The sequence below is a fragment of the Pinus tabuliformis genome, chromosome 2_2 (assembly GCF_031772625.1).
Source record: "Pinus tabuliformis cultivar Carrire ecotype Pingquan chromosome 2_2, CPIR1, whole genome shotgun sequence".
Taxonomy (NCBI): Eukaryota; Viridiplantae; Streptophyta; class Pinopsida; order Pinales; family Pinaceae; genus Pinus; species Pinus tabuliformis.
Genome location: NC_142300.1, coordinates 316,786,518 through 316,930,696, shown reverse-complemented (window position 1 = coordinate 316,930,696; position 144,179 = coordinate 316,786,518).

The window sequence follows — 144,179 nt, the reverse complement described above, 5'->3', positions numbered from 1 at the left end:
TCCTTCATCAAGAAAGTTTTGTGATTCCATTTTTCAAATCTCGTTCATGTCCTATTGCTTTTGAGTATCTTGAAGATCTAGAGTTTGACGAATAGTTTGATATGTCATTGTTTGAGACCAAATATGAAAGTGTTGTTGGTTCTACTACCCTAAATCCAGAGTCTATCAAAGATCTTGAAACTGAAAAGGCCAATAAATCAATTGATGATTATATTTTGAAACTTAAAAATTCCATTGTGGCTACAAACATTCCTGAATTCTTAGAGTCTGCATTTGCAACTCTTGGGTCATCTGCTATCACGTCTAGCTCAAAAATTCCTACCGAACCTCCTTTCATTCCCACCATTCCCGTGCAGCCTTCCATCTCTGATCAGAAATCTGCAGTTTTGTCACCTCCATCCACTCCTTCTACCCCTCAAAAATAAAAAATTTCTTCACCTCCATCCACACCTCATACACCTCATACATCAGCTGCTCCAACCCCTCCTACATCCTCAAGACCAGTTGTAAATACACCTAGGGAAATGGCTGCCCGATATGCACCCCTTGTGTTGCCACAAAACATGGATGACATGCCCACTGATTATCAAAGCAAAATTCCATTGTTTGACGGGACCCCTCAAGGTATCATAGCTCAGCAACATGTGGATAGGATGGCAGATTTCTTTGATCTCCACGAGATCGATGCAGAAAATGTAACAATGAGATTGTTTGTGCAAACTTTTGGAGGTGAGGTCAGAAAGTGGTTTAGAGCATTGCCAGCTAGAACAATCAATTCATTGGAGTCACTTCAAAGACACTTTTTGGATTGCTGGGAGGTAAAGAAGAACCCTCTTCAAATTCTTTCCGAATATGAAAACATCAAGAGGAATGTTGGTGAGAGTGTCCAAGATTATTGTATTAGGTTCAATACTGTTTACAATGAAATTCCTACTGATATAAAGCCACCTATGGGGTTGGCTTTGATTAAGTTTCTTGATGGTTTCAATCCTGATATGGCCTATCAATTAAAAGAAAGAGATCAGGCCACTTTAGAAGACATGCAGAAAATTGCAGTCAGCGTTGAAGCAAATCTTCTTGCCAAGAGAGCTAGAACAAAGGCTAAAAAGAAGGTAACGATAAAAGAAGAGGCTTCCACTTCAGATCAAGTGCTCCATAAGCTTGAGAAGAGGTTTGATAGGCTCACAATTACTGATAAGCCCGAAGCACAAGTCAGAAATCCCAATTTCCATGGTCAGCAGCAACCACAATTCAGAATCAAGCAACAAGAGCAACAAGCACAAGACCAAGCAGCACAGCAGCAGGTGAAGACACCCTTACAGCAGAATTTTGTACATGGTCCAGAATTAGATGATGAGGAGAACGTAATTGGAGAGGAGAATCATTTCTTTACACCTGATGATATGCCAATTTTTATCACTGAATATGAGGAGTATCCAGAGAGCCCAACTGTACAAAGGGATGAAAATTTCATCTTGGTAGATGAAATAGTTCTTGAAGAAGAGTTTGATGAATATCAGAGGGGTTACATAAATTCTTTGATAGCCCAGCAGCGACAATATTCACTCAGGAGTAGAGATGTACCCATAAATCCAATTCAGAAAAGGAAGGAGGTGACACCGCCAAAGAATGATCCTCCCATTGTGCAGAAAAAGGGAAAAGAGATAGCTGATCCTACCACCAACAAAACACCATCAGCAAATGAAAGATCAAATCAGCAAAGTATATCAAAGGAGAAAACTGAAAAGAAGGATGTTTTAGCTAAAGCAGTAGAGAAAACGCCAATTTTTAACTTAGAAAATGAAATTGCTAAGTTAAAAGTATCTATTCCTTTGACTGAGTTGATGAGGAATAACAGCTATAAAGGTCAGGGGTCTAAGATTTTGAATTTAGATCCATTATCTGATATGGTAAATGTAGAGGATGATCAACCTGAGTTGATATTTGGTCTAGCATTGAAAGGTCAGTCTCAAGATAGTGATGTAGCTCATTTTTACATCAGCCTTAGGGTGCATTACTATGTGTTACAGAACGCTATGTTTGATTCCGGAGCCTCTCATAATCTCATGCCTAAGGAAATCATGGAGAAATTGGGTTTGGATATCACCAGAAAGTATCATGACCTTTACTCTTTTGATTTTGGTAGAGTAAGATGCATTGGTCTTATTAAAGATTTGGTGGTCAGTTTGGATCAGATTCCAGCGAAAAATGTTTTGATGGATGTGGTTGTGGTGAATATTCCTCCTAGAATTGTCATGCTTCTTTCCAGATCTTTGGGAGCAAAACTTAAATGGACATTGCAGCTTGATTTCTCCTATGCTACTATTCCCATGTTTGGTCAGATGAGGAAATTATAATGGGAGAAAAAGATGAAGTACATGATCACTAGCAAGGAGAAACTGGTAAATCATCTGATCAACTATATACATACTGATTTAGAATCATTTGTTTTATATTCTGATAGTTCTAATGATGTAAATAGCCAAGTAGTTGAAGTAGAAGACATTCCAGAGATCACTGAAAATTTTAGAGAGGTCTTAAAGCAAGAAAGACAAAGACTTGATAGTACCGCTGAGAAATCAGCCTTCCGAAAGCAGCAAAATAATGAGGGACAATAGGGAAAAGTAAAAGAGCAAACATAATTTCAACATTTGGAAGAGGACAAAACCGGCTTGTGGAGCATGGATTTTGATGGTGCAATAGGAAGGGAAGGTGTTGGAATTGGCATTTGGATACGCAGCCCTATTTTCTTCCCAAACAAAGTGCCAAGTAATGTAAGGGTCTGTTCATATAAATTGGCTTTTGACTATTCAAATAATGAGGATGAATATGAGGCTCTAATTGTTGGTTTGAAAACCGTTAGAAAGTTAAATGCTAAAAGAATTTCAGTCTATGGCGACTCCGAGTTAGTTATCAAGCAAGTGAAAGGAGAATACCAAGCTAAGCATCCTCGAATGCAGGTCTACCACAATGCGGTATTAGATATCTTGAGATTGTTTCCAGATTACACTTTGACAGGTGTCCCTCGTGTTCAGAATGTTATTGCAGATTCACTTGCAACATCAGCAAGTAATTTGAAAATTCTGATGTATTCAAACAGTAAGTTTGAGATTCATGTGAAACATTGCCCGGCTATCCCTGATAATCAAAGGTATTGGCAGGTGTTTCAAAATGATAAAGAAATTGAATAATTTCTGCAAAATGAAGGTAAATTCAAAGACACGTCTATCGATGGGAAGCATGATGATGGTGAAGCAGATATAGAAGTCAACCAGATGTAAGTTTTGTAGCTCAAAGACAATGTCATTCCTAAAGGTCTAATACCTTTAGAGGAGTTGCTCAATCAAGATGATGTAGCCCGAAAACTGAGCTTGTTGCCAACCAAGAAAGGAGTTAAGGATGTGAACATTGGATCAACAGAAAATCCTAGAATGGTCAAGTTATTAAAGGCGTTGTCTCCACAGGTAAAAGCAAATTATATTAGTTTATTATCTTCATTTACTGATGTATTTGCATGGGACTATTTGGATTTGAAGGCATATGATAGGAGCATAATTCAACATATAATTCCGATCAAGCCAAATCAAAAGCCATTTCGAAAGAAGTTAAGAAGAATAAATCCAAAGCTGCTGCGCTCGATAGAGAAGGAAGTGAATCGATTGTACAAAGCTAGTATAATCGTCCCCATAATATTTTCAAATTGGATTTCAAATTTGGTGCCCATGCGCAAGAAAACAGGTGAGATTTGATTATGTATTGACTTCAGAAATCTGAATAAAGCATATTTGAAAGATAACTATCCATTGCCCAAGATGGATCACATACTTCAACGAGTAGTTGGAGTATTCCACATATCGCTAGTCGATGGTTATTAAGGTTATAACCAAATTCTGGTCCATGAGGATGACAGAGATAAAACATCATTCACTACTCCGTGGGGAACTTTCCACTATGCCAAGATGCCTTTCGGATTGAAGAATGCTGGTGCGACCTTTCAGTGGGCCATGGATATTGCATTTGCTAATGAAAAAGATGTCTTTTTAGTTGTTTATCTTGATGATTTGACAATTTTTTCTAATTTAGATGAAGAGCACCTTTATCATTTGAAAATTGTATTTCAGCGGTGTAGAAAGTACGGTATATCTCTCAATCCAAAGAAGAGTCTGTTTTCCATGGATGAAGGCAAGCTTCTCGGTCATATTTGTTGGCATTATGATTCAAGTGTTGTCCTTGATGGCAACTCACTCAGAGGTTGGTACAGGTGCTTAGAGGTTGGTACAGGTGATGGCAACTTAATCAGAGGACAGATCTTAGTACAACATGCCAAGAAAGTTCATACACGCAGGTTCGTTAAGCCCAAGTCGCGTATACGTAGGTTCTCTATATATCAAGTCGCATGTACACGCAGGTTGGCTTCAGTAAAAGAGCGTGTATGTGGAAAAGTACCTTTGGTCCGTGGCGGTTAGTCCTTGGAAGTTGTGCCTATGGTTTCGGACCATGGTGTCTCGACGGGCGTGTCGATCCCTCGTTTTGAGGTTGATGGTATTGTGTTACTATGGTTTTGGACCGTGGTATTGTGAAGTACCTAAGGCTATATAAGGAGAAGATCATTAGGCAAAGGAGCAAGCATTGGGTGTCTGACGAAGTGAGAAGATCTGGTATTGCTGGTTATCTGTTCGGGACGCTTGGCAAGCGTCGGATCTGACAGCGAAGGTATAAGTAATTATTTCTAGATCTGCACGCGGGTTGCCTTTGGTGAAAGCGCGTATACACGTGGTTTTGGTACAGTGAAGTAGCGTATGCATAATAAGATTTGATATTTCAGGTTGCTGCTGATTCTGGTGGTTGTTGCAGAGTTCTGGGCTCTGGTTTGGGTTCTGTGATCTTGATGACAGAGTTTTAGTGATTCAGTATTGGGTTGTTTAATGAATTATGATGCAAGTATAAGTTGATGATTGTATTGCAGTAATGTTTGTTGTGTACTCTTGGATCCAGTCTGAAAATTGATGAAACGTGGTCCCTGAAGGAAAGAAGGTTGTAGGGTCAGCACCTACGTACCAGTAAATGGATCGGCTAGTACAAGAGCTGAGGGGGTTGTAGCTCCCTTCCAGAAGTAGTTGGAAAACGAGAGAGGGTTGTAGCCCTCTGCAGGTTGTAGCCTGCGTACTGGTAAAGGACTGCACCAGTACATTGTAAAAGAAGTTTCTTATTAAAGAAGAAAGAGACGAATTGCAGTAGGTGGTTTTTACCCACATTGGGTTTCCACCTTATATCATGGTGTTCATGTGTGTGGCTCTTGTGTGATGTTCTGTTTTGTTATTCTGCACCTGTTTACTGTTAATATGCTTAATAATGCTCTGATGCATTTACTGAAGATTAAGCTAACTGAATTATAAGATCTCTGGATATACGCGAGTTTCATTAGACACAGTAGCGTGTACACGCGGGTTCACTTAATTGAAGTAGCGTATATGTTTCTGAGTATGAATTGGAAATTTTTTACTGATCTGATAATACTGATTCACCCCCCCCCCCCCCTCTCAGTATTATTTCCAACAATTGCTATCAGAGCAGTTCCTTCAGAGGAAGCTTGATCGCTTGAAGGAAAAGATCCATTAGAATGGCTAATCCAGAAAGAGAGGCACACATCAGGCCACCAGTCTTTGACGGGAACAATTTTACTCACTGGAAGATAAGAACCACTACATATCTACAATCACTTGGAGCAGAAGTTTGGGGAATCGTGGAAGGAGGATACAAATTCCCATCAGCAACTCCTACAGATCCAGCAGAGAAAAAGCAATATGAGCTCAATGCCAAAGTTGTTACTGTCCTATTGAGTAGTTTGACTCAATCAGAATTTATGAAGATCATGCATTTCAAATCAGCTAAGGAAATATGGGACAAAATCGTTACAAGCTATGAAGGAGATGATCAGGTAAAAAGAGCAAAGCTTCAAACTCTCAGAATCTGGTATGAAACTCTTAAGATGCGTAGTAATGAAAGCATAGCTAATTATTTCCTGCGTATGGATGAGATTGTGAATTGTATGAGGGATCTGGGTGAAGAATTTGAGGAAGTTGTCTTAGTTGAAAAGGTTTTGAGATCTCTGTCTACTAAATTTGATTCTAAAGTATCTGCCATAGAAGAAAAGGAGAATGTGCAAAAAATCACCATGTCACAGCTTCACGGGATCTTAACTGCTTTTGAAATGCGACAAGAGGTACCACTAGAGGCCGCATTCGAAGTGTCAGAGGAAGAAGATGAGGTAAATTTTGTCAAGAATCTTGAACGGGGAACTGGACGGTTCAATGGTAAGCTACCTTTCAAATGTTTTCTATGTGGTAGAGTTGGTCACTATGCTGCTAGATGTCCTCATAACAAAGGAAAGATATCTGAAGAAGATGGTAGAAGCTATTATACCCATATTAAAAGTTCATTCAATGATAGTGAGGATATTAGAAGTCTCATGGCACATAAGAAGAAGAATGCTTCATCCAATAATAGCGAAGATATTAAAAGTCTCATGGCACATGAAGAGAAGAATGCAGAAACTGAAGAAGTTTCCAAATTAAAAGAACAATTGGAAACAGAAATCAGGGTAAGGGAGCAATTGCAGGATATAGTAAAGGATTAGAGTACAACTATTCAGAGACTTGAATCAAAGATCCTCTCTCTAAAAGAAGATCTTAAAAAATCAAGAGAACAGAACAGAGAAGATCTTGAAGATCAAGAACATGAAGTGACCAAACTAAAGCGACAAGTGGAAGAAGGAAGAAAAGCTGAAGAAGACCTAAGGAATCAATATCTGAAAAAGGAAGAACAACATCAAGTTGAGGTAAATATCTTGAAAGGTAAAATAGAAGAAAAGGATAAGCTTTTACGATTTCAAGATAGTACTAAAGTCTTGGATGATATTCTTAATAGTCAAAGGTCTCCTGCTATCAAGACTGGTCTTGGTTTTCATGAATATGTTGAAGGTGAATCTAGTTCACAAGGCGAGGCAAGAAACTCTAATGAGAAATCTGAAATGCTCAACAAGGAACAACCAAGGAAAGAAATTCCTCAAGGAAGATCCTTTACTCCTAACTATGGACGTGATAGACGATTATTTCCTCCACTGAATAATGTTGAATGTTATGTATGTCATAATCTTGGACATGTTGCAGCCAGATGTAGAAGTAGAATGGTTCAAGAAAGATCATCGCATCCCAGGTATTTCAGAGGATATTGCTTTACCTGCAATGCATATGGACACAAAGCAATTGATTGTGATAGAAGGAACATGAAAAATGTAAGGTGTTATACATGCAACAACTATGGGCATAAAGCAAGGGAATGCAGGAGCAGATTTCAAAATTCAAAACAAGAGGACCATACATCATCACAGTTCCAGGAACTGAAGAAGACAGAGACAGAAAGGTGTGGCATAATTCAGACAGCTGACATAACAGACACAAGGGAATCTGAAAGTGATGAAATTCAGTATTCCATCTTGCATACGCTGATATAATGAAGATAAGTCACGTATATACGTGAGTTACAGGCTGCAAAGTCGTGTATATGAAGAAAGGGCAGCAGAACAGACCCAGGTTCAGTCATGGTTGGCTCAGGCTCAGGGGGAGCAAAACAGACTCAGGAAATGGTTCAGTCATGGTTGGCTCACACTCAGGGGGAGCATATACTTCAAATAATTCATTGTTGGCATTATGGTTAGAAGTGGCTGATGAAACTAAATGATATATCTTGTTGTTTGATCAAAGGAATAGTATTGCAGGCTGATGCTTATGGTACAAATCTGAATGGCTGGTCTTAGAACCTGCATCTGCTCAGGGGGAGCGTGGATAGATTGGTACACTTTGGCATAAACAAATGGGGAGCCAAATCAGAAACTTCAGCATGTACTCAGGGAGAGTATGGACAACAGTATGGACAGCAGAAGGTATACCAAAGAAGAAAATATCTTGGTCCGCCCTTTGCCCTCGATGTCAAAGGGGGAGAGTGACTTGGTGTGGTGGTTGCCATCAAGTCCAAAGGGGGAGATTGTTGGCATTATGATTCAAGTGTTGTCCTTGATGGCAACTCACTCAGAGGTTGGTACAGGTGCTCAGAGGTTGGTACAGGTGATGGCAACTTAATCAGAGGACAGATCTTAGTACAGCATGCCAAGAAAGTTCATACACGCAGTTTCGTTAAGCCCAAGTCGCGTATACAAGCAGGTTCACTATATACCAAGTCGCGTATACGCAGGTTCTCTATATATCAAGTCGCGTGTACACGCAGGTTGGCTTCAGTAAAAGAGCGTGTATGTGGAAAAGTACCTTTGGTCCGTGGCGGTTAGTCCTTGGAAGTTGTGCCTATGGTTTCGGACCATGGTGTCTCGACGGGCGTGTCGATCCCTCATTTTGAGGTTGATGGTATTGTGTTACTATGGTTTTGGACCGTGGTATTGTGAAGTACCTAAGGCTATATAAGGAGAAGATCATTAGGCAAAGGAGCAAGCATTGGGTGTCTGATGAAGTGAGAAGATCTGGTATTGCTGGTTATCTATTCGGGACGCTTGGCAAGGGTCGGATCTGACAGCGAAGGTATAAGTAATTATTTCTAGATCTGCACGCGGGTTGCCTTTGGTGAAAGCGCGTATACACGCGGTTTTGGTACAGTGAAGTAGCGTATGCATAATAAGATTTGATATTTCAGGTTGCTGCTGATTCTAGTGGTTGTTGCAGAGTTCTGGGCTCTGGTTTGGGTTCTGTGATCTTGATGACAGGGTTTCAGTGATTCAGTATTGGGTTGTTTAATGAAATATGATGCAAGTATAAGTTGATGATTGTATTGCAGTAATGTTTGTTGTGTACTCTTGGATCCAGTCTGAAAATTGATGAAACGTGGTCCCTGAAGGAAAGAAGGTTGTAGGGTCAGCACCTACGTACTAGTAAATGGATCGGCTAGTACAAGAGCTGAGGGGGTTGTAGCTCCCTTCCAGAAGTAGTTGGAAAACGAGAGAGGGTTGTAGCCCTCTGCAGGTTGTAGCCTGCGTACTGGTAAAGGACTGCACCAGTACATTGTAAAAGAAGTTTCTTATTAAAGAAGAAAGAGACGAATTGCAGCAGGTGGTTTTCACCCACATTGGGTTTCCACCTTATATCATGGTGTTCATGTGTGTGGCTCTTGTGTGATGTTCTGTTCTGTTATTCTGCACCTGTTTACTGTTAATATGCTTAATAATGTTCTGATGCATTTACTGAAGATTAAGCTAACTGAATTATAAGATCTCTGGATATACGCGAGTTTCATTAGACACAGTAGCGTGTACACGCGGGTTCACTTAATTGAAGTAGCGTATATGTTTCTGAGTATGAAATTGGAAAGTTTTTACTGATCTGATAATACTGATTCACCCCCCCCCCCCCCCCCTCTCAGTATTATTTCCAACAATTGGTATCGGAGCAGGTCCTTCAGAGGAAGCTTGATCGCTTGAAGGAAAAGATCCATCAGAATGGCTAATCCAGAAAGAGAGGCACACATCAGGCCACCAGTCTTTGACGGGAACAATTTTACTCACATGAAGATAAGAACCACTGCATATCTACAATCACTTGGAGCAGAAGTTTGGGGAATCGTAGAAGGAGGATACAAATTCCCATCAGCAACTCCTACAGATCCAGCAGAGAAAAAGCAATATGAGCTCAATGCCAAAGCTGTTACTGTCCTATTGAGTAGTTTGACTCAATCATAATTTATGAAGATCATGCATTTCAAATCAGCTAAGGAAATATGGGACAAAATCGTTACAAGCTACGAAGGAGATGATCAGGTAAAAAGAGCAAAGATTCAAACTCTCAGAATCCGGTATGAAACTCTTAAGATGCATAGTAATGAAAGCATAGCTAATTATTTCCTACGTATGGATGAGATTGTCAATTGTATGAGGGATCTGGGTGAAGAATTTGAGGAAGTTGTCTTAGTTGAAAAGGTTTTGAGATCTCTGTCTACTAAATTTGATTCTAAAGTATCTGCCATAGAAGAAAAGGAGAATGTGCAGAAAATCACCATGTCACAGCTTCACGGGATCTTAACTGCTTTTGAAATGCGACAAGAGGTACCACCAGAGGCCGCATTCGAAGTGTCAGAGGAAGAAGATGAGGTAAATTTTGTCAAGAATCTTGAACGGGGAACTGGACGGTTCAATGGTAAGCTACCTTTCAAATGTTTTCTATGTGGTAGAGTTGGTCACTATGCTGCTAGATGTCCTCATAACAAAGGAAAGATATCTGAAGAAGATGGTAGAAGCATTATACCCATATTAAAAGTTCATTCAATGATAGTGAGGATATTAGAAGTCTCATGGCACATAAGAAGAAGAATGCTTCATCCAATAATAGCGAAGATATTAAAAGTCTCATGGCACATGAAGAGAAGAATGCAGAAACTGAAGAAGTTTCCAAATTAAAAGAACAATTGGAAACAGAAATCAGGATAAGGGAGCAATTGCAGGATATAGTAAAGGATCAGAGTACAACTATTCAGAGACTTGAATCAAAGATCCTCTCTCTAAAAGAAGATCTTAAAAAATCAAGAGAACAGAACAGAGAAGATCTTGAAGATCAAGAACATGAAGTGACCAAACTAAAGCGACAAGTGGAAGAAGGAAGAAAAGCTGAAGAAGACCTAAGGAATCAATATCTGAAAAAGGAAGAACAACATCAAGTTGAGGTAAATATCTTGAAAGGTAAAATAGAAGAAAAGGATAAGCTTTTACGATTTCAAGATAGTACTAAAGTCTTGGATGATATTCTTAATAGTCAAAGGTCTCCTGCTATCAAGACTGGTCTTGGTTTTCATGAATATGTTGAAGGTGAATCTAGTTCACAAGGTGAGGCAAGAAACTCTAATGAGAAATCTGAAATGCTCAACAAGGAACAACCAAGGAAGGGAATTCCTCAAGGAAGATCCTTTACTCCTAACTATGGACGTGATAGACGATTATTTCCTCCACTGAATAATGTTGAATGTTATGTATGTCATAATCTTGGACATGTTGCAGCCAGATGTAGAAGTAGAATGGTTCAAGAAAGATCATCGCATCCCAGGTATTTCAGAGGATATTGCTTTACCTGCAATGCATATGGACACAAAGCAATTGATTGTGATAGAAGGAACATGAAAAATGTAAGGTGTTATACATGCAACAACTATGGGCATAAAGCAAGGGAATGCAGGAGCAGATTTCAAAATTCAAAACAAGAGGACCATACATCATCACAGTTCCAGGAACTGAAGAAGACAGAGACAGAAAGGTGTGGCATAATTCAGACAACTGACATAACAGACTCAAGGGAATCTGAAAGTGATGAAATTCAGTATTCCATCTTGCATACGCTGATATAATGAAGACAAGTCACGTATATACACGAGTTACAGGCTGCAAAGTCGCGTATATGAAGAAAGGGCAGCAGAACAACCCCAGGTTCAGTCATGGTTGGCTCAGGCTCAGGGGGAGCAGAACAGACTCAGGAAATGGTTCAGTCATGGTTGGCTCACACTCAGGGGGAGCATATAATTCAAATAATTCATTGTTGTCATTATGGTTAGAAGTGGCTGATGAAACTAAATGACATATCTTGTTGTTTGATCAAAGGAATAGTATTGCAGGCTGATGCTTATGGTACAGATCTGAATGGCTGGTCTTAGAACCTGCATCTGCTCAGGGGGAGCGTGGAGAGATTGGTACACTTTGGCATAAACAAATGGGGAGCCAAATCAGAAACTTTAGCATGTACTCAGGGAGAGTATGGACAGCAGTATGGACAGCAGAAGGTATACCAAAGAAGAAAATATCTTGGTCCGCCCTTTGCCCTTGATGTCAAAGGGGGAGAGTGACTTGGTGTGGTGGTTGCCATCAAGTCCAAAGGGGGAGATTGTTGGCATTATGATTCAAGTGTTGTCCTTGATGGCAACTCACTCAGAGGTTGGTACAGGTGCTCAGAGGTTGGTACAGGTGATGGCAACTTAATCAGAGGACAGATCTTAGTACAGCATGCCAAGAAAGTTCATACATGCAGGTTCGTTAAGCCCAAGTCGCGTATACAAGTAGGTTCACTATATACCAAGTCGCGTATACGTAGGTTCTCTATATATCAAGTCGCGTGTACACGTAGGTTGGCTTCAGTAAAAGAGCGTGTATGTGGAAAAGTACCTTTGGTCTGTGGCGATTAGTCCTTGGAAGTTGTGCCTATGGTTTTGGACCATGGTGTCTCGATGGGCGTGTCGATCCCTCGTTTTGAGGTTGATGGTATTGTGTTACTATGGTTTTGGACCGTGGTATTGTGAAGTACCTAAGGCTATATAAGGAGAAGATCATTAGGCAAAGGAGCAAGCATTGGGTGTCTGACGAAGTGAGAAGATCTGGTATTGCTGGTTATCTGTTCGGGACGCTTGGCAAGGGTCGGATCTGACAGCGAAGGTATAAGTAATTATTTCTAGATCTGCACGCGGGTTGCCTTTGGTGAAAGCACGTATACACGCGGTTTTGGTACAATGAAGTAGCGTATGCATAATAAGATTTGATATTTCAGGTTGCTGCTGATTTTGGTGGTTGTTGCAGAGTTCTGGGCTCTGGTTTGGGTTCTGTGATCTTGATGACAGGGTTTTAGTGATTCAGTATTGGGTTGTTTAATGAATTATGATGCAAGTATAAGTTGATGATTGTATTGCAGTAATGTTTGTTGTGTACTCTTGGATCCAGTCTGAAAATTGATGAAACGTGGTCCCTGAAGGAAAGAAGGTTGTAGGGTCAGCACCTACGTACTAGTAAATGGATCGGCTAGTACAAGAGCTGAGGGGGTTGTAGCTCCCTTCCAGAAGTAGTTGGAAAACGAGAGAGGGTTGTAGCCCTCTGTAGGTTGTAGCTTGTGTACTGGTAAAGGACTGCACCAGTACATTGTAAAAGAAGTTTCTTATTAAAGAAGAAAGAGACGAATTGCAGCAGGTGGTTTTCACCCACATTGGGTTTCCACCTTATATCATGGTGTTCATGTGTGTGGCTCTTGTGTGATGTTCTGTTCTGTTATTCTGCACCTGTTTACTGTTAATATGCTTAATAATGTTCTAATGCATTTACTGAAGATTAAGCTAACTGAATTATAAGATCTCTGGATATACGCGAGTTTCATTAGACACAGTAGCGTGTACATGCGGGTTCACTTAATTGAAGTAGCGTATATGTTTCTGAGTATGAAATTGGAAAGTTTTTACTGATCTGATAATACTGATTCACCCCCCTCCCCTCTCAGTATTATTTCCAACAATATTATATTGAAGGAGGGCATCCACATTGATCCAACTTGAGTGGAAGCCATTCAGAAGATTGATTTTCCACAAAGTAAAAAAGAGATCCAATCATTCAATGGTAAGATGAATTTCTTACATCGCTTTGTGCCCAATCTTGCAAATTATTTAAGGGAAATCACAAACATGTTAAAGAAAGATAGTGTAGTGAAGTGGATCGAGGAAGCAATTAAGTCTTTCAATTTGGTGAAATTGGCCCTTTCTTCAGCTCCCATTTTGATCAGCCCAGATTATACTCAAGATTTCATTTTGTTTTCATTTGCCTCGGATCATACAATGGCAACGATCTTAATGCAAGAAAGAGACCTCCTCGAGAAACCAATTGCATTTTTCAGCAGAACGATAAGAGATGTAACTTTAAAGTATAATATTATTGAAAAGCAATCTCTTGCTTTGGTAAAGGTATCAAAATATTGTTGAGTCTATATTCTGCATTCTCACATCCTTGCTTATGTCCCTAATGCTGCTGTTAAAGATGTCTTAGTGAAAACAGATCCAGAAGGGAGACGAGGCAAATGTATCACTACTTTGTTGGAATATGACGTGGAAATCAAACCAACAAAGCTCATCAAAGGACAGGGGTTGGCCAAACTAATGGCTGAGTCAAATTTGCATGCCTTGGACATTAATCTCATTGTTGCTATGTTTGAGGAAGATGAAGAAAGTTCGCCCGCTCAGGTATCAAAAATTTTCTTCTTTCTCCTTGGTATATGGACATTGTTTATGTGCTCCAAAATCTGTCACCACCACCTGGAATGGCTAAGAACAAAAGTAGGACCCTCAAATTAAAGGCTGCCAAGTTTTGTATCATGAATAATGCACTCTATTGGAAAGATGCTGGTGGTGTCTTACTCAATTGTTTAGTTGAAGAAGAGGAAAAACAGGTTATGGAAGACTTTCACAAGGGAGAATGTGGATGTCATCTTTTCTGGAAGACAACAACCAACAAAATTTTGAGAGTGGCATATTATTGTACAACTCTCTTTGTTGATGTGTACAAAACTGTTACAAGCTGCCACAAATGTCAGAGTTTTCAAGGTAGGAGAAAATTGTAGCCTTTACCGCTCAAGATGATTGAAGTAAATGCTCCATTTCAATAGTGGGGTTTGGATTTCAATGGCAAGATTCATCCTACTTCTTCAGCACAGCACAAGTGGATCCTCACAACAACAGACTATTTTACCAAATGGATTGAGGCGATTCCCACTAGGCAAGCCATTGATTCGGTAATCATTTCATTTCTTGAAAACAATATTTTGTCTCGTTTTGGCTATCCAAACAAGCTGATCACTAATAATGCAGTAGCTTTTAAATCTAAAAGAATGACTAACTTTTGTAATAAGTATAAAATTACCTTGGGGCACTCAACTGCATATTATCCATAAGGTAATGGATTGGCAGAATCCTCAAATAAATCCTTGGTCAATATTATCAAAAAGCTGTTGGAAAAGAACAAGAAGAGTTGGCACAAAAAGCTGGTTAATGCACTTTGGGTAGACAGAGTAAGTCAAAAGAAATCTATAGGCATGTCCACATTCGAGCTCATGCATGGTGTTGACACAGTATTCCCGACCTCTCTCACAGTCTCGATGGTTAAACTTCTGCAGGAAGCTGGCAGCGAGGATGATCATTTGCAGCAAAGAATCAATCAAATGATCTATTTATAGTAGACTAGAGAGGAGGTTTTTCATAACACTTTCAGGCTGCAAGAGAGAATCAAGAAAATATATGATCGAAAGGCAAAGGCGGACAAGTTTCAAATAGAAGACATAGTGCTGAAATGGGATGCAAGAAACAAAGATAAAGGTAAGCATGGCAACTTTGAGAATCTTTGGAAAGGACCTTTCATAATTGCTGCATATCGGGGCCAAAATGCTTTCCTTCTGAAAGAAATGAATGGAGAAGATTGTTCAGGTGGGTCGGTCAATGGTCGGCTGCTCAAACGATACTATTTCTGAAATGTTTTCTGCTGTCATATATATCATTGTACATACCGGTTTATTTTATTTCATTGCAAGTGTGTACTATCATCATTCATTCAGTTTGGGGCCCGAGGTGAAGGCTATAAACCTGAAGTTTAATTTTAGTTTTGGTTTGGATTGTTTTTAGTCAAGTCTTTCAGTCGATTTTAGTCTTGAAATTGAGTCAGTTTTGAGTAAGATTTTAGTCCTGAAATTGAGTAAAGAGTTTGGTTTGGTTTGTCAAAGTTATTGATTCTATAGCCCAATGGACGAAGGCACTGCCTACTTTCCCAGAGATCTGTTGTTCTTGGCACCTCCAAGGAGCTACCATCCCCATTGGAGCCAATGTTAGTGTCGGTATCTTCATCCCTTCGTCACTGATCATATTCTCTTGTTGCATTGCATGTTAGGTGTCTCACCTGATCAGCTACATTCCATTAGGGTCAAGGATTATCTTATGGTAGTGGCTTATTATACATTTTCCTCATGTGATGGCCCATTTTCATTCATCTAGATCATCTGCAGTTAATTTTTGTCTTTAAATCTGCAAAAGCCATTTTTAGGGTTTTAGGTCTCATTAGGTCTAGGGTTTCGTCAATAAGGTCTTCAAAATTCTCAATAATGGTCAGCAGGTGCATGAGGAAGACAAATAAAATTTCAACAACAATAATTTCCATAATCACATGCTCAGTGCTTGATTTTTCCTCAAAACCCTATTTTGAGGAAAAACAGAGTTTTTTATGTTTTTATGTACAAAACTGATGTAATTTCATATTTTCCATATGTAATAACTTCAGTAGCAACCCTGGTCACCTTGCCAAGCTTCAGAAACTCCATCCCTTGCAAGGCAAACAAAAAGTCAAAGCATTAGGTTCATTAAAGGCAAAAATAAAGCAAACTTCCCAAAAACAGAGTTTTAAAAGCAAGTCAAAGGAAAACATTACAAAGTGGGTTTTTGATAAGTGAAAAATTAAAATCCTTTGTATATAAACCATTTTTCATGTTTATAAAACTTCATTTCCATCCGAAGGAGAAGGAGTGAACAAGAGAAAGGTCAAAAATCGCAAAGGAGGCAAAACTGCAACAATTTGGGCATATTTCAGAGGCGCAGCGCATTGGGTCATGGACGCGGCACATCCATCTGGCGCGGCGCATTGGGCCGCCCTCTACATTGTAAAAATTACACAGGCGCGACGCATTAAAGTGGCACGGCGCACTGGGTTTGTGGTGCGACGCACAGGGTTTGGAAGCTAATTTCACCCACAAACTCTCCCAAATTGCAAAAATTTGTTCAATCCTTAGGTGTTCAAGTAAGTCGAACATTCCTCCATGATCAGTGAATGAGTTTCTCTTGATGTTTATGGTGATTTAATGAGAAAAACTTGAAACCCTACCTCCTTGTAATTTTGGTCAAAAACAATTCCTTAGGGTTTACAAATTGTGTTTTTTGCTGCTAATTCCACTCCTAGCTATCCCTCACTCCTTCATTCCTTCATTCATTTTATCCTTCCCATTACATTTTCATCAACCCATTCCCAAAACCCCATATCCCTAAAATCACTAATCCGAAATCCCTAGTCCTACTATCCCAAACCCTAGTTAAAGATTCCCAAACCCTAACTGCTACCCCAAAGCCTAATTACTGTCCCTAAACCCTTCTATTCCCAAAATATTGTCAGCAATATTCCGAAAACCCCTCATACACATTCTCTCCACAGTCCCTCATACATTTGGCAGCAAAAATCTAAAGACACCATAAATCTCCTCATACTCATCTAAGAAAACTTAAACATTGGCAAACATGGAGTCTAATCCTTCCTATGAACGAGATGAGGAGACACTCAGTGATTCTTCTAGAGAAATGCATGCATCAAGGAGACCTCACAAGGGTGGTAAACATGTACGAGAAGAGCCTACTTCACTTGCCAAGCTACTGGCCTGTCCTCTTGCTGTCACATGCTTTCAACACCAATGTTGTTATCAGTTCTGTGAGATCGCAGAGAGAGTACAGTACCATCATGAGTTGGCCAGATTGTTTGTGCTCCATATTCATAATGGTCAAGTCGCTTTGGCAGGTGTGACATTCACCTTGACACCCAAGACTATTTCTTAAGCAACTGGCATTCCAAATGTTGGTGAGCAGTGGAATAAAAGGCATCAAATTGATAGAGAACATTATGAGCCTTACATCAAGGCTGGTTATTAGAGGCATCTCAGTAGAGTTTTTCCCTTCAGATATCTGAAGGACACATATGCTCCCTTGATGAAACTCATAATTAAATATTTCAGCTGTGAGGGCCGGTTTTCTCGCCTATATGCCTATCACATTAGATTGTTGATGCACTTCACTAGGGTGAGAATGATGAATCTCCCCTATTTTATTTGCCGAAACATTGAGAAGATGACCACCTTAGTGCATAGGAAGCCTCCTCAGTAGCAGTATAATAGTATATATCATTTTGTACTAATCAAAATTGTGGTCTTGCATCAGCCTGGTTTATAGAACATCTCATGGGGGGATTTCATTTCACATGAGGTCTTCACAGGTCCTCAAGTACCCTCAGCAGTTTTTCATGAGACAGGAGGACCTTCACATCGGTAGGAGATGCATGACACACAAACCACTAGTGTGCCAATGTTTGTCACCTATCAAAAGGGAACTAGAAAGTTGTTTGCAGCGGCAAAACGAGTATTATCTCCACCTGGGGTGGAAGGGGTCTCGTTTCCTCCATTAGCAGAGTAGGCACAAGATAAGGGAAAGCGGCCATTACATGATGAGTGTTATAGACATTTTTGGCACTGCAACCCCAATCATATGTGTCCATAAACCAAGGGATTCTGAGTCCCTAAAAGTGTTGTTTCATTCCCTTAAGGAACAAGGTTAGCTGATTACATCATCTCCCAGAAGTTCCCCACAGAAAACTGCTCAGAACTAGTCAAAACTGGACAATACAGGTTGCTTAGTGCTGAGGGTGAGATGCATCTCACCTACCCAGTGTAAAAGCTGCGATGCATACTGGAAAGCCCTTCTATAGGGTGTGATGGGCGAGAATGGACAAATGGCAGAGACAGTTTGCAAGGTGGATGATCATGGAATCTTCGAGAAACTTCTCCTGTGACACTTGCCTCTCTGAATTCACCCAGGGATGAGTAAGAGAACATCAATCTCCAAGTGGAATCAAGAACTATCAGAGAGAAGACACTAATCAAAATCCTAGAAGCTGACTCACCTCCCTGCAATCATCTATATATGGATCCCTCATCCCATAGATCCAGAGGTTGGAATTTTGTATCTTGTAAGGAAGTGCTATTGGTTTCCTGGTGGAATATCATAGTATTGGGTGATCTAAGCTTTTCATGAGGTGAAGAAGGGCTTTCATGCTGGGAGGATGATGCTGGGTCAGATCAATGGGTTGTAATCCTCTCTTCTAATCTTTACATCAATAAAGTTATTCAAGTTTTCCTCCACATTCTTATATGTCTGATAGTATATGCATTTGTGTGGTCAATATATATTTGGTCCTATATTGTTTATGATTGTAGATCTCTGCACTTTGAAGGTATTATGCTGCTTTGACTTTATAGGTACTCTTTGAAGCAAAGTGGTCAAGGGAGAAGCGGCAAAGACCTGTCAGTGAGGAGAAGGAAAAAGCAAAGAACTGAGCGAAAGATCGAGGTTGGTATTCTTTGATACTCTCCTATCTACTTCTCATAAAGGAAAACGAAAGTAACTTTAATCTGTTTGTTTCTAAGATAACTACCTGTCTTAGAGGGACTAGCAGCTCTACATAGACACTAGATTTCCCGATAACAAAACGGCGACTTCGCTGGGGAGCGAATAGCTTGTTTGCTTGTTTATACTTGTTTGCTTTATAAACTTACAGACGGAGCCTGAAGTTAAGCCAACTAGCCTTCGAACTGCATTTGCTATGCAAGTTCAAAGTAGATCAATGCTGCTTCAGTCTATCTCCGGGTTTTGTTTATAAACTGAACAATCAAGTTGCAAAGATCCTAATTTCCCTAGTGGTGGCTCTAGTAACCTCATTAGATCAGCCCCTGTGGTTTCTATTTACTGAATATCATTAGCTTGGCCTAAATCCCTTAACTAAGTTGCAAACTGTGACCAAGAACCAAGTTGAAGTCTCGTCCCTGGACCATCGCACTTTCTCCTCTTGGGAATCTGGATGAATCACACCTCCCGTATACAGTAGGTGCGCTGCATCACACTTTCCCTGTGTTGCAGGTGCACTGATCAGATAAGACCTCTTTTGCTTCCAGTTTTTGGTTTCTTTGTTCACTCTCTTCAGCTTTATTCATGAGTTTTGCTGTCTGTGATCAGTATACCACTGTGGAAACTCCTTTCCTCTGCATGATTCCACCTCCATAGTACAAAGAATTGTGAATGTTTTTATGTATTGTGCGCCATTTACAGTTCTCTTTTACAAAAAGTAGCATAATCAAACTGTTGTCTTTTGATTTGGAAGTGTCGCAAGTGTCGTTTGTTGTCAAAGAAAAGAATCCTATCATTCTTGATGGTCGATTATACAATTACTCTTGTATTTGATTTGAATTAGTAGTTTTTCAAGTGTCAAAAGCAGTTTTCAATTCAAAGTAACAAAGTGTCGTCATTATCTTCCTTTCATTTTTGAAGAGAAATTTGTTAGTACTTTCGCTTTGAAAAGATAATTCAGATTTGTACTCAGCATTCTTTATGTCATTCACACATTAAGAAAGCGGAAAACAAATACATGCATGTGCCTTTGCATTTAGACTTCTTTTTGGTTTGATTTAGGATAGTGCATCTAGTGTGTGCTCTCTACTCTATGTTGAAAGAATATCATCTCTCTTTCTTTAGTAGCTAGGATTTTCATTGCAAAAAGAAGATTAAACGATTGTTTATCATCTTATATTGCATTTTAGGAATTCTATATATCTACATCACGTGGTGAACCTGAAAGGAAAATTTCTTAAGAAAGATCAACTGTAAAATAAATTCAATGAACATAAAAACGCTTTGGAACCTAACGCACAACATCTAGAAGTCTAGGCTAGAGACGTATTCTGGCATCGTAAAGCCTGGTAACTATCGCTTTCATTGTTGGTTGGGTGATTCCTCCTCTTTGAGATGACAAGTGCTAGTACGGACTTGTGTTCCCACATACTGTTGAGCATATATTGGGAGACCACAATAGGCTATATCCTTTATCCATAGGAAGTCATGTCTGCCGCCCTATCAATCGCAATGCACTGAACACAACATTCGGGAAGATTGACTGCCGTACTATAAAAAGTATTCTGTAGTTTTTCGATTGGTTTGGTAATCCCTCTGTCTAGATTTCTAGAGTAGTCTCTTTTGTTCCTTTTTAGACTCCTTAAAGGAAAAGGTCCATCTGAGCACTTGTCACTTCAGGCTCATTAAAAATCGAAGGCGACTAGAGTCATCTTTTATTTTTTCTCGACTATTAAACATTGAAAAAGTAGGTTGTGTCAAAGCGTCTAAAATTTATTTTAGTCGGAATAGCGTCACTGTTCCCTCATTGGTCTTAGGTTGAGAAAATGGAGTACACCAACCAAGGATTTCCCCTTGGAGGAAATCGTGGTCCTTTCTACTCTTGGGGAGATGTTGGTGCACCTCATATGGCCACATTGTCACTTCCAGGATTGACGATTGGCTTGACAATATGGCTCTTCTCGACCTCCGTCGTTCAGAATACCATGATTCTTGAACAATCAAGTCAGCAACTAGATGATACTAGAGTTACCCCCCAACCTTCTACTTCGTCTATTTCTCCCTCTCCTCCTTCCTCTTCACTTGATGAAGCTAGTAAAGAAAAAAATCAAGTAACCAAGAAGGAGAAGAAGGGGAAGGAGAAGAAGGAAAAGAAGAAGAAGGAGCCAAAGGCAAAAAGGGGTAATCATGCATCATCTAGAAAAAATCCACATACGAAACCATCCAGACCGAAATCTCCATGTGTCATTTGCAAAGGGGACCACTATCATCGAGATTTTCCTTGTATCCCCCAGATCTTAAGGGACTGGTCTCCTCATTTCCACAATCCGGTGTCTTCAACCTTTGATGATCATGTTGAAAGCACACCAGCAACTAGTGAAAATGAAGTCTCTGGATAGAAAGGAAGATGTAAATTTCCTTGCAAACTATGCGAAGGCAATCATGTCGTCCACCGTTGTCCCTTCCTAGACGAAGCTAAAAGAGTCTTGGATAATCGTCCCGCTTCACCGCTGTGACTTCCTCCCAGTTACAAGAAACTCTTGCCGAGTCCATCGCTAGTTGAAAATCCGACCGACACAAATTTGTGGTCGATTGAAGCATCTATCATTGAAGATAAACCCAATGAATGCATACTAGATGAAAGTCAAAAGGTTGAGGCGGCAGTCGACCCGGTCTTGTCTTCGGAAGGTCCATCTTCGGATGATACAATCATTAAAGAGAATGAGAACGACATTGTTCAAATTCTTTTCGTAAATACAGACTCCGATGAACATGGGGGGAATCTACCCGTTCCTTTACTGCAGGAAGGAAGTTTTTCAAAGTCATACCCGACCGTTTATTCGGTCCCACCTCCGAGCAACCTAGTCATTCCCTTCGATTCGAATCTACTAGGTAGACCCCATTTACCGGCTAGTGTACCATTCTGAATTATTGTTCAAACCTGCAGAATGGTCATGGTCAGTACCATCATAGATGAGGGGGCTTCTGTGAGTATCATTTCCTCACTGCTTGGAAAGTTCTTGGTTCTCAATCACTTCTACCTGAGATGTGGAATCTAACAGGCTTTGATAAAGGAACCAATCAACCATTAGGAATCCTTCCAAGTTTTCCTATAACCTTGAGAAAGAAAACCGTGCATATGAACGTAATGGTAGTCCAAAGACCTTTAGATTATAATCTTCTCCTTGGGCGCGACTATATTTATAGCATGGGAGCCATTGTCTCCTCACTCCTTCAAGTAATGTGTTTTTCGCATGAAGGCTGAGTGGTCCAGCTCATAGACCAGCTTTCGTTCCCCAGCTCACAGACCAGCTTTCGTTCCCCAGCTCACACATAGCTAATAGTCAAATTCCATCCCTAAATGGTCTTTTTACGTAAGGAATGTCTCATCAATCTCCAGTCTGTCCACTTGAAGAATGCGAGTAATTCGAGGGTCAAGACTGAAACCCAGGGGGCATGCACCCTGATCTGCTTCGGCAAGAAAACTCTGGGTATAGAGTAGGTTTCGGCGGAGAATATGTGACTGGTCTGACACCCATCCATATAGGAAGAGGGTATTAGATTGGAAGAAGATACCTCCATCAAAAGGTAGCCCTTTCCTAATATAACAAATGTTTTGTCTACAAATTGAAGGGTAACCTGGAAACTCTACTTCACTATACCTGGGGGCATGCAAACCTTTTGCGTGCAAGTGAAGAAAGACCATTTATTTTCTTTTTTTGTAGATTCTCAAACCCTTTAAACTAGTAGGATTGGTCGTTCCTAACTTGCATAATGAAAGGATACAAAGCAAAGCTTCGAAAGGTGCAAGCTCCATAAAAATGGAATCTACCGATGAGATGTCCTTATCATCCGATTGGCACGAGAAGTTTTTATGTGAAGTTCAAGCTCGTTAAAAATTAAGCCTAAGAAATGAGCCAATGTTCGGCCCAAAGTTTAAGCTCATTAAAAAATGAACCCATCTCCAGTAAATAACCATTGTGAACGCATTATCATCAGTTTTTGAGCCTTGGTCATGTTCTCATCATCACCTCCACTCTGTTTTAGCCGATCATACACCTCCATTTGATTGTTTACCCTTTTTAGGAACAGCTGCAATGAGTGATTCTGTTAGCCATCCTTGTGACACTATCGTGATTGAAAATTCCAAACCTTACCTGGAATTAGCTGCTACCCGAAATTATCACTCGTTCCTCAAAAAATGAGTCTCCTTTAAGCTCTTTTCGTCTGACTCGTAAAATATGAAAAGATTGCTGAGCAGTTGGCCTCTCCAGCTCGTTAAAGCTATCGGGAATGCTATCCCTCCTCTAAATTTTAATCTTTTTGGACCTGAGGGATTATTACACAAAAATATCGAGCGCTTGTCTTGTTCGGCTCGTTAAAACTATTGAAAATTCATCCCTTTCGTATTATTTTATACTTTTTCGGACTTAAGGGATTACATGACGAAAAAGGATCACTGGAGTTTCCTTTCCATCCCTTTTCAGACTCTCTAAAATTGAAAAAGGACCGAGTTGTCTTTGTCGTTAAACTCGTTAAAACCAATAGGGACAAACTTGTCCATGCAGACAAGAACGAGTTTCACTATCGCTAGGCTTGTTAAAACATAGCGACGGGTTTGCCCGAAGTGAAAATTATAGAACAAGCATATGTTATCCTCCTCAAGCTTGATAAAAATAAAGAGGTACTAGTCAGCAATGAATGGGGAAAAATTGGGAAGAAAACTTGAAGAAACTTTATTGGTAGCGAGTCGCTCTTAAACATGACACTTTCACTCTGTCACCGTGATTTAGTAGGGTTGGGTTATTCCGTTCACCGGTCATATTACCATTGGTCCACCGTACCATCCATCTTTGGGGTTAACACTACCAATCCATTTTAGTGTCACTGGTATGTTCAAGAGAAGTCGATTAGAGAATTCACCAACCCATCTTGTGTCTCATCTGCTACAATAACTTTACGCTTCATTCTTTCATGACCGCCACCCGAAACCCTGTATCATCAGATCGTTTTCACCTCCAAAAGTCATTTGCTCCACTCCATGTCATAGATGTGGGATTCATTAAGGCCCTCCTACGACGGGTCACTTCTTGTCGACATCAGCTCATTATCCAAGAAGTCGGCCTAGGAACAACCCTTTCAGTACTTCGAAGCTTGCATGCCTCAATGGAAAGTTTCTCACTTTCAGCGACAGGTTTACATCAATGGCCTTCGACCAAGAGATTTTGCGTGGTGTTCGATGCCAAGTACCATTTTCACACCACGCGAATTGTACTGTCGTACCTTGAGGGTCATCATCATTATCGGTGATTCCTCTTGTGCATGTTAACATCTTACATCATTGGCTGGTAATCAGGCGATGTCTTTCCATGTTCGACTCGAGAACATTTTTTCACGTGGATCGACTTGTACTTTGGGTGAAGATTGGATGAGTTTGAAGACCCTGGATCTAGTTTCATCCATCCGGGATGCGATATATTTAGGAAAATAAGGACATCAAATGTACATCATTGTTGCACAAATGATCATCCAAATCAAAGGATGATGGCTCTATCAGAATCATCAGTCTGCCACATAGACGGTTGTTTGTCCTATGTACATGAAAATGAATTTATAAAGCTGAGCATGGGAATTCCCGCCTCAGCTAGATCATGGAAATTTTATGAAGATAATGCATCATATTGTATATTATTACAGGTCACCTTTGAGTTTTAAAAACCTCGGATCCTCATGATAAAGCATTTCACCCGACATCAAAAGATTAATGACCTCATGCTTTTGGGGGCAACTGTTATAGACATTTTTGGGCACTGCAACACCAATCATATATGTCCATAAACCAAGGGATTCTGAGTCCCTAAAAGTGTTGTCTCATGCCCTAAAGGAACAAGGTCAGCTGATTACATCATCTCCCAGAAGTTCCCCACAGAAAACTGCTCAGAACTGGTCAAAACTGGACCATACAGGTTGCTCAGTGCTAAAGGTGCAATGCATCTCACCTACCCAGTGTAAAAGGTGTGATGCATACTAGAAAGCCCTTCTATAGGGTGCGATGGGTGAGAATGGACAAATGGCAGAGACAGTTTGCAAGGTGGATGATCATGGAATCTTCCAGAAACTTCTCCTGTGACACTTGCCTCTCTGAAATCGCTTAGGGATGAGTAAGAGATCACCAATCTCCAAGTGGAATCAAGAACTATTAGAGAAAAGACATTAATCAAAATACCAGAAGCTGACTCACCTCCCTGCAATCATCTATATATGGATCCTTCATCCCAGAGATCCAGAGGCTGGAATTTTGTATCTTGTAGGGAAGTGTTGTTGGTTTCCTGGTGGAATATCATAGTGTTGGGTGATCTAAGCTTTTAATGAGGTGAAGAAGGGATTTCATGCTGGGAGGATGATGCTGGGTCAGATCAATGGGTTGTAATTCTCTCTTCCAATCTTTACATCAGTATATGCATTTGTGTGGTCAATATATATCTGGTCCTATATTGTTTATGATTGTAGATATTTGCACTTTGAAGGTATTATGCTGCTTTGAATTTACAGGTACTCTTTGAAGCGGAGTGGTCAAGGGAGAAGTGGCAAAGACCTATCGGTGAGGAGAAGGAACAAGCAAAGAACCGAGTGAAAGATCGAGGTCGGTATTATTTGATCCTCTCCTATCTACTTCTCATAAAGGAAAATGAAAGTAACTTTAATCTGTTTGTTTCTAAGATAGCTACCCATCTTAGTGGGACTAGCAGCTCTGCATAGACACTAGATTTCCTGATAACAATGAGGGGCCTTCAGGAGGGAAGGAGACAGATTTCATTCTTATTCAGGATGATGACACCGATTTGGGCTCACAAAGCTCAAAGCTTAGAGAGATCATTCAGGAGCAACAAGATGACATTCAACATTTATCTCTCAACCTAGAAAGAGCCAAGTGGATAATTAAATATCTAGAGCAAAGAAACAAATAGCTAGAGGATTAACAAACCATTATGGAGCTACAAAACATATGAGAAAACCGGCAAGTTGCTGCAAGGAGGAAAGTCAAGCTCACATCACTTCAACAAGAAATCAATGGTGATCATGAATTTTGGCTTGAGAGGGTAAATATCCACTTGGAAAAGATGCTAGAGAAGGCCAACAGAGAGAAAACTATGTTGAGGCACATGGCCTACCACTACTTGGTGAGAAACAAAGTGTGCAAGGCAAGAATTAGGAACTTGAAGGCCAAGTTGAAGAAAGTATCAAGGAAGCGAAAAGAGAAATATAGACTTCAGATATTAGTTGAGGCTTCCTTGGACCAACACATCTCTTAATGAAGGACACTCAGCCCAAATTTCAAGAAATTTGGGACACTTTTTGCACTTTTGAAATTTTTGGCTTAAAAAATAGGTTTCTCTGCCTGATGCGCCGCGCCACCTGGCGTGCGCTTTTGATGGGGACCTTCTTTTGAGGAAAACTCAGCATTTTTGGATTTTTCATGGAAAAATATGCATGCCCACAAATTTCCAAGAAATTTTGACAGGTTTTGAGCTTCCAAAACGGTCAAAAACACCTCAAAAATTTCCTTTCTGCCCCTTTTTGGACACACAGGAAGCAGTGTTGGGAGAACTCAGTTTTGGAGGGACAAATGGAGGCCAAATTCAAAAATTCCACTTTTTCTAGAAGGTAGACAGGTATACCTTTCCAACAAGCCCACTTGGAGAAAATTTGGACACCGAGAAGGCCTCCAAACTCAGCTGCAAAAAGGCGCTATGCATAGGGAAATCAGTGCGACGCATTGGAGGAATTTTGCTCATTTTGGCCCAAAAAAACTTTGTTTTTCGCCTAGTTTCTTCACAGTTTGACTTTTCTCCTTCTAATTGTCAAACTCATGATGTAATTTAATGTGACATGATGGATTTTGATGTAATTATGCTAAATTTTCACTCATAGAGGTAGATTCATCCATGAAAAGGTAGTTTGCAACTAAATGAATCAGTGCCCTAGTTTTTAGAGGCAAGCTGTTCCATTGCCTACTTTTTAGTTCTCAGTTTAGACTTTGTTGGAACAGCTCCTAAAATTATGATCTCGACCCCTAGAGGCTAGGATTAGTTGTTGGTTTCCTATATCTTGTAATTTTTTAGTCATTAGCATGGTTGGACTCTTGTGAATGCTTTTAGCATTGTTGTACACTCTTTTCAGCAGTTTGGCTAAGGAATTGACCAGGTTTGCAGAACTTTATGGGATTCTTGTGGCATCTTGATTTGGTATTGTGTTTCCTTCTATAATTGAAAGTTTTACATGTTTTTTATGTATGCCATCATCTCCATTTGCTTCATCTTAACTAAATTAAACAAGGATAAATGTAGAATCCATTGAAATTGTAGTGCTCTACCTAGGTTTATTTAGTTATTTATGTTTTCAGCTATTTGAAGAGGATCCTGTTGTGGTCACCAACAACCCCCCTCTTCATTTGATATTAGTAATAACATCAAACAAAGGGGGACCCTTAGCCAAAAATCCAAAAAATATTTTTTGTTTAAAAAATTCTTTTGTATCAGCTCCCTAAAAGCTATATCGCGTCGCAACGGAAAAAGGAGCGCTTGCCCAAAGCGCATAAATACACTAAAAAGGAGCGATGCGAGAACCCATCGCATCGCACGCATTAAGAGCGTTTGAAAAAGGAGAACCTAAAGAAACGTTGACGGCCGATATGCGACGTCGCACGTCGCAATGCCACACGAGCAGCACAAAATGACAAAGTGAAAACCTTGCGATGTTGCGATCTACGATCTGCGACCATGCAAAGCTGCGATCTACGATATTAGCGATCTGCGACCATGCAAAGCTGCGATCTGCGATATTAGCGATCTGTGATATCTGCGATCTACGATAACACTTAATAACGTCGCAGCCATCGATACTGTGATACCAATCGCAGAAAAAAAAAAAAACTCATCGCAAGAATTCTCCGACATACACGGTAGATCCAAATTTGAAAGCGCGCCTTAAGGGAAATTAATGACCACATGCTCGAATATCCAGAAATGATTGCATTGCATTTATTGAAGAGTCAAGTTGTGATGAATGTCATTAATTTCGCATTCATTAGAATTTAATGCTTTCATGTCAATCTTTTCGTCATTTCCCTTCTTCTTTCTGTAAACTGCAAGACATGCAACTGATATAAATCTATATGCAGGAAACATCTAAGGAGAAGGGAAGAGCGCCAATAATACAACAGAGAGAAGATGCCTCCGCAATTGGATGCCGCATGCAGCAGAACCGCGGATTCCAGAGTATCGCCCAATAGGCACTGATGAAAATAGACTGTCCAAGACTCAGAGTCAAAGGCGCACAAAAGCAGCGCGTTTACAAAAGATCCTGAAGCTCAGACTTGGTAAAGCAGAGAAAGAAGCGCAAGAGAAGAAAGACGCTCCAGAAAAGCCTAGAACAAAGAACGGAAACAGTTCTCGAAACAGGGGATTGTCCATACAGCGCGACTTCTAACTCATTGAGTCATTCGCACGACTGGAAACCGAAATAGCAACAGCAAAATCAGTTCGAAAAGAAACTGGGTTGTACTAAGTGTGCGCACAACGAATACACCTAGCTAGAGAAAGGTTTTCGAAAATATCTTCTAATCTAACAGAAAGAGGTGCTAGCGCTTGTTGTTTCTAATTTTCAAGCTCGAACAATAGGAAAGGACAACCAGCCGACTCTTTCAGGGCGAACAGCGCATTGCTTACAGCACTAAGGAACAGATACAGAAACGGTTAGAAATTAGATTCAGTTTTTAGAAATAAATTTGTTTTTAGTAAAAGGGCGGTCATTTGAAGTCGTTCCCTGAATTTGTGTAAAGTAAAATTAGTTGGTTACTAGTATTTAACCCTTCTCGTTGCATTGGAGAAGGGTCCGAAATTTTGTCAAAAAACTTGTCCTCAGAACATGCACTTTTGCACCCTCAGAGGGGGTTTTTGATGAATGGACGGATCAAGATTTATTTATGTTTGCATTTTAATACCTGCTATTGATGTTGCACTTCTGTACTCTTAGTAGGCATTAGAAGCAAGTAGAAATAGATCATTATTGCTTAAGGTCTGTAAGTTTAAAATCAGTCATAAATGGTACTTTTATCTCTTGACTAGTTTCTGCTTGCATTCTTAGAGTAATATACAGCTGATGTTATTTATATGTTAACGTATGAATGAGTGGACTACCATTTGGCACTTTTGTACGGTGGAGTCATTGATTTGTGCTTAATACATGAATAGCTGATTATGCAATATGCTGTTCACAACCATTTTACTTAACTTCTTACGCAAGATGGTTCATCTTAATTGATTTATATTCTCATGATAGCTGAATAATCTTCACTACCAGTTATTCTGTGAAATATTTCTAGATTGCATAATGGAAAAATTCTGTCCCGGGTTAGTGTAGATTAGATGTATTGTTTTTTGTTAGATTAAAGTAGTATAAAGTCATTTCAGAATTTAGAATTAGATTAGTTCAGGAATAATTACAGATTTTCTACTATCATTTTCTACACACACACATCACCATTTTCTACACACACACACACCCCTTAGAACGGGAAGCTGGTCCCGTCATCCCCAGTCGGACCCGCTACACCAAACGGGCACGGAGCCGCCAACCAGGTTCCCGACCGGGTGGGTATCCCCCTTGTTGTTGACCCGATTTCGGGGCCCTCAACATATTTGGCGCTAGAAGGAGGGCACGAACTATGAATGGCACCTAAAGCAATATCCAAATACCATTCTGAGAGTAATACACCCTCATCAACTCCCTCGACTTCTCCAACACGGTTAAACCCGGAATTTGAAGTCGCTCGAGTATCCACCACTGCTACATATTTGAATATATCAGACCAATCTATTATTGAACCCCCTGAAATTCAAACTTTGATCCGTAAACTCCAGGGATTCTCCATTTTTAACCAGAAGTCCGATAAATCTAAAAGCAGCGTGACTTCGCAGTACAACCCTGCTCATCCCCTTACCAGATTAAAGAGTGAAAAATTTCGCATACAACCAAGTGAACTCCCTCTTCCTACCAGAAAAAGAGCAAGGAAAACACCTCAAGAGTCTGACGGAGAGACTCTCTCATCCACTTCATCCATATCAACTCCCTCACCGCGAAGTCAACCACCCACTTTTCCATTCCAACTCACTCACCCATCTTCCACAAACCTTCCTCTTCGAAAATCAAAGATCCTGATTTCTTCACCTTCTCAGCATCAGGGGTCAGTTTCTGCACTTCCATTAGCTAGCAGCTCCATGATGGTCCAGTCTCCATGGAACAATCATGGGGCGGTTTTAATGCCTCCACCCCTGAGCCCTATACCGGCCCATCCAGAGAAGTGGCTACCTAAATTCAACCCAGAAGCAGGTATGCTAGCCGAAGAACATATCAATAATTTCATGCTTTCTGTTAATCTCAACGGAGTTACTAATGAAGACGCTGTTGTCCGGCTCTTCCCTTATACAATGCAAGGAACGACCGGGTCATGGTACTTTTCGTTACCTTCCGGATCCATCACAAGCTGGGACATTTTTCAAAGTCAGTTCCTCACTAAGTTTGGTGATGACCGATCTACGGCGACATTGATTAATGACCTATCTAATCTTAAGGCTGAGGCTAGAGAACCCATTAAACACTTTAACTTACGGTTCAATAAGATCCTCAACAAAATCCCCGCTGCTTCACAACCCAGCGAGGAAGTAAGATGTGAATGGTACATCACGGCTTTACCTCCAAACTTGGCTATCTTCGTAGATAGGGCAAACAAGACCACATTAGTTGACAACTTGACAGAAGCGTTAGCAGTGGAAAGACGCGTGGTAGCCCTAGAAAAGAGATCTGCTATAGAAGAACACAAATCAAAGAAGATCTCTTTCAAAGAAGACACCAAGAAGAAGCAAACGAAAGATCCTTTCGATTTGGAAGGGTTACAAAAAGTGTTGAAAGCCATGTCCAATGAGATGGTCGATATCAAGAAACAAGTAGCAGAAACTTCTTCGAAAAAGCCCTTTAGGACTTTTAAAAGAAATCCTCCCATGGAGGTAAAACCACCCAGTGTTGTCTCAAACGTTGAGTCTGAAGAAGACGAAGAAGAAGAGAATACCACTGAAGGGCAGACCGACGAGGAAGAAGTTGTAGAACTTCAAGGAATGTGGGATTTCATCCTCCCACAGGAAGAGGATCATGAAGCATTTCCTGTTAGCACGAGAAGCAAAAATCAGCTTGATCCTCCCCAAACTACCCCAAAACAAAAGGGCGCAAGCCCTGCAACAAAAGAAAGGGTCGTAACCAAAAAGACAACTGCTAAAGTGACTCAGTTTAGCCCAGTCCAATCTGAACAAGCACCTCCATCAAGAACACTAATAGTGTCGGATGAAATGGATTATAACATCATTGACAACGTGAAGAAGACTAGGGCTAATATCACTCTGTATGAATTGAGTAAACTGAAACACCAGCAGAAAATCATGATGAAAGAATTACATGCTGTGCCTACTACATCTTTACCTACAGCTGTGGCTTCCCACAATCTGGGAAGACCTCCAACCAATACGATAAATAAAATTGATCCAAATGACATTGCCTTGATTGGAGGAAGATCAAGGTCTCATACTCCTCCTTTTCTTCTCACATATGAAATCTTCAACAAAAAACGTGCACAATTGCTTGGTCGATTCTGGTGCTTCAACGAATATTTTACCCAGGTCAATATGTGCCAAATTGAATGTGCAACCTCAAAAATCTGCAGTACGTATAGTTCAACTTGATCGATCCCAGGTCGAAGTGATTGGTGAACTTAATCAGGTGACCATAAGATTGTCGTCTAACCCAAAAGTGTGTCAGGTTATCGACATTCTGGTAGCCGATATCCCTGAGTTCTATGGCTTGATTCTTAGCAGGGATTGGTTGGAGAAACTCCACGGATATTTCTCAACCGACTGGTCGCACATGTGGTTACCATCCAATGGTAAACCAAATCAGATAAAGGTTGAACGAGAGTTGCACCAAAAATACATAGTGACAGAACTAGAAGGAGAAAATGAAGCCATCACATACAATAGCAGCATTGTAGGCAATTACGCAATAGATTCTTTCCTAGGCAATTTCAGTGCTCATATTTCGCCATACTTAGAGAATTCAGTTTTATCCCAAGTTGAAAATTTCTCCCAAACTGATGACTCAAAATGTTTTAGTTTTTTAGATAATTCTGTAAATACGTCTTTATTTTGGAAATTATATTTTGATGGATCTAAATTATATTTCGGGCCCTCAACAGATCCCTGAGACTTTCATGCCCTCTCCAGCTCCTCACCAGTCTAAAGGCTCTCCATCTCACTCAATTTAAAGAGCTAAACCATTTGCCTACCTCGCCCCATAGAGATCTCTACAAAACTGAGCCTCATTCCCCGGACCCAAATCTGCCTTTCAAATTTGAGCCAACAAAAAATCATCAAATTCAATCAAACACCTTTGTACACATACCTAGCCTAAAATCAGTCATTACATCAGTCATCTCAAGCTTCATTGGCCATGTTTTCCGAGATTGACAAGGAGAGAGCCCTCTCCCGACCTAGTAGGGTTAGCTACCAAGTTAAGCATGGTTTGATGTTACCCTAGATCCTACCTTTCTTAGCTTGAGGTAGATTTAGGCACTAACATATAACATCCACTCAAATCTATCACAACATTCCTTAACCATCCTTCTGCAAGGTCTCCATTCAAGGAAAATATCCCAATCTTCTTATCACCATATTGGAGTACAACATAGTTACTCCATTCCATACATGACATAGTCATAATAAGACCCTAGACGTTCTTGAATCCAAAATTAACTTCTAAATTCTACTTTATAACATTTATTATTTATAATAGTAAACATATTTCAAGGAAACGTATCCAAATTTCCTACATAAATACAATAAAAATTAGTAAACATGCACAATCATACATTGATTTGTCTCAACAATACAACATACCCAACAAGCAACATACAAATAGTTATAAAATATTGAACAAAATTTCTCATTTTAGTAATAGAGAAGATGACTACATGTATCTCTTTACCTAAGTTTGCTAAAAATTGAACAAGGGAGAGCCACTCTCCACCCAACGATAAGCTCATTTATACTGCAATTTTTCTTGCAGCTATCTACCCCCAAACCATATATAATGTCTTAAGAGGAATGTTAATTTAGGTAATAGTAGGGATTCAACAAGGTATAGAACATGAAGGATACTCTCTTTCACACATATAAATTCAACATGATGTCCTCTAGCATATGAACCGGGGCTTGTAATCTTTGACAATGTTGCCATGTTGGCCCACACAATAGGAAGAGAGTCATTCTCTAATCCAAAAGTCCCTCAATACTTCCCCTTTCTAAAAAAAATTCATGCATAAATCCAACAAATTTTTCTTAGCAATTTCCTCCAAACCCTTTATATATGAATGAAAGCCACAACATTGACTACCCAAACAAATCAGGAAATGTAAAACTCCACATGGGCTATTGCATCTCCAAAGGATTTTCTCTCACACTCTAGAGAGACACTATCATGGAATCCTCATGTGGTTTTCTTGTTCATTTCAAGGATCATTCAAGCTACACATAAACCTATCTACAATTCCTTCTACTCATTTCGTACCTATGACTTCTCTCTTGGCTCTACTACTATCTATAGGAACAACACCGAACCTAAGAACTCGATGTCCTTTTAGGATTCCATGGTTAATTCAAAAATATCTAGATGGTATATTTCCCATAATTCCAAGAAGTATTGAACCACTCCCCATTCATTTCTTATGATTTTTTGCAATTGGTGGTTCAACTACCAAATCTATAATTCTAGGAAAAGATAAAATTAGGACTTTAAATTCATGTTAACAAAAGTTTCATCATATCCTCCGCATAGCTTCTCTTAGGAATAAAGATCCATGTTTTCTTCTTGATTCTCCATTTTTGGTAATACATTAAACAAAATGTCTATTATAGTAATTGAAGTTTGTAAAGATGTTCATGTTACCCATTCTAACATTATGATGCTTAATTACAATTACAAAACTTAGTGGTTTAAAGTGGTGTGTTACAATTTTAGATCACTAAATTTGTTTTATAGAGAGAGAGAGAAAGAGATTTATATGACGATTTTTTTTCGATATAGATGGAAATGCATTATGGAGGAGAGACAGGGGGGTGAGGTGTGAATTGGAGAGAATATCTTACTTAACTATTATGGACTTTTATTATGTTTAAATTCTTCTTTATAAGATTGAGTTTCCCTTAAATATGTTTTGTATCTCAGTTATAGGAGCTTGTCCAACTACTCTTATTACTGTTGGAAAATCAAAGATATTATTAGGGTTGTATTCTCCTTTCTTGATAATTACTTGTGAGTGTGTTGGCTGTTGGGTGATTTAATTGTCTATTAAATCTCTATTATTTAATTGTCAACCTGGGGGTTTCGTAAAACTTAGAAACAAACAAAAATATATGGGACCTCAGATGCAACTATAATAAGCTTTAGAAGATAAGTTATAGAAACTGAACGGAATGCAATTATAAACTAATTGGAAGTGCATGTTACAAATATAAAATTTAATTAAGTAATTTCTAATTTATTATGTAATAAGTAGGAGAAGTGGCTCCTAACTTAGGAGAACCAGATTTTTCCTTCTTCTAGAATACTACTTCATGAACAGAAATCAAAAACCACTAATGGACAATAGCTTAAGATGCATAAACAAATACTAGAATGACATGTGTATAAAGGACATATATGGCATATGAAAGGTGATAATGGAATATGAATGTGATATATATCGCAAAATGTGAATATGAGGTATGAACATGAATTCCCCTTCAACTAGAGATATGACAATGTGAAAAAGGAAGTGAGGAACTTTCCAAAGTTGTAATTTTTAGCATTTTAAGGAATTGCATGACTAAAAATTAGAAAACCACATACCTTCACTTACCCTAAATGTGCATGTGTTTTCTATACTGAAGAGTGTGGCTCCTGATGTTGTTAGATCATGGTTGTTTATACTGAAAAGTATAGCTCCTGATGTTGTTGGATCATGGAGTATGTAAACAAATGAATTTGGATATTCTTCTATGTTCTCTTTGTTGATGACAAGGTTTGAATCTTTATTTCTGTTATGACAAATTGATCTACTACAAACTTTTGAAATGATGTAGTCTTCAATTGTTACAAAACCAATAGTACAATTCTAGTCATGTGAATAAATGTGTCGATGTCGAGCATGAACAGAAGTCATTGGATTACCAACCTAAGTATATCTTGTGATGGGAGAATAGATGAGTTGATGTTGAGCCACTTGCAAGATCCAACGATCAAGGGACATTGCTATATTCCAATGATTTCTAGCGAGAGAGTCTGTCATTAGGGCATGCAAGGCTCAAGGTACTACTAAGGACTCTAGCCTTGAACCTAGATAATGTGCTAATGTCGATAGGACAAGACTTGTTAGAAGGGGGGCCTTAAGGAATCCTCCATCATCTAACTCGAGCATGAAACAATAATTTTGAAGGATTATGGACGAGAAATTTTGCAGTGGATCAAGGGTTTTTTGGAAAAATGAAAAGAAAATGGAATGAATCAACTTTGTAGAGGAGCCGAATGTTTTATTGATGGGTTACAAGTTAGTGAAAGTGAGGCAGGAAAATGACTGTGAATGAAAATGAACAATTGATCAAGGTTTTATTTGAAAACATGAAAAGAAAAATGGAATGAAATATTTATTGACTAAAAAGGTGGGAATGCAATGAAGGTTTTATTTACTGAAAAAAGGAGGAATACAATGATGAATGTAAAGGGAAATGAGGAAAATGTTTTATTGACTGAAGAAGCATGGATGCAATGGAGACACTAGCATCTGAAAGGCTTGCACGTGATGGATCTGATATGACATCATGTGCTCATGCTTTGATGTTTCATCTTTGTTGTTGCTTTGATCATTTTCTTGTGAAAGAAATGTGGTCTTTCAGAGGCTTTTCAATGATTTGATAGATATGATGACATTCTCCCCCTTGTCTTACCCAAAAGCATGTCCTCATGCTTCAAATGGGGTCTTTAAAAGACAATGTTTGCTTGTGGTCATTTGTTTATCTTCCTAGAACCTTCAAAAACTTAGTAATTTTTCTGCAATGAAATGCAAGTTTTCCATAAGAGAGAGGTGATCAATCTCTCTATTTATGACATTTGCAAAAAAACTGAGAATTGGTACTAATAAAACAAATTCATGAAAGAAAAACATAAATAATTTATACATGTGTCTAAACTACTACCTCATTTTACCTGTTATATCTTGTCAATAATTTCTTCATTCTTTAAATATTTCAAATTATAATGATATCTTTCTCATTATTTAGATCTCATCGAGTTCTTTCCAGTTATGCTTAAATCGTAGAAATCCGATGTCATATGAGAAAGTTGTGCTTATTTGAAATTTGGGTGAAACAGTGAAGATTGTCATAAGGTTTCTCAGTTGCAAGATTGTGCCCTTCTTGCATTTAAAAATATTGTCTATCTTCTTTGGCTAAGCCATGACATAAAATTTTCCAGTTTGTGATGTCATTAGCTTCTGTACCTGCAAGACTCAAAGAAACATATCATATAAAAATACTTTATGAAATGAAAACGCATGTCTACAAGATTTAATCTTCCATCTACGGGATTCTCTGCAAGGCGTTTTGGAAAACAATAATCCTATAGATGAAGCACCCTTATCGTTCTTCTTCTTGATCCATTTTCAGTGTTGAAAAATCACCTGGCAGATGGAGGGTGACTGTGTAATAGTGATGTGGCAATGGGTGACATGGCAAATCAATGATGTGACATGTTGAATGTTTGACTGATGATGTGGCAATGAATGTGCAATATTGGCCAATGTTGTGCTGCTATGTGGTGGAAAAATTGTTGTTCAATTAATGTTGTTTCAAAATTGTAGAATAATTAACAAATTCCAATCCCCACAAAATTTAAACTCATGACCTCCATTATGCAAGTTGAATGACTTACCAATAAATCACAAATCCCATTTATGAATTTAATGGAATTTTGGAAATATTAATTATTCTAAAATGAAAATTGAAACAACAACTTGACAAGCGGCTAATTTAAATCGAAGATTTTTAGGAAAATATGATTCCAAAATATTTGCCAAATCATTTTTCATATATTTTGAATTCATCGTTTCCAAGATTTTTAGGAAAATGGAATTCCAAAATATTTGCCAAATCATTTTTCATATTTTTTGAACTTATCCTTTTTGCCCAAAAAGTGGATTTTTTTAACCAATTTTTATTCTATAAAATCTTGGGAAATGTTTATGATATATATATATATATATATATATAGATATATATATATATATTTTGCAGGTTGTAAGCATGGAGAAAATATCTCTTCTAGAAAATTTTGGAGTAAGGTTTTTTTTGTTTTTTTTGTTTTTTTTTTTTTTTTTAATTAAATTTTTTTTGTTATTTAATTATTAAAATTTTTATTTTTATCATTTTTTTTTAAATTATTGATTGATTTTTTTTAATCTCTACAACTTGCAAACACTGTTGGGTGGTTGGCCATGGCTCTGTGGCTAGGCCGTTGGATGGCTGTGGCCTTGGATGTTGGCTACATTTCATTGAAAACCATTTTTTTCACACAACCTCGCAAATAAGGCTCTAGAGAACCCTGAAAATCTCTTAAATGGTTACAAATTTTGAGGAAATATGTAGCTCTAAACATAGTTCACCCTGTTCTGAGAAAAACCCATGTTTTATATTTTTTATATTCATTTTCATTTGGTCACAAAATGCATTTTAAAGATGACGTTTTTAACCTCTGTGAATTGCCGGGTGAAATTCGTTTTTCTTTTTAAATCAGGAGAATGCACAACTATCTTTCATTTTTTCAAAATAACACATAACATTTTCAACAATTCATTTCCTTGGCTTCCATGAATTTTTTATTTGTTTAATTTATTCTCATTTTCGTTTCTATGTTTTTTATTTTTTTAAAGAAACAAATAATGAAAGAGATTTTTTTTTTAACAAAAGATATACTAACATGAAAATTCTTTTTCTGATCCTCCAGGTCACACAAAGCATAGGAGGAGAGCATACTCAAGTTTTTATTAGTTGATTCCTCTCTTAAAAAATTGGATGCCAAAAAAAATGAAAAGAATCAATCTCTTAGCTGAAACTATCATTCTTCCACCTTCGCTTGTGTTCTTTGTTCACAATTGTTTGTTTTATTGCAAATTTTTCCTACCAAGGGTTGGTAGATCAGTGGTTCTTACTGCACCACAAAATTTCAAATTTATCCTAAAAATCACAAAAACTTGTTTTTTATTTGTTAGTCCTATTTTATTGAAAAGGAAATCAAACATTCTCTTAAGTATAAGAGAATTTCCAATGCATCCATTTGCGCAACAAGATCATGAGTAAACTCATATCCAAGTTTGAAAAGTAAACCCTATTGAGTTCTTGGACATGATCATGAAGACTGACTAGTTGAAACCAAATTTGAATGTGATATTTAGTTTTTTTATTTTCTTCAACTGTCATAGCACAAAGCTCTTCAGATCTTGTTTTTGAAATTGTCTTTTTTTTTTTTAATGAAAGGGGGTTCTTGATTTTAATGTTCTATTTTTCTATATGAAAATGCAAATAAACTTAAATGAAAAATTCCTAAATTCATCTAACCCCAAATGAAAATTACCTTAAAATAAAATGTTTCCTAAACAATCCTCCTAAATTAGTTACATCCAATTTTTCTTCCTTGGCAATGACGTCAAAATGTTGAGTGATTTAATTGTTTGCTAAATCACTATTATTTAATTGTCAACCCAGGGGTTTCATAAAACTTAGAAGCAAACCAAAATATATGGGACCTCAGATGCAACTATAATCAGCTTTAGAAGATTAGTTATGGAAAATAAAGGGAATGCAATTATAAACTAATTAGAAGTGCATATTACAAATACAAAATTTAACTAAGTAATTTCTAATTCATTATGTAATAAGCAAGAGAAGTGGCTCCTAATTTAGGAGAACCAGGATTGTCCTTCTTCTAGAATACTACTTCATGAACAGAAATCAAAAACCACTAATGGACAATAGCTTAAGATGCATAAAAAAATAATAGAAGAGGCTCCTAACTAAGAAAGTCCTTTTTGTTCTTCATTACAAATTCATTCTTCATTAATGCCATTGTTGGAAAACTAGAAATTCAAAAAATCACGTGAAACTAGAAAAAGAGAATGAATTTCAATTATTACTCATATCAAATGGAAGAGAGCCTAACTTAGACCCTTGCTTGTCTTTCATATGCTGATAAGATTTAAAATAAAAATCATTTGTTAATAATGAAAATCTTCAAACATCTAAGTAATTAAATGAAAATAAAATCTATAATGAAATAAATCTATAATGAAATAAAAATTTTCTTTGATCCTTTTAGAGTGAGCTCAATTATCTTAAAAACAAAGTGACAAACTATTCCATAAATTCATAAACTACATTAAGATAATTTGTATCTAAAATTGTAGAAAGAAAACTTTATTCTATTCCATCATAAGTTAGGATACATGCTCCAAGAGTTCTCCTCTTGAATGGAGGAGGTACTCTTTATAAAAAAAACATAAGCAACTAACTCATTAATGGAGATCCACTAATCCCTCCTAGATCAAACAATACTTTATATGGTTGCAACCAATATGAGACACATATTCCTTTGTCCATGATTTTTCTCCATGAGATATGCTTGACCCCTATCCCAAACCTCCTTCAAATATTCAAGAGAATTCGAATTTGAGTCTTGAAGGCCACATAAGAGTGTCTTGGAACCTTCCAAATCACCTACACATGTCACCAAACTCAAGCCACTTTTAGGTATAAGCAAATACATGTTATTCTCCTAACTTTTAATCGTAATTTCACTTTAAATACATAAAATAAATAACTTTGGAAAATGAAAATATGAACCCATATGGTAATGGAAATATAGGGTTATGTAATGATAATGTGATGAAATGAGGTGACAAAATGAGGATAAAGTTGAAAATGGAGTGAAAGTGTATGTTAATTTGGCGGCCCAGCATTGGCTTCTTTTACTTCATTATTATCATATCTCTCATCAAGCAATGATATACATATGAAGATAAATAAACAAGAGACACAAGATATAGGCACATGCGAGGGAAAAACCCCCCGCAAGAAGAAAACCAAGTTAAGATAATTCTTTCTTTCAATAGTATTCTTTGAGATTCTTTACCCTTGACCAGGACCAGGCTTTCCCTCCACACCATGTTAGCCTCCAAGATCTTCGAGCCCTTCCAACAACTTCGACTAGGTAGAACCTTCCGACAAGAGGCAACTTTTGGACACGGTGAAATATTAGGAGACTTCGATCTCCCAGCCCAGACCATGAAACAGAGAGAGAGACACACCAAAAGCTCAATTTTCTTGTTCCCTAGAACTCCCCCAAACTCGCACTTATTTTCCCCTCCCAACAACAGACTTCGCACTTCTCCAGCTCTTATTGAGATATTGAACTTCCTTGAGAGTGAGATTCTCCAAATGACTTCGACCTCCTTCAATATATAGGCTTCTTGTTGGTCGAAGGGAGGTCCTTAGGCCGACTTGATCTTCCTTAGGCCAACATGATGTGGAGGGTACATAATTCATATTTGACTTGATACAAAACCTTTTTACATGATTCGAAAGCCCAAGAAGGGTCTCTTCGAATTTACAATGACTCTATAAACTCAATATTAATCCTAGGAGTCCACAATGGGGATTTTGACTAATATAATGATGACCCAAGCATTAAATCCATGCTTTAATAAGCCATTGTTACAATAATAAAAAGTATTTTCTTTATTCTTTTGACAAGTACATTACATAATGACTCAAGTACATTATTGAACACTGAACATAGTTACATTTTCTAACACTCCCTCTTAACTAGGGAGGTATTCATAAGATACATATACAATGGAAGATATCGAACTATATGAAAACATAAATAAATTTTAGGAACCATAATTCCATGCACTAGATTCCTTACCAGTGAAATATATCCAAGTGGGACTAAGGTGTAATGAATATTTTAGCCCCTCTAGGTACCATCAAGCTTACTTTCTAACCACCAACCCAAACATACAGGTGTGTATCCAAAACAAATCTCAATAAATAACACAATATTTTCAATTCCGGGATTCTAGACATCAATACAGAGTGTTAGGCTGATGTCTCCCCAATAAATTCTTCACTCGCAAAGCCTCAACAAATCTCTTCCATTTCTTGGTCATCAATACAATCACCAATATCCATAAAACCCAACAAGTTCCTTAGATATTCGATTTTCTTATTCGGAAGAGCCTTTGTCAGTATGTCTGCTACGATCCCATCCTTCACCAAGTTCCTAATAAAGTGGAACTTATTATTGATATGTTTGTCTTGAACGAAACATGGGATGCATAGACAACTTGATACAACTTTGATTTTCACAATTAATCATAGTAGGACCCAGAGACTTCTTGAACAAATCTATTAGAAGCTTCCTTAACCAAACAACCTCTTTTCCTACTTCACATGTAGCCACATTTTCTGCATTGACACTACTCAATTCAATGGGATCTTTCTTCCTACTCATCCATGAGATCATAGCAGCTCCCAAACTAAAGCATCCTCTAGTAGTGCGCTTTCCATCGGTCTCACTTCCACCCCAATCATATTTTTTGAAGCCAATTAGCTTCCTTACTATCATACTTTAGGTAGTGATGTATAGTGCCATGAAGATACCTCAATATATTTTTGGAAGCTATCCACTCATCATGATGAGGCTCCAACTGAAACTGACTAAGAATGTTTATTGAGAAACATATATCTGGCCTACTATTTACCAAATACATCAAGGAACCCACCAACTTCCAATATGAGGTAGGATCCATGAGACTAGAGTTGGATATCCTAAAATTCTTAAGGTTGGTGCACATATAAGTAATCATCAGCTTGGAGTCCATCATCCCAAATTTTTGCAATAAATTGATAATGCACTTTATTTTCCCCAAATATATCTCCCAGTGTTTCTGCCACCCTTCTAGACCTAAGTAGTAATGCAATAGTCCTAGATCCGTCATCTCAAATTCAACTGCCAACATCTTCTTACATTATTGAGTTATTCATTCTACATCAATGATAAATATATCATCCACATATAGTAGAATAATGATGGGCTCATTATTCACAACCTTGATATATATTCAGATCAGCAGTACTCTTCACGACCCTAATTTTGATAAGATATGCATCCATTTTTTCATACCATGCCCTCGATGCTTGCTTCAATCCATATGGGGCCTTCTTGAGTATGCAAACATGAGTGTCCCTGGTATTTACTTCAAATCCTTCAAGTTGTTTGATGTACACTTCCTCATTAATGGTCCCATTTAAGAAATGTTGTCTTAACATACATTTGATGGATATTGGACCCCAATGTAGCAGCTAATGAAACCAACAACCTAATGGTAGTGTACTTTATTGTAGGTGCAAAGGTTTCTTCACAGTCAATGTCTTCCTTTTGAGAGAAACCCCTTGCGATGAATCGTGCTTTTTACTTGTCCACACTTCCATCAACAACATGTTTGATCTTAATGATCCACTTCGATGTGACAATTGATTTGTCATTATGTCTAGGAATCATCTCCCAAACCCCATTTTTCATGATGAATTGATATTTTTCCTGCGTAGCCTCTTCCAGACCTATTCATCCTCAGCTTTTTGGAACGTAGATGGTTTGGCTTCAGTCAAATTTGTCATATATGCAACATAACTAGCATACCTTTTCGATTTCTTACTTTCTCTACAAGACCCTTTCACAAATTCATGTCCTTTAGCATCATCTAATGTAGCCTTCAACCAATTTTGCCTCTTCCTTGTGGTTGGGATAACCACCAGTTGAATAGGCTCACTTGGCCCTTCTTCTTCATCATTTATAGTAGAATTCTCATGATGAACTTCATCTTCTTCAAATATAGGAACTTATTTGTCATCAGAATCAATAGGAATATCCTTTGATTTATTGTAAGCTTGGTTCTCATCAAATATGACATCGTTGCTTACTTCAATGTGTATTCCTTTGTTTATGTAAATTTTACATGCTTTTGAGAAAATACTATAACCAACCAATATTTCCTTGATGCCTATTGAGTCCAACTTCTTTCGCTTGTCCTTTAGAACATAGATATATGTTGGACTTCCAAATATGCAGAGATGATCCACACTCAGCTTCTTTCCTGTGAATACTTCTTCAGGAGTAGTATTATCAAGACTCTTATGGGGACTTCTATTTTTAACGTACATGGTTTTCATCACTGCTTCACCCCATAATAACTTTGGTAGATTCTGATCAAGGAGAATAGTTCGAATTCCTTCTTTAATTGACCTATTCTTCCTTTCAGCCATTCCATTTTTTTCAGGATAGTATGGAACAATGAGCTCTCCCTCTCAATACCTAAATCCCTACAATATGCAATCAACCCTTTATAGGTGTATTCCCCACTATTGTCAGACCTTAGAGTCTTTATCTTCTTTTCAGTTAGGGTTTCCACTTCAGCCCTAAACTCCTTGAATTTTTCAAATACTTCATCTTTAGTTTTGAGTAGGTAGAGCCATGTCTTTCTTGAATGGTCATCAATGAATGTTACATAATACAAATGTCCTCCAATTGTTTTGTCAAACATGGGCCCACATGTATCAGAATGGATGAGATCTAATATTTCTTTAGATATAGATTCACTATGATGAAATGGCTTTCTAGTATGCTTCCCCAAAGAGCATCCCTTGCCCACATCTTCATGATATAGCTTCATACCAGGAATACCATGAACCAATTGACTAAGATTAGGAATGACCCTATAATGAAGATGACCATACTTTTGATGCCATAGATTAATGGGACTTATTTCCATATGAATGAAAGCTTTAGGAGATGGAGTGATAACCTGGTAAAGACTTCCTTTCCAAATTCCAATAACCCTAGATTTGTTAATACTATAATTCTTTCCCCAAACCAATACGTTTCCATAGAAAAAAGAAACCCTTTCCCCTTTATCTTCTAAACAAGAAATAGAAAGTAAATTCTTTTTCAAACCTAGAACATAGAGAATTTTGCTGAGTTGTGACTTCGATCCATTATCCAACTTTCATGATGTAGAACACAGGCCTCTAACAACATAGATTTTTTTGTCACCCAATTTCACTACATCAGAGGATGACTCCTTTGATAGTGTGTGAAGTTTCTTTATTTCACCTGTCATGTGTCTCGATGCGCCACTGTCAATGATCCATGCATTGTCATCAATAAGAGAACCTGCAAGGGAAACCAAGAATCCTTGAGTCTTAACGTTGTTGAATAAGTAGTAGATGATCTTCTTGATCCATATTCCAACAGAGTTGAAACCCAATCTTTTGTAGTTCACCATAGAGGGAGAATCCATGCCAACAAAGTGCTCTTTGACTTCTCTTGACCTTAGCTCTAATACCATGTTAAAAATTCAAAGATATTATTAGGGTTTGGTTCCCCTTTCTTAATAATTACTTGTGAGTGTGTTGGCTTCTTTACTTCTTTATTATCTTATCTTTCATCAAGCAATTATACATATCTGAAGATCACAAAAAAAGAGACACAAGATATAGGTACATGCCAGGGAAAAAACCCCCTCTAGGGGAAAACCCAGTCAAGATAATTCTTCCTTTCAATAGTATTCTTTGAGACCCTTTACCCTAGACCAAGACTAGACTTCCATCCACACCTTGTTAGCCTCCAAGATCTTCGACCCTGTCCAACAACTTTTACTACGAAGAAACTTCAAAACCATGTAGCTTCTAGAAACAACAAAATCTTAAGAGACTTCAATCTCCCAACCAACCATGAAACAAAGAAAGATAGACAATAAAAGCTTTATTTTCTTCTTCTCTAGAGACTCCCCCAAGCTTGCCCTTCTTTCATCCTCCCAACAATACACTTCACACTTCTCCATCTCTTCTTGAGATATCAAACTTTCTTGAGAGTGAGATGCTCTAAATAACTTCAACCTCCTTCAATACATAGGCTTCTTGTGGGTTGAATGCGGCTCCTTAGGCTAGCAGGATGTAGAGGGTACATAATTCATATTTTACTTCAGGCAAAACCCTTTTACATGATTCGAAAGCCCAAGAAGGGTCTCTTTGAAGATACAATGACTCTATAAACTTAATATAAATCCTAGGAGCCCACAATGGGGACTTTGACTAATATAATGATGACCCAAGCATGAAACCCATGCTTTAATAAGTCACTGTTACAATAGTAAAAATTATTTTCTTTATTGTTTTCAAAATTACATTACATAATGACTCAAGTATATTATGGAAGACCGAACATAGTTTCATTTTATAAAATTACAACTAACCTACATCTCGTCACTTAATGCTTACCATAACTTCACTTTAAACTATATTCTATCAAATGCAAATAGTTCATACTCAATTAATCTCAGTCAATAGTGGGCACACATCTAACCATAGCCTTCAAAACACCCCAACAATACTTTAACACTTGGCCAATATATCAACACAATCAAAGAAAATAAGAGCATCCAATAATTATAAATAATCCACAACACAAATGTATAAGGAACAACCAAGGTGGGTGACTTAGCTTCATTATATGAAGAATGTCATGGATATACAGCAAGGGAATTAAAACCTCCTCTTTGAAACTCTATTAGATATTTATAATGAATCTAAGGTATATATTATTCTACCTACTACCCACATAATTGTGCATTCCAACCCTTGAAACAACTATAATCCTACCTCTTAAAAGTCATATCCTCATCTTCTTCTCACAATTAATTACTGAAATTCATCCTACTATGCTCAACCCTAAACATAACACAATCATAGAGTCCCTTTACATTCCTTGTGAATAATGAATAACTTCTTCTTGTGTTATAACTTTTGGGGCATCCTCCCTTTATATGATATCTCCCTTGAACTTAGAATCCCTTCATTCTAAGGTGGACCCAAGTGTTTTCCATCAACTCTCTTCCTCTAGTGAATTTTCTATCAACTATCCATGTCTAATAAGTGAACTTGGCAGTGCAACCATGTATTCCAAACTCCACCAAAGTCATCCCAAGTCTACTTAATTTTCCCATAGAAGTCCACCCAACTCAACCTAATTCCCTCATAGCCCACCCAACTATGCCCAAGCCCATCTAATCTTTCCTAGCTATACCCAAGCCTCATCAAAGTATTCTCAATGGCACTCAATTGTCCCTAAAAATGTGCCTTAGTACATCGAATGGATGTGCTCCTAAGGGACATTATGTGCCAAATGGAGGTTTTCCTAACAAATGCATGCCCAACCAATGCATCCCATGATTACACTTTGTGTATACTTGCATGGAAGGAACTTCTATCATATATTAAAACCCCCAATTTTTAGCCACCCAACATTTTTCCTTTTCATGTAATCTAAGCACATAAGCCAATAAATATCTCTATGTCAATCTTGTCCATCATGTGTAGTGCATATCACTTTTGAGGCATTCTCCCTTTATATGATATTTTCCTTGAACTTAGAACCCCTTTCATTCTAAGGTGGACCCAAGGGTTGCCCATCAACTCTCTTCCTTTGTTGAATTTTCTATCAACTATCCATGTCCAACAGGTTCACTTGGTAGTGCAACCAATTTTTCTTAACTCCACCAAAGTCATCCCGAGTCCGCTTTATTTTCCCATACAAGTCCACCCAAATCAGCCCAAGTCCCTCATAATCCACCCAAAGTGTCCCTAAAAATGCACCTAAGCACATCTAATGGATGTGATCCTAAGGGACATTATTTGCCAAATGGAGGTTTTCCTAACAAATGTATTCCCAACCAATGCATCCCATGATTACGCTTTGTGTATACTTGCATGGAAGGAACTTCTATAATATATTACAACCCCCAAGTTTCAGCCACCCAACTCTTTTCCTTTTCATGTAGTCTAAGCACCTAATCTAATGAATATATCCATGTCAATATTGTCCATCATGTGTAGTGCATGAGTGCATATGATGTTTCCCATGACAACCACCTTTTTATTTATTTTCCAATCACCAGTCCAAGTTTCTCCCAATGCATCCAACCAATTTTAGATACCAAGGCCCATGGTGTACCTAATCTGAGCAAGGGAACCCAACATGTCGATGGTCCACCTTAGCAGCATGCAAGAGTTCCCAAAATTGACTCGTATATACATCCACCTTCCATCATGTCCACCCATTCTAGTCAATTATCTCTTAGGTGATCATGTATCAAACACATCCAATTCACTCAAGGGTAGGCATTACATGCCCCCCTCCATAAATTGAAACTCATTACCATTCCTAGAATCATCCTCAAGGACATTTTTTCCTTTAAGTTTGCTACCCCAACCCATGTATCAATCCAGAATTAATCTCTTCAACTATTTTTCACTACATACTATAATTTGTATCTAAATACCCACAATCCCATTCTTCATTTAAACAAGTCCCTTATCCAATGTTCCAATAACAATTACTCTTATATGTATTTGTTGCTACTATTATCTCCTACTATGGCTTCCTACTAGAACTGTAATCTAACCTTCATCAAGAATATAATTAAAATTTCCAAGTGTTGCACCATCTAAATATACCAATTTGTTAGTACTCTTTATCCATTATATCATGCCTCTTTTCATTAAACTCCTCTATGACTATTGCAACCAAAGCATTCCCATGTTAGTTCCATAAGATTGCATTTCTTCATGCCTAAATCAATAAATTCGTTATGCACTTGAACTTTCTTATACACCTCTATTATACCAAGGAAAGGTCACCACCTTCGCCTCTAATTGTCACGTCACCTCCTATAGATAAACACTCTAACTCATTCAATGAAGTTGATGTTGGAAATTTGTTGTCATTAATGGAAAAGGAAAAGCATGGCAACTGGAATGCATTGATGATGGTGTTGTCATTGTTGGCAAAGGAAAAGGATGATACTAGTGTTCAAGATTAGTTACAATAAAGATGAACATCAACATGGATGAAGAAGGTGCAAAGAATTTGGAGCTATTTCTTATGCAACAAATCATCTCAGATGTAGATGGAACACACCCAGATGCGAAACACTTTGAAAGAGCTTCCCAACAGTATGTAGAAGTTTGAAAATGGCCTCTTAGATCAAAATATAGAGCCAACCAAACTTATGGACCCCAAAAGTCAACATTTATAGACCTAAGTTGGTTGGAGGAGCTTTTGTTGCATTGCCAATCTGTAGTGGAATGGATATTGGTGCTGCCATCAATAAGACTAGGTATAACTGGCATTAATAGGAAAATAGGGGGAAGAAGTATCATAGCCACAGGTAGAGCCCTCATTCCATGCCTTCGCAACTCAGGTAGCCTAGAGGTAACACCACAGAGAAAGAAAAGGGTGCACAAAGTTAAAGTGTTGAGATGCAACATGTGGGAATATGTGGGAGCAACAACATAGCAGAGAGGATTTCAATTGGTGCAAGTAGAGCCCACATGATAGGTAAGCTTGTAGTATTTATTCTGGCGGGTGAATCCCAGAAATTATAAAAGAGCACATTAAGAAGTTGAGAAGGATGACTTAGAAATGCACATGTCGCCTGACATAGTACAACAGAAAGTAGTTATTAGCTTAGACTTAAGTGGGAGACCCCCATAATGACAACGAAGCCTACAATAACCTAAACCAACACAAAGGCTTGCCTGGAAGGATATCAAAGCAATCTTGTAGGAGAGAATCGGCCTGAAGAAGAATTTGAAGTTTTGTAAAAACAAAAAATCAATAACATTAAAAATTTTATGAATTAAATATGAAGAAAAATTAGCCTCAGGACCCTTCTCTCTCTTCTCTGACAAAACGACAGGTTTCATAGTTTTGTTAGCTTTCAATAGATGATGGTGGCTGATGACGTTAGCATGACATGGTCCAATTGGAGGTGGACATGTAGCAGGCATATTTCGTGTTTTTGGGCACCCAAATGACCCATTTTTTATTTACATGTGGTCCAATCAGAGGTTGACACATGGCACAAGTGATGTGAATGTGATGCCAACCCACTGGTCAGTGCTTGGTAGGATAAACCAGAGCACTACAGGAGGTTTACATGTTGACTAAGCACAGGCTAATGAAGGTGGTTTCAGAGATGACTCGTCCCAAAAGGATTTCCATTGGCTCTTGGTTGCAATGGGAGACACCACAGGAAAACTTAACACATAAAGAGAAGGCTGGAAGTTTTTGATGGTGCACAAATAATAAGGGTCAGAAAATAGGCATCAGGGTCACGTGGTATTGTGGAAAAGTGGCAACCAATCAGAAAGGTTCTAGGAGGACCCCACAAGACAACTAAGACTGCGAGGCCTAGCCCAGAAGATATACATGGAGGCAAGTTTAAAATTCTCGGCCCAATGAAAAATTTATTTGAAAGAGGTCATTAATTAAAGGATTTGGGCCATAACGAATGGCCTTTGGCAGTTGAGTCGACAACTTAATGTTTTGCATGATCCAAACGCGTCGACAGCTTCGATAAGTGACAGTTTAGTGGTGGCGTTTTCTAGTTAAGACACACATAATAACATAGTAGAAAATGCATCAAAAGAGTTGGTAGTAGTTAAGAGGCAGATTTGGCAGTTTTGACAAATCTGGAGGTTTGCCAAAATAGAAAGTCCCAGCGAAATTCTTTAGAATGCCAGAATGGGTAAAATTAGTAGAAAAACTCACAAAATGAGCCCATAACTACACATAAGAGATTGTGAAGTTAAGAGAGAATACAAAAGACTCGAATACACATGACAAAGGAAAAAAAAAAGGATTCATGCAAGTATAAAAGAAAAGCATTGAAGCCAAACATATAAGTCCAAGAATCTTTATAATAATAATTCTAGCAATAAAGTTTGTGTGGATGAGATGTTTGTTGGTGCAACAAGATGCATTGTGCATAAAGGGTGAGTCCAAGATCATATTTGATATCTGATAGGTGAATGATGAATTGGTGATTAGTGCTTTGATGTGATCATCAAAGGTGACTTTTGGTGTTGATGTCGTTGGTGGATATAGTTTGGTCATTTTGCGAGATTGCTGAAGATTTTTGTAAGGTGGTTTTGGTGAGTAATTGCAGTGAAAAATTATGTTTTTTTATGAGGTAAGTGGTATATTCATTCTAGTTTGAAAATTGATGAAAGATGAATCAAGAGGCCCAACAAGTGGTAGCTTGCAAATCAGGGGTAGCATCTCCTTATAGTGGGTTTTGGTAAATTCTTAGGGGAAAGAGTCCTATCACAGAAGACTAATAAACAACCAGGAGAAGCACTCCATTTCAGCAGAGTTTGATAAATCAACATGGGAAGCAATCTCTTTCAGTGAATACTAGTAAATGAGTAGGGATAGAAATTCCTTTCAGTAGCAGCTGATAAACCTACAAGTTATATCTTGTGGGGCATTGATGTAATCAAGTTGAAGCTTGTAATAAAAATAGGATTGATGTATTGTGCATATATTTCTCATGTGCTTGGTGATTTTGTTATATTTTACATGATCAAGTTTTGTTTTTGATCCATGAATTATTAATAAAGTGATTGAAAAGTATAATTTGCACAAACTACTGATTCACCCCGCCTCTTAGTAGTGTCCTGGTTTCCATCATTTCGAGCAATTGGTATCATATCCAATGTCATTCAGAATCAGTTTAACAGTTGGAAGGAAGATCAAGGATCATGGAAAACAAGGACTCGATTACCTCTAATGGAGTTCCATCATTGAATGGCTCAAACTATACAACTTGGAAGGTAAGGATGAGAATCTACTTCCACGCTTCTAATCTGGATGTATGGTTATCTGTGGAATAAATATTAATAAATGATAAGTTTGATAAACAAGATAATAAGGAAATCATGAGACGGTTATCAAAGTCATATTTTGAAAATGTAATTTGTTTTAAGGTTGTCAAGTTGTTCTAGCTGTTATAGTACCTTCCAAAATTTCATGCTTTAATTTTGGAGCCTCACTTCTGTACACAGTAGCTTATCATTTACTATCATCAAGTATTAATGCTATGATCAAGACTTCTCTTTTCAAGTTTTTCTTTTGATGTTCTGTTTTGATCCTGGTTTGATACCTTTCAGACACAAGCTTTCTCTTGACTTGACTTTACAACATTTTTGAGTCTTCCCTCTAGAAACTCCACAATCTTGGAAGGTAAGCCAACCTTCAGGATCTGAATTGTACAATATGTATAGGAAAGCCAACATTAATATTATAAATTGCACAATTCTAGGATACTTCCTTGCCTTGAGCTCAAAAATTGTGCAAAGCTTCCCTTAAGCTCAGAAACTGTGCAATTCACACAGTCAAGGAGTTGCCCAGTTCCTTGTGGTTGGGAATTTCACAATCCTTCTCGGAAATATGAATGGTTGGTTTCCTAAAAAACACAAATTAAGAAATGAAAAAGGAAATCCCTAGAAAATAGTGATTGTCACTTTTTGGACTTTCAACGAAGTCTCACTTTTTCCTTGATTTTAGTCATGGACATCATAAACCATGACCATCCTAGATCTATATAATAGATGCCCCTAGAGCTCATTTACACATTTGATCTTGGAGCTCTAGCCTTCCCAAGGAGATCAAGGAGCCTGTGGTGGAGTTTGTGGTGCCTTTCCAAGTGAGTTTTGTTTTTGTCATCTTTTGTCACCTTTTTATGGATTTTTGTCGTTTTGCTTCTATGAATGTTGTTTTTCTTATTTCCTTTCATGGTTTATGGTGTTTTAACTTATATTAGCTTGTAAAATTTTTGGTTCATTCTATCATTTGCATTTTACAAATGTCACATCAATTTTATTCTTTTTACTCATTAGTGGCCATCATTTCGGTGACTCCATATGCATCTTTGTTTTCCCTTTCGCATGTTGATATTCTGCACTTGATCTTCACTGATCTATCTGTTGTTCCGGTTTAATCACTACTTAATTTGACTGAACCACATGCATTTAATTGTCAACCACGGTAGTTGTGTTTATTTCAAAGGTGTTTGCACTATCTGTGCCGATACATAACAACCAGGGAAATAAATGAAAGAAAATGTCGTTAAACACAATTTCAGAATGTAAAGAACTGATGCAGAAATTAATAAGACATTCTACAGGAATGCAATTCACTCATCACAATTTTTTTTTTTTCAAAGAACAAGTGCACCACACATCATTACTAAAAATGTACCAGTTGATTAAATATTAGTGTTCTAACCAATCCTGTGTAATAGCGTATAATGAATCTAAAAAATAGAAGTGAATTAGTACTACAATTCATAAAACAACATTAATGAATCACACTCAAGAGAAAGATAAAACAAACAACTAATTTACTACTATTGTAATACCCGATAAAGAAGAGGGACCTTCCTCCCCATCAGGGCATAGGGATGAAATGGAAACTAGGTAAAAACTCAACACGAAATCTGTATGAACATCACCAGAAGTGTTCTATATTAAAAATGGTTGGAAATTACAAGATCAAAATGTTGATGTTGTTCCTGTGTTTTCATTCCCTTTTCATGGAACTAAACCTTATTATAAAGTTTACAAGCCTCGAAAATTAGGGAACAGATTAGTCATGAGAATCTCATTATTCTCATGCTAATCTATATTAAGAGAAAAATAGAAAGCGTTATGTTGTAATGGCTAGAACCATCCCCTAAAAATTTACCTTAGCTTTGTTTTGGAGCCTTTCTACCAACCATTCTTAGCATCATGTCTTACACTACCTAGGTACTTATGATTTAAGTTGAGTTTCTTTGGCTTATCATATTTTGTTCGCTAACTTGTTTTTCTTTCACCTGCAAGTTGACCTCCCATGTTTTGGTCTCAAACCGGCTCTCGTGCTAGCTTGGAAAACTACGCAACACTGGAGGGAAACTAACCTTGCTCTCTATAATTGCACAGTGCATCTTGGCATGTAACATTGCTCTCTAGAATTACGCAGAGCAGGCAGGTTTCCTTCCCCAAGAAAATTGCACACAGGATCCCATTACTGGATTGCTCTGAGAATTTTTGCAGTTCTAACTGGAAGCCATGGCTTCAGTCTAGAAAGTGCATAGAGCTTGAGGGGCAGCCAGAGCCACTCAGCCCAGAAATTGTGTAGAAGTCAACCCAAGGGTTGCTGACCATTGCATGTGCTCACAGGCTGACCGGTTCCCTCCATGACTATGTAATCTTGCGTTGCATGCATGGGCAATTTTTCTGAAAAAAGACAAAAAAGAAAAAAATCATCCCTAGATTTTAGGGATCTATTTTTAGCAACTAGGGGTTACATGCAAAAGTTCTTTTAGAACCTCTTTCTAAGTGTTGTTTTTTCCTAGAATTGTGGCATGCACGTCATAAGCCTCGATATTGTCAAAAATATTTATTTGACGCCTCATAGCTCAACCTTCACTTCAATATTGAAGCTTTTGGATTCCCAACGAATCTAGGAACCTTCAGCACACTCATCACAACTTTTTTGGGTAGGTCCATTTTTCATGTCTTTTGCTACTTTTATGTCACTTTTTCAAATTTTGGTTTGTGTGAATGTTGTTTGCTTGGTTTTTTTGAATTCTTTCTTGTTTTCCAATACATGTTAGGTTGTAGAAGCGTTGTTTTGAGTTCTACATTGCATTTCCTTCATTGTCTTCCCATCTTACTTTATCATGCACTTACTAATTTCATGTATGTTAAGTCACTCCTGTATGCACCATATTTGCACATAATTTCAGTCCTTACTGTTTCCAGTCATGCGTAAGTAAGTCAGAGTTGTCTTACCCCTGACCTCGCCTCACCTGACTTGCACTGGGAATTTCTAGAATGGAATGCCTTTTCTTGCTGCCAGGAATTGTGTGGATATTTCCTCACACTGGCCTCCGAGGTTTTTCTTTGTGCAATTTTTAGAGGTAGTGGCTCATCTGGCCCCTGGGATTGTGTAGTGAAATTTCCTGAGTAGCAGTCATGCTGACTGAAATTGTGCATTGTGTAGTTCCAGTCCTCAGTAGGCAAAGATGAACTATGATCTATGCTACTTCAATAGTAATTCAACTCACTAGAATCCTGGACTATGCTTTGCACAGTTCTAGAAGTTAGTCTCCCAACCTGTCCTAGAGAAAATTGTTAAATTTTCCCAGGAAATAAATCAGGTGTGTTGCATGTCAATTCTCAAGTTTCTTTTCTTTTTCAGCTGACATTTTTCATGCCATGAGTGTTTCTTTGTCTCTAGGTATCACAGGTGTTCATCATTCTCTCAGAAGTATAGGTGCAATGGCTTCCAAGAGAGAAGGGTCAAAGGACACCATTGAGAGCACAACTGGAGATGTTGTTGAGCAAGTGTCTATGAGCTTGCCTATCTATGAATACACTAAGTTGTTCATAGACAAGGAGATAAAGATTACATCGAAGGACATCGATGACATATTTTCAGGCACCTTTGAGGAGAAGCTGGAGGACCACAGAGTCTATGTTAACATACACAAGTCTGACTTCTACCGGGTTGCATGCAGGTATCCCACATTTCCATGTGTAAATATGATCCACTGGATTATCTCGCATACTGATCCAGAGACAATGGTACTGAGCACTGTTAGTGGAACATAACTTGCTACCTTTGGGGCAGAGAACTTTTAGGAGATGTACCACTTACCACAATCGATGAACAAAATCGATGCACTCCTCACCTATCCTAGGAGCAGTGCAAACTCAAGAGTCATATTGAAGAGTTAGGTGAGAGAGTCATCTAAGTTCAAGACACCCAACCACATATACAAGACAAAGACAATGCGGAAGTCATATGAGCTCTTGGTCATCTTTGCATGTTGCTTGTATGGCCAAGAGAGTACATAAGCCTTCCCACGGAGTTAGGTGATTGTGCTAGATCAACTGAAAAATGAAGGAAGACCTTTCAATTGATCTGACATGTTGGCTCTATAGATGAAGGGGAAAGTAACAAATGTCTGGCATCCACACTAGGGTTAGCAGACAATGCTATTCATGTCCACCTAGATGCTTGATGCAAATTGTGCCCGTCAATAGTTCCCTGGCTTGGGTTTGACATGGACACCTTCAGAAACCTCTATGCACATCTAATGCAGGTTCTCTGAGTGTAGTTTCCATGGATTTATACTATAACTATCAAACCACTTTGTCACCCTAGTGTACAGGATGATCTTTGAGCAAGATCTACCTTTCATGTCACAGGCAGCGATAGAGGAATTTGTTAACATAGTAGATTGGTATACCTCACCCCTTGTCACCTTCATCCGGATGTACAACACAGAGAAGGCCCCACATGTGTTACCGAAGTTTTCCATGGATAAGTTGGTCATGTAAGAGGTTGCATACCACATCATGACAGGGTTGTCAGCGAGACTGCACAAGAAGAAGAAGGCACCTTAGCACACTCTTCCTTTGTGGATCAGATTGTATGAGATCTAGAGTCTCAAGCATTTTGAGGCCAAGACGAAGGAATTTAAGAGATTCACCTTTAGCACTAGCAGTTTCAATCCATATGATCCACATTGCTTGGTGAAGGACCACTTAGTGAGAGCGTATCATTCTTGGATACACGGGACATGGCATTGACCTGAGAAAGACCCATGGAGATACTAGTACAACTCCTCAAGGCTCAATGAACCAGTCAAAGTGGTTGTAGAGTGGTTAGTGGCACACTATGCAACAGTACTTGACAGAGAAGCAACATCAGTGACAACCTAGGACAACATACCTGTGGATGATAAAGGCAAGAGAAATGTTTTCAAAAGTGTAGAAGCAGAGCAAAGTTGTAAGTTCAAGGAAAATCCACTTGGAATGAGAGAAGCTTTGGAGATTGAGGCAAAGAAGTGATAATGCAACAGAAGGATTGTGAAAAGATAGAGGGAGAAGCAAAAGCTAAAGGAGGTAGAGAAGAAGTTGCAAGAAGTGAAGCAACAATGAAGGGAAGAATAAGAGCTGAGTAGAAGGGATAAGGAAGTGCAATAGGAACAGAAACAACAGGAAGCGCAATGTGCACATATTGATTAAACAACACAAATACATGTTATTGACACATCACAGTTGGAGGAAAGTAAATAGGGAGAGTATTCATAGGAGTAGGACTTTGCTCGAGAGATTGAACAGATGTTGGAATAGATGGACACATGTGTGGCTTAGTTGGACCAGGATCGTGATAGAAACCTCTTGCCCAAAGACCTAGAGGTCACTCCACCAGATTCACCAGATCATGGAGCAGAGCAAGTCCCAAGTGATCAAGGAGACACTGAAATCCTTGAGGACAATTCGGAAATACATGTGCACAACATATCCTTTGACAAGTCACAACACAAAGGTGTGCATTCACACAGAGTTTCCACTCTGGATGTCCATGCATCTCCTGTGCATTTTCAAGAATGAGTGGTCATGTCTGATGTTGACGCACATCTAGTTGCATTAGATGATGCTACAAAGGCATATGCTGAAGCCACCAACTCCAGTGTGAGATTATTGATAGATGAGAATGAGCACATGTCCAAGGAGTTGCAAGGGACCAAGTAGAGAGAAGAGTAAGATACAACATCCGCGAGACCAGATTTTAAGAAAGAAATACTTGATGAAGTATCGTCTCTCGAGACACTCATGTGGAAGCTCTACTTGAGGTTCATCACTATGCATAAGTTAGTTTTCCATCTTCGTGGTTGACAGTAGCACTGTGCTAGGAGAGCATGCATCTTGATAGACATACGCACTATTGTTGATCACATGCAAATATGGACAATGAGGTACAAGGGAGTCCCATTGTACTTTCCATAGATGATGAAGCCAAAGGCAGTGGAGTTTAAGGCACGCATCCAGAGTCAGATCTGGAACTATGAGGAACTCCCACATCTCATCATCAGCTTACAATATTCACATGCACAAGTGTTCAAGAGCATGGATGTCATTGTACACACACATGCAGTCCCATCCATTTGGCACACTTGTTGAGGCTAAATAAAAGAACCAAATTCGACTGGAGCTAGACATGTACTTTGAGCAGTTGATGCATATAGACACCAGTGTAGATTTGCAGATGAGCACAGATGCTATGCACTAGTTTGTAGCTAGTCTGGCTGCACTCAAGACAATGATGCACATGCTATATGATGAGTTGGACACAAGTGCCAAATTAGTGTACTTGGATGCAACAGATGCAAGAGTTCACTTTTAGAAGAATGTCACCACGAAGTACGCAAACACCATAGAAAACTACCAAACTTGGCATCAGTTCGCCACCAATGATCACCAAGAGGATGTGGATGAATTAGTCTTCCCATAGTTTTCTGAGTCTCAGTGATGTCTTGTATGGCTTTCTCAAGCCCATTTTTGTCTCACATGGGTACATGTGCAGATTGTATGGTAAACGTTTTCTAAAGTGAAAGATCAAGTGTCAATAGTAGAATGTAAATAGTCATATGTATGTTGAAGAGCCATAAGGGTAGATTAAGAGTCACAAAGGGTAATGTCGAGGGTCACCCCTCCCTTTGTTATATAGAGAAAATCATAACTCATTGTTCGGGTTTTTGGGAGCCAAGCTTCTGATATGTAAAACTTAGAGAAAGCTTAGAGTATATTGTAACGAGCCTTGGCTTCTCCACAGTGCAGAGTGAGTACATCTCTTTGGAGGAGCAAGTGTTAGTGACTATAGCATTCCACTATTGGGGCTAGTGGTTGTCATAGTTGTATGTATGACTAGATCTTTCACTCTTTTAATATATTAGAGCCAACACGTTACATGCATTAATTGTTATTATACTTCGACTATTCTAGTTACATTAATGATGTATGTAGTTGTAACTTATGCATGTATGTATGGACTATTCCATATATGTTTGTATGAATCTTATCGAAGCGTGTTGTTTGTTTAACTCATCACTTTGGATTGTCGACTATTCTGCTCTCCATCTTGTGATGTCTTTGAGCTCGTCTGTTCCCATTCAAGTTTTGTACTATTACAGGCTTCTAAGGGGCGCACTCTTCTCCCCTTTTGTGTGTTAGACCCTCTCCATGAATCTCCTTTGACTTGCTACATGGTCACACCCTTCCTTCCAACAAGGACATCTTACTTACCTCTATGCACAATCGCATTTAAGGTGATAACATATTACCCACTGTTGGGAATCCTACTCCAAATAGTCTGAGGTTTAGTTGGGACTTATTACTGGGGAGATCCCCTAACATGTTGGCAGGTCCAGTACTGTCAACATTTCTGGTGCTAGAAGTAGGTCCAAATGACAAGTTGAGCCCTCAAAATCTGTTTTGAATGTTTGCACATCTATCATGGATTTTGTTATAGCTTACCCTCTGAAATGTTTGTCCAACAGATGTATCTTTGAAGTCGAGAGGGAGTTCGGGGATAACTTGTTAGAAATCACATATGCTGGTGAAGGTGAAGTAGCTTGGCCAAAACAGTTAGATGACTTCCATGAACTCATGGAGAGCTTGGAAGGTCTCACTGAAACAGAGGCATGTATATTGCTCGCACACACACTTCGTGACTAACCGTTTCTATGGTGTGCCATGCTACCTCATAACCTTGTGCACTCGTTCAAATAGTTCAATGATCAAGCAGAATCTGTTTTTCACCATTTTGATGTTGAAGCACATGATAAGAAAATTTTACAACAGCAGAAGGCCCCACATGAATCTCTACCAAAATTTTGGGAGTGCTTCTGTCTTCTCTCTTTTGAAGCCCTGAAAAATAAGATGAAGTTCCAATATCTTTTTGAATGATATGAGTATGTCTGTATCAAATCGATCTTTCCAAAAGGGAAAAAAAATCTCAAACCCCGCTTTGCATACTTTAGTGATGGAGCTACGCAATATCAAGTGGACATAGTTGATGTCACATGTGATTGTCTGCCTTCCTCTCATCAAACATCTCCACCCCCACAGAATGAAGTGGGAGAGTGTGAACACAAGTCTATTCAACTGTGACATCCCCTCACCCTCACTACTCTTAATTTCTGCGCAGATTTGGTTGGGAGGCTCATGGGTCGTCATATGCACTTGTTATCTCAACCTCCTTCCCTGCATTCTGCTAATCCTTTGGATTGCATTGTCTCGTGTTCTTCCATTTTGGACTCTACACTTGTTGTGAATGAGGATCAAGCTACCAACAGAGTCGATGTTGCACACCAACCTACTTTGTAATTTACGATGAGTATGACTGGGAATCTGAACATGAAGTTGCAGTGAAGGATGACCTCCTTATATTTGTGCCTCCTTCACTTTTTCTTGACACCTTTGGTGATTCTGCTATCTCTTATTATCTTCGTGAAAATTCATCCCCGAGTGCATCTACTTTCGATAATTCGTAGAACACACCTGATGTGAGTCCATCATTTGATAGCACAGAGGATAAATCTTTCATTGAGAATCCACTCAATTTTTCATCTACTATTTTCAGAAACATAGAGGGTGAACATTCTTGCTTCTCATATACCCCTTTGTATGATTCATCATATCATGAGGATGTTGATGAACTCATTGATTTTTCTGATCATAGCTTTCGTGAACTCTTTACTCCTATATTTGATCATGATGTTGATTCAATCATTGTTTATCTTTCAAAGCCACCCATTTATGATGATCTATCTCTCGATGAAGTTGAAACCCAGCAGGTTTTCGAGGCACTTCAACCCGAGTTGGTGGTTATGTTAGGCCCTCTCTCTCCTAAGATTAGTTTCACTTCTGATCACAAAATTATTGAGACACCCAAGGCTCCTCATCAATCATATGTATGCATTGAAGATCAATCCAATACACAAATTTCTCTTCCTCCACCTAAATCACATGATCCTATCACTCATGCATTGGAGGAATCATATACAATAAGCACAGTTGAAAGGCGTAATTTGTCTCTCCTTCTCATGATTTCTTGTCTGTCACAGTTAAGAGAGTGGGGATGCTTATCATCTGCACACAGTGTGTCACAGCACCATGTTAAGTCAGAAAAATGCTTGTCTTATGCTTTCACTCTTTTCTTTTCTATGGACACAATTAAAATCAGAGTGTGCTGGTGTTCATTATTATATCTTTCATGTGTGTTGGTTCACTTGACTATTCCTTTCGCAAACCATTACTTCACTAACATGGGTTAACCAATGCACTGGTGGCTAGATTGGAAATATCACTTCACGTGATCAGACCCATGCATCGTTAGCTTAAGAGTAGGATTAGTGTTTTCTTTGTGGCTTGTTTGCTTGCATGCATGTTTCCCTTCTTACTTTGTTTGTTTTTTTTCTTGCTTGATTTCTTTTCTTACTTTATTTTCTTTTGTATTTTCTTCTGCTCTTTTCTTTGTTATTTTGTTTGCTTGTTTAATTTTGTAGGTTAGTTTCGCATGAAACCATGTGCGACTCTTAAGACAAGCAGGGTAAAGTACAAGAGGACTTGTACAACTATAAACACTTGGTTATATATCTCCTCTCTCTTTATGCATAACTTGTTTTCTTCATTCAATGATACACCAATGCAAATTACATTCTGTTCGAAGAGAATCTTGATGAAAACAAAACACATGCACTCTAACTAATACCACCTACTCTAGTTGGTTGTTTTTGGGTTAATGCTTGTCAGCTTAGTCAAGTAGAGTAAGGTGAGGGGAAAACCTTAACAAGTATGTCAGAGGTATATATAACATACTTATCTAAAGGAAAACCATCTTTTTTTCTCAATAAGTCGGGACCCCTTTTCTGCCTCTAAAATAAAGAAGTTCCTATGCATGATTCTTTCAAAAATAAAAAATAAAAATGAAAAATGAAAAAATGAATAAGGCGAAAGAAAAGAAAGGCTTCCTATGGAAAGAGGTGATGCAAGTACCTCCGTCGAGGTACTAAACAGTCTCACTGGAAGTGGAGCGATGCTCATGTTCCCGCGTGACTCCACAGGTGTACTGTTCAGGCCTCCTGGCAGTGAAGCAACACCAAAGATGAAGCTTAAACTCTGACAGTCATAGTACTTATGCACCAATATACCCCTCATCCCCAATCAAAACAACTAAGTTTACTTGGCTTGGAATGTCTATCGACCAATCAAGAGCATGGAAGGTGCTACATATTTCACTCAAGATAGTGTGGAAACCACAATGATCGAAGAATCAAACAATACTTCCGAACGAGTTAGACTTGATTGTCACAAAACAAGGTTCATTTAGAGAGATGGAGTTCTACCAGTGTGTTGCCATTGTTGTAGCAGCTACAACCATCCTCCAAAATTTTTACTTAGCTTCATTTTGTAGCCTCCCTACAAATCATCCTTAGCAGCATGTCTTGCAGTACCTAGGTACTTATGCTTTCATTATGTTTCTTTGGCTTATCAGCTTTTGTTCGCTAACATGTTTGTCCTTCACACAAAAAGCTGACCTCCCGTGACTTGGTCTCGAACTGGCTCTTGTGCTGACTTGGAAAACTGGACAGCACTGGAGATAAACCAACCTTGCTCTCCAGAATTGTGCAGTGCATCATAGGAGCTAGCACTGCTCTATAGAATTGCATAGAGAAGGTAGGCTTCCTTCCCCAAGAAAATTGCATAGAGCAACCCATCGCTAGGCTTGCTCTCAGAATTTATGCAGTTCTAACTAGTATTCTTGGCTTTAGTCCAAAAATTGTGTAGAGCTTAAGGGGTATCCAAAGCCACTAAGCTCAAAAACTGCGCAGAAGTCATCCCAGGGCTTGCTAACCATTGCATGTGCTCACAAGTTGACCAGTTCCCTCTAGGACTGTGCAATATTCCCTTGCATGCATGGGAATTTTTTCCCAAAAGTCAAAAAGGAAAAAAGTAAAAAGAATCCCTATATTTTAGGGATCTATTTTTAGAATCTTGGTGTTACATGCAAAAGTCGTTTTAGAAACTTCCCGCAAAGTGTTGCTTTTTCCTAGATTTGTGGCATGCACATCATAAGCCTTGATCCTCTCAACACTATTTATTTGAAACCTCAAAGCTCATCCTTCACTTTTATCTTGGAGCTCTAGCATTCCCAATGCATCTAGGAACCTTCAACACACTCATCAGAAACTTTTCCAAGTAAGTCCACTTTTCATATCTTTTGTTGCTTTTCTATTGCTTTTTTACATTTTGGTTTGTGTGGATGTCGTTTTCTTGGTTTTTTTGAACGCTTGTTTTCATTTTAATACATGTTATCTTGTAGAAGCGTTGTTTCAAGTTCTTCATTGCATTTCCTTATTTTCACATGCATGACATTGTTTCTGCACTAATGGTCGTTGTTTCGGTGACTCGCTTCACACACATTATTGCTCTCCCATCTTACTGAATCCTGAAGTTACTAATTGCATGCATGTTCATTCACTCATGTTTGCACCGCCTTTGCACATACTTTCATTCCTTACTCTTTTCAGTCTATTGTTGGCAGGTCTGAGTTCTCTTAGCTCGGACCTCGCCCCGCCTGACTTTCACTGTGCATTTCTAGGATGGGAGGCCTTTCCTTGCTACCAAGCATTATGCAGAGCTTGCCTCACACTAGCCTCCTAGGCTGTGCTCTATACAATTTTGAGAGGTAGTGTCTCAGTTGGCCGTTAGGATTTACGTAGTGCAATTTCCCGAGCAAAGTCATGCTAACTGAAACTACACATTGTGCAGTTCCAGTCCTCAGCAGGCCAAGATGGACTATGCTATGTGCAATTTCAATATTCAGTCAACTCACTAGTAGCATTGACTATGTTCTGCACAATTCTAGCAGTCAGTATCCTAGCCTCTCCCAGAGAAAATTGCGCAATTCTCTGAGGCAGTCAATTAGGTGTGTTGCATGTCATTCCTCAAGCTTATTTTGGTTTTTAAATAACAATTTTCATTCCATGAGTGTTTCTTTGTCTCTAGGTATCACAGGTGTTAATCATTCTCTCAAAAGTATAGGTACAATGGCTTCAAAGAGAGTATGGTCAAAGGACATCATTGAGAGCACAACTGGAGATGTCATCGAGAAAGTGTCTATGAGCTTGCCCATCTATGAATACAATAAGTTGTTCATAGACAAGAAGATCAATAGTACATTGCATGGCATCAATGATAGCTTTTCAGGCACCTTTGAGGAGAATTTGGAGGACCACAATGTCTATGTCAACATACACAAGTCTAGATTGTACTGGGTTCCATGCAGGTATCCCACATTTCCATGCACAAACATGATCGACTGGATTGTCCCACATAATGATCTAGAGACAATGGTACTGAGCAGTGTCAGTGGAACAAAACTTTATACCTTCAGGGTAGAGAACTCTCAGGAGATGTACCAGTTACCACTGTCAGTGAACAAAATGGATACATTCTTCACCCATCCCAGCAACAGTGCAAACTCAAGAGACATCTTGAGGAGATGGGTGAGACAGTCGTCTAATTTCAGGATGAAACCCAACTAGGTATACAAGATAAAAACATTGCATAAGGCTTATCCGTTCTTGGTCATTTTCGCATGTCACTTGTATTCCCAAGAGAGTACATAAATCTTCCCATAGAGTTGGGTGATTGTGTTGGATCAGCTGGTGAACGAAGGAAGACCTTTCAAATGGTTCGACATGTTGGTTCTCTAGCTGAAGGTGAAAGTAAAAAATTCCTATCATATGCCCAAGGGTCAATAGGCAAAGTTATTCGTGTCCGCATACATGCTTGATGCAATTTGTGCCTGTCAACATATCCTCGGCTTACGTTGGGCATGGATACCTTTAGAAACCTCTGTGCACATCTATTGCAGGTTGTTCTCTGATTGCAGTTTCCATGGAATTATACTACATCTATCAGACCACTTCGTCACCCCAACGTACAGGATGATCTTTGAGCAGGATCTACCTTGCATGTCACAAGCAAAGATGGAGGCATTAGTTAACATATAATATTGGTATGCCTCACCCCTTGGCACCTTCATCCAAATGCACAACATGGAGAATGCTCTACATGTGTTACCAAATTTTTCCATGGACAAGATGGTCATGCAAGAGGTTGCATACCACATCTCGATAGGGTTGTCAACAAGACTACAAAGGAGGAAGAAGGTACCTTGGCCTACTCTTCCTTTGCTGATCGGGTTGTATGAGATCCAAGGTCTCAAGGATGCTGAGGATGAGATGAAGGAATTCAATAGATTCATCTTCGGCACCATAAGTTTCAATCCATATGACCTGCATTTCTTAGTGAAGGAAAACAGTGCAAGATTGTATCATCCTTGGATCCACGGGGCATGTCATTAGCATGAGGAAGGCCCTTGGAGATACTGGTACAACTCCTCAAGGCTCAATGAACCAGTCAGAGTGGTTGTAGAATGGTTAGCGTTGCACAAGGCAGCATCACTTGACAAAGCACCAACATAAGTAACAATAGAGGGAAGTAGACATGTGCATGAGAAAGGAAAGAGAAAGGTTGTCGACAATGTAGATGCAGAGAAAAATTGCAAGTTCAAGGAAGATCTAGTTGTAATGAGATCGTCTTTGGAGATTGAGGAAAAGAAGTGACAACGCAACAAATGATTGCTCAAAGATATAGGGAGAAGAAGAAAATGGAGGAGATAGAGAAGAAGTTGTAGGAGGTGAAGAACCAACTAAGGGAAGAAAAAGAGTTGCACAGAAGGGAGAAGGAATCACAACAGGAACAAGAATAGTAGGAAGCGCAGTGTGCACACATTGATGAAACTATAGAAATACAGGTTATTGAATCATCACAACTGGGAGATAGAAAATAGGGTGAACAGTTGCAGGAGGAGGACTTTGCTCAGGAGATTGAACATATGTTGGAACTGATCAACATGGATGTGGTTCAAGATTAGGATACAAACATCATGCCCAAAGGCCCATAGGTCACTCCATCGACTTAAACAGATCTAGGAGAAGAGCAAGTCACAATTGATCAAGGAGACACTGAAATCCTTGAGGACAATCTAGAAATAGATGTGCACAACATATCCTTTGACGAGTCACAACACAGAGTTGTGTAATCATGAAAAGTGCACACTCCAGTTGTCCATGCATCTCCTGCGTGTTTTCAAGAATGAGTGATCGTGTCCGATGAGTGCAGACATCCAACATCATTAGCCGATGCTATGACGGCATATGTTGAAGCCACCATCTTAAGTCTAAGATTCTTGATAGCTGAGAACAAGAGCATGGTTAAGGAGTTACAAGTGGCCAAGCAAGGAGAAGAGAAAGCATCCACCAGAGCAGAGTTGAAGAAAGCAATACTTGATGAAGTATTATCCCTCGAGACAGTCATGCAGAAGCTCAACTTCAGGTTCATCATCGTGCATAAGTTAGTTTTCCATCTTAATGGTTGGCAACAACATTGTGCTAGGAGAACATGCATCTTGACAGAAATACACATTTTTTCAATCACATGCAGATATGGGCAATGAGGTAGAAGGGAGCCCTGTTGTACTGGTCAAAGTTGATGAGCTAAAGGTAGTGGAGTTGAAGGCATGCATCCAGAGTTAGATCTAGAACTATGAGGAACTCCCATAGCTCATCATTAGCTTACAGGCTTCACGTGCATGCGTGCTCAGGAGCATGGATGTCATTATGTGCATGCATGCGATCCCATCCATTTGGTACACTCATCGAGGCAAAAGAAAAGAACCAAGTATGATTGGAGCTAGACATGTACTTCGAGCAGTTGATGTGTATAGCTACCAGTGTAGATTTGCATATGAACGTAGACACTATGCACCAGTATGTAGCTTGTTTAGCTGCACTCAAGGCCATGATGCACATGTTATATGATGAGTTGGAAAGAGGTGCCAAATTAGTGTACCTAGACGCAACTGAGGCAAGAGTTTGCTTTTAGAAGGATGTCACCATGGAGTACACGGACATAATAGCAGACTACCAAGCTTGGCATCAGTTCTCCACCAATGATCACCAAGAGGATGTCGATGAATTATTCTTCCCATAGTTGTCCAAGTCCGAGTGATGTCTTTTATGGCTTTCTCAGGCCCATTTTTGTCTCACATGGCTACATGTGCAAATGTATGGTAAACATGTTGTAAAGTGAAAGATCAAGTGTCAATAGTAGAATGTAAACAGGAATATGTAAGTTGAAGAGTCATGAGGGTAACTCAAGAGTCACAAAGAGGAATATCAAGGGTCACCCCTCTCTTTGCTATATATACAACTCATAACCCATTGTAAGGGTTTTTGTGAGCCTGGATTTTGATAGGTATAACTTAGAGAAATCTTGGAGTGTATTGCAACATGCCTTGGCTTCTACAAAATCTAGAGGGAGTACATCTCTTTGGAGGAGCAGTCGGTAGTGACGATAACGTTCCACTAGTGGGGCTAGCAACTGTCATGGTTGTATGTATGATTGGATCTTTCACTATTTTAATATAACATAGTCAACACGTTTCATGCATATATTGTAATTGTAGTTCAACTATTCTGGTTACTCTAATCATATATGTAGTTGTAACTTACACATGTATGTATGGACCATTCCTTATATGTTTGTATGAATATTACCGAAGTGTGTTGTTGGTTTAAATCAACACTTTCGATTCTTTATTGATCTTCTCTCCATCTTGTGATGTCTTTCAGCTCGTGTGTTCATTTTCAAGCTGCGTACTATTACAAGCTTCTAAGGGGCCACTCTTCTCCCCTTCCGTGTGTTAGACCCTCTCCATGCATCTCCCATGATTTTCTGCAAGGTCACACCCTTGCTTCCAACATGGACATCTTACTTAGCTTTGCACGCAACTGCAATCAAGGTGATATCGTACTGCCCACTGTTGGGATTCCTACTCCAAACGATCTAAGGTCTAGTTGGGACTTCTTATTGGGGAGATCTCTTGACATGTAAGCGGTCCATCGCCATCAACACATTACAAATATTTTTCCAATAAAAGACCAATTCAAGTTACATCATCTCCATAATCATAAAAAATGTAAACTTTCAAACGGTAACTGATACGATTACCCATTTCGTAGAAGTAACAAAAAAGTGACCCGATTTTGAAAAGTGTTGATGTAAAATACACATATTTTTTTTAGCATCGTTTTTGGCACTTTAAATTTTTTTTATGTACATGACATTTTAGAATGTTAGTGATTTGCATGCTGATTTTAAAAAGTGGTGATTCTGCATCAAGCTCTCTTTTTAAAAGACCTATTTTTTTACTTTAAATTTTCTAATGTATGAAATGTAAATAATTATTTTCTAAATTTAACAATTTTTGTAGTCTTCTTCTAAGTATTTTTTTTTTTTTTTTTTTTGTAGTGAGGTTTTTATTGTTTTGCATATTTAAAGAAGAAGGTCAATATTTTAAAGTTTTGATATTCAACATATTTAGATATCGTTAATTAATTTTTCAATGCACATCGCATAAGTGTCTCTAAAAAAAAAAAATTAACAATTGACATAAACTAACCATTTTCAACATAAATATAACTAAAATATTACACATTTTTATAATTTTTTGCTAGCAATGACAGGTCAAAATCACAATTTTTATAGGAAAAATTTAACAAAAATTGGTTAAATAATAGTTTTTTTTTAATGAATTTCATGTCAAATTTTTTATAATAATCACTATTTTTTTCAAAAAATAATGATTAACATAAAAATTAATGCGAAAATCACATAATAAAAATATTGAACACATAACAATATTAATTGAATGCTTATTCTTCTCATAAAATGTCAAAGTCAAAACATTATAAGTAGAACTAATTAATAATTACAAAAAATGAGAGTGATTTCCAAGCATAACTTAAATTTAATCAATAATATGATGTAATCCAAACTCTCCATCCTCTAGATTTTCATCATTGTCTTCTTCCACAATATTTTCTACTTCATTTTGCTCATTTTCCTCTTCTAATGGATCTTTGATTCTGTGAATCTCGCAATGTATGCCTTTCCAATAATTCCATGTAATGGTGGTTGAGGTTCCTTTTCCTTTTCTGCCACATGTGATTCACTAAAATCCTCTTTCTTCAAGCCAATTTCTTGCATTGTATCTGGAAGAAATTGAAGAGCATTAATCTTTGCTGAATAAAATTACACTGTACTATTTCTTCCTTTTTGTAGGCAACATGCTAGTGTTCTACCTAATTTTCAAGCACAAAATAAATAATGAAGTAAATTAGTATAATGAAATATAAATTTAGAAAGAAGATATTGAAATTCAATTCCATATAATAAAACTTACCTGAGCCATAAAATAAATCGAGAAACCAATCTCCTTCATTTGAACATATTTCTATAAGATAGTTAATCAATAATTGTGGTTTTTTATAAATGTTATCTATCTCTCCTTTTGCTTCTTTTTCTTCATATGTTAGTTTTCTCACAACCGCATCATAAGCCAGTACTAGGCTATGAATCTTACCATCTACCTGATTAAAAAGCATAGACATATAGCTATCATCTTTTGCCCAACTATCAATATGGATGAACTCATAGTCATTTATAAATGGTTGATCTTCATGGTCAAGAAGATTTGACTTTTGCCTGTAACATGAAATAGTAAATGTTCAACTAACTTATACATAAATAAATTTTTTAACATTAATCAAACATACATTTTCAATGTCTTACCATGTAAGCTGCATCCTTGAGTTCTTTTCCCCTTGAAGCTTGACACTAACATTGCCAATTGCTTGCTTGAATGAAATGTCACAAATCTCCATAATGGTGATGATGTGGATTCTACAAATCCCGCAACCACTTTACTAAGAGCTTGATAAGTATAAGGGTCACTATCATAGTCAATGTTTGGGATATTGAAACCATGGGGAATATCTGCAATAACTAGGGCATAATCCCTTTTGTTGGCATTATGATACAAGTGTTTTCCTTGATGCCAACTCACTCACAAGTTAGTTCAGTTTTGATGAAAGGAAACTCACAGTATAACAGGTCTATTCAGATGTAACAGGGCACTGGTACATAAAAACAGGTAGAAGGAACTAAGGTATACTAATCAAAATAAAGAATTTGAAGCAAAAGGATGGTGTAAAGCAATTTAATATGTGTATGCTGGTTCACTTAATCAAAACAATGTATACACGCTTGTTCACAGAACAAAAACAACATATACGTATACACGCACTTTCACAAGAATAAAAACATGTATATGTTGGAAAATCAAGGAAATGTAAGAGTAAACAATACCAGGGGTCAATACCATGGTATTATCCCACAATATTGAGCAGAGTAATGACTATTTGATCTTGTCCAAGAATACCATGGTTCTTAAGTGGTTTTGGTCTGAGGTATTAAGAAGGGCCTAAAACTATATAAGGAGGAGAAGATCATAAGGCCAAGGTGTGCAAGTAAAAGGGTTTTCTTAGGAATACTTCTATCTGAAGTATATTTTATATTGCAGGGGTTTTGTTTGTGATTTGAACTGAAATATTATGTGCACCTTGAATTCAATGTTGGATCAGGATCATGAGACCTGAAATGACTTATCATTGAATGATCTGATATTGGTTGGGCTAGTTCTGATTGTGTACACCTATTTTATTCTTTAAATGTCGTTATCTGGGTTTGTTTGAAGTTTGGAATAGCACTGAAGTTATGAGTTAATATTTGCAGATCCATAGATTGGTTCGTCTCGATAAAAGCGTGTATACACACATGTTCTACTCTTCCAAGTAGCATTTACAAAAGAAAAGCCTATTTTTCGGATCTAACTAATCTATCTAATTAGTTATGTTGTTTTATTGTTGTCTCTCAATGAAGTCTTCTTAGAACTAAATGTAAAACTAAATGCATAAGGAGTTTGGTGTCTAATTGATTGATTGTCTAAGTAATAAGGGTTATCTCTACTATTACATGTCTAAAGCGTTGAATTGATAGTAGATGTTTAGTATATTGTTGGTTGGTACAGATATGATTCAAAAGTTTTATGTTGCAGTAGTTTTGAGGGTATACACAGGTTTGGTTAAAGGAAGTAGCATATACATGCAGGTTGTGTTCAGTAAAGTAGTGTATACATTCTGATGCATGATTTTGAGGTTACAACTAGTTCTGAATGATGATGCCAGTTTCTGGGTTCAGCACAATGTTCTGGTGACAGTGATCTGATTATTCAGGCTAATTGATTGTTGATTGATCCAATTTGAGTTTCAAAGTTTTTGATGGGTATAGTGTCAAAAATTGATGAAAAGACGCCTTCATTTGTATTGTTGTGTACCAGGAGCATCCAATTTGAAAATTTATGAAATGTGGTCCCTGGAAGAAGAAAGAAGGTTGTATCCTTCTGTAGGTTGATGCCTATGTACTAGTAAACACATTAGCTTGTACAAGAGCTAGGGGGTTGTAGCTCCCTTCTAGTAGAAGCTGGAAAATGAGAGAAGGTTGTAGCCTTCAGCAGGTGGGTGCCTATGTACTTGTATGACTCTACACCAGTACAAGATTATAAACAAATTTTCTTATTATTAAAAGAAGATAGAGACGACAACAACAGATGGTTTTTCTCTCGCATTGGGTTTCGACCTTAAATCTTAGTGTTCATGTGTGTTGCTTATGTCTGATTGTTTATTATGTTTTTATTGCACTTTTTAACAAGTTACTGATACACTAACTAAATATCAATTGATTAAATCATAAGTTCTCTGGGTATACGTTGGTTTCTCTAATAACAGTAGCATGTACACGCTAGTTCACTTCACTGAAGTAGTGTATATAAATCTTTTTGGGAAATGAAAAAATATTGAACTAATAAAACCAATTCACCCTCCTCTCAGTATTATTTCCAACAATTGGTATCAGAGCAGGTCCTTCAGAAGAAGCTTGATCGCTTGCAAGAAGATCTTTCAAGATGAATAATCACAAAGGCATGGGATCTATTAAAACACCAATCTTTAATGGGAGAAACTTGGTATATTGGAAAATAAGAACCAGAGCCTATCTACAATCACTTGGAGCCGAGGTTTTGGAAATTGTGGAAGGAGTATATCAATTTCCAGTAGCAATTCCTTCAAACTCTGAAGGAAAGAAGTTATACGAAACCAATGCCAAAGCTGTCAATACTGTTGGAAATACTGAGAGGGGGGGTGAATCAATATTTCTTTTCAACTGTTATTTTACCAGTTAAAAAATTTATATTTAGAACACAAGATGAAAAACAAGAATAAATGGTTTTATTAATATAATATTTGCAATAAAATAGATACAATATATATGGTTCCAATCTGTTGCCAAGCACCAACTTGGACTTTTGTGAGGCTCCAATCTTCAGAGCACCAACTCTGTTTTGTCAAGGCACCAACCTTGGACTTAGGAGCACAAATTCCCAAGACACCAATCCTTCCAGTTTTGAGGCACCAACCTCAAGGGCTCCAACCCTATACTGTCAAGGCACCAACCTTGGATATAGGAGCACCAACTCCAAGGACACCAATCCTTCCAACTTCTGAGGCACCAACCCCAAGGGCTCCAACACTCTGTTGTCAAGGCACCAACCTTGGATATAGGAGTACCAACTCCAAGGATACTAATCTTTCCACTCCTGAGGCACCAACCCCAAGGACACCAATCCTTCCAATTTTGAGGCTCCAACCCCAAGGGCTGTAGCCCAATATTGTCAAGGCATGTTTGATAGTGATTCTCTGCTCCCAAAACTCTTCTTTACTGAATTCTGTCTATTTACAGCTTCACTGCAGTCTCCATGCTACAGCATCAATGGAAACCGATCTTCATATGAAGAAATCTTTACAACTCTTCATACTGTCCACACAGAGCCTGCAAAAGTTATCTCATGATGATATCAAATAGCCACCATAATCTTTGATAATGTTTCCACAAAGCTTTAGTGAGTCTATTATTAGCTGGACTAAGCTCTGCATGAGAACCAACTCTCTGTTTCAAGCCTCTGTTATACCAGTCACAGTAAATGCTTCAGGCATGACTGCTTCTCACTATTCTCTTACTTCCCAGAAACAAAATCACATATGCTTCAATGCCAGTGCTGGCTACTACTCCCTTCAAACGATGTTAGATAAAACTTATTTATTATATCACAGAATTGTTCTTCAGAATGCATTATGTACCTGATTAATTCATCACAGGTCTAAGTCTTTCACAGGGTAACATGATCAACAGAGTTTCTCGTCCTTCGACTACCTCCTGTCCGGCTGGACCTTCATCTTCCTTCTGTCCTACTAGACCTTCAGCCTCTTTCTATCCTGCTAGATTGTTGGCTTCCTTTTTTCTTCCAGTTCGCCAACAACCACTCATAAAGGCAATTCTCTATTTTCTTATACTAATACACCTGACCTTTGGCTTCCCTTTTGCTCGCTTGAACTTCTGCTTCCTCTGTGCTCGCTTGACCTTTTGACTTCCCCCTCCGATCGTTTTAGCTTCTTCAACGCTCGTCCATCTACGCTCGCTTGATTCTTCAGCTTCTCGATCCATGGCTTCCTCTATCTATTTGAGTGTTCCAATACTCATAGGACACGTAAATTCATAAGAGAGGTAGAATTACAAAGAAATGTTGCATATTAAAAAATATCAAAGAGGCCCTTTTTTCTTTAATATTTATACAATAGACTTAATCATTATTTACGGAGGATTTCATTAGAGAGGCTTGTACCAATAGGAAGGTACCACATGCCACGTCACTATCTCGATCACAATCAGCGGTCCGACAGTGACAACCCTTATGATTTGCATGACTTTCCCGATACCCGGACGCAATATTACATAAAGGTATATTTTATGGAGCTATCGGGTCTGAGTTCATAAATCGTCAGGTCCACACATCAAAGACATCTTCGCAGTGCTTTCTGATCTCCAATCTTCAATCAGCCCTTCACCTTTGAGATTAGCAATTAGTTGCTTCACCTGATCACCAACTAGTCCGCTCGATCTCCACAGTTGATCTCCTTCCATCAGATCAACGGTTGATGCCTTCTCCCGACCAATCAACTTGCACGACACTTTGTGACCGTTGATCTGGATCCGCTTGATCTGGTGATCCAAAATGATTTCGGGTGAGACATAAGCATGGAGAATACCCGCCCAATAAAGTGGTTTTTCTCTCTCCTCGGCTGCTACATGTTGAACGGTTAATGGAATCGGGTGACTACCCTTCAATACAGCTTATAGCTTTTTGTCTACCCGAAATACCACTTATGGTTTTGAGAAACCACCTCTTTATTGATTATCTTCCACGCTCTTCCACCATGTGATGATCGTTGATCTATGAGATCCAATGGATCCTGTGCACTCTTCGTTTGTTTCCTCCTTAACTTAATCTTGCTTGCTTTTGATGGACTCTGTGTTAAAGCCATGGTTTCTGCCACACTCTGTTTAACACACAACATTCATATATTGATTCATTCACTTAATATTGGATCGCCATCGATCCATTCACTAGGAATACAAAGAAATACCCGGTTAACTATTGAACGCACATACATAGAGTAACGAGAGTCCATACCAGGCACGAGTCTTGCCCTCTCCGCTCAATTACAACAATAAATTGACCTCTGTCTCAAACCCCTTCTAACACTGAACCTCTCGCTTCTCACTCAAAACCTAATCATATCATCTCCCTTGAATCTCCTCTCTTCTTTGGCCTGATATGGATCCTCTGTTAACTCCTCTGATACTCTCTAGTTCTTCTTTGGCATATTTTACACGTGACACTCATGATATGGCTCCTCCTCAATCCCCCACTCTTACACTAACTTGGCTTTCCCGTGGCTTCCGATACCACTCCAATACCTCTTCCCTGCTTTGATAGCTCTACTCTGATAGCTCTTATGAATTCTGATATTCTCTTGAATGGCTTGACTGTCTTGGCTTTCCTCTGGTTTCTCCTCATGGCTTCTTGCTCCTGTTTCTTCACGAATCTGCTCTACTTCTCCTTGGCTTCATATCATCATTTAGTATCCTAGAATATTTCCATATTGACATACTCCTGTTGCTTCATGGATCTTCTCTACTTGGCTTCACATCATTGTTTACTATCCAGAATATTGCCATATTGACATCAATGACAACCTAGGTCAACAAATACGTTATTGGGAAGTCTTTCAGAATCAGAATTTGTTAAGTCATGTAGCTTAAGACAGCCAAAGAGATATGGGACAAAATCATTTAGAGCTACGAAGGAGACTCCCAAGTAAAACGTGCTAAGCTTCAAGCTCTCAAAATTCCATATGAAACTCTTAAGATGCATAGTGATGAGAGTATTGCTAGTTACTTTTTACATATAGATGATATTGTTAATTGTATGAAGAATCTGGGTGAAGAGATAAAGGAAGATATTTTAGTTGAGAAAATTTTGAGATCTTTGTCTTCTAAATTTGAGTCAAAAGTGTCTTCCATAGAAGAAAAACAGGATCTTCAAGCTATTATTATGACTCAACTCCATGGAATCATAACTGCCTTTGAAATGAGGAAAGGAGGTCCATCATATGTAAGTGAAGCCGCTTTTAAAGCTTTAGCAAAGGGAAAAGAAAAGGAAGAGCACAATGAACCAGTATACATTTTAGAAGAAGAAAATGAGGTAAATTTTGTCAAGAAGCTTCAACAGGGTTCCGAAAGATTCAAAGGTAAGCTACCATTTAAATTCTTTGCTTTTGGTAGCGTCGGCCATTATGTTGCAAAATGTACTCATAAAGATAAATATGAAAAGGGAAACGAATATGTAAAAGGCAATAAAAATCAGGTTGTCAATATAAGGAGTTACTATATGCATCAAGATAGTGATGGTTTATCTAATAGTGATGAAGATGAAACTGAACAAGATTATAGACTACTCATGACTTATGACAATGATTATTTTTTGGATGCCTTAAAAGAGGAAGAATTTCTTGAAGAAATAACTAAACTCAAGATCTGTTTAGACCAAAAGTATATGATCATAGATACATTGACACACCAACTCACTAAAAGAGAAAAACACAATGAAAATCTAGAATGTGAAATTGTGGGTCTAAGAAAAGAACTTGAGAAGACAAAATCTCTTAATCTCAAATTTGCGAAAGGATTAGAAACTTTAAATGAAATCATCAAAGTTCAGTGGTTTCCTATGATAAACATAGGTCTTGGATATAATGAAGAATCATCTCAATCACAAAAGCCATCAGCCTCCACCAGAAGCTATCTTGATGCAGCAAAGACTGGTGAACAATATGTCAATCGTCAGCAAAGGTCTAAAAATACTCATCAGGTAAATCATACTCAATTTAATCCAAGGATGAATATTAGTAGGAATTTTAACAAATAGGTAAACAATGCCAAAAGATTCTATGATCATAGGAACTTCATTAATTGGCAATGTTTTTCATGTCATAAGTTTGGACATAAGGTTGCTCAAGGTGTTGCTTACAAAACCATCATGACTAGAGAATCACGAAATCAAAGGAGAGTAACTGGAATCACAAAAAGTTCCTATAATAAATTTTCTCCTCTTGAAGATGAAATTGAATGTTGGATTTGTAACAACTTTGGTCATGAAGAATTTGAATGCAGGAGAAAAAATTCAGCCAACACTTCAAAAAGAGCAATCATCATTAAATTCCAAGATATGGAGAAAGAAGGAATCTCAATCAGAAAGATGTGGCATAGCTCTGTATGTAGAAGTACAAGAGAATCAGTGGCGGTAGAGGATGATCCAAACACATGACATGTGATAAAGAGAAACTTCATTCTTATAATTCTTTAGAAAATAAAAATAATGTCTCATTTGGAAATGACATACCAACTATCATTAAAGATAAAGGATCTATTTTTTTGAAAGAAAAGGTTAAAAATGGAAATGACATGTATGTAGATGGTTTAAAACATAACTTTTTGATTGTTAGTCAAATGTGTGATCAAGGAAATGATGTTTTTTTTTTATCAAATAGATGTGTGGTTCGTGAGATTGATATAGGAAAGATCATGATCAAATGACAAGAACTCCAAATAACTTATACATACTCAAAGGAGGACAACAACAATGCTATTTAAGAAAAATAGATGAAAATTGTTGATGGCACAAAAGATTGGGACATCTAAGATTTTCTCAGATAAGAAAACCATGTAGGCTCAAGGCAATTCGTGATCTTCCAGTATCAGCATCCCAGAAAATACCATATGAAAACCATGTCAATTCGGTAAGAAAACCAGAGTTCACTTCAATGAAAAACAAGGATCAACAAGTAAGCCTCTTGAACTCATCCATACTGATTTATATGGACCAACAAGGAAAAAATCACCTCGTGGAGAAGAATACATTACTTTATTTGTTGATGTTTTTTCTAGGATGTGTTGGATAGGTCTACTAAAGCATAAAGATGAAGAATTTGAAAAATTTAAAGCCTTCAAAGCTTTAGTTAAAAATGAATTAGATCGAAAAATAAGTTGTCTCAGATCTGATCGAGGGGGAGAATTCATATCAGATGAATTCTTTGACTTTTGTGAACAACATGGAATAAAAATGCAATTCTCCATCGCAAGAACCCCTCAGCAAAATGGTGTGGTGGAAAGAATGAACAGAACAGTTCAACAAATGGTTCAAACAATGCTTGATGAATCTGGAACTCCTACAACCTTCTGGGGTGAAGCTACATTTGCTGTCGTGACTATTCTCAACAAAAAGAATGTTTGGGTAGATAGCAATCAAACTCCATATGAAATTTGGCATGGTAAGCCGCCTACTATAAAACACTTTAGAGTTTTTGGAAGCAAATGTTTCATTGAAAGGACTGATGAAAAACTGGGTAAGTTTAAACCCAGAGTAGATGAAGGAATTCTTCTTGGTTATTCATCCAAAAGTAAAGGATACAAATGTTATAATAAAATACTTCGAAAAATTATTGAAAGCATTGATGTTGTAATTGATGAAGCATATAGAAATCCAGAACAAATGAAATAAATAGAGGAATATGACAAAGAGGAAGATGGGGAATGCTTTCCCGCATCAAATCAAAATGATATAGAAGAAGAAACCAATGAAGCACCAGAAGAAGATACAACAGATAGGGAAAAGACTCCATCCAGGTATGTTCAGAAGAATCATCCAGAATCTCAAATTCTAGGAGAAAAAGGGTCTGGAGTATAGACAAGAAGAACTCTTACAGGGACCTCAAGTTATCTAGCATTACTATCCTCCACAAAACCTCAGAATGTAAATGAAGCCTGCAAATATGAATGTTGGGTCAAGGCCATGGATGAAGAACTTGACCAAATTGAAAAGAATGATACTTGGGAATTAGTTCCTAGACCTCATGATAAAAATGTTATAGGAATAAAATGGATATTTAAGAATAAGTTGAACGAAAATGGAGAAGTTATTAGAAATAGGGAAAGAATTGTTTGTAAAGGGTATGCTCAAAAAGAAGGTATAGATTTTGAAGAAACTTTTGCACATGTTATTATTTGAATGCAATAAGTCCATTGCCCAGACATCGGGGACTGAAATTATGCGGCAGGATTGGATTGCAGAGGCAGGTATGGGCTATGAGCAGTTACAAGGAGTGTTTCGTATGCAGAGAACAACGTATTAGATGTAGGTGGAGCAGCGTAATTATCATGAAACGCTCATGGACAGTGCAGACAGCACGCAGGAAAGGAATATGCACAGCCCAGGGAGTGCAAAGGATATGAAACGGTTTTGGAGTCAGAGCACATTCAAATGAATATGTCAGGGCAGTGCTCAGGTTATGACAGCGCTCAGGGGAACGTTTAGGAATAGGACAACGCTCAAGCGTTTCAATGTCAGGATGACAGCACAACAGAAGTGCAGGGCGCAGTTCAACCACTTCCAACTAATTTGCAGAGATGGACCATAAAAAACTCACTAAAAACATAGAAGCGTTGGTTTACACAGGCCACAAAAACAAGTGGCTCACACAATATTGAGAAGGTTATGAACGTACCAGCTCTGATACCATGTTAAACACACATGGATAGTAAAGACAATAGGAAAGATAAATCATTCAGTTCATTTTTTATTAACAAGAGATGTACATTTATAATACAATGTTGTGACTCTTGGGTTTCAGATCCCAAGGTCTCTTGGACTGCTTAGTCTTTTCGGCTTCCACACTAACCCATTAGGATTAGGTGTCCAACATTCCCCCTCTTAATCCGAAGGGTTATGTATGAGTCGAAGAAGAGAGCAGTAATACAAAATGTGCAAAAAATGCATGGCAGCACTAGGCTGAATGTGCTCTATGAAATGTTGGTAAAAAGGGAGGTGGTTTAAGGATGACCACCAACACTAGAACGCTTAGTGCAGTTCCCGGAACTCTTCCAAAACTGGCAAGAAACTGAAGTTTTCTGCTAGAGGAAGTGATCCTATTGTTTTAAAGAGGGAAACCTTCAACCATAAAAGGGAGGTCTCACCCCGCATAAAAGGTAAAACTTCAACCTGAAAAGGGAAGTCTCAACCTGTGATGGTTTAAGGATAACCAACAACTCTAGAATGCTTAATGCAATTCCTGGAACTCTTCCAAAACAGACAAGAAGCTGGTGTCTTCTGCTAGAGGAAGTGTTCTCAAATCTGTTCACGGGCATCTTTGTCTCTGGCTACAACTCTAAAACTGGTGTGGCAGGTTGTGGCTCAGGCTCGCTTGATGTGGCTTTGAAGCTTGTAGATGACCATCATTTCCCCCCCTGTCAGATACAAGGTGAGAAGATGGAGAAAACTCAACTGCAAGACTATTCAATACTCTGGAACAAGTTCTGATATGTGTTTGGAATATCTTCTTGGCTGTTGATGCCCATTTCCAAGAAGCGATCCATCCAAGATGAATCTTTGTTCTTGCAGGACGTTTGTTTCTGAAGCATCTGTTTGAAGAATGACTGGTTTTATGACAGTGCTTACATGGTTGAAGATCAAAACAGTGATCTTTCAAATGGCCAACTCGATCACAGTGTTGGCATTTCTCAATCTGTTGTTGTTGTTGTTGTTGTTGTTGCTGTGGAAGAGGGGCAGAATCTGGAACAGCTGGAGGTGAACTCTCATGAAGAGCAAGTGAACTGTCATGAATGAATCCAGCACTCTGAAACTGAATGGGCTTGGCATAGTCTAGAATATGAAAGGACAAGTCCTTGTCATATCCAAGACCAGTTCTGTGCTTGTTGTGGACAAGCTGTTCCCAAGGTCTGATGATGGGCTTGGGAAGTGCAGATTGAGTTTCTGCATCTGCATGTTCAACTGCTGCTTTATTTGAATAAACTGTAACATTATTAACATGCTGCTGATGGGTGGTTGTCTCAATGTTCTGAACAAAAACAGGTTCAGAATGGTGTCTATTTTGATGTAGCTCTTCTTGCTGTAGCTGTGATTCAAGCTGCAAAAAATCAATCTTTTCCTGGGCATTATATAAGCATGTTTGAATTTCTGAGAGAGATCCTTTGCTGATTTTTAATGTGTCATCAACAGTAGATTGTATAAGAGTTTTCATGAACTCTAATACTTCACTGATTCTGGCCATCTGTCTTAATGCAGAAAAATAATATCTACTCACAATACACAGCAATATCCTTTATAAATGTCAGCAAATGATCACTGTGCAGCATAAAAGATTACAATCAGCTCACCAAAATCTTTATGAAGCAGTTGAATCAAGGAAACAATGCACTATAATGAGTTTTAAATACAATTCCACAACTGGGCAGCAGCAACTGCAAACTTGCTTGGATCCTTCAAATACTCCTTCCCTTTTGAATCAGAAATGATGGCTAACAAAACTTCAACAATTATAACACTGTCATGGACAGGACTTGAATGTTCATATGCCTTGACTGGGGTACGAATCAGTATCCTCTGATCTTGCCACTTTCTTCAAAGAAAACAATAGTCCACTTCAATATTTGAGATACCAGATTTGCATGATAACAAATGATTTTCTGCAAATAGCTGTTATGCAGGCTCAATATAAAAGGTCTTCTCTACTGTACTGTGCATGCTATGTTTAGCAGGAGCATTTGAATTCACATTGTTTAACAAACAAACAGAGAATGTGTTGGGAGGAGCTTTAGTATGCTCGGGACATTAATCATCAATCATTGCAGATCTGTGTCTATAACGAGCAGAGGGCCAACATCCATTGAAGTCAACACCAAATATCCTTTTCCCCAGCTACATCGAATCACCTAATGTGCTATTGATGCTCTTCAATTCACTGTAATTGAACCTTTAAAGGCTAACTCTCGAAAAATCACAGGGATTGGTTTTCTTTCTCTTCAGACGACTGTAATAGAAATAAACAACGACCTATTGAGTACAAATATGCCCACCCCAAATGCTCAGAGCCGAAGGTGCAAGGCGCGAGAACAAAAAAAACTCTCTGACATGGTTTTCGTTCAATCTTTTCATTCCATAGACTATGGTCGTAGGTTGGTCGACTGTTAAATAGGTGCACTTGAAAACATTTAAAGCTCACTCCAAAGTTGTTGGAGGTCTTTCACCTCGAATCCCTCCGGCTCCGCGCCAGGACAACAATAGTTTCACTCCGGACAAAGTTTTTGGAGGTATCTCACCTCGAGCCCCTCCGGCTCCGCACCAAGACAACTTTAGTTACAATTTGTGCTGGATTAACGACCTGTACAATGTACACCCACGGGACTTTCACACAATAAAAACAAACCAAACAGTTGGATTCTCATAGTCATCGACTGCATCATTCAACGCAGGCTCCACTAAAAGGCGACTTCAAGATGACGTTGTTGATGAGGACATTGTTTCAAATCTAAACCTTTCCTCTCTGTTATGTGCTTGATGGATGAATGGCCACTCCTCAGAGTTCGAAACTTCGAGGTCGAAGTTCATCCGCCGTCTCCTCCAGCGACTCGCGCAGAAAAAGATATGGGTGAAGAAGAGCCAAAGGCAATTGCCGTGGTGCCAGAATCAGTGCTCCTACTTGATCCACCAGTAGATATAACCGCTTCCAGAATTGCAGCGCCTGTGAGCTCCTGGACGATAATCCAGCAGGGAATCGATCCAGAGACAGACAGATATGTACACTCATCTGCAGAGACAGACCACCAATTATTTCATCTGAGAAAAAACTGGTTTTAAATGAGCGATTTCAGGAGTAGTAAACGCGTCAAAGTCACCCTACGAAGCCCGAGACAGAACCTCCTGTCGCTGCTGACACGCAAATGACATGTATTGAACACGTTACACTCACTCACTCATAGGTTCAGCAAAGACGACGAAGGGCTCCAGAGGAACCTCCCATTAAAATAACACCTTCGGCGTAACCAGTTTGATGAAATAGATCTCTGGGGAACTCTGTATTTCTTACCCAATCAATGGCAATTGGGGCGGCATCTGCGCAAGCGGAAAAACTGGTGTATTGAAATGGTTGTCTCGCACCCGAAACAATATGCAGACAGATTGAAGTGAGGGAGGACGGCGAAGCATATATCTATACAGAGTGCACACATATAAACTTTGATGTTACCATTTCAATTGAACAACATTATATATCAGCAGTCAATCGAAGATTGCGAGTTATAGAAATGCTGAGCGGTGTAAAGTTCATCCCCAGGGAGGAACTCCGAGCAGAATTCAATTCAGATTCAGATCATTCCCCATCACCGAAGCAGAAGAAGCATCACAAATCCCGTTCGAAACGCCAGGAAGAGTTCGATGACATTAAAGTAGGGTCCAAAGCTGTGAAGTGGGTGGACAGAAAACCCTTGGCATATCGGAAAGGAAATCCTGATGTGGGTGCTCCTATACGGGCACAATTATTTGAATGCAATAAGTCCATTGCCCGGACATCGGGGACTGAAATTATGCGGCAGGATTGGATTGCAGAGGCAGGTATGGGCTATGAGCAGTTACAAGGAGCGTTTCGTATGTAGAGAACAACGTATTAGATGTAGGTGGAGCAGCGTAATTATCATGAAACGCTCATGGACAGTGCAGACAGCACGCACGAAAGGAATATGCACAGCCCAGGGAGTGCAGAGGATATGAAACGGTTTTGGAGTCAGAGCGCATTCAAATGAATATGTCAGGGCAGCGCTCAGGTTATGACAGCGCTCAGGGGAACGTTTAGGAATAGGACAACGCTCAAGCATTTCAATGTTAGGATGACAGCACAACAGAAGCGCAGGGCGCAGTTCAACGACTTCCAACTAATTTGCAGAGATGGACCATAAAAAACTCATTAAAAACATAGAAGCGTTGGTTTACATAGGCCACAAAAACAAGTGGCTCACACAATATTGAGAAGGTTATGAACGTACCAGCTCTGATACCATGTTAAACACACATGGATAGTAAAGACAATAGGAAAGACAAATCATTCAGTTCATTTTTTATTAACAAGAGATGTACATTTATAATACAATGTTGTGGCTCTTGGGTTTCAGATCCCAAGGTCTCTTGGACTGCTTAGTATTTTCGGCTTCCACACTAACCCATTAGGATTAGGTGTCCAACAGATGCAAACATTGCAAGAAATTCAAATCACATGTACTCCACCCATTTCCATTCTAGTGATAATACAAGTGCCATCAGTATTTCGAACAATCCTATCATGCAATCCAAGACCAAGCACATACCCATTAGGTACCATTTTCTACGAGAATAAGAGGTTAAGTTGGAGTATGTTCCCTCCAAAGAATAGGTTGCTAATATATTCACCAAACCGCTTCCCAAATAAACTTTTGAATATCTCAGACAAAAGTTTGGAGGAGTTGATGCATCATCCTACTATTAAATTCAGTCTTCAGAGCAAGGTTATTATATGCAGGTTTCATGAAGTATAATCATGTATACACGCGGGTTTCTGTGGCTGAAGTAGCGTATATGTTTTTCCAATAGAAAAACAGTGGGTCAGACTCTGATATGGTTTCTCTATCTGATATTCATGATTATGGTCTGATGATATGCCTTGTTCATTGATTTTTATCTAACTGACAAATATGCCTTGATGAATGACTTGTTGACTATGCATAGGTATCACAAGTTCAGGGGAGCATTAACCTTCACTTCCATTTTGCATTGTTGGCATTATGGTTGCTAAGTTCAGTTATGGCTTCAGATATTTATATCATTTGTTGCATAAGTCATGTAAAGATCTAGGGGCTAATATGACTCCTTTTGTCATAATCTATATTTGAATGAGTCCTATTGGACATATGTTGTAATTTGTTTCCCCACTATGCATGGGATGGATGATGTAATAATTGTTGTATTTCTGTCATGTATAAAACATTGGTATGTCCCCACTTGGTTGGGTGGATGAGCCAAATATGGTGTATCCCCACTTGGTTGGGTGATTGATGTATGTATGAGTCATTGGTCTTAGGGAGGTCATACTCACTTAGTTCATTTCTAGAGTTATATTATTTTATTGAAACATATCTCTTCAGACTCTACATGTACTCATGGGGAGCATGGACAGCATAATGTATATCAAAGAAGGATAGTAGGTTAGTCTACCCTTTGCCCTTGATGTCAAAGGGGGAGAGTATTTTTGTGTTGGTGTTACATGGTATGTCTAACAATTTCTACAACTTGTAGTAATGAACACCATCATGGTTGCCATCAAGTCCAATGGGGGAGATTGTTGGCATTATGATACAAGTGTTGTCCTTTATGGCAACTCACTCACAGGTCAGTTCAGCTTTGATAAAAGGAAACTCATAGTATAACAGGTCTATTCAGATGTAACAGGCCAATGGTACACAATAACAGGTAGATGGAACTAAGGTCTACTGATCAGAATAAAGAAGTTGAAGGAAAAGGATGGTGTAAAGCAGTTTAAGATGTGAAAATTGGTTCACTTAGTTAAAACAACATGTACACATTTTTTCATAGAACAAAAAGAGTGTATATGTATACACACACTTTCACAAGAAGAAAAGCTTGTATATGTTGGAAAATCAAGGAAATTAAAGAGTAAGCAAATACCAGGGATCGATACCATGGTATTAGCCAACAATATTGAGTGGAGTAACGACTATTTGATCCCATCCAAGAATACCACGGATCCTAAGTGGTTTTGGTAAGAGGTATTAAGAAAGGCCTAAAACTATATAAGGAGGAGAAGATCATAAGGCTAGGGTGTGCAAGTAAAAGGATTTTCTCAGGAATACTTCTATCTAAAGTATATTTTATGTTGTAGGGGCTGTGTTTGTGATTTGATCTGAAATATTATGTGCACCTTGAAATCAATGTTGGATTAGGATCATGAGACATAAAATGATTTATCATTGAATGATCTGATATTGGTTGGGCTAGATCAAATTGTGTACACCTGTTTTATTCTTTAAATGGCATGATTTGGATTTGTCTAAAGTCTGGAATAGCAACAAAGGTATGAGTTAATATTTGCATATCTATACACTGGTTCATCTCAATAAAAGCGTGTATACACGTAGGTTCTACTCTTCCAAGTAGCGTATACAAAATAAAATCCTATTCCTCATATCTAACTGATCTATCTAATCAATTCTATTGTTTTAATATTGTCTTCCAATGAAGTCTTCTTATATTTGAATGTAAAACTGGAGGCATAAGGAGTTTGGTGTCTAATTGACTAATTGTCTAAGTAAGAAGGGTTATATGTGCTACTAAGTATCTAAAGCTTTGAATTGATAGTAGATGTTCATTATATTGCTGGTTGGTACAGACTTGATTCAAAAGTTTTATGTTTCAGTAGTTTTGAGGGTATAGACAGGTTTGGTTAAAGGAAGTAGCGTATACACGCAGGTTGGGTTCAGTAAAGTAGCATATACATTTTGATGCATGATTTTTTACGTTACAGCTAGTTCTAAATGATGATGAATGTTTCTGGGTTCAACACAATGTTCTGGTGACAATGATCTGTGTTCAGATTAACTGATTGTTGGTTGATGTAGTTTGAGTTTCAAATACTTTGATGGGTCCACTGTGAAAATTTGATGAAACGAGGCCTTCATTTGTATTATTGTGTACGAGGAGCATCTAGTCTGAAAATTTATGAAACATGGTCCCTGGAAGAAGAAAGAAGGTTGTAGCCTTCTGCAGGCAGGTTCCTTGGTATTGGTATGATTCTGCACCAGTAAAATATTGTAAACATATTTTCTTATTATTAAAAGAAGACAAAGACGACAACAGTAGGTGGTTTTTCTCCTGCATTGGGTTTCCACCTTAAATCTTGGTGTTCATGTGTGTTTCTTACTTGTGATTATTTATTATGTTTTTCCTATACTTCTTAACAAGTTACTGATGCACTGATTAAACATCAATTGGTTAAATCATATTTTCTCTAGGTATACCCTAGTTTCTCTAATAACAATAGTGTGTACACACTAGTTCACTTCACTGAAGTAGCGTATATAAATATGTTTGGGAAACAAAAAATTATTGAACTGATAATACTAATTCACCCCCCTCTCAATATTATTTCCAACACCTTTTAGGTATGAGTTTAGAAATGTCTTCACAGTCACCTTATATTACTTGATATTGAATAGTGTGAAGCCCATTCCAAATGAAATGAGTAAGAGTCAGATCATGTTCAACATTCTTAAGACACTTCTTCTTTAGTCTTTCGATCTTAATTTTTTCAATAAATGTTCTGAAACTATCTGGTGCTCCATTTTCATCCTTCCTCATATTTAATAAAATAATCAAATATATGCATAAGTTATAAAATAAAAATAGTACATAGATGAATAAAAATGAATGTATAAATCAACACACCTTTTTAAATGCAAGATAAAAAAAAATTAGTGTTGATCTAGAACTTGAATCTGGATAGTTGGGTACAACATCATCTCAACTATCTTCTTTCAACAATTTAACCATTTGTTCTTGTATTTTCATGTAAACTTTGTGACTGAATAGATAAAGTAAAAAAAGTTAATATAATGATATTACTACCAAGAACAATGTGTCATATTTAAAAGAAAATTATAATCTAGAAATAAGTAAAAATAATTCAACAAACTTACTTTTGAAATTCCTCAAATATTTCCTCCAATCATAATTCCTGTGACCTCACATGAGATAATATTGCTTTGACAAGTTTTTCATCCTTCACTCCTTGCAATTCTCTCCAAGGTGTGATAGTCATATCTTCTGGAAGTTGCTTCATTTCAGGACCTGATTTACTGTTGCTACATATCAATGGTTTAGACCTTTTGGCCTTCTAGTCTTAATGCCAATGTTTTCCCACATGCTAAAAATCTCATTAATCAATTCCCATATCTCTCCAATTCTAAATTCCAACTGGAAAATGTTATCAATACCTCTGAACATGTCAATATTTACTCTGTGGCTTTTTGAATTGATTTTCTCCTCAATTTGATAGCCTATTTCCATACAACATTCCTTTCAAAAATATATAGTGACATTTATTTTATCCCCACCACATTTTTCTTCAAATTCACTATGAATAAATCTAACCCTTTGGATGGAAGTCATAGATATCCTATATTAATTATCTGAGTTATGATCCCATGCCACTAACTTTTCTTTTGTATCTAATAAACTAGCATAAATGATACATTTTATTGTTTCAAAATGTGGGTTATTGGGATAATCCTCCATCAATTCTCTTTGAGATTCTACAAAATGGTTTCACCCAAGCACATAATAATTGTATTAAAAAAATTTTGACTTATCAAATGCTTCTTTGTTGGGAACTTGAATTGGATCAACAAGAAGCACATAATTAACCACATGAGCATACGCATTGTACCTCATCAATGTCTTCAAGTTGTGAACATGCAGGTGGTGTGGCTTTCTGATTTGATATTTACATTGTCCTTCACTTGCCTTACAGATTTGTTTCACATTAAGATGAAATGTATGACCACCCTCAATTAAGTTTCTCTTTGTCAAATTCTGTCGAATGGCATTTTGTTTTGTTTTAATAATGCCATCCTCTAAATCAGCTCCTCGTGTAATGATTTTCTTGCTTTCTTTTGAAGTTTCACTACGATCTTCATTGTTGGTATGATTAATTGAGAATTTCCAACTTTAATTTTCTTCCTCCTAACATTCTGATCATTAACTAGAATAGAGACATTCCTGGGCATTGTTACATTTTCTCTTTTATGGCTCTTCTGCTTTCTAACATTAGTTCCAATGTCATCCTTAGTAACGGAAACATATTCTTGAGTGTTAGTTTCAACTTCCTCATCTTCAAAAGTAACATGTCTACCATTGCTAGATTTATCCACTAGAGGCATTCTTTTCTAATACTTTGGATGTAGTTTTGTAGCATCATAAATTTCTATTTTTTCTTATTTTCCATATCTTCTTCTGACCCTGGGTAGAAACTGTTGACAACGTTCATAATATATTTCTCTATGAAATGAATTCCTCGCAACATAATTGAAAGACTTTCAACAAAATTCTGTCAAACAAAATATCATATGTCAATAAAAACTAAGTTATAAAAATATAATGAGATAGTTACAATAACAAAAAACACAAAAATAAATAACAATACTTAATATACCTTGTGTAATCTCATTTACGATTTGTTTACACAACTTTGTAGATACCTCTCTCGTGTTATACAATGAATATAATAATTGATATTTAATCATGTCATGTGACTTGGGCAGTTTTGTAAGTATATAAACAACTCCATTGTCTGGTACCGCACACACGTCTATGACCTTTCTCAGCACCTCATAAATTCCACTATCATTACGGATATCAACTTATAGATATATCTGCACATCTTCACCTTCTTTTTGTTTCACATACCATATATATTTTGGAAGTCTCACTTCTTTTGATTTCTTCCAGTATGAAATCGCATTCTTATCGTTTGAAGCACTTTAAAGATTTGTAGCTATTAGCTCAGGTTTGGTTCATTCTACAGTGTTTTTTGAAGATCCACATTTAATTTTAGCAGTCGTTGGTCTAGAAGGATTCACAAAAATCTTCTTTGATGCCATTTTCCTGCAAAAAAAACACATATATAAATCAGTATAGTACAAAAAAAAAATAGCTTAAATTAACAAACAAAACGATAAATAATTATTAATTTTTTAAAACATAACAATTTAAAAATAAAAAATAAAAAAAATAAGAAATTAAAAAACTATAGCTCCATCCCACCCCACCTTTGAAAAATCAGCCCGCCACCTAAGCCAGCTGGTGGCCCCACGAACCACCTCGGTGACCCAAAGACCCACCACCTAGGTTGGCGCCTGGTCCCCCACCCCACCCCGGTGGCCCAATGACCGACCGAGGTGGTCAGCCATTGTGCCACCGAGGTGGGGCAGCTCACCACCCAGGCTAGTGCCTAGCCCCCCTGCTCCACTTCGACGGCCCAACAACCCACCAACCTAGCCAACCGTTCAGTCATCGAGGTGGGGTGGGGGGCTGGGCGCCAACCCCCCACCCACCCTACCTTAGTGGCCTAATGGTCGACTGGGGTGGTGGGTCACCCTAGCAGGGCAGGGGGGCTAGGCGCCAACCCCCCCACCCCACCCTGGCAGCCCAACGGTCCACCATCACGGCTAGTTGTTGGGCCGTTGAGGTGTGGTGGGGGGGGTGGCACCTAGCCCCTCGCCCCTCCCCCATGGGTCCATTGGGCCGTCGAGGAGCATGACTGGGCCCACCACACCCACTGCAGATGTAGTGAGTAAATCTGAATCATTTAAATTTTTAATTTATAAAAAAACATTAGAATTTTGTTAAACGTATTGAATTTTAAAACTTGCACACGACAAAAGAAAAACTAACCTTTCAAATGCGATAATATTCCGTTGAATATGTTGATAGCAATGTAGCTACTCCACAAATTTGCTCCAAGTCTTTTAACGAACCTTGAAAACATTGATGTGATGCGAGGAATAGTGTTAATGATATTTATGTTATAGCTGAAATTACAGAATTTTTTTACCGCACGATTAATGTGTGACTAAGTTATTTTTATAAAAACTTTAACATGTAAATTTTGTTATAGCGATACAGGGAACTATGATCAAACGAACATTACAGAAGACTTTAACATATAAGTCTTGTTATGGCGATATAGTAAACTATGATATAGAGAACATTACGAAATTGTTTTACAGCACGGTGAATGCGGAATTAATTTGTTTTAGAAGATATAATAAAAATTAAAAAAACATTCAATTGTCTAGTAAATATTATATAATTTAAGTAAAAACCTAATTCAAGTAAAAGATTTAGTTTAAAATTTTAATTTAAATATTTAATTTAAAAGATTTATTTCATAAGAAAATTTTAGTTAAATTTTTTTAATAAATTGTAGAAGAAAATTATGTAGGGAAATACATGAAACAAAATTTTTGGAGGGAAAAATTTTGGTGAAAATTTTTGGAGGGAAACTTTGGAGAGAAATTTTCATTATTTAAGCTATATATTATCATTAGGAGAGAGTGCATTTGTATCAACCTCTTCTATTTGAAAGGAATGGATTCTTCTGATAGTGAAGTTTCACTTTGTGAAGCATCAACATCTTTGTCGCACAACAACTCTATTCATATTGATGAATATAACATAAATTATTTCACTATGAATAGAGAGTCAAATATTCCACTTAGTCTTAATCCTAAGGACTATGAGAGCAGCACTGATGAAAGACAGGATGAATAATTTCAAATAAATAAAGAGTCACGGTTTCCACTTAGTCCTAATTCTATGGACTATGAGAGCAACAGTGATGAAGAGCATGATGAATATTTTCAACTAAATAAAGAGTCATGGTTTACACTTAGTCCTAATCCTTATGGACTATGAGAGCAGCAGTGATGAAGAGCATGATGAAGAATTTCAAATGAACAGAGTGTCATGGTGTCCACTTAGTCCTAATCCTATGGACTATGAGAGCAGTAGTGATGAAGAGCATGATGGAGAATTTCAAAAGAATGGAGTGTCATGGTGTCCACTTAGTCCTAATCCTATGGACTATGAGAGTAGTAGTGATGAAGAATTTCAAATGAATAGAGTGTTACGGTGTCCACTTAGTCCTAATACTATGGACTATGAGAGCAATAGTGATGAAGAGCATGATGAAGACTTTCAAAAGAATAGAGTGTCATAGTCTACGCTTAGTCCTAATCCTATGGACTATGACAGTAGCAGTGATGAAGATTTTAAAATAAATAAAGAGTCGCGGTTTCCACTTAGTCCTAATCCTAAGGACTATGAAAGTAGCAGTGATGAAGGATAGGATGAAGCACTTAGTCCTAATCCTAAGGACTATGAGAGCAATAGTGACGAGGTGCAGGATCAAGAATTTTCAGTAAGTGAAGAGTAACATTTTTGACATACTCCTAATCCTATGGAATATGAGAGTAGCACTGACAATGCACATGATGAAGAATATCCAATAAACATCGAGTCAAATTTTATATTTATTCCTAATTCTAAGGTCCATGAGAGTAGCACTGAAGAAGGGCAAGATGAATAATATCCTCCAAGTCAGTAGTTCAAAAGCATAGATTATCATAGTGAGGATAACATTCCTCAGAATGATGATGAAAATGTCTTAGGTCCCTATACTACTAGTGTAACCCCTTGTTGTTATTAATACAACCCCTTTATTATATTGTTGTGCCCATGTAGTCCCCATATTGTTATTATTGTGCCCTATGGAAGCCCACTATTATTATTATTGTGCCCTTACATTATTATTGTTATGTCGGCTCTGATTATATTATGACCCCTTAGACTCCTATAGATAGAAAGGAGGTCTTGTCATTTGTATCATCCAAGAATTATTCACTTGTGTAATGTAAAGGAGGTTTCCCCCTCGAAGAGGCTTATTTTGAAGGCGTTGATCTCTCTTTTATATCTTTTTGTGAGCTAGTTTCACAACATTTGGTATCAGAGCTTTGGATTCTAGGGTTTCGCTTCTCCAAACAGGTCATCATGGAATTTTCGTAATAACTATTTCGCTACGAAGTTTCAGAAGCTAAAAAAAACTCCATTTCAGATGAAATCGGTCTGAACCTCGGATTTGAATTTCAGACGTTGTCTTGATATGTTTTCAAAGATATGATCTGAGGAAGTTAGGGTTTTTACAAGCTCTAGAATTTCATCTCAAAGAGGTCATCGTGGAATTTTTTCCATAAATATTTGTCTAGGAAGGTTCAGACTCTAAAATTAAAACCCATTTGAGATGAAAGTTTGGAGAAGCTCGGGTCCAAAGTTTAGATATTTCTTCACTATATTGTCGAATATATAATCCAAGACATTTAGGGTTTATCCAGGCTCCTGAATTACATCCTAAATAGGTGACCTTGGGAAAATCGTCATAACTTTCTCTCTGATCATCAGAGTGAAATTTCGTAAGAAGTTGCAGAAATAGGACTGACTGTAGCTTACTGTTTATCAGGTTCAGGTCCTAAGGTTGAAACAGTGACATGTGGCACTTCGTATAAGTGCGCTCTACTGAACAAGTCTATAATCAGGTCATCGTGGGTGATTTCACATAACTCGTCCTTGTAAAATCCAATCTTGATCAGACATATGGGATTAGAAAGAGTGCTTAGAGGGCTACTACAAGATGAAATTCCAAAACTTGGAGATCTGAAATTACAGTTACAGTCATTTCAAGGTCGAGATCCTAAAATAAAGAAAAGGCGATATGAGGAAGTTTGATGGCACAGATCTGGTAAATTCGATACTATAGATGGAGAAATATTTTGATCTACATGAGGTGCAACTATTACAAAAGGTATGTATTGCATCTTCATATTTAAAACCGGATCAATTTTTATGGTATAAAGGGCTTTGTTCTCATAAACTACTTGTTACGTGGTCAATTTTCATGGAGGAAATGATAGCACGGTATGAGGATACAAAGAGCAACACCTTGTTTATCCAATTGATAAATCTCAAACAAAAGTGTTCAATGGTAGAGCACATTGAGGACTTTCAAAAATTGAATATAAGGGAAAATGATATTCCATAGAAGCAGAGGATTTATGTATCCATAGGGACTTTGAAGGATAACAGTCAACATGAGGTTCATCTTCGGGAACCTGATTCATTGGAGAAGGCATTAAAGTAGGCAAAAAAAGTGGAAATAAAAATTATGGCAACAAGGAAGTCTACCCCTCACAACTATAAAGATGGAAGTGTTGTTTCTCCCAGCCTTCCACAACCTACAAGGTTGACACCACAACCATTGGAAGAAAAAAGAGAAAAAGGGCTTTGTTATAATTGTGATAATGAATACATTAAAGGTCATAAGTGTGCTAAGAAGAAATTTTTTTACATAGATTGTGAAGAGGAGGAAGAAAAGGATCAAGAAAAATCAAAAGAAGAGGATATACACCAAGAACCAACCCCAGAGGAAGAAGAAATGAATCTGACCATATCTTGTAAAGCATTGGAAATAATTACCACTCCTCAAACTCTCAAGATAGAAGGACATATCAAGAAGAAAAAGGTTCAAGAAGTTAAAGATCACATCGAGAAAGAATAAATGAATCCGACCATATCTTATAATGCATTGGCAAGAATTACCACTCCTAAAACTATCAAGATAGAAGGACATATCAAGAATAAAAATGTTCAAGAAGTGAAACATCAAATCGAGCATCAAGAAATGAATCCGACCATATCTTGTAATGCATTGGAAGAAATTACCACTCCTCATAACAAAATGCTTAGACAAATGATGATCCAATGATGGAGATGTTGCCAGGAAATATTGTATCGAGGAGTAAGGGCAGACCTTTTCGTATCAATCCAATTTTTTCTAGTTATACAAGGGGTAGAGTAGAATATTTGACGAGAATAAGTTCTATCCGCACTCTCCTTTCAAGTGAATGTTGTCAAAAATATTGCTTGAAACACATGGATTTCAAGTTTGCATTAGAGAAAATGAAGAGATATTTGTCAATGAATAAAAGCATGCAAAATTCATATTTAGTGGGGTGCATGCAATTTACATTGTCAGGTTATGATTATCATATTGGGTCTTTATTTATTTGTAGAAAGACTTTCAAAATGTTTCATTTAATGGGTAATTTTTTCTGTTAAGAATCCAAGAAAATTTGGAAAAGGATCCCACATTTTATTCAGAAGTACATCACAAACCATAGTTTCGGCCATTATCAAATACTCCAATGTCATGGATGAAAGATTTCTTTTCAAAGCATAGAGAGTGTATGCCAAATAGGGAGACAATACATATTTCAGATAATTTCTCAAGATGAGAAATCTACAACTTATACAAAGAATATGTAGAAGGTGCTAAGGGACATGGTTGATTTATTACATATCAATATTTTGTGAAGGTATGGAAGAAAGAATTCAACAATGTCTATATTCCTAAGAAGGCAAGGATGGGGACTTGTAGTACATGTGCTTCTCTTAACGAAAAAAGGGATAAATGTGAAGGGTTAGAAAGAGGTAAGAATTCATAACTTTAACTTTTAAAGTTGTATAGTCATCAACTATGAAAACGTATTTCTTAATGACTTTCTTTTATGTTGTGTAGATTACATTGTCAAAGAACTTCAGGAGCATCACGAACAACAAACAAGTGAAAGGCAAAAGTTGTACAAGCATCGAAAGAAGTGTTATGATAATCTGAATAAACATTTGGGTTTGATAATTGATGGTATGGACTAGAAGAAACCACTTTTACCACATTTTGTTCGCACACCCAAAAATTTACAGGAGGAAAATTTTATTCAGTATCACTTGGTCGATTGTATGGTCTTCAATGGGAAAATGTTTCCAAGGGTGTACTACACAACTCCAAATATTCATAATGATGAAAATCTGATAATAACCATAATTCATGATGTGATTTCTCGTTGGTCTGGTAATCTTCTTGAAGTTTTGTATCTACAATTGGATAACCCTTGCCGTGAAAAAAAAAGTCAGATTGTTTTTGGATATCTAAACATGCTTGTTGAATTGAGAATTTTTTAGAAGGCAAAGGTTGCTTCCCTTCTTGTTGGGCACACTCATGACAATATTGATCATATGTTCAGTCATTTTTCAGTCACATTGAGGAGGAAGGAAGTTGGGAGCTTGCCATCATCAATGGAGTGTATTAAGAAGTCATACATGCGAGAGCCTACTTTTGATGTGTTGGAAGAAACTATTGACATCTGAAGGTTTATTCTGGGATTGCATGGTGAGGAGAAATGCATTGAAAAACTTAATGACATTAGCTTCCAACATCAATTTTGTATCAAAAAAATTGATGGGAAAACTTTAATATGGGGCAAGAAGTATTCAACTACTACAGAATGGGCACTGTCATCAAGTTGGAATTTTTGAAGTTCATTCCAAATCATCCAACATTTTCATTAGATATATTGTTATTACAATAAGTTTCTGAAGTTCATAATGCACGCAGATAGAATAGCCATATAAATTATTCTGATTGCCTAGAAGACATTAAAAAAAGTATTATATATACATATGAGTAATTTGATATTCTGATTTAGTTTGGTGGAAGTCCTTTTTCAATAATCAAAGTGATATCATTTCAAGAACAACAAATGAAGATATACCTTTGAAAAATCCATTTATTTGGCTACAAAATGTGTCAAATGAACATGTGGAAAGAAACATTGTTGAACAACAACAATCTAAAGGTATTATTAATTCTTCACAGGCAGAGGAAAGAGAGATTTATATTGGTTCTAGAAGATCTTGTGCACAATGTGAAGCCATGGAAGACCTTTATAGGGGTTCATTACAGGATATTAAGGATGGTTGCATGATTGCGGTTCTAGAAGATGGAGATCCCAATGGTTATCCATTCTAGGTTGCTAAGGTTATAAAGGTCATAATTACATAAAATGAATATGTTATAGGTGTTGAAGTACATTGGTATGCCACAAATACACACCCGTTAAATGGTGTGTATAGGCCAGAGATGGTAGTTGATAAAAAAATTGGTAGAAAGAGAAAAATAAAGGGTAAAAATATAAATTGTCGCTGCACAGACCTCTTAAAATTGGAGGATGTTGACATACTTGTTTATGACTTCAATTTAACAAAGAGAAGAACTCTTTGCCTCAATACGATAGAGATTCTGAAAAGGTTGTTACTAGAAGGAACAATGTTGAGATGGGAGTCTACTGAAACCAGTCGTAGATCCAGAAGAATTTTGAAACCTAAGATGGTGGGCATGCATGTGGACTCAGATGGGGCACTAGTTGATGAAAGAGAAGAATATGGAACATATTAATCTGTATCCAGTCATTCATCTAAAGATGTGAATTCTGATGGTGTGCAAGAAAATATGAGTGATTTTGAATAATTGTCTAAGACAAGTTATATAACTGATGTTTGCATCGTATCTTGAAATAGAAATTTTGATTTCCATATGGTGTTAAATCAGAAGTTATGAGTCATTTTTATGTTTGTTGCATTATATGTTTTAATTATCTTGATTTGTATTTTTTGGAATATCTATAATGCCACAATAACTTAGAGATATAATGTATGTTTCATTCAATCTACAAATAATGACGTTTTGATTAATTTAGACATGTAATTTGTTCATAATGTCATGGTTTTTTAATTTTATGGTTGAAAAATTTCCAATTTTTTTGTATCTTTAATCTTATGGTTGAAAAAAATTAGAATTTAGCAATCCTTTGTGTCATGTTATTATATGTTTAACAACATGGATGAAAAATAATATAATTTTAATGTGTTTCAAATCCCATTATTTTATCTTTATCATCATTGCTAAAACATGTTGAAATTATACTTAGGAAAGAAAAATGTTATTCTACCAAAAACATTATTGTGTTTTTTCCTCAAAAACAGTTGTTTTTTTGCACATAAAAATTCGCTTTACTTCCATTTTTTAAAAATGTTGAAAATTGACCCTAAAAAAAACCATCTTTCCAGTACCAACAGTTTTCATTTTTAGGGTATTATTTAGAAAATTTTTTCACAAAAGAATCGTTTTCATTTCCATTTTTAAAACATGTTCAAAATTGACCCTAAAAAACAACCATCGTGCCAATATACACACGTTTCGTTTTTAGCACTGTTTTTCATGCTTTTTTGGGGTTTTTTGGTCAGAGTTCTTGTTTTGAGTTTATAGTTCCCACTTCAAAGTTTACATTGTTCATAACTGCTAACATTTTTTGAATTTCTATAGATAATCCATGATTCTTGACAATTGTCTTTGAAGACAACAACCATGGTGTTTGGATGTTGTGGTGTAACAGCAACGCAACACTGTATAGCAACATTGTTCATAACTCAATGTTGCTAACAATGTATGATCCTCTAATTGTTGCCTTAATTCTTTATTTTATTTTTCTAATTCTTCAATTTATGCGGCAGTGTTTGGGTCTCGTCCTTACCTGATAAAGGAACCTCTTCAAGATGGGTCTATTCCACTTCTTTTTTGTCCCCTGTGTCCTTATGCACGCTTGAACTCTTTCTAGATGGAGGCAGGGGCTACGGCTTGGTGCTGACTCTAACCCTCTTCTTAGGTATCTTGCCACCTATTGGCTTTTCCAGTGATCTTTTCTTGATTCTTCTTCCAGAGGATTTCCCTTTCTCTTCAGTCACCCTAGGTTCCTTTGGAGCATCAGTGGGAGTTTGAGGTTGCTTACGGTGTGAATTCCCCATCTTTATACTCATAAATGCATCCTTGCTTCGGCCTTGGTGTTCTCGGGCATCCATTATGATTAAATTTATAAGGTCTTGATTGGTGACACAAGTTTCCAGATGTGCAACAACCTTCACAGCAGCAGACATATGTTTCAGGTTCTCCAACAAGAAATATGGAAGTTTAACCAATTGTCTGTGTTAGAGATGATTTAACAACGGGAAATGATAATTAGACACTCTTGTCACTCATCCTTCACAAGTAATGTATTTGATAATATATAAGGCAACATCTCCCCATGGCATAGGAAGTGACAATGAGTCAACTCCCTTGCCCTTCTTCTCCAATTGTTCCTCCCCTTGCAGAAATTCTGCCTTGAGAGAAGGATCATTGATTTTCTAGTTAAACCACCTTTTTCCTTTAGATTTCAATGTTGATACTCTGGTAATTACTTCTTCAGTGAATTATAAGTTCAACCCCCTGACGTCGATTTGATTCCTGTTCAAGTTCTTAGCAAACTCCAAGGAAATTGTTTCTTCCGACCCTTTGAGTCGTTTGAAGAATTCAAACCATCATGCATCTTTAAAAAAATGTCAAGCTTCTATGGAATTGGGCTTGTGCCTGACCACTATTCCTCCCATCTCTACTTCAGACAATACCCTTTGTTCTTTGCTTCTTTCTCTTGTAAGAATTATGTGAAATGAGGACGTAGTTCTTTGTTGCGATAGATATTAGGGTAGTAAAAGAAGGGCAGTAAAAGAAGTGATGTCAGATCAAGAGATCATACAATATGCATTATGGTATCATTATTAATCTGAGGCCATCGATATCTATTTTAAATGTGATTGAAACCTATAGCACGCTTGACATAAAAAGATGATAATGATTGAAGGATTTTCCAATGATTACAAGGTCTGTCACTTTAATATTTTATTCAAATTATAGATTTCAAAATGATTCACCCTCCCCCAAGTTTTAATATGATTACTGTCGTTGTCCGTTAGATGGAACATCATATTAATTTCCATAATTGTTAAATAAATAAAAGCAATATACCTTTCGAATGACTCATCGGCAGTGATGTGGTAGAAAATTACTGGTGACGTGATTGATTCCGACGATAACATGCTGATTAGATCCTTTATTCCGGTAGCAGCATCCTAGTGATACCATTTATTAAGATAGATGACTATGCTTGATTTTTTGCTGCAGATTGTTAGTTGTTACATGTGTAACAGCAAATGTAATCACTAATGCTACTCTTTACAACATAACTCTTATTACAATAGTTTGAAAAACTTTTAAAGAAAGAAGGAAAAGACTTAAGTGTGTAACAGCATAAGATATTGTGTATGATGTAGATGATGTTTTTACATGGAAAGAACATGTAATAGCCACCAGATAGTGGTTTTCAACTATTACCATTATCTGCCTGTGCCCCTAGAAAAGGTTTTCATAGATAGATTTTTATTTATATATTATTTTTTCTTTTTATTAATATTTTATTATTATTATTATTATTATTATTATTATTATTATTATTATTATTATGGTGTATTAGTAGCCAATAGAGTTGTTTTTCAAGAGTTACATTTATTGAGAATTAAAAACTTGGTAGTGTAGGAGAACTTTCCCCTGCTCATATAATTTGAAGATCAAATTCCGAGACAGTGTTGACAAAGGAATCCTTTGAAGCTGGTTTATGATATAACTGAAGATGATTCCAATTAGAAGGTAATGGTGTCCTAGCTTTGTCAATGGTGACTAAAATCACAGTCCCATCGTCAAAGTTTGATCAAATTCATAAGGACCTAACCATCTGGTGCAGAGCTTCCCCTTGAAATCCTTGAATCATGAATCATATAATAGAGCCTAATCTCCTTTCTGAAAAACCTTCTTTTTTATGCATTTATAATTCCACTTAGCCCTCTGTTGCTGGATGATATATTTTTGTTGAATAGAATCCAAAATCTTCTCATCAAGTTCATTTAGCTGGTTTAACCATTATTTTTGTGTTGTGGCCAAATCTAGATTCAATTGTAGGGTTCTTCTCAGTGTCTTTATTTCAAACTCGATGGGAAATAAGGATTTTTACCATACACTAATTCATATGGTGAGAACCTCATAGTGTTCCTTCATGTAGTCATGTATACCCATAGTGCTTGTGGTAGTTTATCAACCTAATTCCTCTTGTGGTTGGTCATAGTCTTGGTAAGAATTCCCTCAATAACCTTATTGGTTCTTTACACTTAGCCATTTTCCTGTGGATGATAAGGTGAAGTAATCCTATGACAGATTTTGTATTTCTCAACTAGCTTCTTGAGCAAATGAGATTTAAATTATTGCCCTCCATCTGTCAATATTTCCTGAGGAATCCCAAATTGGACAAAAATGTCTTAAAACAAAAAGTCTGAAACATCTTGTTTTGTAGCTCTCATTAGTGCCTTTGCTTCAACCCAATTTGTGACATAATCTTTGTAGACCAGGATGTAGGACCTTTGTTGAGATGGAGGATTAATTGGCCCTACAAAATCCAAGGCCCACTTCTCAAATGGCTCTAAAACTATCTGAGGGTGTAACAACATCTCATCTGACTGGAGTGGTTGACCCATTCTCTAATAGCTATCACATCCTTTCATTAATATCTTTGCGTCCTAAAATATAGTAGGCCAATAGTACCTTGTTGAAAGAACTTTGTACCCTATCCTTTTATCTGCAAAGTGCCCCCCACAAGGTTCTTCATGACAAGCTTTAAGGATATCAAAGATTTCATCCTCCCTCACACTATGCCTGATCTCATGATCTAACCCAGTGTGATAGGGGTTTCCTTTGATCCAAGAGTATCTTCCACTTTGCTGAACAACTCTTTTCTTCTTGTGTGAGGATAGGGGTTGTGGGAATATTCCTGCAGAAATATAATTAGCAATGTATGAATACCATGGTGAGTGAGTTGAAATAGAAAAAATATATTCATGGATAAAAGAATCTTCAACAGGGATGCATTCATTGTCAACAGTTAGCTTCGAAACAAAATCAGCCACTACATTATCTTTCCCATGTTTATCTAGGATTGTTATGACAAATTCCTGTAACGATAATAACCACCACGTAATCCTACCATTAATGCTTTTTTTATTCATTAGAAAACCAATGACAGAGTGGTCAGTATGCACAAACACTTGTTATCCCGTAATGTAGTGTCAAAATTTATTGATGGAATGCACTACTACAAGAGATTATTTTTCTATCACCATGTATTTTAGTTCAGTTGGAGTCAAATTCTTGCTTATGTAGTAGATAACATATGGTTTTTTGTGTTCTAGCTGACCCAACATAGCGCCCACAACAATATCAGATGCATTTGCGGCTATATGAAATGACAAACTCCAGTTTGGTCCTCGAAAAAAAGGGGATGTTGATACACACTTTTTCAATTCTGTAAATTAGGCTTTCTCGCATTTCTTTGTCCAAATAAATTCCATATATTTAATAAGCTGAGAAAATAAAGGGGATGCAATTCTTGAAAAAAATTATATAAATTGTCTATAATACCTTACATTTCCCAAAAAACTATGTACCTCTTTTTATGTTTTGGGAACTGGAACTTTCAAAATTACCTCTATCTTAGGAGGGTCTACTTTAATTCCATTAGTAGAGATAAAATGTCCTAGTAAAATTGCTTCATTCATCATCATGTGACATTTGTTTGTACTTAAAGCAACATTAGTTTGTACACATCATTCTAATACTTTTTCAAGATTAACTAATGTTGTTTCAAACGCATCACCATGAGGTGTAAATTCATCCATGAATATTTCTAAACAGTGATTTAATAGATCTAAGAATATCCCCAATATCACCCATTGGAAATTTGTTGGTGCATTACATAGTCCATAAGGAAGAAATCTATAAGAAAAGGCTCGCCAAGGGCAAGTAAAGGTGGTTTTATCCTGATCTTCTCTAGTAACCTGTATCTAATTGTAACAACTAAATCCATCTATAAATGAAAATAAATTTTTTTCCAGACAAGGTGTTGAGGACTTGATCTATGAATGGTAAAGGGAAATGGTCCTTTTGGTTGGCTTTGTTATGTTCTTTATAGCGTACATAAGCTCTCCACATTACATTCGTTTTAGGGACAATGACAATTGGGGATACCCATTGACTATCAGAAATTGGATAAATGAAGTTAGAATTTAGGATTTTTTGCAATTCTTCCTTGACTACCTCCTTAAGTGTTGGGTTCATACATTGTCGTGGTTTTCTAACTGGACTGCAACCCTATTTTAAATAGATATTGTGGATGCACAGGCTAGGATGAATTCCTTTCATATTTGTGTAATCCCACACAAATGCCTTTTTATACTTATGTAACAACTGTAATGTTACATTTTGTTTTATTTAGGAGTCAAGTTCGGTTTAACATTCAGATGTTTACCTAGTTCTATTTCAAACAGGTTTCTCTTCATGTTTGGAGTGGTCTTCATATATTCAAAGCTCAAATCCTCCACAGCCTCTTCCTCTCCAAAGTTTTCAATAGCAGTGATAGAAAGAGGACAACTAATAAAACCATTTATAATACCATCTTATATCTCATACTTAAAGTACTGGGCTTTGCTGAGGGTAAGAAGTGGTTTGGAGTTATCTGATTTGGGTTTGAACTCATCCCAAAAGGGGTTTCCTAGCTCCCTACTTGGTTTTGCAGGGGGATAAAGGCTGAGGTTTTTTGTAGCTTGTCCATATGAAATTGTCATAAAGCCTAACCTACAACCTATAAATTCATCTGCAGTGGCCAAACAGGGTCTTCGCAGGATCAAGGGATGCCCCCGCAAATCTAAATTTGATTTGGGTTGCAAGATAAGAAAATCTGATGGATATCACTAGGAATCCACTATAATAACTACATCCTCTAATACCCCTTCCAAATTAACACGAGACTTGTCCGCTAATTCAAGTAGAGTAGGTGTTTGTCTTAGCCCGTCCAAACCTAGGATGGTAAAGACTTCTTTAGTCATTACATTGATTTTTGCCCCTAAATCAATTAGTGTATTTGGGATGGACATCTCATCACTATAAATGTAACTGTAGGATTCCCTGGATCATTATATTTAGTCAACAAAGACTCACTAGTCATTAATTCTGATAATTTCTCCATCACATGGATAGTGACAGGGTCTTTAGCCTTTCTTCCATGTTTTTTAACACACAGGTCCCTTACTATTTTCTCATAGATGGAAACATCCTTGATAGCTTGCAGCAAGGGAATCTTGATATGTATATTTTTTAGCTCTCTGAGAAAATTGGAGTCAGACTGTGAAGTCATCCTAGTTTCTAATAATATTTGTGCATATGGGGGGTCCTTAGTTATTGTAACAACATGTCAGCTGATACAGATGTACAAACATTATTTGGGTTAGCTGTTGCAGATGAAACAAGAAAACCTTGACCTCTTGTAGTAGTCTAGTGAGAGTCTGCAAGACCGCCATTAGGAGATTCACATTCTTCCTTAGTGATGACAAGAGAAGTTGTGACTAGTTTTCTCAATCGTAGATGGATTTCATTACATTCAAAGGGAGTGTTGTACTATGTTTGGAAGGAAGTGGGAGCTTCTAAAGTCTGTCCTGCCTTATTATTTGGGTTAGGATTAGGTTGTATAGGTAATTGGGGTCGTATGGGATGTGTAGCAGTAGGTGTTGAGATAGGTGGCAGCTCTAATTCATGTTTCATTGGTAATGTAGAAGGGGTTGGACCTAAAGAATTTCCTCTCCAATGTTAAGGCCAATAATATGGCTGAGATGGAGAGTATTGAAATGGTGGACAGGGAGACCGTTTGTTCCATGGTGAAGAAAATTGAGCTGGAGGAGGTGAGGAATATTGCCATGGAAATTGTTGTGCATTATATATATTATTCCATGGGTTAAAAGAAAAACCCTGAGGCATACCTAGTGGCTGTGGCTACTAGGGTTTCCTAGACCCAATGAAGTAGGAGGACTAGAATTCCTCACATGATTATTTAAGCACTGACTTTAGTTTGGGAAGCTCTAGACAATAGCCTGTAGAATTTTCCAAATAAAAAATATTGCACAAGTTGATGCTATCGAACTTATAATCTGTCAAAGAATTTGTATCCTTACATTTTGGGTAGAATATAGCTAAAGCTTTCTTGGCTTCATCTTGTGCCTTTTTTGCTTGTGTAGTTTTCAGTTGGGCAAATAAAGTACTAAGGAGGCTAGTTTTAAGATTCTTGAATAGGTTCCTAATCTCGACTCTTGTCACACCTCCATTTGCAAAATTTTGTATTCGAACGAAGGCATCCCATGTCATGCTTCTTCCTCATTATGATCCTCTTGAGCATCTTAAGCAGATTTTTGTTATCTCATCAAATTATTGTTGAGATACATCTCTCTCCCCCAATAGATTCAGTGTATCCAAGCAGACATCTCTCATTCCTTGTATGAATATAGTTTTTAGGATCTTCAGATCCAAATCACTCTATTTAGATCTTTGTAGATGTTGAAGCCCCAAAAATTGGGTCTACAACAAGTGAGATACCCACCCGGTCTGGACCTTGGTTAGCAGCTCCTTTTCCGTTTGGTATAGTGGGTCCGACTGGGGATATGGGACCAGTTTCCCAATTTATGTGTGTGTGTGTTGAGATTTGATATTTCCTTTCTAAAAGTTCCTAAGTGAAATGATTTTACTTTAACTCTAATCTAATAACATGCAATTGTATTCTAATAAACAGAAATATCTAATTCTACACTAACTCAGGGTGTAATATTTCTGTTATGCGATCTAAAATGATTTCAAATAACAATTGGTAATAAAGATCATTCAACTATTATGAGAAAAGAATTCAATAGAGATAAACCACTTCGTATAAAAAGTTAGACGAAACAGTTGTGAAAAACATATCGCATAATAAGCTACTCATACATTAAGCATAAATAAATAGCTATCACTGTACACAAGTGCCAAATGATAACTCAAGCATTCACGCATCAATATATAAACAACTGAACATAAATACCACTTTAACACAAAGGAAGAAATAGTTAAGAGATAGAAGTACCATTTATAACTAGTTCTACTCATCAGCTTCAAGCGATAATGATTTATGTCTTCTTAATCCAACATTCACTAAGAGTACAGAAGTGCAACATCATTAGTAGATATTAAATCAAGATATCAATAAATCTTGTTCCATTCATTCATCAAAACCTCCTCGGAGGATGCAAAAGTGCATGTTCTAAGGACAAGTTTTTGACAAATTTCAGGACCCTTCTCTAAATGCATGAGAAGGGTTTAAATACTACTAATTAAATCTAAAAATAACTTATTACAAAAATGTAGGATACAGTTTAAATGACCGTCTTCATTTCAGGCAAAAATAAAGCAAAATTAATACTAACATTGAATCTAAAATTAAAACTAACAACTAACTATTTTTGTATCTGTTCCTTGAAACCGCAAGCGTTCAACATTTGTCTGAGAAGAGTCGGCTGGCCGCCTTTCGACTTTAATTGTCCTGTGAAAACAGCATCGGCAAGAGCTGGCGCTATCTTCTCAATAGAATTGATGATACATTTGAGAGTCATGCACTGGCTATGTGGTTTTACCAAATATGCCCAGTAAGAATCCCAATTCAACTTAGTCAATCTTTTGATTGATTCTGCCTTTTCTTGAGCCTTCTGTCTCCAACCTATCTGCAATTGCTGAGCTTTTGGTAGATACCCTGGAGTGGTTTCTGAGATCATATTTTCCCTATGCAAATTTTCATTTATGCAGTCAATAACACTGTTTGCTGCTGTGGCTGCTTCTTTTGCCACTTGCTCTGCTTTCCTGATTTGTGCATCCCATTTGTTAAAGAGCATTTCTTTGTGATTGTTGTTTATTATTGGTGCACCTGCTCTTTTCCCCTCCTCTATTTCTTGCCAAGCCAAATATTCAATCTCTTTTATCAATTAAATCATAATCATGTCGTAAGTCCACAACTTGATTAGTGATTTTATCGCCTATTTCGCAATAAGAGTTCCACTGTGATATTCTTTGGCATAATGCTTCCTGTTGCTGCAGTAGTTGATCATTTAAGGAAATGGATTCTGTAATGAATTCTATAAGATTAGGATCATCCTTGTGCATCTCTTTCATATCCTGTAACTATTTTTCTCTTTTAGCCAAACTGTTCTAGTAGCCTATCTATATTTGTTGGAAGTCTTGCTATAATATTTCAAGCTGTTTCTGTGCTTCGTTGTTGGTGTTGGCTTGTTGCATCTGTTGCTGCAAAACCTATATTTGATCTTCCTTCTATTTTAGTAGTTGTTGTACCTCAAATGCTTTATCAATGGTCGCAGAGGTATATGCTCCTAAAATCTGAGATAATTTGGTGAGATTTTCAGTGGGATCGGTGGTAGGATCTTGCCATAGGATGTCTAATTGCTCTGCATCATGAGAGAGCATGTTTTCCAATTTTCTTTTCTTTCTTTGTCTTCTCACTACTACCTTGTGTTGTGGACTATAAAATACATCAAGAGGAGGAATCTTCTATATTTTTAGCATAAGTTCAGAGGATGGGGTAATGGGAATATGTTCCATTTCCGAGACATTGCTACTTGTTCCTGTGACTATATCTTTTGTTGCCTGTATATTACTCACAAGTGTCTTTGTGATTTTTCCTTCAATATTGATTAAATCATTGAATGTATCCCATTCTTTATCTAGCTCGGTTCTGATTGATTGTGGTTGGCCGATGAGAGGGGAGGATCTAGCTGTGGAGAGATCAAAGCCTGTTGCTATGGGAGCTCTTTTGACTAGGCAGTATCCCTTACTGACCCTTCCCTTTTATCATGGCCACTTTCGGATCTCTTAGAATGTTCTAATGTTTCCATCCTGGATTTAGATTTAGATCTGTCTGTGCCTAAACTTCCACTGGGACTGGTACTCGGAGTTGGTTCCCTTACGGGTTCCAAGCATAGTTCTTCCAAAGGGATATTAGTTAACCTCCTTTCCATGTATATCTTGAACTCTTGAAATTCTGCTGGAGGGAATCACACTTGGGCTGAATGTAGAACTTATTTAAGCGTACTTTTTTTTTTGGAACATGTCATCAAAAAGATTATCTTCTTTAGAAAACGCCTTAATTTTGACTACATTAGTGAAATTCTTAGCAATATCATAAGGGTTGAACGGTGTTCCTGGAAATTTGAACAATCGTAGACATGTTATGTTGTTTACTTCTTTGAATGCATGGCCTACATCAAATAGTGAAAAGGCCCCACAGGCCACAGGAAATTGTGGCCAAATAGCCTTCTTTTTGTCTTTCAACTCTTTAGTCAAGCCTCCTCTGCAGGTTTGATAAGCAATTTCTCGTGCCATGAGTTTATCAGGAACATACAAAGGTAAGACATGAGGGGAAGCAAGACTTCTGAATACCCTGACATATGTAAACAATTATTCTCTGAACCATCTCGCGATAGGGAGTATATCTACCTCTGCTTCAGGAGAAAATCTTGGAGCATCTAGAATCCCACAATTCTTTATGATAAATATGAATGGGTAAGGGGTCTTGAGTCGTCCATTTCCAACCCATTAAACGAAACTTGGAAACATAACAGATTGCATGCATCACATATGCAGATAAGTAGAAAGGGGGGTAAATTCTCTGAGAAACAGTTCTTTTAGATCGGTAACTTAAAATGGTTGTGGCTAAGTTGTGAGACAATATTTTAGCCCAATCCATAATAGTAGCATTAATGGCGGCATCCAATAATGATAACCATTCAGATGAAAATTTGTTAATGTCTGGCTTCCCAAAAAGTCTACAGAGCATAGCAATAGCAAAGCAATACGGGGAGGTCAGAGAACCAGTATTATACATACCATGTTTATCCCTTTTTAGTGGTTCGTCCCTCCTTGACCAGTCTTTGGTACATTCTACCAAGCTTTCATTTTCTTTAGCAAACTTCTCTATGAACTATATGTTATAAGTCGCCTGTGGCTCTGGTAAATGATACATGAGCTTCAAACCTTGTGGAGTGAATGAGCCAATGTGTCCTTGACCCTGAGTCTTAAATTGTCTGTTTTTTATGTCGGCGCTGTCCAGTACCCATTTAACCATATCCGTGTATGGAATAATTTTGGGCCTCGCTGCTATTTGGTGTAAGAATGTGTTGGAAATAATACTGAGAGGGGGGGTGAATCAGTATTATCAAGTTCTTTTAATAAATCTTCCTTATTTATACTTTGAATTATTTTTGCATGTCAGTACCATAAAATAATGAGCATGAACAAAGAAAACAGATAGTCACACCAAAGAACACCAGATGTAAGGTGGAAACCCAATGTGGGTGAAAACCACCTGTTGCAATATGTCTCTATCTTCTTTCAAATTAGAAACTCCTTTTACAATGGTTTTGTACTGGTGCAGTCCTTTACCAGTACGCAGGCTGCAACCTGCAGAGAGCTAAAACTCTCTCTCGTTTTCCAGTCTCTCCTGGAAGGGAGATACAACCCCCTACTTCTTTTCTTTCAAGGATCACTTTTCATAAATTTTCAAACCGGATCCATAAACATCAAGAGATCATCAAATACAAGTAAATCACCGAGTCAACTGCAGTAACCAGATCAACAATAACAATAAACTAAACCCAGAACACCTTATCAACAGAGAAAAGTCAGCCAATAAAAGATCTTAAGATAGATACGTAGTTTTTCCTTCTCTGGCCTGCGAGCGTACGCACTTCACCTTCTGCTCCCCTGCATATACCTGCAGAGACCCTTCTACTGCACCGCGTACCCACGCACTGTTTCTTCAATTGCGCCGCATACTGTTACTGTAGGCATGCACCCACAGATACTATTGCGCCGCGTATTGCTACTGTAGCCACGCACCCACAGATGCTATCGCGTCGCGTACCTACGCACCTGTGGCTTCTGAAGCGCCGTGTACTTCCCTTGTGCCCACGCACCTGATCCTCTGTCACACTGCGTACCCACGCACTGCACCTTCTTCTACTCTGCGTACCCACACAGCGCGCCTTCTTCTTCTCTGCGTACCCACGCACGTGCACTGTTAATCACCTGCGTACGTCTGGTTAGGGCCAAATTTGGCAGTCCACCAGTGTGCTACAGATCGTCAGATGCCCAGATCTGATCATGCGCTCGAGAGATCACCCTTCATAGATTCGCTTTCAACTTCACTTTTATGTAGATCAAGCTTTTAAAACAATAACCCAATATTTCAGATCTTAAGATATTCAACTTGCAAAAGATACTTAGCCAAGTGATCTCCTTTGCTTTATATAGGCAAGCTCTTCCTAAAATCATGGATCAATACCATAGATAACCAATACAAGGGGCCCAAAACATGAGGCTCAATAATAATAATAATATAAAGCAATACCATGGGCCAAAACCATAGAATCAAGAACGGCGGGCTAAATACCACGGGCCAAACATAGGAAACCCCACATGAACGCGCTTCTCTGCCTTGAAGTAAGTGAACTGGGGGTACGCACCTTCTGAACGGGTGACCTGCGTGTGCGGCCGCAGTCCCTTCACGGCGTACCTGCGTGTACGCACCATTTGAACTATTCTCCTGCGTACTTCTTGATTTTCAATAGTTTGAGAGCCTGATCAGAGCATTGCCACTTGAGGGTGTTGCCATCAAGTACAACATCTGTATCATAGAGCCATACCAGAATCATAATGCCAACAATCTCCCCCTTTGGACTTGATGGCAACCTCAAAATCTTCAACGTCATTCTCCCCCTTTGACATCAAGGGCAAAGGGTTATGCTCCCCCTAAGAAGATGCTCCTCCATGATCTCCTTCTGTACGTCCTCCATAATGCCAACAATGCATTATATGCTCCCCCTGAACCTGTGCCAACCATCAGAAGAGATTCAACAAGATGATGCATCAACAACCCCCAGCTTTTGCCTGAGGTATTCAAAGGTCTCCCTGGGCAATGGTTTGGTGAGTATATCAGCAACCTGTTCCTTAGAAGGAACATACTCCAACTTGACCTTTTGTTCAAGTACTTGTTCCCGGATAAAATGATACTTGATCGGTATGTGCTTGGTCTTTGAATGCATGACTGGGTTCTTTGAAATGCTGATTGCACTTGTGTTATCACATAAGATGGAGATAGGTGGTGTACAAGTGATTTGAAAGTCCTGCAAGGTCTGCATCATCCAAAGGAGTTGAGTGCAGCAAGATGCAGCAGCAACATATTCTGCTTCAGTTGTAGACAAGGCAATCGAACTCTATTTCTTGCTGAACCAAGATACTAATCTGGAACCCATAAAGAACGCACCACCACTTGTGCTCTTCCTGTCATCCACGCTTCCTGCCCAATCTGCATCTGTATAAGCATGAAGTGTGAGATCTGTATCTCTAGGATACCATAAGCCATAATTTTGAGTCCCTTGAAGATATTTAAAGATTCTCTTCACTGCCTGAAGATGAGTTTCCTTCAGATTTGCTTGAAATCTTCCAACTATTCCCACTGCATGCATGATGTCTGGTCGGGTACCTGTCAAATAAAGTAGACTTCCAATCATAGATCTGTAGGTTGGTTGATGCACTGCTACTGATTCATCATTTGCACTGAGGCTACATCCTGTGACCATGGGTGTACATACTGGTTTTGCATCTTCCATGCCATATTTCTTCAAAATCTGCTTGAGATACTTGGTTTGAGACAAAAAGATCCCTCCTTCTTTTTGTTGGATTTGCAAACCAAGGAAATATGTCAGTTCTCCCAGCAAGGACATTTCGAATTCTTTCTACATCACCAAGGCAAAGCTTTGACTCATAGCTTCTTCATTGCTGCCAAAGATAATGTCATCTACATACACAACAAGTATTAGCAATTTGTCATTTTCAACTTTTATATAAAGATTGCTGTCTGCTGATCCTTTTGAAAAACCTTGTTGATGAAGATATTTGTCCAAGCGATAGTACCAAGCCCTTGGAGCTTGTTTGAGACCATAGAGAGCCTTTTTCAATCTGCATACAAGATTTGGATCATTTCCAAGAATGAAACCATCTAGCTGCTCAATGTAAACTTCTTCTTCCAAGTCTCCATTCAGAAAGGCTGATTTTACGTCCATTTGAAATACTTTGAAGTTTTGAAAGCTTGAGAGAGAAAGGAACATTCGGATGGCTTCAAGTCTTGCAACAGGAGCAAAAGTTTCTTCAAAATCTATTCCTTCTTGCTGTGCATACCCTTTACAAACAAGTCTGGCCTTGTTTCTAATTACTTCTCCATTTTCATTCAATTTATTTTTGAAGACCCATTTTGTCCCTATAACATTCTTATCCTTTGGTCTAGGAACCAGCTCCCAAGTGTTGTTCTTTTCGATTTGCTCAAGTTCTTCATCCATTGCTTTCACCCAACATTCATCTTTGCATGCCTCTTTCACATTTTGTGGTTCAGTGGAAGATAGTAATGCCAAATAGCTTGAAGCTTCTGCAACTGTTCTTCTTGTTTGTACACCTGCTTCTTTCTGCCCCAAAATCTGAGATTCTGGATGATTCTTCTGAACATATCTGGATGGAGTCTTCTCTTCTCTCCTTATCTACTCTTCTGGTTCTTCTTGAGGTTCTTCTTCTTCGTCATTCTGTCTTTGGGAGTAGTCTTCATTTTCTTCGATATCTTCATGATTTACTTGCCTAGGAATGTATCCCTTCTCATCAACCACTACATCATTGCTGTCAACAATTCTTCCAAGTCTTTTATTGTAGCAATTGTATGCTTTGCTGTGTGGAGAATAACCAAGAAGAATGCCTTCATCTACTCTAGGTTCAAGTTTGCCAAGTTTCTCATCAGTATTCTTAATATAGCATTTTCTCCCAAAGATTTTGAAGTGCTTTACCGAAGGAGTCTCACCATACCAGAGCTCATGAGGAGTTTGAGTGTTGTTCACCCGGACATTTGTTTTGTTGAGAATAACAACCGCAGCATATGAAGCTTCACCCCAGAAAATTGCGGGAGTTCCAGACTCATCAAGCATAGCACGAGCCATTTGTTGGACTGTTCTGTTCATTCTTTCCACTACTCCATTTTGCTGAGGAGTTCTAGCTGTAGAGAATTCTCTTCTTATCCCATGTTCATCACAGAAATCGAAAAATTCATTTGAGGTAAACTCCCCACCTCTGTCGGATCTGAGGCACTTAATTTTGTATCCTGATTCATTTTCAACCAAGGCTTTAAAGGATTTGAATTTTTCGAATGCTTCATCTTTGTGTTTCATAAGTCCTAACCAGACAAACCTAGAGAAATCGTCAATGAATAATATCAAGTATTCTTCTCCTCGAGGTGTCCTTTTCCTGAATGGTCCACATACATCTGTATGTACAAGCTCAAGAGGCATGCTAGCTGATCCTTCCTTCTCTGGAAAGTTAGTTCTGGTTTGCTTTCCAAACTGACATGATTTGCATATGGTGTTATCTAGAATTTTGATATCTGGAAGACCGCGAACTGCCTGATATTTGCATGCTTTCCTTATTTATGAAAAGCTTAGATGCCCCAACCTTCGGTGCCATAACCAGTGTTCATCATCGTTGCTTAGATAGCATTGTTGTTGCGCTTCTTCAAATATGAATAGATTATTTGGAGTTCTTTTACCTTTGATCACCGTTTTACCTGTATCAAGATCACGAACAAGACATCCATTTGATCTAAATATCACCTCGGTTCCTTGATCGCACATATGGCTGACACTCAGAAGATTATGCTTCAATCCATCAACATACAAAACATTTCCAGCTTTGACCTTTTCTTTTAACTGAGCAGTGCCTTTTCCTTTTATAGTTGCAGGAGTATCATTTCCAAAAGAAACTTTCTTTCCCTTTTCTAGAGCAGAATATGATTCAAGTTTTTCTTTATCACCTGTCATATGCTTCGAACATCCACTGTCAATGTACCATAGATTTTCCCTTCCCTCTGCATAAAATGCTATTCCACATCTTTCTGTTTGTGGTTCCTTTATTCTCCATGTTTTGGTGCTTGAGGCTTGTTCCTTTGTCTGCTGAAACCTGCTCCTGCATTCAGAATCTTCATGACCAAAGTTATTGAAAATAGAAAATTCAACTTCATTTTCAAGAACCGAAAAGTTGTTATAGGTCCTTTTTGTAATCCCGGTCATACTTCTTTGTTTTTGAGCTTCTCTAGTCATGATCGTTTTATATGCAACACATTGAGCTGCTTTGTGACCAAAGTTATGGAAAGAAAAACATTGTCCATTGAAGAAACTTCTGCGGTTATCCAATCTTCCGGCCAAATGATTGTAATTTCTATTGTCATTCATTCTTGAGGCAAATTGAGAGGATTTTACCTGTGGCTGGTTGTAGCTTTTGTTCATCCTTAAGATGGATTGCCCTTGATTTGCCTGATAGTCTTTGTTTGTAATTTGTCCCTGCTTTACCTGGTGATCTCCATTGTGCCTTTGCTCATTCTTTCTTGCTGCATCAAGATAACTTTTTGAGGTGGATGCTTGAGAAGTTTCTCCATTATAGCCCAGACCTATCTTGTTGAGAGGAGAGCGCTGTACATTGATGATCTCATCCAGAGTTTCAGATCCTTTGACAAACTTAAGATTAATAGCCTTTGTTTTCTCAATCTCTTTTCTAAGACCAACAATTTCACCTTCTAACTTTTCAAGATATTTTTCCTTTTCATCAATTTGAAGTTGTAGAGTATCAATGATCCTATTCTTTTCTTCTATACATGTCTTGAGTCTAGAAATTTCTTCACAAAAGCTATCCACATCTATAGCATCCATGTAATCATCATCTTCAAATGCCATTAAAATTTTATAGTCATTACCTCGTTCATCTTCATCACTATTTGATAGACCATCACTATCTTCATGCGTGTAGTAGCTTTTCTTATTTGCAATCTGTTTCTTGTTCCATCTAGCAAGTTCCTTTCCTTTATCCTTATAAGGACATTTCGCAGCATAATGACCTACTCTTCCACAAGCAAAGCATTTAAAGGGTAACTTACCTCTGAACCTTCCAGAACCCCTTTGAAGATTTCTGACAAAATTTGATTCTTCTTCTTCTTCTTCTGGCACATGACTTGCTTCATAATAGTCTCCTTTGCCTGAAGCCTTGAAAGCAGCTTCTCTTCTGTCAGAAGGACCTCCCTTTCTCATTTCATAAGCCGTTAGAATTCCGTGTAGCTGAGACATAGTAAGAATTCGTAGATTTTCCTTTTCTTCTATTGCAGACACTTTAGATTGAAACTTGGGGGACAATGATCTTAGAACTTTTTCAACCACAATAGCCTCTTTTATTTCTTCACCCAAGTTTTTCATGCAATTAAAAATCTCATCTACCCGAAGAAAATAGTTAGACACACTTTCATCATTATACATTCTGAGATTCTCATACTGAATCCTGAGGGTTTGAAGTTTATCACGCTTTACCTGTTCATCTCCTTCATAACTCAAGACAATCTTGTCCCATATTTCCTTTGCGGATTTATATTGCATAACCTTTATGAATTCTGTTTGAGATAAGCATCCCAGCAGAGTATTGACTGCTTTAGCATTTGTTTCATATTTCTTCTTCTCAGCCGAATCTGTAGGAGTAGCTGAAGGAAAAGTGTAGCCTGTATCTATGATATCCCAAACTTCTGTACCAAGAGATTGAAGATAGGCAGTAACTCTTACCTTCCAATAATTGAAGTTTGTCCCATCAAAGATTGGTGGCCTGATTGATGCTTCCCTCTCGTAGTTTCTCATGATGAATGATCTTCCTCCAAGCGATCAAGCTTCTCTGAAGGACCTGCTCTGATACCAATTGTTGGAAATAATACTGAGAGGGGGGGTGAATCAGTATTATCAAGTTCTTTTAATAAATCTTCCTTATTTATACTTTGAATTATTTTTGCATGTCAGTACCATAAAATAATGAGCATGAACAAAGAAAACAGATAGTCACACCAAAGAACACCAAATGTAAGGTGGAAACCCAATGTGGGTGAAAACCACCTGCTGCAATATGTCTCTATCTTCTTTCAAATTAGAAACTCCTTTTACAATGGTTTTGTACTGGTGCAGTCCTTTACCAGTACGCAGGCTGCAACCTGCAGAGAGCTACAACTCTCTCTCGTTTTCCAGTCTCTCCTGGAAGGGAGCTACAACCCCCTACTTCTTTTCTTTCAAGGAACACTTTTCATAAATTTTCAAACTGGATCCATAAACATCAAGAGATCATCAAATACAAGTAAATCACCCAGTCAACTGCAGTTGCCAGATCAACAATAACAATAAACTAAACCCAGAACACCTTATCAACAGAGAAAAGTCAGCCAATAAAAGATCTTAAGACAGATACACAGTTTTTCTTTCTCTGGCCTGCGAGCGTACGCACTTCACCTTCTGCTCCCCTGCATATACCCGCAGAGACCCTTCTGCTGCACCGCGTACCCACGCACTGTTTCTTCAATCACGCTGTGTACTGCTATTGTAGGCACGCACCCACAGATACTATTGCGCCGCATACTGCTACTGTAGCCACGCACCCACAGATGCTATCGCGCCGCGTACCTACACACCTGCGGCTTCTGAAGCGCCGCGTACTTCCCTTGTGCCCACGCACCTGATCCTCTGTCGCACTGCGTACCCACGCACTGCGCCTTCTTCTGCTCTGCATACCCATGCAGTGCGCCTTCTTCTTCTCTGCGTACCCACGCACTTGCACTGTTAATCACCTGCGTACCTCTGGTTAGGGCCGAATTTGGCAGTCCACCAGTGTGCTACAGATCGTCAGATGCCCAGATCTGATCATGCGCTCGAGAGATCACCCTTCATAGATTCGCTTTCAACTTCACTTTTATGTAGATCAAGCTTTTAAAACAATAACCCAATATTTCAGATCTTAAGATATTCAACTTGCAAAAGATACTTAGCCAAGTGATCTCCTTTGCTTTATATAGGCAAGCTCTTCCTAAAATCATGGATCAATACCATAGATAACCAATACAAGGGGCCCAAAACATGAGGCTCAATAATAATAATAATATAAAGCAATACCACGAGCCAAAACCATAGAATCAAGAACGGCGGCCTAAATACCATGGGCCAAACATAGGAAACCCCACGTGAACGCGCTTCTCTGCCTTGAAGTAAGTGAACTGGGGGTACGCACCTTCTGAACGGGTGACCTGCGTCTGTGGCTGCAGTCCCTTCACGGCGTACCTGCGTGTATGCACCATTTGAACTATTCTCCTGCGTACTTCTTGATTTTCAACATTTTGAGAGCCTGATCAGAGCATTGCCACTTGAGGGTGTTGCCATCAAGTACAACATCTGTATCATAGAGCCATACCAGAATCATAATGCCAATAGAATGAGCAAGCTAGCTCTGTAATGGATGCCTCAGAAGACCCGTGTGAGCCTGCAGTAGCTGTAACCTCCATTATTTTGGGATTCTCTTCCTCAAGTAGACTATACATGCCTTCCCAAGTAGTAATACCAGCGTCTCTATTATAGGCAGTGTCTGTATACAAGGGCATCATTTCTTGATCTTCAGAACTCAGAGCTTTTCCTTTCTTTCCCCTAGTATCCTGAATACTGCTTTGTACAATTCTCTGTTCTTTGTTCCTGCAGTTTAAAAATGAGGTGAGAATCATGATAAGGAAAAGGTGACGAGAAAGCTTTAAATGCTAAAGACATATAAAATATACCACCTTACGTGAAATGGCTCTTCGATAAGCACAAAACCCTATTTCATTAATGATTAGCAACTAACTCATTAATTAGCATTAAAGCGCATAACCAGGTCTCGGTTTATGGAAAATGATTTTTTGAACAACGAGCCCAAAAGATTTGCAATGAAGCGATTTTGCGATTTGTTTCACAATATCGCAACATCGCAACATCGCAATATCGCAACTGACCCTTCCCTTTTATCATGGCCACTTTCGGATCTCTTAGAATGTTCTGATGTTTCCATCCCGGATTTAGATTTAGATCTGTCTGTGCCTGAACTTCCACTGGGACTGGTACTCGGAGTTGGTTCCCTTACGGGTTCCAAGCATAGTTCTTCCAAAGGGATATTAGTTAACCTCCTTTCCCTGTATATCTTGAACTCTTGAAATTCTGCTGGAGGGAATCACACTTGGGCTGAATGTAGAACTTATTTAAGCGTACTTTTTTGTTGGAACATGTCATCAAAAAGATTATCTTCTTTAGAAAACAGCTTAATTTTGACTACATTAGTGAAATTCTTAGCAATATCATAAGGGTCGAACGATGTTCCTGGAAATTTGAACAATCGTAGACATGTTATGTTGTTTACTTCTTTGAATGCATGGCCTACATCAAATAGTGAAAAGGCCCCATAGGCCACAGGAAATTGTGGCCAAATAGCCTTCTTTTTGTCTTCCAACTCTTTAGTCAAGCCTCCTTCTCCGCAGGTTTGATAAGAAATTTCTCGTGCCATGAGTTTATCAGGAACATACAAAGGTAAGACATGAGGGGAAGCAAGACTTCTGAATACCCTGACATATGTAAACAGTTCTTCTCCAAACCATCTCGCAATAGGGAGTATATCTACCTCTGCTTCAGGAGAAAATCTTGGAGCATCTAGAATCCCACAATTCTTTATGATAAATATGAATGGGTAAGGGGTATTGAGTGATCCATTTCCAACCCATTAAAGGAAACTTGGAAACATAACAGATTGTATCCATCACATATGCAGATAAGTAGAAAGGGGGGTAAATTCTCTGAGAAACGGTTCTTTTAGACCGGTAACTTAAAATGGCTGTGGCTAAGTTGTCAGACAATATTTTAGCCCAATCCATAACAGTAGCATTAATGGCGGCATCCAATAATGGTAGCCATTCAGATGAAAATTTGTTAATGTCTGGCTTCCCAAAAAGTCTACAGAGCATAGCAGCAACAAAGCAATATGGGGAGGTGAGAGAACCAGTACTATACATACCATGTTTATCCATTTTTAGTGGTTCATCCCTCCTTGACCAATGTTTGGTACATTTTGCCAAGCTTTCATTTTCTTTAGCAAACTTCTCTATGAACTGTCCGTTATAAGTCGCCTGTGGCTATGGTAAATGATACATGAGCTTCAAATTTTGTGGAGTGAATGAGCCAATGTGTCCTTGACCCTGAATGTTAAATTGTCTGTTTTTTATGTCGGCATTGTCCAATACCCATTTAACCATGTCCGTTTATGGAAGAATTTTGGGCCTCGCCGATATTCGATGTAAGAATGAGCAAGCTAGCTCTGTAATAGATGCCTCAGAGGACCCGTGTGAGCCTGCAGTAGCTGTAACCTCCATTATTTTGGGATTCTCTTCCTCAAGTAGACTATACATGCCTTCCCAAGTAGTAATACCAGCGTCTCTGTTACAGGTGGTGTCTGTATACAAGGGTGTCATTTCTTGATCTTCAGAACTCGAAGCTTTGAATTTGTTTCCCATAGTATCCTGAGTACTGCTTTGTACAATTCTCTGTTCTTTGTTGCTACAGTTTCCGAATGAGGTGATAATCATGATAAGGAAAAGGTGATGGGAAACCTTTAAATGCCAAAGACATATAAAATATACCACTTTACATGAAATGGCTCTTCGATGAGCACGAAACTCTATTTCATTAATGATTGGCAACTAACTCATTAATTAGCATTAAAGCGCATAACCAGGTCTCAGTTTATGGAAAATACTTTTTGAACAACGAGCCCAAAAGATATGTGATGAAACAATTTTGTGATTTGCTTCGCAATATCACAGATCGCAACTTCACAACATCACAATATCGCTCTATCGCAATATCGTTCTATCGCAATATCACTCTTTCGCAATAGCACAATATCACAACATCGCTAGAGTGTAGCATATGACAATCATCCATTAATGTGTTTTCTGTGAAATGCGATTTGCGATATGCACCATCGCATATTAGCAGTTTGAGGTTTTTCAGCGTAAGTGATATTTGATGCATGTGATGCGATGAAGTTTTGCATCGCGATCTCACAACCTTAGAATTGTGTTTGTAAGGAGGTATCCATTATCCTTTTTGCGATGCGATATTTCTTAAGGAGTGATTTTATTCTACCTTATCATAAAACTTAAGCTTTTTTAGATTTTTCAAGGGTATTCTCCGAAGTTTATGAAGGTAATTTTTATTGAAAAAAGAAATTCAAGCACTAATTGATTTTTTAAATTTTTTGACTAAGGGTCCCCACTTATTTAGTATTTGTAACAACACTAAATAAGAATGGGGGTTGTTGTTGGCCACAACAATTGGCGATTCACTTGGAAGAACCAATTATCTCTGCTTTTCTTTTGAATTTTCTAAACTTCCAAAATAGAAAATTTTCCAGAAAATCAAACTTTATTATAGAAATACAAAGTACATTATGCTTTTTCCTATCAATGATATTTCATTTCTTCTATTTTTAATTTTGACTATTTACTCCCTCAAGCTAGTCCTTGTATCTACATCAATCACTACTTGGTTTATAAAGATAAAAATAAAGCCTTCTCTATAAATCGGTTTTAAATATGCTCATTTGTCGTAGGTAGAGCCTCTGCTGCCAACAGGGGTTTATAGCCTCGACAGGGCTACCTGTTACCCAGCAATGATCCTGTATTCCACTTAGAGAAATATACAATTTTCAAAGAGAAATCCATATTCATACTTATTGCTTTCATTTTTCTTTTTACCCTTAAAGAACAATGTCTTGGTTTGGTAGCCAATTTATGACAATGTCATTCACTTGATTTATAACTTTGCTGAACAAGTTGGCTCGTGATGAGACCCCTTGTCTTTTGATTCCAACAATCTTTGAGTCATTGCCCTGTTGTGGTATGCAGTATTGGCAATGTTAGCAAGCTATAATATCTATGATCATGATAAGTCGGCTCGTGATGAGACCTCTTACTCTTTAAGTTAAAGTGTATCATTGGATTATTCCTTGAACGATGTAATTTCCTAGGTGGGGAGGAAGTCATTGTTTCCTTAAGATAGCTCTGGACAATAATGGTAGATTTTTTGGAAGGATCTTTTCTACAGAGAATCTTCGTTTTGTTATTGATACCTTTCATTGGACTGATATAAAACAATTTCCCACTAATGGTCACTTTTCATCAAACTTTACAAGGTTGAAACTAGTATCATTTCTAGGCCTAGAGACTTTGAATGTATCTTTCAGTGATAACGATCAATTTTCAAAAAGAATTCTATTTATACAAGTGAAAAAACAAAATCTAAAAGAGAATTTGTGTCCTTTTCGTGAATTCCAAATGTAACCATTTACAACTGGTTTGATTATGAAAATAAAAATTAAAATAAAGAAACTAATCTACAAGATAGAAGAATGATATCCTATGGAAAATATTCTTTGAGGATCTATCCGTTAATAGGTAAATATTCTCTTTTTCCTGTTAAATCCTGTAACATAAAAGTAGACAGACCTATGACTTCTGCGATTTGAAAAGGGCCAAGCCACATTCGTTGAAATTTCGTATGTTTCCCTTTTTCCTCATGAGCCTTGTCCCATTTTATAACTAGATCTCCCATCTAAAAATCCTTTCTGGATATTATGTTTGAATAAAAAGAAGCTTTTACTAATGCTTGGTGATGAGCACGTGTTATTTTGGCCTGTTCTCGTTTCTCTTCTAACTTAATTATTTCTTGTTGCCTTAGTTGTAAGGAAGAAGTTGGTGCTTCATCAATATATTGAACTAAGGCCAAAGAGGGAATTTCTAAATGAGTTGGAAGAACCACTTCTTTCCCATAAACTAAATTAAAGGGATAAGTGCCAATGAAGGCTTTCTGCATTATTCGATCTGCCCATAAAGCATATATTAAGGACTTGTGCCAATTTTTGTGATTTTGATCAATGGTTCGCTTAATGATTCTGATTAAGTTTTTATTTGTAGATTCAACTAACCCATTCCCTTGTGGGTAATAATTGGTAGAGTATTTAAGCTTGAAACCACTTTTGAGTGCAAATTCAGTCATCACATTACCAGAAAAATGTGATGCATTATCAAACATCAAAGCAGAAGGCAACCCAAACCTAGTGATTATGAACTGATCTATGAACTCGATGATGTGTTCAGCATTAGCCGTCTTGAGAGGAACTGCTTCTACCCATTTAGTAAAGTAATATGTTGCTGTAAGGATATATCTATGCTGTTTAGAGGAGTGAGGAACGATCTCACCTATTATGTCCAATCCCCATTGATCAAAGGGCTGCTCAATGTTGACCGGTTGCAACGGCAATGATGGTTTCTTTTGTCTCCCAGCAGTGGTTTGACAAACTTGACATTTCCTTATGTAGTTATGTGAGTCTTTGAATAATGTGGGCGAGTAATAGCCCGCGCGTAAGATTTTATGTGCAATAGCGTCTCCAACATAGTGTCCCCCGGCTGGCCCATCGTGGAGTTCCTGCAAGACTTTTTCAGCTTCAAATTTCTCAAGACATCTAAGGAGAACAAAATCATAATTTATTCTAAAAAGAACATCGTTCACGAGCTGATATTGTTTAGCCTTCAACCTTAGATCTCTTTTCTTGGTATGATCAAGGTTTGAAGGAGCATATCCATTCTTTAGATAAAATATGACATCAGCGTATAATGATTCAACATCGTTTAGGCTTACCTCATACATTTGTATATTTGTAGATGGTATTTCGGATATAAGCAATGCTCCAGCCAACATTTTGCAAAAGCCTTGACCTTTTACAATACTTGCTGGTTTGATTTCTACATCATATTCCTGTAAGGCAGTAACCCAATTGGCTCTTTTCTCACCCACATCTTTCTGTACTAAGAGATTTCTTACCGCTGGAAACGGTACTATGATTTTTGTATGGGTTTTAAGTAAAAAGGGTCTGAAATATTTAATTGCTTTAAAAACAACATAAGCTTGTTTCTCTACATCTAAATAATTTAACTCAGCACCCTGTAAATTTGAAATAAAAAAAGCAATTGGAGCTTCTGCCTTGTCTTGATTTGCTTGAGTGAGTATCACAGCATATGATCTATCAAAGGCAAATGTATATAAAATAAAAGGATCGGAAAAATTTGGAGTTGCTAAAGATGGAGCGTTAACAATTGCTTGTTTGATTAGATTGAATGCCTCATATTCACCTTGGCCCCATTTGAAGTTTGAGTTCTTTTTAATCATTGCTTGTAAAGGAGACACGATTCTTGAAGAATCTAGAACAAATCTCTTTACAAAATTAATCCGGCCAAGGAAAGATTGCATAGCTTTCTTGTTGTGAGGTAGGGGTAGTTTGGAAATCTCCTTGATTCTGTCAGGATCAATATGAATTCCAAATTTTGACACTATGAATCCAAGAAGTTTTCCTTCACTTAATGCGAAAAATGATCTTTTTGGGTTAAGTGAAATTCCATAACTTTGACAATGATGGAAGATTTGTTTTAAATCTCTAAGATGATTGCCTCGTTTCTGGGAATATATAGTATTGTCATCCAAGTAGATTACCACTGATTTGTTAACTAATCCCTTGAATGCGATGTCCATGGCTCGCTGAAATGTGGCACCAGCATTGATCAGACCAAAGGGCATCTTTTGATATGCGTATGTGCCCCATTTGGTTCTGAATGTGGTTTCTAATTGATCATCGGGATGAACCAACACTTGGTTGTATCCTGAGAATCCATCCAAGAAGGACATTAATTCTGATCCTGCAACTGCCTGCAGTATTTGCTCCATGGGAGGTAAAGGAAAATTATCCTTTTGACAGGCTTTGTTAAGGTTTCGAAAGTCAATGCAAATTCTAATGTCTCCATTTTTCTTTCTAACGGGAACCATATTGGAAACCCATTTGGAATTTCAAACAGGAAAAATGATTTTGGCTTTCAATAACTTATTGAGTTCAGATTTGATCTGGTTTTCTAGATTGGGATGGATCTTTCTAAGCTTTTGCTGGACAAGTTTTTCATTGTTTAGCATTGGGATAGTATGTTGGATGATATAAGTGTCATAAGTTTTGAGTTCATCATAGTTCCAAGCAAAGACACTTTTGTATTGTCTCAAGAGATGAATATACGCTAATTTTTCTTCAGGAGCTAGGCCAAGGTCTAGGTTGATATTCTATGCTTTGGCATCAGTTCCTAGATTTACTAATTCATAGTTGAAAGTTGACTTTGCAGTTTTGAATTGGTAGATCTTTTAAATCGATCTTTCAAATCATAAAGGTCTTCTAACTTGACTACTGATTTTAGCATAGCATTATTAGTGCTATCTTGTTGCAATTGTCTGTCATGTTGGTCCTGATCAATTATCTGATTGGTGTAAGATCCTTCAGATGTGAAAAAGTTCACAATATCAGGATCGTTGTTAAAAATCCTCCAATTGGTAATGTTATCAGGAATTGAAGGTCTAAAGATTAATTCGATTGAAAATCGATCAAGGCTATAGTCTTCTGAAGGAATGAGCTTGGAAGCTACGTTAGCTAAGAGGTCTACACTAGCATTCTGGAGTCTGGGAATTGATGAAATATTGAATGCTATAAAGTGTTCAGTTAGATCTTGAACTAAATATTGGTAATGCTTTAAATGACCTAATACAAAATGTATAGTATTGCGTACCTGTCTAATTACAATTTCAAAATCTCTGAAAACTTGAAGATATTTGATGTTTAATTTGATTGCTTTGTATAATCCTTGGACTAAAGCCTCATATTCTGTGGTATTATTGGTGCAATCAAATTTGAGTCTACAAGTTAGCATAGTTTTGTTTCCCTATGGACTCATTAACACACATCTTGCTCCTGCTTCTTTGTTAGACTTAAAACCGTCAAAAAATAACTTCCAAAATAAAGATTTATTTACAGGACTGTCTATAAAATTAATACAATTAGAACTATCTGTTTGAGAGAAATTTTCTACTTGAGATAAAACAAAACGTTCTAAGTAAGGTGAAGTATGAGCATTAAAATTTCCTAAGAAAGAATCTACTGAGTAGTTGCCAATGATGTTATTTCTATATGCTACCAGTTCATTCTCTCCTTCCAGTTCTGTTACTATGAATTTCTAATGTCTGTCTCACTCAACTTTTATCTGATTTGGTTTACCGTTGTAAGGGAGCCACATGTGCGACCAGTCAGCTGTGAAGTATCCATGAAGCTTTTCTGACAAATCTCTGCTAAGAATTAAGCCATAAAATTCCTTAATATCAGCGACTAAAATGTCAATAACTTGACATACCTTTGGATTGGATGACAGCCTTATGGTAACCTGATTTAATTCACCGATCACTTCAACTTGCAATCGATCTAGCTGAACTATGCGTACAACAAATTTTTGCGGTTGAACATTCAACATTGCACATATTGATTTTGGTAGAATATTAGATGAAGCTCCAGAATCCACTAAGCAATTATGCAAATTTTTATTGAAAAATTCATAAGTAAGAAGAAATGGGGGAGTATGAGATCTTGACCTTCCTCCAATTAAAGCGATGTCGTTTGGATCAACTTTATTAATCACGTTAGTTGGAGGTCTTCCCATTTCATGGGAAGCTTGAGAGATTACAGCGGTGGGCAAAGGTGCCACTGGTACAACATGTAATTCTTTCAAAATTACCTTTTGTTGGCGTTTAAACTTGCTCAATTCGTAAAAAGTGATGTTAGCCCTAGTCTTTTTCATGTCTTCTATGATATTATACTTCATTTCATCCGAAACGATCAGCGTTTTTGATGGAGTTGATGAATCTATTTTGACTGGGCTCGTTTGAGTCACTTTAGGTGTCGTTTTCTTAGCTGCGACTTTATCCTTAGTCATTGAGCTTGTGCTCTTTGGCTTACGAGTGGGTTGGGGAGGATCAAGTTGATTTATACTTCGAGTACTAGCCGGAAATGCCTCTTAATCCTCTTCATCTGGGAGGATGAAGTCCCACATACCTTGTACCTCTACAACTTCTTCTTCATCGGTATGTTCTTCAGTAGCAATTTCCTCTTCTTCTTCTTCTGATTCAGCACTTGTGATAGCATTTGGCGGTTTTGAGTCGGTTGAAGGGTTTCTTCTATAAGGCTTGTACAACTTTTTAGAATAAGTTTCTACCACTTGTTTCTTAAAGTCAACCATTTCGTTAGACATGGTTTTCAAAGCTTTTTGTAATCCTTCTAAATCGAACGGATCTTTCAATTGTTTTTTCTTGGGGTCTTCCTTGAAAGTAACCATCTTGGATTTTCGTTCTTCTATCGAATTTTTCTTTCCTAGAGCTATGATATGTTTCTCTACCGCTATTGCTTCTTTCATATTGTTAGCTAAATTTGTTTTATTAGCCCTGTCAATGAATATTGCTATGTTTGACAATAAAGCAGAGATGTACCACTCACTTCGCACTTCTTCGCTAGGCTTAGAAGCAGTAGGAATTTTATTTAACAGTTTATCGAAACGTGAATTAAAATATTTGATAGGTTCCTTTGACTCGGCCCTAAGGTTAGACAAGTCGTTGATCAATGTCGTCGTAGACCTGTCATCACTGAACTTAGTTAGGAATTATTCTTGGAAGATATCCCAACTAGTGATAGATCCAGATGGTAATGAGAAATACCAAGATCCCGCTACTCCTTGCAGAGTATAAGGGAAACGTCGGACAACAACATCTTCGTTGGTAACTCCATTGAGATTTATGGATAACATAAATTTATTTATATGTTCTTCTGCTAGCATGCCTGCTTCAGGATTAAACTTAGGCAGTGATTTTTCAGGATGGGCCGATATCTGACTCAAGGGCACAGGCATTAAGATTGCCCCTAGGTTATTCCATGGAGATTGGGTCACCGCTGAACTACTAAAAGAGGAAAGTGTAGAAGGTGATCCCTGCGATTGAGAAGATGAAGGTATTACGATTCCAGATGATTGAGAAAAAGGTGTGGAAGTTCCTGTGGATTGGTGGACAATAATCTGAAGTGGAGGAGTGGATGGTTGACTTTGCGGTGGAGAGCTAGAGATGGATGATGATGATGAAAGAGTCTCGCTATCTAACCCTTTAGGTGATTTCTTTGCTCTCTTTATTGTAGGTAGAGGTAACTCGGTTGGCTGAACACCAAACTTTTTGCTCTTCAATCTGGAAAGAGGATGAGCAGGGTTATATTGCGAAGTCACGCTGCCTTGAGATTTATCAAATCTCTGAGGTGATATATAAAATTGCTGAAGTTTATGGATCAAAGATTCAACTTCAGGAGGTTCAATAGTAGATTGTTCTGAAATGTCAGGGTTTGTAGCAGCAGCTATTGTTCTTTCGACTTCTGGCTCTAGATTTAAAGATTCTAAGTACGATGGAGAAGTCGGGGGAGATAGTGAGGGCAATTTACTCTTAAAATGGTATTTATATTTAGACTTACTTGCCATTCACAGTTCGGGCCCTCCTTCTAGCACCAAATATGTTAAAGCCCTGAAAATCGGGTCTACAACAAGGGGGATACCCACCTAGTCCAGACCTTGGTTAGCAGCTCCTTTTCTGTTTGGTATAGTGGGTCCAACTGGAGATATGGGACCAGTTTCCGAATTTATGTGTGTGTGTGCTGAGATTTGATATTTCCTTTCTAAAGTAAGTGAAATGCTTTTACTTTAACTCTATTCTAATAACATGCAATTGTATTCTAATAAACAGAAATATCTAATTCTACACTAACCCGGGGTGTAATCTTTCCGTTATGCGATCTAAAATGATTTCAAATAACAATTGGTAATAAAGATCATTCAACTATTATGAGAAAATAATTCAATAGAGATAAACCACTTCGTATAAAAAGTTAGACGGAATAGTTGTGAAAATCATATCGCATAATAAGTTACTCATACATTAAGCATAAATAAATAGCTATCACCGTACAGAAGTGCCAAATGATAACTCAAGCATTCACGCATCAATATATAAACAACTGAACATAAATACCACTTTAACAGAAAGGCAAAAATAGTTAAGAGATAGAAGTACCATTCATAACTAGTTCTACTGATGAGCTTCTAGCGATAATGATTTATCTCTTCTTAATCCAACATCCACTAATAGTACAAAAATGCAACATCAGTAGTAGATATTAAATGCAGATATCAATAAACCCTATTCCATTCATTCATCAAAACCTCCTCGAAGGGTGCAAAAGTGCATGTTCTGAGGACGAGTTTTTGACAAATTTCAGGACCCTTCTCTAAATGCATGATAAGGGTTTAAATACTACTAACTAAATATAAAAATAACTTATTACAAAAATGTATGATACGTTTTAAATGACCGTCCTCATTTCAAGAAAAAATAAAGCAAAATTAATACTAACATTGAATCTAAAATTAAAACTAATAACTAACTATTTCTGTATCTGTTCCTTGAAATCGCAAGCGTTCAACATTTATTTGAGAAGAGTCAGCTGGCCAACTTCCGACTTTAACTGTCCTGTGAAAACAACATCGACAAGAGCTGGCACCATCTTCTCGGCAGAATTGATGATACATTTGAGAGTCATGCATTGGCTGTGTGGTTTTACCAAATATGCCTAGTAAGAATCCCAATTCAACTTAGTCAATCTTTTGATTGATTCTGCCTTTTCTTGAGCCTTCTGTTTGCAGCCTGTCTGAAGTTGCTGAGATTTTGGTAGATACCCTGGAGTGGTTTTTGAGATCAGATTTTCCCTGTGCAAATTTTCATTTATGCAATCAATAACACTATGTGCTGTTGTGGCTGCTTCTTCTGTCGCTTGCTCTACTTTCCTGATTTGTGCATCCCATTTGTTAAAGAGCATTTCTTTGTGATTGTCATTGATTATTGGTGCGCCTGCTCTTTTCCCCTCCCTTGTTTCTTGCCAAACCAAATATTCAATAACTCTTTTATCAATTAAATCATAATCTTGTCGTAAGTCCATGACTTGATTAGTGATTTTATCGCTTATTTCGCAATAAGAGTTCCACTGTGATATTCTTTGGCACAATGCTTCCTGTTGCTGCAGTAGTTGATCATTTAAGGAAATGCATTCTGCAATGAATTCTATAAGCTTAGGATTATCCTTGTGCATCTCTTGCATATCCTGTAACTATTTTTCTCTTTCAGCCAAACTGTTCTGGTAGCTTATCTGTATTTTTTGGAAGTCTTGCTATAATCTTTCAAGTTGTTTCTATGCTTCGTTGTTGGCATTGGCTTGTTGTAGCTGTTGCTGCAAAACCTATATTTGATCTTCCTCTTCTTTCAGTAGTTTTTGTACGTCACATGCTTTATCAATGGTCGCAGAGGCATATGCTCATGCGATCTGAGATAATTTGGTGAGATTTTCAGTGGGATCGGTGGTAAGATCTTGCCATAGGATGTCTAATTGCTCTGCATCATGAGAGAGCATGTTTTCCAATTTTCATTTCTTTCTTTGTCTTCTCACTACTGCCTTGTGTTGTGGACTATAAAATACATCAAGAGGAGGAATCTCCTCTATTTTGAGCATAAGCTCAGAGGATCGGGTAATGGGAATATGTTCCATTTCTGAGACATTGCTAATTGTTCCTGTGACTATATCTTTTGTTGCCTGTATATTACTCACAGGTGTCTTTGTGCTTTGTCCTTCAATATTAATTAAATCATTGAATGTCTCCCATTCTTTATCTAGCTCGGTTCTGATTGATGGTGGCTGGACGATGTGAGGGGGAGGATCTAGCTGTGGAGAGATCAAAGCGTGTTGCTATGGGAGCTCTTTTGACTGGGCAGTATCCCTTATTGACCATTCGCTTTTATCATGGCCACTTTCAGATCTCTTAGAATGTTCTAATGTTTCTTTCCCAGATTCAGATTTAGATCTGTCTGTGCCTGAACTTCCACTAAGACTGATACTCAGAGTTGGTTCCCTTACGGGTTCCAAGCGTAGTTCTTCCAAAGGGATATTGGTTAACCTCCTTTCCCTGTATATCTTGAACTCTTGAAATTTTGCTGGAGGGAATCGCACTTCGGCCGAATGCAAAACTTCTTTAAGTGTACTTTTCTGCTGGACCATGTCATCAAAAAGATTATCTTCTTCAGAAAAGACCTTAATTTTGACTGCAGTAGTGAAATTCTTAGCAATATCATAAGGGTCGAACGGACTTCCTGGAAATTTGAACAATCGTAGACATGTTATGTTGTTTAATTCTTTGAATGCATGGCCTACATCAAATAGTGAAAAGTCCCCATAGGCCACAGGAAATTGTGGCCAAATAACCTTCTTTTTGTCTTTCAATTCTTTAGTCAAGCCTCCTTCTCCGCAAGTTTGATAAGCAATTTCTTGTGCCATGAGTTTATCAAGAACATACAAAGGTAAGACATGAGGGGAAGCGAGACTTCTGAATACCCTGACATATGTAAACAGTTCTTCTCCAAACCATCTCACGACAGGGAGTATATCTACCTCTGCTTCAGGAGAAAATCTTGGAGCATCTTTATCATACAATATTTTGTACAGGGGCAGCATGATTCCATGACAAATCTTGTAGAAATACAAAGTGAACTTAGAATCCCACAATTCTTTATGATAAATATGAATGGGTAAGGGGTCTTGAGTCGTCCATTTCCAACCCATTAAACGAAACTTGGAAACATAACAGATTGCATGCATCACATATGCAGATAAGTAGAAAGGGGGGTAAATTCTCTAAGAAACAGTTCTTTTAGACCGATAACTTAAAATGGCTGTGGCTAAGTTGCCAGAAAATATTTTAGCCCAATCCATAATAGTAGCATTAATGGCGGCATCCAATAATGGTAACCATTCATATGAAAATTTGTTAATGTCTAGCTTCCCAAAACGTCTACAGAGCATAGCAGCAGCAAAGCAATATGGGGAGGTGAGAGAACCAGTATTATACATACCATGTTTATCCCTTTTTAGTGGTTCGTCCCTCCTTGACCAGTCTTTGGTACATTCTACCAAGCTTTCATTTTCTTTAGCAAACTTCTCTATGAACTATATGTTATAAGTCACCTATGGCTCTGGTAAATGATACATGAGCTTCAAACCTTGTGGAGTGAATGAGCCAATGTGTCCTTGATCTTGAGTCTTAAATTGTCTGTTTTTTATGTCGGCGCTGTCCAGTACCCATTTAACCATATCCGTGTATGGAATAATTTTGGGCCTCGCTGCTATTTGGTGTAAGAATGAGCAAGCTAGCTCTGTAATAGATGCCTCAAAAGACCCGTGTGAGCCTGCAGTAGCTGTAACCTCCATTATTTTGGGATTCTCTTCCTCAAGTAGACTATACATGCCTTCCCAAGTAGTAATACCAGCGTCTCTATTACAGGCAGTGTCTGTATACAAGGGCGTCATTTCTTGATCTTCAGAACTCAGAGCTTTTCCTTTCTTTCCCATAGTATCCTGAATACTGCTTTGTATAATTCTCTGTTCTTTGTTCCTGCAGTTTACAAATGAGGTGAGAATCATGATAAGGAAAAGGTGACGAGAAATCTTTAAATGCTAAAGACATATAAAATATACCACCTTACGTGAAATGGCTCTTCGATAAGCACGAAACCCTATTTCATTAATGATTAGCAACTAACTCATTAATTAGCATTAAAGCACATAACCAGGTCTCGGTTTATGGAAAATGATTTTTTGAACAACGAGCCCGAAAGATTTGCAATGAAGCGATGTTGCGATTTGTTTCACAATATCGCAGATTACAACATCGCAGCATCACAATATCGCTCTATCACAATATCGTTCTATCGCAATATTGCAAAATCGCTGGAGTGTAGCATATGACAATCATCCGTTAATGTGTTTTCCACAAAATGCGATTTGCGATATGCGCCATCGCATATCGGCAGTTTGAGGTTTTTCAGCGTAAGTGATATTTGATGCATGCGATGTGATGAAGTTTCGCATCGTGATCTCACAACCTTAGAATTGTGTTTGTAAGGAGGTATCCATTATCCTTTTTGCGATGCGATATTTCTTAAGGAGTGATTTTATTCTACCTTATCATAAAACTTAAGTTTTTTTAGATTTTTCAAGGGTATTCTCCTAAGTTTATGAAGGTAAGTTTTATTGAAAAAGGAAATTCAAGCACTACTTGATTTTTTTAATTTTTGGACTAAGGGTCCCCACTTATTTAGTATTTGTAACAACACTAAATAAGAAGGGGGGTTGTTGGTGGCCACAACATTATATTATAGTGGAATTTCTCCACATAATCCTCCAAGATTTTTTCTTCTTTTAGGGTTATCCTGAGTATTTCTTCCCTCAAGTCCTTGGTCTAATAATAGTCCTAATGTTTTGACAGAAAGGAATTCCTCATCTTTCCCCATGTCCGAATAGTAGCAGAGCCCAGTCCCATGAACCATCTCAATGTTGTTCCCTTTAGAGTAGCAGGGAACAATTTCAGCTTCTGTGCATCCAAAGTGTAATCATAGCTCCAACACTAGACATCAGATTCAAGCAACAATGTATCGGTATCTTCTATAGTCATTCCTTGAAAAGATGGAAGAGTTGATAAGGGAATGTTTTTCATGGGAGCATCACCCCTTATATCACTTATTGGTAATTCAAAGGTGGTAAAAGTGGCATCAGTCCTTGTATTATCATTGCTATTATTTTTATTCCCTTCCATTTTAGATTCCCTTATTTCTTGTTTTGATGACTCCTCGCCCAAAGATGATGATTGTATAGGTTGCTCTAGGGCTGACTGTTTCACAGCACTGCCTGAATCTAGGTATTAATAAGTAAAAGAATGTTTTTCTATTTTTGGCTCTAATTGCTCCCTGCTGGTTTCCCCTTGGTCTTTATACTGAAAGTCCTAGCCACTTGTTTCTTCTTGCTTTTCTCGAATTGAATCTATAGTCTCGGGAGTATATGTACTCCTTTGAGTGTGATGAGGTCCTAAGACGGAGGAACCATATGCTTCTGACCTTAATATGGGAGTAACATCTTTCTGTGGTCCTATTTTTCTTGTATCATTTTGTGAATTTGACTATTCTCTCTCTGCTATTGAAATTAATACCTAAATGAATGTTTCCCTCCCTAAATCGACGCTTTTCTTGTTCCTTTTATGACCCATTTGTCTTGCAAGTTTATTAGAGTTATTATGATATGTGTCTCTTCTATTTCATACACTCTACACATGGACCTTATTTGTGATTATTTCACACTCTAAGTGCCTCAATCGTTACAATGGTGAGCCCGCTCAGGTATGTTGGAGTGATGTGCAAGTTCTTACCTCTTGTCTTACCGCCCAATGTCTGTAGGACTGAGGGCACTTCTAGAAAAAAGGAAAAAAAGGATATTCAAAACTTAACACACCATAAGTATTCTAATGATCACACTAGTGAGCTCTCTCAAGTATGTTAGAGCGATGTGCAGTTTCTTGTCTCTCTTCTTACTGCCCAATACCTGTGCACTAGGAACACTATACTAACAAAACACACTCGCTGACTGTATCGTTAACTGCCTCCCCCGGCAATGAGTGCCAAATTGTTGTGTCAGTTCAATCACTGTTTAATTTGACTAAACCTCAAGCATTTAATTATCAATTAGGGTAGGTATGTTTATTTCAATGGTGTCTGCACTATATGTGTCGATACATAACAACGAGGGAAAGAAATGAAAGAAAATGTCGTTGAACACAATTGGAGAACTTAAAGAACTAATACAGGAATTAAAAAGGTAATATATAGGAATGAAATTCACTCATCACACTTCATGTTTTTCTTAAAGAAGAAGTGTGCCACACATCATTAGTAAAATTGTATCAATTGATTAAATATTAGAGTTCAAACCAATCCTGTGTAACAACATATAATGAATCTAAAAACATAAGTGCATTAGCACTACAATTCATAAAACATCATTAATGCATCACACTTAAAAGAGATATAAACTAAACAACTAATTTACTACTACTGCAATCCCTGTTAAAGAGGAGGGCCCTTCCTCCCTAGCAGGGCGCAGGGATGAAATGGAAACTAGTTAGAAACTCAACATGAAATCTATATGAACATAACCAGAAGTGTTATGTATTAAAAATGTTGGAAATTACAATATCAAAATGTCGATGTTGTTCCTGTGTTGGAGTTCCCTTTCATGGAACCAAACCTTTTTATAAATTTTACAAGCCCTAAAAATTGTGGAACTAATCAATCATGATAATCTCATGATTCGCATGCTCATCGATATTAAGAGAAAAATAGAAAGCGTAAGAAACAACTTTCCAATAAAATACCAATTCAAGTTACATCATCTCCACAATCATAACCGCTGATATTCTTTGACCATCCATAGATAATTCATGATTCTTGACAACTATCTTTGAAGACAACAACCACAGTCTTTGGTAGTTGCGGTGTAATAACAACTCAAGGTGTAACAACAACTTGAGATGTAACAACGAAACTTCAGACTGTAACCACAAATCCTCAAAGTGTAACAACAAGTGACAACAACAGCTTCTCATCCTTAGTCCTTAATCATAGGAAACACCTACAAGAAAAATAACCAAAAAATGTCACCCACAATTACCCTAGTTAGCCATCTCAAAAATACATCACTTCATTCGATATTTAACGAAAGATTGAAAAATAATATGTTGAGAAAGGTTTTCTCTTATAACCAGGTAAAATGGTAATTGGGACATAAATTTCATAGGTTTATAGAGAGCGAATGATCAAAAATGGGGAAAGAGGTGTCTAAGATATGCTTAAAAACTACACCCAATACTATCTTTCGTTAGTTAGATCTACACTCTAACATGCACTATCACTCATATTTACCACTTTCCCACCCTCTTTCCGGGTAGATCTTCCCTTCACTTAGCCAACAATTTCCTTGCTCAATTTGGCATTATGAAAGTCCAAGGTTGAAGCGCCAAGCTTGGCCCCTGAGACTGCGCAATACATAGTACCTTGCTTTCCCAAATTTGCATTACACAGTTGTAGGGCTCAAGCCTCACCCTTGGCCACTGATATTGCGCACTGCGTAGTCTCTTCCTTAGTATGCCTAGGCAAATACTGTGCATTTCACAGTCTCAAGCCTCAAGTTTCTCCCCTGGCTACTAAGACTATGCAACGTAGAGTTGATTGATCCAGTCACTTCCCCAAACTCAGGAATTGCATCATTTTTCCCTTCAATATTGTGGTTTTTGCCTTGATCTTTCTTTGTGAGTTAGTTTACTAAAGCTAATTCATGTTTGCAATGACTAAATTTTCCTCCTACGGGTATTGCGGTTTTTCAGTACTTCTCTTCATCAGTTACTGTCATCATGGCACCCAAGAGATTTTCCACAAAGGACACTACAGAAAGTAGCACCAGAGAGGAAGTTGAGAGTACTCCAATGAAATTGTTATTTTTATCAAATACTCAATTGTTCATAGAGAAAGAGTTTGACATCACATGGAACAAAGTGAATGGGTCATTCTCAGCAAGAAGCTTCAAGGCAGATCTTGAAGACCGGCAGGTCTATATCAATGTCCAAAGGTCAGGATTACATAAGGTTACATGTAGGTACCGAGATTTCCCATGTGCAGATGTTGTTAGCTAGATAATTTCACATATAAATTCCAAGACTATGAATCTTAATAGTGTCAGCGTACAAATACTTTCCTATTTTCTAAAAGTGGATTATCATCTTATGTATCATTTTCCGGATCCAGAATTGCTCATGGATTCTTACTTCTATGCTGCCACCAACTACTTGAGCACAAAGGAGGTTGTCAAAGGTTATGTGAAAGAGCCAACAAAGTTCCATCAGACACCCACCAACACCTATAAGACAGAATCTAGTATGAAGGCTTATTAGTACTTGATAGTTCTATGTTGCAGGATCTATGGTCAGCAGAGTACTAATACCATCCCCAAAGGGTGGACATTCTTGATAAACTAGATTGTGGATGAAGTAAAACCATTCAAATGGTCATACTTGTTGGCTCAATAGCTAAAGATCCATGTAGCTAATGCCCATAATCCTCCCAAGGGAAATAAATCCATATTTTACATGTCTTCCTACCTTCGTGATGCAATGTGTGCTCACAATTCATTTCCTAGCATGAATTAAACCTAGACATGAAGAGAGTCTACTGTGCACATTTACTACAAGCTACTTTCGAAGTGAAACCACAAAGGAGTCATAGAAAATTTGACTGATCACTTCCTCATTCCATTATACAAGTTAATATTTAAGGAAGAGACACCTTGCATGTCACATGAGGAAATGGGAGTGTCGTAAATAACAAAATGGTTTTCCTCACCTGATGAAATGTTCCTCAGAGTGTTCAGTGGAAAGAGGTCTTCGCATATTCTACCGAGGTATGCCACCAATAAAGTAGTCATGCAATACATTTCTTACCACCTTTCCATAAGGTTATCCATAGTTCTGTACAGGAAAAGGGAAGCACCTTGGCCCACTCTTCCTATGAAAATTATATTGTACAAAATCAAGAATTTGAAAGCTATAGATACCGAAGGAAAGGAGATAGAAATTTTTTCATTTGGCCATTTTTACTTCAATCCCTACGATCTTAGGAATGTTTATAAAGACCATTGTGCAAGGATTCATTTTCAATGGCCAAGTGGGACATTTCGCAGGCCCGATGAGGAAGTGATGAGGAATTTTTATAATGCCTCCAAGACCCATGAACCAATCAGCTTCGCAAGAACATCATAGGTTACTCCACAGAAGGAAGTCACTCCAATGGCCAAATTGGCCTTCTCAAGTGCTACAATTTCAAACATGGAGTATTTTATGGTCGAGAACAAACAATTGGAAAAGAAATTATAGACTACGAGGAAAGAATCTGAACAGCTCCAAGAAGAGGTCTAAAACACAACTCTCATACAAGTATATTTGGAAGAACTTAAGGCGGCCATACTTGGTGAAGTATTTGCATTGGGAGAAACCATGTGAAGCCTTTATGAGGAGCTTATCACCGTACATAAAGTAGTTTTTGACTTGCATGACATGTGGCATAAATAGAAAGATAATGCTACGGCTCTCAAGGTTGTCCATACAACCATCATTGTTGTGCATGAGTGGTCAATGTTATACAAAGGGGCATTGCCTAAATTGGAAAACAAAACAAGACAACAAACAGAGTTGGAGAAAGAGAAAATGTGAATGATCATTCAAAGTAGAAAACAACTCACCTCATCCTTCGTCAATATTTAGTCGTCATATGCACAATTGTACAACAATGTGGATTTCATGGTGAAATCACACAAGATCCCATTAGTTGGCTCACTCACTGAAGCCAAACATAGGAATCAGGTCAGGAAGGAGGTTGAAGAATACTTGGAATGGTTCAAACAAATCACTACCAAGGAAGATCTTGAAGTGAACGGGAAAAACATGCAGAAGTACATTGGTGGCCCTGTCGAGATCAATACCATGTTGATCGTGCTAAAGAAGGAAACTCACACCGATTCCAAATCAATGTAATAGAATGCCATGGAGGCTAGAGTCTGCTTTTAGGCTAATCCCATAACATAGTTTGGGGAAGTCATCGAGTAGTAGAAAGCTTGGCACCATCATGTGACTAAAAATCGACAAGTCAAAGTTGTTGAGCTGGAGTTTCCAAAAACTCAAGCTTGACTTATTTGTCTTATTAGGCTGTCTAGTAGGCTCTACCCAATTTTCTCCTATTTGGGTACGAGTATATTGTAATATTCTTTTGTAATTAATTTGTAAGTGGAATTCCAAATGTCAATCATGGAATTTTAAGAGTCATTTTGTAAAGAAGTTGAAGAGTCATGAGAGAAGTCCAAGAGTCACAAAAGGGAGATGAACAATCACCCATTTTGTTATAAATATGTCCTCATAACTCATGTAAATGGATTTTGGCTAGGATTTTAGCTTAGGATGAAGAGTTTGGGAATTTTGTTGAGAGCCTTGGCTACTCTGCAGCATAGAGGGAGTATCTTTCTTTAGAGACGCAACTGTAGACATCATGTTCCACTATTGGGACTAGTGGTTCATCCATTGTATATGTATGCTTGGAACTTTCACTTTAATACTAGCTTAGATCCTGCATGTTTTCATGCATATGTTATGAATATAGTAGGAATATTCTTGTTATGTTTGCAATTTGGTGTTTCACTTATGCTAATGCTTATGAACTATTTTGTTTGCATTAGTATGAATCTTGTTGAATGCATGTTGTTGTATATTTTTGTCATGGTTAACTTGTGAACTATTTTTTAGGCTAACTTGTGATTTCTTTAATGCTCAATAGTTTCTTTCAAGCTACATACTATTCAAGCTTCTAAGTGGCTCACTCATTTTCCCGTCATGTGTTAGAACCTTTCATACATCACACTTGACACTCTGCAAAGTCACATACTTTTTTCCCTAGAGTCACAAATAAACCACTCTATGAATTATTGCAATCAAGGCACATCATTAAAACCCATTGCTTCAACAACTGTGCCATATTCCAGATGGAGCTCCTACTACAAATGGCGTGAGGTCTAATTGGGGCATCATATCGGTGAGACCCCCTGAATGTTGGCAGATCCAACATCTTCAACACAAGGAGATAAAGGGACTTCTGGGAATCATAATAAAGGTATGAAAACCCTCATAAGATATCATTGTATCAATAGAGGGAACGTTTCCTCCAAGTTTCCCGATCAGAAAAAGAAGGTGCAGTAGCAGAGGTGGAATTCATAATTTTAGCAACAACCATGAATTCCTCAAAAGGGAAATTTAAATAAACATGCACAAAGAGCGAGAATCAATACAAGAAATCGGATAGACAAAAGCTTTGGTAAGAAGAATAATTCATTTTTTCCCTTCTTGAAAGATGTTGAATGCTACCGGTGTAAGAATTATGGGCACAAAGAAACTACATGCAAATTGAGAAAGAAATCCTCTTTTCAAAATGTTGCAATCACAGTTTTGTATTATGATGAGAAAAAGAAAAGAGAACTACGCGCGAGGTATTTCACCACTATTAATAAAGGAATATCGATTCATGCATGGATGAAACCCAAGAAAATGTTTGATTTTGATGATAATCAGTAGAGATTTAATATATCATACTCTGAAATTCCTATAGTTGAGCTCTCTTATATAACCCACAATAGGAAAAGACTCCAATTAGATAAAAGAAGAAAAATCAACCTTGAAATTCCTCCAAAGAAATAGAATGAGAAAGAAGAGTAATAGGTAAATTAAAAACTAGCTTTCATTGATCCTAACAAGAACAATGATCATTGGTCTGTATGCTCAAGCAATGCCATAAACTCACCCATTCAAGCAATCTAGTGCAATAAATCAACTCATATATAGGTGTGGAATAAAATGAAAGATAATATACTCAGGGTGATTATATCCCTTGTTCCTCTTCATTTAAAATAAGAGGATGGCTTCAGGGGAACCTAAAAAGGTTATATGCAATGAGTGGAAAGGAACATGCTAAGGAATGCATCTGAGGGACATGGGAATGATTGAATGTTGTTGTCAAATCAGATTAGTGATGATCTGTTTACTGCTAAAGTTTCTTTTGCAATTATTCTTTACATATTCCTAATGCAAAGAGGGAGCATAGCAACTAGGAGAGAATACTCAAGTCGAGATTTGAGTATCACCTTATGCATTAACAATAAGTATCATTAATTGGTATGAGGTGTTTGTTATAGAATGGATTCAGGTTGTGATGTCATTCTATTGGTAATTAGTATCAGGCGTCAAATTTGTGGTGAAAAATCATGATCAGAGGATGAGAACACTCAATTATCAAGTGCTCAACAATCACTATTAGTTTCATCAATTAAAAAATTGGTATCATTTTAACACTTGGTATCAACAGTAGTATCAATTAGATATTTACAGACATTAGACCCTTTTTTAGAGTATGGTAAGTCCAAGTCTTGGTAAGAAATTATTGATTTTTACGAATTTTGTTCATGATAAGTCAATGGTAGCATAGTGAGTTTGTTGTCATTAAAATTCTACCAGGTCAAATACAAACTCAGTTGTTGATCTAGGCATACATTGATGAGTGTCCCTCTATGTTTGTCAGGTAAGAACTTCTAAGTGTTGTAATTTGTTATTCCTTAGTTGATAAATTAATGATTTCATCGACAGGAAAGGTTGTTCCTATTTCTAGAGGTTAGGTATATATCTCTAGGTAGGCATTGTTATGAATGTAATCCTAGCTAAGACTCAGAACAATAGGAATGATTTTCTCGTGGTTCAGTTGCACTTGTTGGTGATTGTTGTAGAAAGAGATCCCTCTTGACTACTTGAGACAGAGAGGGAGTAAATACTCCTTTCCCTAGAAATTAATCTTCTTCATAAGATAGAGAGGAAGCTTCTTGGATCATATCAGAGGTACCTAAAGTGTTTCAGCATAAGAAGAAGTGTATGGAAAGTCCACTGGATCAGAAAGACAAAGGGAGATTGTTGATAGTGGGAGCATGTGAGTATGTTTTCCATTAATGTCAAAGGGGGAGAAATTGTTAATCAAACAAGAGATGGCATTAGAGGTAAGGAGATAAGAAAAACACAGGGAGAAACACCCATAAAAAAAAGATACAATAGAAGTACACTTATCTTGGATTGATCATTGGCGATGTTGCTTTGTTTGTTCATGGTGTTGCCATCAATGCCAAAGGGGGGGATTGTTGGAAATTTGTTTTCATTGATGTAAAAAGAAACGATTGATGGTAAAGTAAAAGCATGGAAATTGCAATGCATTGATGATGGTGTTTTCATTGTTAGAAAAGTCAAAGGATGAAACAAATGTTCAAGATCAGTAACAAGATAAATGAAGATCAATGTGGAAAAATAAGGTGTAGAGACTTTGGAGTTATGTTTTTTGTATCAAATCATCTCGAATTCATATGGATTCCACCTAGATGGTAGGATCCATCAAAGAGATTTCTAGTGGTATATGGAAGTTTGAAAATGGTGCCCTGGATTAGAAGATAGATCTTGTCAAAGTTAGGGACCCAAAATGCCAACATTTGTAGAGCTAACTTAGTTGGAGGAGCTTCGGTGCATTTTAAAGTTTGGCACATTTCCCAAGTGTATTAGAACGGTTTGTGGTGTTTCCATCAAAAGGACCAGGTGTATGTGGTGTTAACAGTAAAGCAGTGGGAAGCAATATCATTGGACACAGTTAGAGCCCACCTTCCACTCCATCCCAGCAAAGTAACACCCTAGAGAAAGAAAATCATGAAAAAAGTTAAAGTGTTAGGATGCAACAAACATGTAGCCATGGGAGGAACAACGTAGTGGAGAGTATTTGTATTGGTGTAGGAAAAGCCCACATGACAGGAAATTCCACAACAGTTACCCCTGCAGGTGAATCTCAGAAATTATAAAATAAGACATTAAGAAGTTGAGTGGGATGACATATTGGTGCACGGGTGGCTTGACACATTGCAACGAAAAGCACTTATTGGCTCAGACTTAACTGGGTGGCCACCACAGTGACCATAAAAACCATAAGAGCATATAACCATGCAAAGACTTTCCTGGAAGGATATCAAAGTAAGCTTGTAGGAGAGTGCCAGCCCAAAGTAATATTTGAAGCTATGTAAAAATAAATAAAACTAACAAGTTGGGAACCCTTAAAACTTTTATAAAGGAAATATGGAGAAAAATCAACCTTGGCATCCTTCTCTCTCCTCTTTGACATAAGGACAGGTGTCATAGTTTCATTGGCTTTGAAGAGATGACAGTGGTTGATGACATCAACATGATGTTGTCCAATCAGAGGTGGACACATGGTAGGCACATTAGGTGTTTTTGGGCACCCGAATGGCCCATTTCTGATTGACACATGGCTAAGGTGACATCAGTGTGATGTAATCACATTGGTTCATGCCCAGAAGGATAATGAAAATAACTATGAGAGGTTGACAAGCTGACTAGGTGGTGTTAGAGCTAACTCAAACTGAGAGTATTTCCATTGGCTCTTCATTGCAATGGATGATCTCACAGGACAACCCATCCCATAAACAAAATCCAGACAATTTTTACAGGTGTGCAAAGAGGAAGGTTGGGTAGTAGGCATTAAGCTTAGGTGGTATTGTGGCAGAGTGATACAAATCAGAAAGGCATTGAGAGGACCTCGTGGGACAAATAAGCCCGCAAGGCCCATCCTAGAAGATATATGCAAAGGCAAGTTTAAAGTTCTTGGCACAATGTGAAGTTTTTTTCGCAGTGGTGATTAATAAAATGCTTTGGGCCATAACCAAAGGACTTGAGTGATTGAGTTGGCAACTTAATTTTCTTCATGATCAGAATTAGTTGGTAGCTTTGATAAGAGAAATTTTACTGGCGGAGTTTCGAAGTTAAGCCAAACATAACAACATAGCTGAAAAATCATGAAATTGTTGGAAGAAACTAAGAGGAAGGTTTGGATTTTTTCACAAATTTGGATGTTTTCCAAAATAGAAAGTCCCGACTATATTATGTAAAATGATAGAATGGAAAAAATTAGCATAAAAACTCAAAGATTGAGCCCAAAACTATAGATCAGAGATTGAGAAGTTAAGAATAGATACAGAAGACTGAAATTTATTAGACAAAGACAAAATAAGAATTCTTGCAAGAATATAGGAAAAGCATTGAATCCAAAAATATGATTCCAAGAATATTTATAAGAAGAAGTCGAGCAGTGGAGTCTGTGTGTGGATGAGAAGTTGTTGGTGCAACAAGATTAATTATGCATCAATGGTGAGTCAGAGTTTGAATTTAATATCTGATAGGTGAATGATGAATTGTTTATTAGTGTTTTGATGTGTTCATCAAATATGACTTATGGTGTTGATTTTGTTGGTGCATATAGTTTGGTGATTTTGAGACATTGTTGAAAGTTTTTATAAGGTAGTTTTCGTGAGTAGTTGTAGTGAGAAAAATTGTTTGTTTATGAGGTAAGTGGTCTATTGGTTCTAGTTTTAAAATGGATGAAATATGAATCAAGATGGATAGCAAGTGGTATCTTGTAGATCAGGGGTAGCATCTCCTTCCATTGGGTGTTGGTAAATGCTTAGGGAAAAGAGTCCCTTTCAGTGAAGACTAATAAACAAGAAGGGGTAGTAGTCCCTTTCAGCAGAGGTTGATAAATGAGTAGGGGTGGAAGTCTCTTTCACTTAAGACTAATAAAAAAGAAGGAATAGAAGTTCCTTTCAGTAGAAATTGATAAACCTACAAGTACTAGCTTATGGGGCATTACTGTAATCAATTTAAATCTTGTAATAAAAGAAAGATTGGTTTCTTATGTATATATTTCTCATGTGATTGGTGATTACATTATATTTTACATGATTGGGTTGTTTTTTTTATCTAGAAATAATTTTTAAAGTGATTGAAAAGTATATTTTGTCAAAAATGTATAACTTGGGCAAACTTTGATTCACCCCCCCTCTTACTAGTCTTTCGGATTCCATTGTTTATAAAATTTGAAACCTTTTATTCGTTCTCTAAGGTTCCAATTCCAACCCTTATGAAATGGATCATGCTAATATCTATATTCAATAATAAGGTGGCATATGGCCATTACAATCACTACCCTCAAATGCTCTAATAATTTATTTGAAGTCCCCTAAATTAAATGAGGCAGTTGAAAGTCTTTCATACCTTTTACTTAAGAAATGAACTTCCACACTAGTACTTATATTGCCTTTAACTAATTTTCTCATGTTCTATGGGCCATTCATGAAAATATTCCTCAAACTACACAAGTAGTGCTCTACCTCATCCTAGCTCTCCATATATAAAGCTTGATGAGCATCATCCTTTTCAAGTTAGTTTTCTTTCCTATCTAAGCTATCTAGGTTGAATGCACATATTCCTTACTCAACTTCTCCATTGTCTACATCCATCCTTTTAAAACTAAACTAAATCACTCCTTGAGAAAATCATCCATCACCTTGATACTATCATCATTGGTACATAAGGAAAGGTGTTCACCTCTTCCTCAATGTTAAGAATTTTCCTTCTATAACTCCTCAATATTTTCAAGGAATTCTTGCACTAATGCCTTATTTTACTTTGTAAGACTTCTTGCACAACACGAAACCTAATATGAAATCAATGTGGAGAAGAAGATTTCCTATTACAATTGTAATTTTCATCCTTATGACAAATGTCTCCTCCTTTTACGTTATCTCCACTAAACTTGGTACATTTACAAGTGCCTAAGGCTCCATGAAATACATCTAAGAAACAAGCCACACGTGGATTTTAATAGTGAATGGAAGATGGAAAATGGTTTCAAAGGCCGACACAAACAACTACAACAAAAGTCTACCTAATATCCACTATGGGATTCACCTTGGTAAATTGTTATTCCTAAGGTTTTTCCCTTATTGCATAAAATTGTTGTCAATGCACCAAAACCTCTATTGTTGTCTATAAAGTTTATTGTGCTTGGGCTCCTATGAACAATATTGGTTTTTATTTAAAATGGGTTACAATTGGAATTCTTCCAATTCTTCCAACTTCTTCAAGGGACAATCCATGGAAAATTTATTTTAGTAACAAAGAGACAAGCAACAATATTTCTTGTGGACTTAAGCTATTTTGGTTGCTTCCTTATAATGTTGCCACCATCTTGGGCATCCTTCCTTCTAAGAGATGCCAACTAGACAACATTAAAGTCTTTGCCTAGTCTATCAATGTTTGCACATTTTTAACCAAGGTTCATCAATGCACTAATCAGTATCAACTTTACCACATGTGTGGATAGTACAAGTAATAGTTCTATCCATCCCAATGTTCCAAGTCCATGGTTGTGGCTTCCATTTTGGTATTCCATGAATCTTCTTTTGTGACATCTAGGATACACATATAAATGTCCAAAGAATATACCCCAAATTTCAAAGATTCAAAATTTTCTTGCCACCTCAATCCTACTCTTCTCCACCAACTCAACTTGTCACTAAAGCCTACTACTCCCTTCTAGTTCATGGTGAGGAGTGGTTGAAGTCCTCAAGGGTCATGTGGATATGGTTTCTTATATGGATAATAATTATCTAACTGGATATTGGTGACCACTCAGCTATTCCTCTTGGAACCCCAACAGTGTTTCCTTTCAATTTCCTATTTTTCAGCAAAGTTTCCTAATTTGGCAGTTTTCTATCTTTGGCAATTTTTTAGGTCTTGAACTTCTGCAACTATTTTGAGGCCCTAAACAACATTTTTTTTGTGGAAATTGACAAAGGATATGGACAAGGTGGAATGACCTAGGACCACCGATCGAATCCGCAATAAAATAATAGCAATGGGAAAATGAAGGACATCAGAAAGTGGTTCGAGTTCCAAACGAGCCCCACTCAAAACAAAAATGAGTGTCACACAAAGAAGTGATTGCGTCCAAGATGAAAGTTTTATATTCATATGCAAGTTTCAACTCTAAACTAGACCCTCATAAGGGGAAACATATCATTTATGTAGAATTTCCATTACTACCACCTAGGTCTAGCACAAGTAACCTGAAGATATAAAGGAAGGTGAGTGTCTCTTCCACACACAAATGTGGGTAAAGGGGCCTTCATTACATTTAATTTTCAATAAATGGGGTCAAAAGAACCTCATCTCAACAAAGGTCATTAAGTGGTTGGGCCTGCTAACAACCCCACACTTGTAGTGATACACCATCGGGTGGCTCCATTAAGGGTGAGATCTTCGGATTAGCCAATAGTGTCACCTGCCCTACAACATCAAGCATTTCATGGATTAGGTATTTTGTGATTTTCTCCCCTCGAATTTTGTGATCTTTTGTTGGGCCAACAATGTGTCACATTATGTATGAGTTTAGACCTTGTATTATTATTATTAGTTTGGGCAGAAAAATGTGTAGGATACCATAGGTAGCACTGCTATTACAAGTCATTTTCTCACATCCACTCAAAAGGCTTGAAAACTAGATCAATTAACATCCTTGAACACTTTGTCATAATCCCTTTGCAAATTCATAAGCATCACATCTCCAAAAATTTTAAGTTTATGGGTCAGTATGCTCAAAACCCATATTTTTAGCCCTAGTGCACTCTACATGCTTATCCACCTATGTTGGATGCAAATTAGATAACTGAGTATCAATGTTGATCAACATAGGTTGCTCTACCCTACAGATACACTGGTTCTAGAATTTGGGGAAAATTAAAAAATATTTTTGAATCTTCTTCTTCCAAAAGCTTCTAAGTTGGTTTTAACCATTTACCATGGATAGAGATCTCAAATTCCTAACTGATTCTACTCTAATGGTCTCATCTCTTATATTTTGAGCTTATCCTCCGTCATATGTGGATATCATTCCTAGATTAGTAAATCCTAAACTACCACTTTAATTTTATAAATTTAGTGCCTCCCATAAAGTTTGGGTTGCTTTTGGATATCACTAGTGCCCTCATGTTGCAACTCTGAGCTTAAGGATTCCATCCATTTATGCATTAGGGTTGAGTATGAAGGTTTTCGTTGTAGTAAGGAAGGACACGATAATTAGGGAGACATCTACAAAGTCAGCTTCTATATATGGTTGTAACTCTCTCCTTTATTTCTTAATACAATAATAAATTTGTTTGCGTATACTTTTATCATGTTCATGCTTATATATTTCACTGT